The sequence below is a fragment of the Lampris incognitus genome, chromosome 2 (assembly GCF_029633865.1).
Source record: "Lampris incognitus isolate fLamInc1 chromosome 2, fLamInc1.hap2, whole genome shotgun sequence".
NCBI lineage: Eukaryota > Metazoa > Chordata > Actinopteri > Lampriformes > Lampridae > Lampris > Lampris incognitus.
The window spans coordinates 126,957,206-127,101,384 of NC_079212.1; the positions used below are offsets into that span (position 1 = coordinate 126,957,206).

The 144,179-nt window shown below is 44.3% G+C and overlaps 4 protein-coding genes, 1 long non-coding RNA gene and 1 pseudogene across 9 annotated transcripts; 4 read left to right on the top strand and 2 right to left on the bottom strand.

Moving 5' to 3' along the window:
* LOC130131945 (guanine nucleotide-binding protein-like 3-like protein) overlaps positions 1 to 5,039 on the top strand; it is a 32,157-nt pseudogene extending 27,118 nt beyond the window's left edge.
* Positions 5,040 to 11,916: 6,877 nt separating this feature from the next.
* Positions 11,917 to 14,695, bottom strand: LOC130106579 (uncharacterized). The gene is made up of 3 exons (XR_008809742.1): positions 14,640 to 14,695; positions 12,118 to 12,231; positions 11,917 to 11,967 (listed from the first exon to the last, which is right to left on the bottom strand). It is a non-coding gene; the product is annotated as an uncharacterized LOC130106579 (long non-coding RNA).
* A 36,012-nt stretch (positions 14,696 to 50,707) lies between these two features.
* On the top strand, positions 50,708 to 71,948 carry zmynd8 (zinc finger, MYND-type containing 8). The gene is made up of 20 exons (XM_056272812.1): positions 50,708 to 50,778; positions 55,680 to 55,744; positions 56,045 to 56,190; positions 59,736 to 59,957; positions 60,179 to 60,292; positions 61,043 to 61,135; positions 61,231 to 61,318; positions 61,413 to 61,468; positions 61,556 to 61,633; positions 61,737 to 61,852; positions 61,955 to 62,454; positions 62,604 to 62,747; positions 63,215 to 63,370; positions 63,608 to 64,141; positions 64,263 to 64,784; positions 65,030 to 65,226; positions 65,702 to 65,782; positions 65,889 to 65,967; positions 66,083 to 66,322; positions 70,564 to 71,948. The coding sequence occupies exons 1-20, from the start codon at positions 50,765 to 50,767 to the stop codon at positions 70,737 to 70,739; spliced, it is 3,621 nt and encodes a 1,206-aa protein (XP_056128787.1). The 5' UTR covers positions 50,708 to 50,764; the 3' UTR covers positions 70,740 to 71,948.
* A 10,523-nt stretch (positions 71,949 to 82,471) lies between these two features.
* Positions 82,472 to 102,816, top strand: dido1 (death inducer-obliterator 1). Of its 5 annotated transcripts, none has more exons than XM_056274210.1 (16): positions 82,472 to 82,551; positions 85,036 to 85,117; positions 85,904 to 86,984; positions 87,243 to 87,654; positions 87,851 to 88,240; positions 89,858 to 90,089; positions 92,929 to 93,481; positions 93,684 to 93,843; positions 94,076 to 94,192; positions 94,967 to 95,128; positions 95,457 to 95,619; positions 95,726 to 96,284; positions 96,412 to 96,559; positions 96,725 to 96,814; positions 96,941 to 97,136; positions 98,506 to 102,816. In XM_056274210.1, exons 3-16 carry the CDS (start codon positions 86,059 to 86,061, stop codon positions 102,003 to 102,005), a joined length of 7,608 nt encoding a protein of 2,535 aa, XP_056130185.1. In that variant the 5' UTR covers positions 82,472 to 82,551; positions 85,036 to 85,117; positions 85,904 to 86,058; the 3' UTR covers positions 102,006 to 102,816. The 5 variants fall into 5 exon arrangements, with proteins under 5 accessions (XP_056130185.1, XP_056130186.1, XP_056130182.1 ...); XM_056274211.1 differs by having other exon boundaries at positions 82,488 to 82,547; XM_056274207.1 differs by lacking the exons at positions 82,472 to 82,551; positions 85,036 to 85,117 and adding an exon at positions 85,461 to 85,581.
* A 23,927-nt stretch (positions 102,817 to 126,743) lies between these two features.
* LOC130107202 (opioid growth factor receptor-like) lies at positions 126,744 to 131,842 on the bottom strand. Its single transcript, XM_056273674.1, has 8 exons — positions 131,150 to 131,842; positions 129,892 to 129,954; positions 129,741 to 129,779; positions 129,552 to 129,615; positions 128,723 to 128,801; positions 128,518 to 128,584; positions 128,284 to 128,432; positions 126,744 to 128,149 (listed from the first exon to the last, which is right to left on the bottom strand). The coding sequence occupies exons 1-8, from the start codon at positions 131,621 to 131,623 to the stop codon at positions 127,780 to 127,782; spliced, it is 1,305 nt and encodes a 434-aa protein (XP_056129649.1). The 5' UTR covers positions 131,624 to 131,842; the 3' UTR covers positions 126,744 to 127,779.
* Positions 131,843 to 137,089: 5,247 nt separating this feature from the next.
* LOC130131956 (potassium channel subfamily K member 9-like) lies at positions 137,090 to 138,844 on the top strand. Its single transcript, XM_056301685.1, has 3 exons — positions 137,090 to 137,372; positions 137,850 to 138,130; positions 138,506 to 138,844. Exons 1-3 carry the CDS (start codon positions 137,090 to 137,092, stop codon positions 138,842 to 138,844), a joined length of 903 nt encoding a protein of 300 aa, XP_056157660.1.
* Positions 138,845 to 144,179: the final 5,335 nt, after the last annotated feature.

Here is a 144,179-nt window from a genome sequence, read left to right on the forward strand (position 1 = left end):
TCCCCCTCTAAGATGATTTTCTAACCTGTATATCACCCCTCTTTTCACAAAAAAATAAAAAATCCCCCACAGTACACAAGTCCATACGCCTCACAAATCCAGACGGATTGCAGGCTTGCTCACCCTGCCAGAGCGAGTAACATATGGTGTGGAAGTTGGCATTTCTGCTGCTCGGGACTCATCCGTGTTTCCACTCTCCCCTGGAGTGACATGGTCAGGATCCCTGCTGACAAAGGTGAGTGTTTTAGGTGTGGCCAACAGGTGGCGCCTGTTCCTTCTGTAATGTTCACCTTGAGCTGTCTCCACTATGTAGGATCTGGGAGTGGAGCTCTGACTGTGAACAACTGCTGGCATTGTCCATGTTTTCTGTCCATCAGGTTTGGTGAGTACTGCGTCACCCGAGTTCAGTGGGCGCAGTGTCCGCACGCCGTTCCTGCGGTTGTAGTAGAAAGCCTGCCTCGATTTGGCTGCGGCGTCAGCGGCTTTGATCAGTTCCTCTTTAGGCCAGGCCGGTTTCAGGTTATGCTGCAATGTGGGTAAGGTGGTTCTGAGTCTCCTACCCATGAGCAATTCCGCTGGACTGGCTCCAGTGGAAGAAGAGGGTGTAGCTCTGTATGTCAACAGGGCGAGGAGAGGGTCTTCCTGCCTTAATATGCTTTTGGCTATCTGAACAGCCCTCTCTGCCTGTCCATTACTCTGGGGGTAGTGTGGGCTTGAAGTCACATGGATGAAATCATAATCCTCACTGAACCCCCTCATCTCTTCTGAAACAAGCTGTGGCCCATTATCGCCAACTACAATTTCAGGGATACCAAAACGTGCAAATGTAGCCTTCAGCCTAGCTACAACCTGACTGCTAGTAGTTGTTGGTAGATTTAGGATCTCCAAAAACCTGGAATAATAGTCAGACACTATCAAGTAGTTTTGCTTTTTGTACTCACACAGGTCTATGCCAACTTTCTGCCATGGTCTGGATGGGAGCTCACTTGACATTAAAGGCTCTTTTCTCTGTGTGTTCTTGTGTTCTCTGCAGAATTGACATTGCTGTATCTTTGTTGTAATGTGCTCTGTCATTTTGGGCCACCACACTGACTGGCTAGCTCTCTCTCTGCACTTAACTATCCCCTGGTGCCCGTCGTGTATTCTCTCTAAGATCACCTCCCTCATCTCTGTGGGAATGACGATACGATTGCCTCTGATGACTAAACCATCTACCGCAGATAACTCCCCTCTCACCTGATAAAAGTCTCTGACTGTTTCTAGCACTTTATCGACATACTCAGGCCAGCCGTGTCTGATGAAGCCCAACACTGTCTGGAGCTGCAGATCCCCATCCGTGCTCTGTTTTATCTCCTGCATCCTTTGAGGTGTGGCAGGCACCTGGCACACGATGGCATCAATGTGCGCTGCAACATCATCATGAGAAGCACCATCTCCGTAGCGCTGCTCTGGGCCTCTGGAGAGTGCATCAGCCACAGCTAAAGTTTTGCCTGGTGCGTATTCAGCCACTGCATTGAAACGCATCAGCCTCATTAACAGTCTCTGGCACCTAATGGGCACATTATCCAAGTCTTTGCTGTTCATGAGAGGCACTAGTGGTTTATGATCGGTGACAAGTCTGAAATTGTCAAGCCCAAACAAGTACTTCTCGAACCTTTCACATGCCCAGACGCTGGCTAAGCACTCTTTCTCGATCTGTGCGTACCTTGTCTCTGCGTCACTCAGCCGTCGGGAGCAGTAGGCCACGGGCTTCCAGTGTTCCCCGTGCTGCTGGAGCAGAACGCCTCCCAGCCCGTAGCTGCTGGCATCTGCTGACACCACCGTAGCCTTAGTGACGTCATAAAAGGTGAGTACCGGGGCGGTGGCGAGTGCTGCTTTAAGGTCTTGGAATGCTGTGTTCTGTGCAGGTCCCCACAGCCACTCTGTCGTTGCTTTAAGCAGTCCATAAAGCGGCTGACCTACAGTGGACAGCTCTGGGACGTATTTTGCCAATAGTTCACCATCCCGAGGAACCTCTTGAGTTCCGTCACGTTCTGGGGCTGAGGAAAGTTCTCTATTCCGGCCACTTTGTCCGGGTCAGGTCTGATGCCTGCCTCGTTGATGATATGACCAAGGAAGCGGACTTGTTTCTGTTTGAACTTGCATTTCGCTTGGTTCAGTTTGAGACCTGCTGTTTCAATGACCCCCAGCGCCTCTGCTAGGCGCCGGTCATGGATTTCCTCAGTCTCTCCATGTATAAGGATGTCATCCATGTACACCTCTGTGCCCTCTAGCCCGGTCAGAGTTTCCGCCATCTTTCTCTGGAAAATCTCTGGAGCACTCGTTATACCAAATGGAAGGCGGCAGAAAGCATACCTCCCAAATGGGGTGATGAAAGTGGTGAGCCCCCTGCTGTCATCATGCAAGGGGATCTGGTAAAACCCACTTGCTGCATCCAACGTTGTGAAGAACTTTGACCCTGCGAGCCTTGGCATTATTTCCTCCATAGTGGGCAGCACGTATTTCTCACGTTTCACCGCTCGATTCAGCCTCCTGAGGTCAGCGCAGCAGCGAACCTCTTTCTTGTTCGGTTTCAGCACCGGCACCATAGCGGCGCACCATTCTGTGGGCTGAGTCACTTTTTCAATAATGCCCTCATTTTCCATGCGCTGCAGTTCTTTCTTAACCAGTGGTACAAGTGGCAGCGGTATCCGTCTGGCTGTATGCACCGCGTATGGCTGGGCACCCTCCACCAGAGCTATTTTCACTGGGTCTGTTTTCAGCAGTCCACTTGAACCGAAAACTCCACTGACCTCATTCATCCGCTTCACTAGACCCATCTCCACTGCCTCTGGACGACTCAGCAGACAGCTGCCTCTCCCCTTGATCACATACACTGGAAAGGAGTATTGTTTCTCCTTGTAGTTGGTTGTGGCTTGAAACTGTCCTATGCAGCTGATGTTTCCACCTGGGCTTATGAAGCATGTGTCAGGAGGTCCCAGTTTTATGTTTGGCTTCAGCTTTTTAAATGTCCCTTGGTTGATAATAGTAGCGTCAGCCCCCGTGTCAATTTTAAAGGTTATTGGTACATCACTTATTGTTAAACTAACAGTCCAATCTTCCTGACTGCTCTTTGCCAACTTCTCCCAGAAAGTACAGCTGTTTAACCTCTTCAGTGACTTCTCTCACCACTTTAGAGTGACATACACGCTCCCAATGTCCCTTTTTATGACACTTGTTGCACTTACTGTTCGTTGCAGGACACTTCCGCTCATCGGTGTGCTGCGTCTTGCCGCACCTCCCGCATTCATCTACTTTGTTGGTTGCAGGTCTGCTGCCACCATGACGCTGTCCGCCCTTTTTGTTTTGGCGTCCGTCCCGCCGTCGGACAACATTGACGTTAGCCAGCTGGGCCTCTGGTTGGTTAGCTTGGAGGCTGAGCTGCTTTGTTATTGCCTCCGCCTGGCGCACTTGTTCAATGACTTTCACCAGAGTAAGGTCCGCTGTGAGCTGGAACTGACGGGAGAGCACCTTATCTTTTATGCCCACTACCAGACGATCTCTGATATGTTCGTCCCTCTTGTCCCCAAACTCACAGTGTTCAGACAGCTCATACAATGTCCAGATGTACATCTCCGCTGTCTCTCCTGGCTGCTGGCTACGTTGATAGAAGCACGCCCTCTCATGTATGATGTTACGGCGGGGAATAAAGTAGTCGTCGAACTTTTTCAGTACGATATCATAGTCCACTTTATCACCCTCCGCCGCGAAGTCAAACGAGCTGAATATCTTTTCAGCCTCGCTGCCCATTGCATAAATCAGCGAACTCACTTGAATCTCCCCGTCGTCTTTATCCAGCTTTGTCGCGAGCCTGAAGCGCGAAAACCGTTGTTTCCACTCCGGCCATTCAACGGGGCAGTCAAACTTGAATTCACTCGGCGGATTAAACTTCGGCATGACCGCTCGTGTTCAGATACACAGACTATTCTGACACCATTTAATGTCCGTAGACGCCTTGTCTTACTGACATAAGAATAATTCAAGAACGTGCCGACTTCGTAGGTTCTTAACTGCGTAGCTTTTACTAGCGTTCATCGGACATACAACCTTCATAACATGCGCTTCTAACTTCCTGTATACGTCACAGGCACTGCACGTACACCCGTGAGTAGGTCAAGTTAAACACGTGACCTTTCATTCATTACATGTCTAACGTTGTACCAACACCGAGCTTCCGGACGCCGACTCCGGTAACTCTTCTTCTACGGTTGCAGAACATACATTCTGAACAGCATAACAAGATCGCCGCCTAGTGGACGCTTCAGTAATAACCCATCTCATTGCTCTGCAACAGGATTAACCAAGGTAAGTATGGTTATGTATTATTTAGTATCCTTTTTAGCCCTTAGCAGGTAAGTATTTATCATTAGGAAATAACCGTATAAATGCTAGGATACCACATCTCCCTCACCTTTAAGTCAACAACTTGTTACTTATAGAAAATGCCAAATACCATAACTCTTTAACTCACAATAACCACATTGCAATGTACAGTGCATCACATTATAATGCTCACATTACACATTATAATTGTTCATGACATGTCAAACGCATTTCACATGGGTAGGCAGGCGAGAAGAGCAAGTTTCACTAACGTTTGCCAACACATTTATATATATTAAAAAAAAAAGTTTACGCATTCGAATGGCAATTCTAGCATTCGGATAGCATTAATATTTTTAATATTTGAAATATATTCGAATATAGAAATTCGTTCCAACAGCCCTAGACCATGGCGACTCCGGCCACTCCCAAGGGTGTAATTGTGCGGTTGATGGTGCCTTTTGGTGTGTCTGACACTCCTCACAAGACTGCACTGCACTCTTCCTGGTCCATTCATGGCCACCATAGATAAGATCTAGCCAGGCCTTTCATTTTTGACATGCCAGTGTGGGTTTGGTGTAGTAACTTAAGCATTTTGTCTGCCTTTTGTAGGTATGACAACTCTGGCTCTCCAGAGCACACAACGATCCCTCATGCTCAGCTCCATTCTCCGCTGATGATAAAGCTTGAAGCAAGCGTCTGTCTTTGCAGGCCACCCTTTTAGGACGTAAGCATGGACTTGTGACAATATCACATTCTTAGCTCTCCAGCTTTTTATTTTGTTTGGGTCCACCAGTGTCTCATCTAGTAGATCCATCATCAAGACTTGTTCTGTTTTCTCCTCCTTCCTCAGTGTTTCAGACAGAGGTAGCCTGCTCAACACATCTATGTTGGCGTGGTGTTTTCCTGGTTTGTACACTATGTTGTACTCGTAGGTGCTCAGGTGCACAGCCCATCTCTGAACTCTCAGGAAATTGACAACAGCTACAAATACAGAGCTGATTTGCGCATTGAGGCAATACGTTCAGTTGAGGCTGCAGCTTTGAGTTCATTGCACGAATGCTGCAAAAAAAATCTTTTTGTTGCTTGGTCCTCCCAACAAACTCTTACAAGCAGAAAACACTGATTTTCTCTCTGGTCTTGGACTTATTCGAAGTGCGGCAGAATGTGTGGTAAAACTTTGCTGTGAGTGAGTTCACCACCACTCTCGAACAGTGCCATGCGCGTGATGATGAAAGGCCACAAAAATGGAGAAGGATGCAGAACAAAAATCTACAGGGCATCGTGGTTGAGGCCGGAGTCGACAGAGAGAAATTGATGATTTAGAGGGTCAAGATAATTAACTGAGGTTGTTTTTCCGGCACTGTTGATACTGTAATCAAAGAAATAGACAGAATAGACAGAAGGTTCAGTGCGAGGAACGGTGAACTGATCAAAGCTATATCAGCACTTCACCCATGTAGTGCAACATATCCTCATGAAACGGTTCGTGTGATATTGTACGAAAGGTTATTCACAATTTTTCGTGGCTAATCCTACGAGTGTCCCACGACACGAGCGATTCAGAGCGCCTGCGCAATCCTCTGCGGGGGGCAGGGGGGCGCCCCTGCAGTGCAGGTTAGGGTTAGGTTACATGATCGTGATCACAGCCTGGCCCACGTCTATGTAGGTTACATACAAATTTTAGTGCATTACTTTTCATACGTTTTACTATGACCAGGGAATGAGAACAGCCTGTGTATTGGACATTTTTGTGGATGCCATGCAGGTACAGCCAATCTTGGCTTTATCTGGAACTGATGCTCTAGAATCCGAGTTTGAGGTTGCTCACCAGTTTCTAAGAGGAAACATCAGCACTGATGATAACTGGACCATCTCCTGGATTCTCCACACCTACCACACTGCTTTGGAGGCAATGCTAAGTGTTGTTATGGCATTCAAACATGCACCCACTTTTGGCACATCAACCGCCATGTGTGGAAACTCGTTCACAGAGTTGAAAAACGTCTTTACAGACAAAAGGCTAACCATGTTGTGTGAACATAAGGTACACTTGTCTTTGAAACTGACTTGACAGCAAGATTTCACAATGAGTGGAAAGATGATGTCATGCAGAGATTCAACTCACAGCGGAATCGCCACTTTCAACTCTACTAATCGGTGAGTTCAATATTATATTCTATTTAGCAAAATTATTGTGGAAGGTACCTGCTGTTGACAGGCGGATTGGTGCAGCATCAGCAGTAATGCGGACATTGTACCGGACTGTTGTGGCGAAGGAGCTGAGCTGGGAGGAAAAGCTCTCAATTTACCAGTCAATCTTCGTTCCAGTCCTCACCTATTGTCATGAACTTTGGGTAGTGACCGAAAGGGTGAAATCGCGGATACAAGTGGCTGAAATGAGTTTCCTCCATAGGGTGTCTGGTCTCAGCCTTAGGGTGAGGAGCTCGGACATCCGGAGGGAGCTTGGAGTAGAGCCGCTGCTCCTTTGCATCGAAAGGAGCCAGTTGAGATGGTTCGGGCATCTGATTAGGATGCCTCCTGGGTGCCTTCCTTTGGAGGTTTAACGGGCACAGCCAACAGGGAGGAGACCCCGGGGTAGACCCACAATGCGCTGGAGGGATTACATGTCCAGTCTGGCCTGTGAACACCTTGGGATCCCCCAGGAGCTGGAGGACGTTGCTGGGGAGAGGGACATCTGGAGTGCCCTACTTAGCTTGCTGCCACCGTGACCCGACCCCAGAAAAGCGGCTGAATATGAGATAAGATGAGATGAGGTACCTGCTGTGCCATTTAAAGTTGTGTGGCTGGCTGCCACGCCACCCTGTTTGTGAGTGAGTTAAGCGAGAATGCGCGTGAGCGATATTACTGCCACTCGCCATAGTGGATATGGACTGATGGCTATAGGGCCTACCTTTTCTGTATGGGAAGTGGTTGTACTAAGATGCATAGGCTTAGAACGAGTTGCTATGTTTTGTGCCAATTAGACTGCAAGCCTTTATTTGTCTGTAATATACACTCACCGGCCACTTTATTAGGCACACCTGTCCAATTGCTCGTTAACGCAAATTTCTAATCAGCCAATCACATGGCAGCAACTCAATGCATTTAGGCATGTAGACATCGTCAAGACGATCTGCTGCAGTTCAAACCGAGCATCAGAATGGGGGGGAAAGGTGATTTAAGTGACTTTGAACGTGGCATGGTTGTTGGTGCCAGACGGGCTGCTCTGAGTATTTCAGAAACTGCTGATCTACTGGGATTTTCACGCACAACCATCTCTAGGGTTTACAGAGAATGGTCCGAAAAAGAGAAAATATCCAGTGAGCGGCAGTTCTGTGGGCAAAAATGCCTTGTTGATGCCAGAGGTCAGAGGAGAATGGCCAGACTGGTTCGAGCTGATAGAAAGGCAACAGTAACTCAAATAACCACTCATTACAACCGAGGTATGCAGAAGAGCATCTCTGAACGCACAACACGTCGAACCTTGAGGCAGATGGGCTACAGCAGCAGAAGACCACACCAGGTGCCACTCCTGTCAGCTAAGAACAGGAAACTGAGGCTACAATTTGCACAGGCTCACCAAAATTGGACAATAGAAGATTGGAAAAACGTTGCCTGGTCTGATGAGTCTTGATTTCTGCTGCGACATTCGGATGGTAGGGTCAGAATTTGGCGTCAACAACATGAAAGCATGGATCCATCCTGCCTTGTATCAACGGTTCAGGCTGGTGGTGGTGGTGTAATGGTGTGGGGGATATTTTCTTGGCACACTTTGGGCCCCTTAGTACCAATTGAGCATCGTGTCAACGCCACAGCCTACCTGAGTATTGTTGCTGACCATGTCCATCCCTTTATGACCAGTGTTCCCATCTTCTGATGGCTACTTCCAGCAGGATAACGCGCCATGTCATAAAGCTCGAATCATCTCAGACTGGTTTCTTGAACATGACAATGAGTTCACTGTACTCAAATGGCCTCCACAGTCACCAGATCTCAATCCAATAGAGCACCTTTGGTATGTGTTGGACCGGGAGATTCGCATCATGGATGTGAAACCGACAAATCTGCCCCAACTGCGTGATGCTATCATGTCAATATGGACCAAACTCTCTGAGGAATGTTTCCAGTACCTTGTTGAATCTATGCCACGAAGGATTAAGGCAGTTCTGAAGGCAAAAGGGGGTCCAAACTCGTACTAGCAAGGTGTACCTAATAAAGTGGCCAGTGAGTGTGTGTATATATATATATATATATATATATATATATATACACACATATATTTGGCGCTATGACTGGTAAAGGGACTATGACTGTGATGGTGTTGGCACTATGGAGGTGGTTTCAAACTCTTCTACCATGGTGCGAATGGGAGGAGAAATGGGGTAGGGGTAATCCTGAAGGAAGAGTATGTCAAGAGTGTGTTGGAGGTGAAGAGAGTGTCAGATAGAGTGATGAGTATGAAGCTGGAAATCGAAGGTGTATTGCTGAATGTTATCAACGCATATGCCCCGCAAGTTGGGTGTGTGATGGAAGAGAAAGAAGAATTCTGGACATGTTGGTGAAGGGAACAGAGGTGATGAGGAGGTGATGGGTAGGTATGGTGTCAAGGAGAGAAATGTGGAAGGACAGATGGTGGTGGATTTTGTGAAAATGATGGAAATGGCTGTGGTGAATACATATTTCAAGAAGAGGGAGGAACACAGGGTGACGTACAAGAGTGGGGGAAAGTGCATACAGGTGGACTGTATCTTATGTAGAAGGTGCAATCTGAAAGGGATTGGAGACTGCAAGGTGGTGACAGGGGAGAATGTAGCTAGGCAGCATCGGATGGTGGTCTGTAGGATGACTTTGGAGACCAAGAAGAGGAAGCGAGTGAAGGCAGAGCCGAAGATCAAATGGTGGAAGTTAAAGAAGGAAGACTGTTGTGTGGAGTTCAGGCAGGAGTTAAGACAGGCACTGGGTCGTAGCAAAGAGTTGCCGGATGACTGAGCAACCACTGCAGAAATAGTGAGGGAGACAGCTAGGAAGGTACGTGGTGTGTTATCAGGACAGAGGAAGGAAGACAAGGAGACTTGGTGATGGAATGAGGAAATACAGCAAATTATACAGAGGAAGAGGTTGGCAAAGAAGAAGTGGGATAGTCAGAGAGATGAAGAAAGTAGACAGGAGTACAAAGAGACACAGCGTAAAGCGAAGAGAGAGGTGGCAAAGGCAAAGGACAAGGCGTATGGTGAGTTGTATGACAGGTTAGAAACTAAGGAAGGAGAAAAGCACTTGTACCAATTGGCTAGACAGAGGGACCGAGCTGCAAAGGATGTGCAACAAGTTAGGGTGATCAAGGATAGAGATGGAAATGTGCTGACAAGCGAGGAGAGTGTGTTGAGAAGGTGGAAGGATTACTTTGAGGGGCTGATGAATGAGGAAAATGAGAGAGAGAGAAGGTTGGATGATGTAGGGATACTGAATCAGGAAGTGCAGTGGATTAGCAAGGAGGAAGTGAGGGCAGCTATGAAGAGGATGAAGAGTGGAAAGGCAGTTGGGGCTGATGACATACCTGTGGAGGCATGGAGATGTTCAGGAGAGATGGCAGTGAGTTTTTTAACTAGATTGTTTAACACAATCCTGGAAAGTGAGAGGATGCCTGAGGGGTGGAGAAGAAGCATACTGGTACCAATTTTCAAGAACAAGGGTGAGGTACAGAACTGTAGCAACTACGGAGGTATACAGCTGATCAGCCACATCATGAAGATATGGGAAAGAGTAATAGAAGCTAGGTTAAGAGGAGAGGTGACAATTAGCGAGCAGCAGTATGGTTTCATGCCACAAAAGAGCACCACAAATGCGATGTTTGCTTTGAGAATGTTGATGGACAAGTATAGAGAAGGCCAGAAGGAGTTACATTGTGTCTTTGTAGATTTAGAGAAAGCATACGACAGGGTCCCGAGAGAGGAGGTGTGGTATTATATGAGGAAGTTGGGAGTTGCAGATAAGTATGTAGGAGTGGTGCAGGATATGTCCGAGGGAAGTGTGACAATGGTGAGGTGTGCGATTGGAATGACAGATGGGTTCAAGGTGGAGGTGGGATTACACCAAGGATCGGATCTGAGCCATTTCTTGTTTGCAATGGTGATGGACAGGTTGACGGACAAGATCAGACAGGAGTCTACATGGACGATGATGTTCGCGGATGACATTGTGATCTGTAGCGAGAGTAGGGTGCAGGTTGAGGAGAGCCTGGAGAGGTGGAGGTATGCACTGAAGAGAAGAGGAATGAAAGTCAGTAGGAGCAAGACGGAATACCTATGTATGAATGAGAGGGAGGACAGTGGAATGGTGAGTATGCAAGGAGTGGAGGTGATGAAGGCATATGACTTTAAATACTTGGGGTCAACTGTCCAAAGTAATGGGGAGTGCAGGAGAGAGGTGAAGAAGAGTGCAGGCAGGGTGGAGTGGGTGGAGAAGAGTGTCAGGAGTGATTTGCGACAGAAGGGTACCAGCAAGAGTTAAAGGGAAGGTTTACAAGATGGTTGTGAGACCAGCTATGTTATGTGGTTTGGAGACAGTGGCACTGACGGAAAGACAGGAGGCGGAGCTGGAAGTGGCAGAGTTGAAGGTGCTAAGATTTTCACTGGGAGTGACGAAGAAGGACAGGATTAGGAATGATTATATTAGAGGGACCGCTCAAGTTGGATGGTTTGGAGACAAAGCAAGAGAGGCAAGATTGAGATGGCTTGGACATGTGTGGAGGAGAGATGCTGGGTATTTTGGGAAAAGGATGCTGAATATGGAGCTGCCAGAAAAGAGGAAGGCCAAAGAGGAGGTTTATGGATGTGGTGAGGGAAGACATGAAGGTGGCTGGTGTGACAGAGGAAGATACAGAAGACAGGAAGAAATGGAAACGAATGATCCGCTGTGGCGACCCCTAACGGGAGCAGCTGAAAATAGTGGTAGTAGTAGTAAAATAAAAATTTATATATACTTCATGCTACTATAATTTCGGTCATTCTTCTCAGCCTGGCGTAGTCTGCGGCTAGCATATGCTAGGACACGTCTGGTGTCACCTTGCTGCTGACACAATACAGCGCCTAATCCATGCTGACTAGCATCTGTCTCAACTACAAATGGTTGTGTGAAATCGGCAAAACCCAAAATGGGAGCAGAGGTAAGTTTTTCCTTTAACTGCTCAAAGGAAGAGTCACACTCTGGTGTCCACATATTACAAAACTGGTGACCTACTTTCCCTGTTTTTTTCACACCTGAACATTTGTTGACTAGGTCATGCAGTGGCCCGGCAATCTGTGAGAAGCCTCGAATGAATCTCCTGTAGTAACTACAGAAACCCAAGAACGACTGCAGCTCTTTGGCAGTGGTTGGGACCTTCCAGTTCTTAACAGCAGAGACCTTGGAGGGGTCAGTTCCTATACCTTCTGCTGACACCTGATGACCCAAAAACTTTACTGACTGTTGTAGAAAAGCACACTTCTGCAACTTCACCTTAAGGCCCGTCTCTGCCAGTCTCTTAAACACAGTCTCAAGTCTCTCCAAATGCTGCTCAAATGTCTCTGAAAAAACCAAGATGTCATATAGGTAGACCAGGAGTATCTGAAAAATGAGATCATTCATAGTAACTTGCATAAGTCTCTGAAATGTAGCTGGACCGTTACAAACACCAAAAGGCATTCTCACGTACTCATACAGACCAAACGGTGTAGTAAATGCAGTCTTAGTCCGATCTCTCTCATGCATAGCTACCTGGTGGTATCCGCTCGCCAGGTCGAAAAGAACTTTGCCCCTCTCAGCGCATCAAAACTCTCATCAATTCTCGGGAGCGGGAATGCATCACGTCTTGTCTTTGAGTTGAGTTTCCTGTAATCGATACATAGCCTCAGACTACCATCTGCCTTTCTCACTAGTACTATGGGCGAAGCATAAGCACTAGAGCTTTCTTGAATGACCCCTTTTTTAAGCAACTTGCCAATATGTTCCCTGACTTCACTGTACTGTGTGGGTGGGATTCGTCTGTATGGCTGTGTTACAGGTATGTCATCTGTCATATGGATCTCATGTTGTACTTTGTCAGTGTGGCCTAGATCTTCATCTTCTGTTGCAAACACAAAAGAGTACTTCTCCAGTAACAAAGTCAGCTGTGCTTGCTGTTCTGGGCTACCACAAAAATTGAGCTTGCCGAGAATTTCCTGCACATCTGTCGGTGTTTCGGGGTGTTCACTGATACTCACTTGTTCAGTGTCTGCTGAGATTCTCTGGAACTGTACCTCACAAAGCTCATCACTTTTCACACAGTCTACCTGAGTCAAAACCCCTAGCCTAGTCCGTGGCCCTAGCCAGATATCTTCATCAGACATGTTCATGACTCGGACTGGAAAAATGTGATTTCCCGATGAAACCAAAGTAGGCACAACAACCAAACGGGGACACCCACAGACTCCAGCAACAAAAAAGAACCATCCTCACTCACGGTCCTGAGTCCCCTAGCCATAACTGTAGCAGCAGATGAAGCAGGTATATGGACTACATCCTTACCAGCTACCCTAGCGAAAGAGAGTCTGTCTGTTGCATGTACTGCATGAAGATGATTAAAAGCCTCTCTCCAGTTTGAGTCAAACCTCTCCTGCAGTGTGGTGTCAAACTCAGTGTGTACTAGCTCTCTGCATTTTTTGACAATGTTCCTCCCTATTAGACCTGGAACAGAGGAAGAGTGTTCAGAATCTTTAACTATCAGAAAACCTCGCTCTGGGATAGTCAGACCCATGGCTTCTACATCAAGCTCCACATAGCCCATATAGGGTATGTCTAATCCATTAGCTGCAGTGATCTTTAACCACTCAAATGCCGGGTGAATGTCTTCGCCTTTCACTGACAGGTGTTCCCTGAAAAAACTCTCAGAAATTGTACTGACCTGGCTACCAGTGTCAAGTAAGCAGGACACTGTAACACCTCGTAGTTTCACCTCAACAGTTTTACATTCTCCGACTGCACGCTCTAAGATCCTGCTTCTGTCTGGAGTCTCTTTTGGTGAGCCAGCTTCCTCCCCTCGAGTTGTGTGGCTCATGACAACTGAGGGTGCGAGTTTTCCTGCACTACATAAGAACTAGGTGTTGCGTCCCCTTGACCCCCTCTAGCCTGTGAGCATTTTCTTGCAATGTGACCTATGCCTCTACACTTGAAACAGATAGGCTGACCATCTGGTGTGAACTTTGGCTGGGGTCTAGGTCGTGGCTTGGGCTCTAGGAATGTCTGTTGAGTGCTGCGCTTACTCAGTTCACCTACAGCAAAGGCTAGATCAGCGAGTGTTTTGCCTAACTCTGCTAGCTGTTTTTCTTGATGGGCTACTGCTCTCCGAACATCATTTAATGCAATACCTTGGTCATTGTTTGTTTTAAAAATAGAGCACTGGGTTTCCGGAACCTCTGATGTAACTTGGTTGCTCTTTATGACCCTGGGACGATGAGACCTGCTCTCCTCCATCTCCCACAGGAGGGCCTCGTTCCTCACATCTAGAAGACTGCTCTCTGGTTTGTCCCTAACCATTTTCCTGAGTTCACGCCTGAGTGCTGCTTCTCTTAAACCCTCAATAAACCGGTCTCTGAGCACAGTTTTCTCATTAGGTATTACATCTGTGGACTGTTTCACTACAGAGCTCAAAATCTGGGATAGTGCATGGGAGTAGTCACGGAGGTCTTCTCCATCAGTTTGGTTACGGTTGTAAAAGGTCTGCAAAAGCTGTGTGGAACTGCGCTTTTCCCCAAATGCATTGCTCAGGTAGGAGTATAAATCACTGGGCCCCACTGACTGACCCCTCATGCATAGTCGCACCTCTTCCAATGCAGGGCCACGCAATGGAGATAGTATATAGTCACATTGTTCTTCTGTTGTTTGCTCTCTGTATCTTAAAACCCTTTCAACCTCTTCAATAAACTCTTCGACAGATCTCCTGTCTGTACCACACTCCCCACTAAATGCTTGGATCTGACGTTCTCTTGGAACGTAGATGTATGAACGTGTGGGTGCACTGTTATCACTTGCTCTCTGAGCCCTTGCTTCACCATTTAACCTGGTGAGCTCATCTCGCAGTCTGGCGAGCCCTTGCATGGTGGTCTGCATTTCTTTTTTAGCACCTTCACCTATACCCATTATGCCACCTGAGGTGTGGCCATTATCATTACGTGAACTCCCTTCATCACCAGAATCACTAGACATAATGATATATTAATCTTTACTCAGTCCAGTATAAATGAGGATATTTAGTTCAAAACCTGGTTCAAGGATACTACAAGGACAGTCTTTAACTTGGAGCCTTGCTGGATCTTGGTCTTTGTAGCTGAAGTTAGCGCTGGAGTCCTCTGCGCTGGTACGGCTGAGTCGTGTGAAACAGGAAGCACCAGAACCTCGTAGAGCCCCTCACGTCGTCTCTCGCTGGTCACCACCTCCACAGCAGGATGACTTCAGACTCAACACCAACGGACGTCACCAGCAATCTTCACCACTGCCGTATTTTTTTTTAAGTAAAAATAAGCCACTCTGTTGCCAATTTAAAAAAAAATGTTTTAGCTACACCCCACTCCTGGTACCAAAATTATGTAGCCCGTGGAATTAGATACCACACAGGACAGAATTACTTCCGGGGTTCTTGTAGCTTTAATTTTATTGTTTGAACCTTCGAATGCAGATCGTTTTACTGAGTGCATACATTCCTGTGTCTTTCGAGCAAACAGCTCATAAATGTTCACAGATGTGGCAAGTTTAACAGAAAAGATTTTAAAAAGGGAAATAATAAATACAAAATACGGTGCAAAATACGGCAGTGGACTATGTACGTTAAACAGGGTTTAACAAAGACATGTGGAACTTCCTGAAGATCGCGCAACTTCTCACTCTGTCAGTTACCTTTAAACAGAATTAAAATGCATATAAAACCTTTACATCCCAAATACAATGGCATGGTGTGGCTTTATTCACGCCAACATTACCTTGTCATGCCTGCAATGGCGAACAGCGGTCGACGGCTCGCGCCCAAAATCACCGAACATCAACTCCAGTAGCGTCTAAATCAAACCATCTTGTCAAATTACCGACATACAATATTGTTTGGAATAATGTTACAGGTATATTTCACAAGATATTTACCCTTACTTACTACGGAGTCAGAGCCTCGTCACACCGCAATCTTCAGGCGCTCCACACAAGAAAAAAAAGAAAGAATACCCAAGATGCACTTGGATAACTTGCACGGAGTTACAATAAAAGTCCGCCACTGCCACTTACTGGTCAAAACATGCAATGACAACCAAAACTATAAAAATACACTCACAATCTGCCTCACAATTTAAATACATCAAATGACATTTTACATGGCTTGACAGTGTAACAATTACATATATTAACAGTTAAACTATACTAAATTTAAGTGGAAAATCTTTTAACATATTTAACAGATTTACCACCCGGCTACATATATATATATATATATATTTTGTATGATCATTGATGAATAGGTTCGTTAGCCATTGGCTAATGGGTCGGACCCTTTAGTGGACTTGTTAATGTTGTCGCCCGCGGTATGGAATACACGAGTTCGCACCCTGGCTGTGACGGTCCGGCCGGGGACACCCTTCCCGAAAGAAGGGACCAATGTAGTCGTAATATATCTTGTTAGAGTGCCTTTGCCAGTGGTCAGATTGGTAATTTTCCATGTTAATATATCCCCCCCCCCCCCCATTATTCACTATGCCCCTGTAACAATTTTGCGCTGGATCCGGGGCTGGGTGGAACGCGTTGGCCGAAATGTCGTCTGGACCTAAAACACGAACAAGTATCAATGTTTGTGTATTTTGTGGAGAAACGTTCGACATGTGTCGACTACTTGTGAAACAATCTGGTCGTAGATGTTGTCTCTCAACTCCAACCTCACATCTCAAATTGCTAATCCACTGTAAACAATGACGGGCGCACGGAAAATGAAGTCTTTATAGGAAACGGAAGCAAGCGAGCAGTCAGCAGCTACACTGGAAGCCTGGAAATATTGGCTGTTGTCCTTAGAACTAAATCATTGTCAGAAGATTTAGCCTCTGGGTTGCGAGATTGTTGGTGCTCGGATTTAAGAGATAAACCACCCCTTTTGTTCCACCTATCGGAAGAAGGGAAAATATGGCGGCACTGCCTGCGTATCTCCTCTTCTCCGGTGCTCGGACTTAGGCGAAAAAACAGCTAAGTTGAGTTAGCACCCAATTGCGGCGTAAAACAGGTTTTCAAAGGTTTTGAATCACCGCAACCACGAGAGGTCCATCATCATACGGTCATAACCGCACAAAAATGATTAGGCTGACAGGCCCGGCAGTATGCGAGATTAGCAGCGGACAGACACGTAAACAGAGTAAGTCTGTCTACATTCAAGTAAGCTAGCTAAGACGTCCACCCAAAATTTACTTGCCAGTGTGGAAGGTATGGAAGTAGATCTCGCTAAACAAAAGAGAAGAATTAGTCAAATTCACTCATGCCTGTAAAGCCATAACGGGAGGGAAATGTGATCCACCCCAAATAAAAGCCAAGACGCCAAAAAATTGAGGAATGCTCCGTCAACTGCCGTACCAACCCTGATTGAAGTGCAAAATAACATACAGATCCTTTCTGGGGAAATCAACGAAAGAGTAGATCAACTCGAAGGGATGATCAAGAAGAATTCCAATGAAATTGAGAATGTGAGTGAGACTCAACGCGATTCACAGAGATGTATTGGAATTAAGGAAGGAAAGCGATGCGCTGAAAATAGAAAATGTTGAGTTAAAGACAAAGATGGCAGGACTGGAATCAAGAGTTAATGAACAAGGGCAATACAGCCGAAGATGGTGTCTATGCCTGTATGGTGTCGCTGAAAATCCCGTTGAAAATATAAAAACCAGAGTCGGAGAAATCTGTTGTGCAGTGATTCCGGAGGCGGGGAAGAATGAGGTGGCAGCAGCGGTTGACATAGCACACCGTCTTGGTCGACTTAAAACCGGGGAAGAAAAACGTGAGACCACGCCCGATCATCATGATAGTTGTGTCGAGAGCAGCGAGGGATTTTACATGGAAGCATGCCAAGCAAAGCGTGTTTCTGAAAAGTCGTGGATACAGCCTCAAGGAGGATCTCACCCCAGTGACAACGCAGCAAGGAATCGTCTGTGGCCAGCGGTGGAGAAGGCAAGAAAGGAGGGCAATACTGCCTACTTTGGTGGAGCAGTGGAGTAAGTTTCACTTGAACATTGGGGGGGGACACATTTAGCGGGGGGTCGGGGGTCCTCCCCCTGGAAATTTTGAGCATCACACATTTAATTTCCTGCATTCTGGTGAATTTTTATGCACCAATTTGCTCTTTTTCTACATCAATTTATTGTGGAAATGTCTTATTTATAAAAGAAAAACAACTTTCAGATAGGCTAGCCTATTGGATATCTTCTGTTACTTTCCTCTTGCTCATGTTGACTCTGTGAATGAAAGTAGTAGATGCATTGGAACTAATACAATACCCTTGGCACAAATTGGTTTGTAGATGTACCTATTATGTTATCGCATGTGCCCGAAATTATCAGTTCAAGTTCATTGAAGCTAACATAAACGTCTAGGGGCTACTGTTAGCAAGCGTTAGCTAGCTAGCTAGTTCGTGAGGGGGTCTGAACTGATAACCCCAAACACAAGTTATAAACTAGATAAGGCTATAATTCATCCGGAAATACGTAAGAAAATCTAACTCAGAAACCCCAAAGGTAAGAAAGGGTGGTGTACTGGGCTAGATAAGTAAGCTGGCTAGCTACGTTACTTACACGATCATTCATGCTCCGGTCTCCTGGTTGTCAGGAGCAACTGCAAGACAGCAACGAGGTCGGCAATCCCAGTGGCAAGGTTAAAATGGTATGGTCCAAGCATAGGGGTGTATGAAATCGTTGGAAAACAAGTATGAATGTCACGTATCGGGAAGGAACCCAAAAGCAGACGGGACAACCAGGTAAGGGAAGAATCCAGTCTTTATTGAAGTGACCGATGTCGGGGGTAGAGCAGGAGGTGGCTCTGTGGCAGGTAGGCAGGCAGGCAGACGTCCATGAATGGCGATGTTCCAGCGAAGACTGGTCCATAGTGGAGGCCAGTGTTGTAGTCCAGTCACTAAACCTCGAGTCTGAGTCGAGTCTCGAGTCCCCAGTGTTCGAGTCCAAGTCCGAGTGCGAGTCACCAAAGAAAAGTCGAGTCGAGTCCGAGTCGAGTCCCCATTACCTGAGTCCGAGTCGAGTCCCTATTACCCTAGTCCGAGTTCGAGTCATCAAGGTTGAGTCTGAGTCGAGTTCCAAGATGGCTCCAGTGATCCACTCGGGCACAGTCAAAGATCTGACATACAAATAAAAAAGGTCTACATTAAACAAAAATGACACAGCTGTCACCATTTCAAAGGGAGTTTATTTACTTTGTGACACGATAGCCAAACAAATGCACACCCACACACTCGCACACATGCACGCGCAAGCATGCGCGCACACACACATTTTTAGAACAGTCTGAATTTCTTTGACATTCTTAACATTGGATGTGCTTCAAAACACATTGATAGCTTTGAATAGCATGATATTAGCAAATGGTGGAAACAGTATACAGAAGTAAGTTCCACAGCATACAATACATTCATAAAAACTAGTCAAAAGACATTGTCTCTCAGGAATAGTTAGGAACAAAGGGCTGGTGGCACTAGTTTTAAGCATACACGTTGCATTTCAAAAACACAAGATCTGACAGCATGGAACTACTCAACCTTGCACGGTGAGGCCTCATCAAAATGCCTCCATGACTAAATACCCTTTCAATGGGCGCACTGGAGGCAGGGATAGAGAATACCTGTGTGGCAATCTGATAGAGGGTAGGGAATTTGGATTTTTTTTGCTGCCAAAACCTGAGGCACGGGACTGAGTCAGAGTCCTGCTCAGTGATCAAGTTGAGGTATGCAGTCAACTGAGCCTGGCCAGACGGCTTCTTCTCGGTGGAGGAGGGAGTCCTCCTATAGTGGGAGAACATTCTCAACAGCTTCTCAGGAGGAGACTCTGAAAGTTCACCTTCCCCTGGTCCTGTTGCTTCCGCTGCATCTGCTGTTGATACCGCTTGCTTGTCACCCTCTGCCTTTATATACTCTGAAATGAGAGGGGGGCATGGGGGACTCATTACAAATATGTTATTGACTAGGCCTACATGACAAATGACATGTCTATGTGCTTTATTGTAACACCTTCAATGATATAAACATCACAACAATCAAATAGTTAATCACTTAACTAACATTAATCAAAACATTTCTCACCTTTGATCTCAGTCTTCAGCACATCTTTGATGTCACTGTCCAGCTGCACATCATGTTCTAGCCACTGGAAGCCAAATGCTGGGTCCAACACAGATGCTATGAAGTAGGCATTGGTGAAAGGAAATTTGGTGGGGCCTCTTCCTTCAGCTGGCTCACATCCTGGTATCTTGACTGCACTGAAAACCTCTGCAAACCTTGTTTTCAAGGAGCTCTCCAGAGCTCTCCCCAGAGGCCCACAGTATCTGGCTTGTCCTCTTATTTCCTGCAGGTGACAGCGCAGAGTGAGGACACAGGGCACAATCACACTGACGGTGACAGTAGTCTCACCCTGAGTTAGGTTGGTTGCCTCTAAGAACGGATCAAGAACTTCGATCAGTTCTTTAAGCTGAGCATACTCTCGCGGGGATAAGATAAGGCTTTTGTGCCCCTCTGATTCCAACACACTGGACAGCTTTTGCATGTCTAAATGCACATAAGCCTTCACCTGCTTCAGAGTGGAATTCCATCGTGTGGCATTCGCTGTTGGAATTGTTGCATCACCAAAACACGCTTCAAAGCAGTCTTTAAACGAGGTGCCACTGTGGAGGAGGTTGGCTGCACGGGATAGCTTTGCTAGGGTGCTTGACAGCCCACTGGTGTCTTTCAGACCATCTTTTATGACCAACTGCAGTGAATGTGTGAAGCATGATAGTCTCTGCATCTTACAGTTCTCAGCCAACGTGTCATTGACTGTCTGTTGATCTTCTGGCATCAGGTCTTGCCATATTTCATCATCCTCCTCAAATGTGCTGGGATCATGAGCTTCAGCATCACAAGGATCCTCTAGGGGAAAGCTGGCCTGGAAAGCTTTTCTCATGTTGGATGCATTGTCAGTTATGACAAAGTTGATCTTGTCCTTAATCAGGTATTCTTCAGCACAGCATTCAAACATCATTGCAATCTTCTCTCCTGAGTGTTTCCCATGCACTCTTTTGCAGGAAAGAAGATATGACTGAAGGCTGAGTTCCTGTTTTTTTTATCCATTGCCACTGTGTGTGCTGTCACTCCAAGGAATGACTGCATCTTTCGATCACTCCAAATGTCTGTGGTAACAGCAACACTCGATGCTTCTGCCAGCTGGCTCTTTATCTGTTCTTTCTTGACTTCCACCATTCCTGGAATGGTCACAGAGGAAATTGTGGATCTTGCTATGGGCCGGTACTGAGGGTCCAGGACATGCAGGAAGTGCTTGAAGTCCTCGTTGTCAACGATGGAGAGTGGCAAGCAGCACTTAATGATTAGATCTTTTACAAGGACATCACTTATAGCCTTCTGACATGGATGTTTGAGGTCGTACATCCTTTGCTGTCCATCATTTAAAAATGATGTGATAGTCTTCTGACCTGGAGCAGCTGGCATCACATCTGAAGCAGTGGAGGCACGGTATTCTTGGAACCTAGGGGAAGATAGGATACACACTTTAGCTTGCTGATGCCAAACTGTTTCAAGTAATCTTTCTCACAGCAAAAAATGTGTAACGTTATAGCTATAAAATATGCAATAACAATACAAATGTTACACATTATACACATAGTTGTTTGAACCATAACCAGTTAAGTTACATATTTAGTTATCTATATAACTAACATTACCATATTAGTAGATTAACTAATGTAAGCTAGCTGGATAAATGAAAAGTATGAGAAAAGATACATAATTTATGAGACTAACAGGACAGGGATTAATTAGCAAAACCCAGTCATTTAATTATTGATTTAAGTATGTTACATGCTACCTAGCTGAGCTTTAACTCTCTATCCTCCGTGAGTCTGTATGTTTATTCTGTATGGGTCAGGGAGGGTGTCATTTTGTTAGAAGACAGAGCCAGTTCATAGTACTGTTCAAAAGCTACGTCGCGCATGTCTATTTTTAGAATTTGACACACCCAATGCATATATGCAAAGAAAAATATCCCCATATTTACAGTAGCCTATGCGGTGTCACGAATCACGATACGGTTCGGTAGTTTTCGGTACATCGGGGGGGAAATGCCACATCCGTCAAATCTTGTACCGTCTCCAGCTCTCAAGAAAACCAGTGGCGGCATCCACATTAGCTTTCTTCAATTAGTCCATTTAGCGAGTAATAGCCTACAATTATTTTTATTTGCATTGTAAAGTTGTGCACATTTTATCAACATTATTTGTGGATGCATATAGGCTAGACTTCTTCCTTCTCCGCACTTGGAGAATATTCATGGCGGAGACCTGCCATGTGCGGATTTGTTATTGCTAGTTAAGATTAATGCTAACACGGTAGTTCAGAGTGGTGTGTTTTTTCCGTTAAGTGTATGCTACTTGGTAATAAGCTAAATGATAAATAAGAAAAATCAGTTTTAATCTCCCTATAACACGAAGACGCTGCGTGTTACTTACCAACTCATCATTAGTGAGATGGATGGCACGCTCGTACCGAAAGCGAACCGTACTGTGACTTTTCTGTGCAATGCTGCATTAGCATTCTAACAGTAACGTTACTTAACTTACCTATACAATTTCACTTGGTTCTAGTGATATGATGTACCCGCCACACGACCTGACCCAACATCTTGGACCAGTGGTTGAGTTACTTCAGAGGCTATTGTTACCGTAGCTAGATAGCTAGCTAGCTAACGTTAACTGATCACCAACCATATCATCAACTGACAGCATATCACTTACTTTTCTGGGTGCATCCTTGACAGATGTCTGTTGAAGTTTGAGGTTGTCCCGGTCTTCTCCTCAATAGTTCGTTTACATATCGAACATCTAGCAGTGATCTTGCTGGAATTTGTTGTAAAATCTGTGTAAGCAAAGAGCACAATTCGGGGCGTCTCTTTAGGCATCTTCGCGCTACTGAACATGACGGTATGCACGCCACGTGAATCCGCATGTAGGTGGAACACACGTGCCTGCCCTTACACGAAATTGAATAATGTTACAGTATTAATATAGCTATCAATATATTTTAATAGGGCCTATTATTTAAAAAAAATCTAACAAAAACAGTCTTTATCAATTAAAAAGTCAGAGTCCGGGTCTCCAACTTCCGAGTCCGAATGCAGTAAATTCGCGAGTCCGAGTCCAAGTCCGAGTCATCAGTGCTCAAGTCCAAGTCGAGTCACGAGTCATGAAAATCAGGACTCGAGTCGGACTCGAGTCCGAGTCCTGGACTCGAGTACTACAACACTGGTGGAGGCCTTTTAAGGGTGAGGGCGATTGCCGGGGTGAAGGGGGGGGGTCAGCAGGTGTCAGCTGGTGTAGCAGGTGTCAGCTGGCGTAGCAGGTGTCAGCTGGTGTAGCAAGTGTCAAGGGCGATCGCTTTGATGTCAAGGGCGAGAGGCTGTGACAATGAATGACATTTTAAGTAGTTCGACTGTCTGTTGTTATTTTACCTTTTTGGCATGGGAGTTAACATTATCATTTTTGATATCTTTTTTTGGGGGGGGGGGAATTCACCTCTTCTAAATATTGAGGGGGACATGTCCCCCCTGACCCCCCCATAAGTTACGCCTGTAAGTCAAAGCGTTTATTGATGTGCATCCTGATGGAAAGTAAAGCTAAATGCAAACTATGATGACCTCAATATTGTTGACCCTGAAGTTGATAAATGTGATGGTGGAGAAACGTCACTAAGGTTTGACTGCGAAGTTTAGATTGTTTATCGCCATTCAAAAACTGTTGAAACCTCAAAACTTACAGCTGTGAATATAATTTTGCATTTTTTGTGCAATTTATTTATTTTAATTCTACACGTTCAATATGGGAGAATCCTATAGGAAAAGGTTAAGTTCAGTCTATACAAGTCATTTCCTCCCTCTTCTTTGTTTTAATGTCTCTGTTTTTTTTCTTCTATAAATGTAAGGGGTATACGAAACCTACATAAGAGAAAGTCTCTTTTTTATATTGCAAAGATAAAGGTGCTGATTTTAATTTTCTTCGGGAAACTCATGCATGTTCAACAGATGAATCGTTTTGGAAAAAAATCAGTGGGGTAGTGAGATGTGGGTTTTCCATTGGCAGTATTAATTCAGCAGGGGTCGCCATTTTACAGGATAAATTTAGAGGTCAGATATTTCAGTGAAAAGGACATGTCTGGGAGATTGATTATATATTTTAGTTGTTGATATAAATCACAGCCAGATTTTTTTTATTAATATTTATGCCATCAACAATAAGTTTAGTAATTTAGCATTGTTTCAAGATATTGAGTCAAAAGTCTGTCATCTATTCGATTTACCCCTTGGCCAAAGTAATATGGGGAGGTGATTTTAAGAGTGGGCGGCATGGTGGCGCAGTGGTTAGTGCGGTTGTCTCAAGGCAAGAAGGTCCTGGGTTCGAGCCCTGGGGTAGTCCAACCTTGGGGGTCGTCCCGGGTCGTCCTGTGTGGAGTTTGCATGTTCTCCCCGTATCTGCGTGGGTTTCCTCCGGGGGCTCCGGTTTCCGCCCACAGTCCAAAGACATGTAAGTCAGGTGAATCGGCCGTACTAAATTGTCCCTAGGTGTGTGTGTGTGTGTGTGTGTGTGTGTGTGTGTGTGTGTGTGTGTGTGTGTGTGTCGGCCCTGTGTGATAGTCTGGCGGCCTGTCCAGGGTGTCTCCCCGCCTGCTGCCCAATGACTGCTGGGATAGGCTCCAGCATCCCTGAGAGCAGGATAAGCGGTTCAAAAAATGGATGGATGGATTTTAAGAGTGTTTTCAATGAAAATATAGATCGTTGGCCTCACTGACTGCGAACGCAAACATAAATGTTTAAGAATGGAGCTCATAGATATTTGGCGAAAGAAAATATGTACACATGATGTAATAAGAATTTCTCCTTACAATCACCTATTGATTTCTGGCTCATTTCCAAAGTCCTTGTTAATATGGTTGTAGATGTTTTGATAGAACCGGCTATTTTAACAGATCATAAAGGGATCCTCATTAAACTTGGTCTAAAGAATACTTATACACAGAAATATGGTACAGGCTATTGGAAACTTAACAACTCTACTGAAAAATGAAGACTTTAAATTGGAAATTAACGATATTATTGATAAGTATTGGAATCAAGTCTGTGCTATAAGTACTTATGGATATTTTTGGGAATTAATGAAATATGAAATTTGAAAGAATACTATTAAGAAAGGCAAATTATTAGCAAAATTAAAGAAATAAAGAAATTAAAATCAAAGAAATTTTAGAAATGCAAATGAAAAATTGTGGCAATTTAACTAGCCAAGAGGTACTGAATATGAATTTGCTACAAAACCAGTCAGACAATTTTTTTTCCTAAATTTATTTCTGATTTTTCCCTTTTTCCCAAATCCAGTGGCCAATCGATACCTATTTTAGTTCAAACACCCACCCTCGTACTGCATGCATTCGCCAACTGCATCTCTCCGGCCGGCAGTCTCGAAGAGCTTCGCCACTTTCGTGACAAGGCGAATCCAGGCCGAATCACTGCTTTTTTCGATACACACAGAGACGCATTCATGTGACGAACACAAGCCGACTCCGCCCCCCTCCCGAAGACAGCATTGCCAATTATTGCTGCTTCGTCGAGTCCGGCCATAGTCGGATCTGACGAGACCGGGGCACGAACCCCGGTCCCCAGTGGGCAACTGCATCGACGCAAAGCCGATGCTTAGACTGCTACACCACTGTGGACCCGTTAGACAATATTTACAAGGAGAAAACTTAGGGGTACCTTCATTAGATCAAGATGTAAATTGCTTGAACAAGGTGAAAAAGAGAAATGCTGAATTTGCAGCAATAAGTAAGTTGATGGTTAATGGCACAATAACTAGTGATCCTAAAGTAACTTCTCAACATGTAGTAGCTCAATTTTATCAAAATTTTTATTCTTAAGCCCTTGCACCTCCTCATATTGAGTTCTTCTCAGACAATATTTCAATAGAGACAAATAAAATAAATGATGACTTTAGAGATTTTTGTGAAAAAGAGATATCGTTATCTGAAATTGTTGAGTGTATTAAATGCCTTAAAGATAACAAAACCCCAGGTAGTGATGGTCTGACAGGGGAATTTTATAAAACCTTCACCTCAACACTTGCACCTTTCTTACCAGCCATGTTTAGAGAATCTATTCAAAAGGGTGAGCTTACTAGTACGTTAAAGCAAGGGGTCATTACATTAATTCCCAAGACAAACAAAGATAGACTACACATTGAAAATTGGAGACCTATTAGTCTACTTAACCATGATGGTAGATTATTTGCTTTAGTTTTTGGTAAGAGACTAAAACAAGGATTAAATCAGATAATAGATGAAGAGCAATCTGGTTTTATGCAAAATAGACATGTAGCCCGTGGAATTAGATACCACACAGGACACAATTACTTCCGGGGTTCTTGTAGCTTTAATTTTATTGTTTGAACCTTCGAATGCAGATCGTTTTACTGAGTGCATACATTCCTGTGTCTTTCGAGCAAACAGCTCATAAATGTTCACAGATGTGGCAAGTTTAACAGAAAAGATTTTAAAAAGGGAAATAATAAATACAAAATACGGTGCAAAATACGGCAGTGGACTATGTACGTTAAACAGGGTTTAACAAAGACATGTGGAACTTCCTGAAGATCGCGCAACTTCTCACTCTGTCAGTTACCTTTAAACAGAATTAAAATGCATATAAAACCTTTACATCCCAAATACAATGGCATGGTGTGGCTTTATTCACGCCAACATTACCTTGTCATGCCTGCAATGGCGAACAGCGGTCGACGGCTCGCGCCCAAAATCACCGAACATCAACTCCAGTAGCGTCTAAATCAAACCATCTTGTCAAATTACCGACATACAATATTGTTTGGAATAATGTTACAGGTATATTTCACAAGATATTTACCCTTACTTACTACGGAGTCAGAGCCTCGTCACACCGCAATCTTCAGGCGCTCCACACAAGAAAAAAAGAAAGAATAACCAAGATGCACTTGGATAACTTGCACGGAGTTACAATAAAAGTCCGCCACTGCCACTTACTGGTCAAAACATGCAATGACAACCAAAACTATAAAAATACACTCACAATCTGCCTCACAATTTAAATACATCAAATGACATTTTACATGGCTTGACAGTGTAACAATTACATATATTAACAGTTAAACTATACTAAATTTAAGTGGAAAATCTTTTAACATATTTAACAGATTTACCACCCGGCTACATACTCCCCTGCAAATATAGTCAACGTCCTCGGTGACTACGAAACATGAACTGACTCAAATACTCCCTGCAAGGCCTTTTCAAAGAGAGCAGCACCCAGGCTTGTCAAAACCTTAGAGACCATGTCTGTGCTGACTGAGACTGCATTACAGGCTGACTTTGGCAGATGAAATGGGTTTGAATGAGATCCAGCCATTTCCCGCTTGCTTTTCCTAATGGCAGGTTTAGGTGCATAGGTTCTACGTCCTGCTCCACCAGCATCATCTGTTAGTGCGGGCCTGTCCCTGTTTTCAATAATGGGCAAGTCACTGTCGCTAACGTCTGGATGCACATCATTAACACATTCTGTTTCTGTGCCACAATTTCTCATATCTGAATAACCTTCCTCAGGTCCTTCACCGTCACTCTCATCTGTGGGTGCTGTCACAGGTAAACTAACACTTTCTGCTGCAAGAGGCAGGTTAGGTACTTGCACAAGCCGGCGAGGGATGACTTCCTCAACAATAACAAAATCAGCCTCAGGTGACTCAGGCTCATCCTCAGCTACAGGCTGTGTAGTGGTCTGTAACCTAGTTCTAGTTCTTGGTTTGGGAACTGGTTTCGCACAAGGTCGCAACTCTGACCTATGAACTCTTTTAATGGGACCTCCCTCAAAAGGTTCAACAGTGTGTGTGGTACCCTGGATGTCAACTACCTTGTAGACTGTTGAGGTCCATGTGTCCTGAATCTTATGTCTACCTGGGGGTCTGTGACGTAGGAAAACCAACTGACCAATGTCCACAGGAGGACAATACACCTTCTCATTTTGCAGTGAGATCCTCTCAGCTGCCTTCTGCTCTGAGTGCTCTCTGGCTCTCTCATGTGCCTGTCGGAGTCTCTCCTGATGAACAGACAACCAATCCTGTTTCCTGTCTGACACACACTCACGCCCTAATAAAGCATCTACTGGGAGATGTGGCTGTACCCCGAAAAGCAAATAATAAGGCGAGTACCCTGTGGTGGAATGAGGAGTGACATTATAGGCATATACTACTTCAGACAGATGCTCTGGCCAACGCTTTTTTTTCTCTGGTGGGAGTGTCCTTAACAAGTCATGGAGTGTGCGATTGTATCTTTCACACTGACCGTTTCCCTGTGGCCTGTAGGGAGTTGTCCGTGTCTTTTTAACCCCATAGAGTTTGCACAGCTCTGCTATAATTTCACTCTCGAAATTTCGACCTTGGTCTGAGTGCAGTCTCTCTGGGACCCCATATTTCATGAACCACTCCCTGAGCAAAACTTTAGCTGTAGTGTCAGCCTTCTGGTCTTTGGTAGCATACGCTTGTGTGAACTTTGTAAACACATCGGTCACAACAAGGACATTTTCACGGCCATCTGAAGCTGCCTCCAACACTGTAAAATCAACAGCCACCACTTCTAGAGGTCGGGAGGCCAGGAATGCCTGAACTGGAGCATGGATTTTTGGCTGAGGCATCTTGGTCAAAATGCACCGCTCGCAGTTTTTAACCCAGCTTTCCACATCCTCGCATAGCCCTACCCAAAAACACCTCCCTCTTAGCAAGTTTACAGTGCGCTCTATGCCCTGATGTCCCATGTTGTTATGTACATTTTCTAGAACTTGGTCCCTCAAACAACTAGGCACGAGTAACTGCCACACTTCTCCATGACGTGGGTCTGTGATAACCCTGTACAACAACCCTTCTCGTTGTTGTATGCATCTCCATTGTTTCAACAATCTTTTCACTTGACTAGACAGGGCTGCTCGCTCTCTGGGACATGGCCTCCTCCCCCGATCCCAAAATGCCCTAAACTCTTTTAGGGTGGGGTCACCGGCCTGAAAACCTACCAGCTCCTCTCTGGTATAACCTGGCAGTGTGGGGGTGTTGCCCTGTTTAGTACCTGTCTCACCAGACCTCGACTCCCCAGCACGGATCTGTCTCACTTTGTAACACTCCAGACCTCTAGAGACAAGACCAGGATCCAGAACTGTTCCTCGCTCAATCAGGTTACACACAGTGATACAGTCGTCAAAATCCGAGTCAGGGTCTGTTTCAGGCTCCCCTGCAAACTCCTGCCTAGAGAGAGCATCTGCGGCGGCATTACTGCAACCAGGACGGTACTTAACCTCGAAATCAAAAACAGACAGTTGCGCTACCCACCTCTGCTCTATAGCACCTAACTTGGCTGTCTTGAGGTGGCAGAGGGGATTATCAGTCAGGACAACAAACTTTGAACCAAGCAAGTAACCCCTGAATTTTTCAGCAACTGCCCATTTTAAGGCAAGCAACTCCAACTTCATGCTACTATAATTTCGGTCATTCTTCTCAGCCTGGCGTAGTCTGCGGCTAGCATATGCTAGGACACGTCTGGTGTCACCTTGCTGCTGACACAATACAGCGCCTAATCCATGCTGACTAGCATCTGTCTTAACTACAAATGGTTGTGTGAAATCGGCAAAACCCAAAATGGGAGCAGAGGTAAGTTTTTCCTTTAACTGCTCAAAGGAAGAGTCACACTCTGGTGTCCACATATTACAAAACTGGTGACCTACTTTCCCTGTTTTTTTCACACCTGAACATTTGTTGACTAGGTCATGCAGTGGCCCGGCAATCTGTGAGAAGCCTCGAATGAATCTCCTGTAGTAACTACAGAAACCCAAGAACGACTGCAGCTCTTTGGCAGTGGTTGGGACCTTCCAGTTCTTAACAGCAGAGACCTTGGAGGGGTCAGTTCCTATACCTTCTGCTGACACCTGATGACCCAAAAACTTTACTGACTGTTGTAGAAAAGCACACTTCTGCAACTTCACCTTAAGGCCCGTCTCTGCCAGTCTCTTAAACACAGTCTCAAGTCTCTCCAAATGCTGCTCAAATGTCTCTGAAAAAACCAAGATGTCATCTAGGTAGACCAGGAGTATCTGAAAAATGAGATCATTCATAGTAACTTGCATAAGTCTCTGAAATGTAGCTGGACCGTTACAAACACCAAAAGGCATTCTCACGTACTCATACAGACCAAACGGTGTAGTAAATGCAGTCTTAGTCCGATCTCTCTCATGCATAGCTACCTGGTGGTATCCGCTCGCCAGATCTATGGTCGAAAAGAACTTTGCCCCTCTCAGCGCATCAAAACTCTCATCAATTCTCGGGAGCGGGAATGCATCACGTCTTGTCTTTGAGTTGAGTTTCCTGTAATCGACACATAGCCTCAGACTACCATCTGCCTTTCTCACTAGTACTATGGGCGAAGCATAAGCACTAGAGCTTTCTTGAATGACCCCTTTTTTAAGCAGCTTGCCAATATGTTCCCTGACTTCACTGTACTGTGTGGGTGGGATTCGTCTGTATGGCTGTGTTACAGGTATGTCATCTGCCAGATGGATCTCATGTTGTACTTTGTCAGTGTGGCCTAGATCTTCATCTTCTGTTGCAAACACAAAAGAGTACTTCTCCAGTAACAAAGTCAGCTGTGCTTGCTGTTCTGGGCTGCCACAAAAATTGAGCTTGCCGAGAATTTCCTGCACATCTGTCAGTGTTTCGGGGTGTTCACTGATACTCACTTGTTCAGTGTCTGCTGAGATTCTCTGGATGTAACTTGGTTGCTCTTTATGACCCTGGGACGATGAGACCTGCTGTCCTCCATCTCCCACAGGAGGGCCTCGTTCCTCACATCTAGAAGACTGCTCTCTGGTTTGTCCCTAACCATTTTCCTGAGTTCACGCCTGAGTGCTGCTTCTCTTAAACCCTCAATAAACCGGTCTCTGAGCACAGTTTTCTCATTAGGTATTACATCTGTGGACTGTTTCACTACAGAGCTCAAAATCTGGGATAGTGCATGGGAGTAGTCACGGAGGTCTTCTCCATCAGTTTGGTTACGGTTGTAAAAGGTCTGCAAAAGCTGTGTGGAACTGCGCTTTTCCCCAAATGCATTGCTCAGGTAAGAGTATAAATCACTGGGCCCCACTGACTGACCCCTCATGCATAGTCGCACCTCTTCCAATGCAGGGCCACGCAATAGAGATAGTATATAGTCACATTGTTCTTCTGTTGTTTGCTCTCTGTATCTTAAAACCCTTTCAACCTCTTCAATAAACTCTTCGACAGATCTCCTGTCTGTACCACACTCCCCACTAAATGCTTGGATCTGGCGTTCTCTTGGAACGTAGATGTATGAACGTGTGGGTGCACTGTTATCACTTGCTCTCTGAGCCCTTGCTTCACCATTTAACCTGGTGAGCTCATCTCGCAGTCTGGCAAGCTCTTGCATGGTGGTCTGCATTTCTTTTGTAGCACCTTCACCTATACCCATTATGCCACCTGAGGTGTGGCCATTATCATTACGTGAACTCCCTTCATCACCAGAATCACTAGACATAATGATATATTAATCTTTACTCAGTCCAGTATAAATGAGGATATTTAGTTCAAAACCTGGTTCAAGGATACTACAAGGACAGTCTTTAACTTGGAGCCTTGCTGGATCTTGGTCTTTGTAGCTGAAGTTAGCGCTGGAGTCCTCTACGCTGGTACGGCTGAGTCGTGTGAAACAGGAAGCACCAGAACCTCTTAGATGCCCTCACGTCGTCTCTCGCTGGTCACCACCTCCACAGCAGGATGGCTTCAGACTCAACACCAACGGACGTCACCAGCAATCTTCACCACTGCCGTATTTTTTTTAAAGTAAAAATAAGCCACTCTGTTGCCAATTTAAAAAAAATGTTTTAGCTACACCCCACTCCTGGTACCAAAATTATGTAGCCCGTGGAATTAGATACCACACAGGACACAATTACTTCCGGGGTTCTTGTAGCTTTAATTTTATTGTTTGAACCTTCGAATGCAGATCGTTTTACTGAGTGCATACATTCCTGTGTCTTTCGAGCAAACAGCTCATAAATGTTCACAGATGTGGCAAGTTTAACAGAAAAGATTTTAAAAAGGGAAATAATAAATACAAAATACGGTGCAAAATACGGCAGTGGACTATGTACGTTAAACAGGGTTTAACAAAGACATGTGGAACTTCCTGAAGATCGCGCAACTTCTCACTCTGTCAGTTACCTTTAAACAGAATTAAAATGCATATAAAACCTTTACATCCCAAATACAATGGCATGGTGTGGCTTTATTCACGCCAACATTACCTTGTCATGCCTGCAATGGCGAACAGCGGTCGACGGCTCGCGCCCAAAATCACCGAACATCAACTCCAGTAGCGTCTAAATCAAACCATCTTGTCAAATTACCGACATACAATATTGTTTGGAATAATGTTACAGGTATATTTCACAAGATATTTACCCTTACTTACTACGGAGTCAGAGCCTCGTCACACCGCAATCTTCAGGCGCTCCACACAAGAAAAAAAAGAAAGAATACCCAAGATGCACTTGGATAACTTGCACGGAGTTACAATAAAAGTCCGCCACTGCCACTTACTGGTCAAAACATGCAATGACAACCAAAACTATAAAAATACACTCACAATCTGCCTCACAATTTAAATACATCAAATGACATTTTACATGGCTTGACAGTGTAACAATTACATATATTAACAGTTAAACTATACTAAATTTAAGTGGAAAATCTTTTAACATATTTAACAGATTTACCACCCGGCTACAGACATATTAGTAATAATATGTTTGATACTGGATATGATAGATTATAATAATCTAATACCGCATGAAAGTTTTTTTTTTGTTTATTGACTTCTACAAGGTTTTTGATACAGTTGAACTGAGTTTATCTTTAAAGCCACTCCCTTTTTTGGTTTTGGAAAATATTTTCAAAATGTAATTCAGATACTATATAATGGCTGTTCCAGCTCTGTGAAGTTAATGTGTAGTACGTCAGAAAGATTTAACATTCATCATGGTGTTAGACAAGGCTGTCCAGTATCTCCATTTTTATTTTTGTTAGTCACCCAAACAATGGCTACGCATATAAAAAAAAATCACCCTTCCTAGGAATAAATGCAGTGGGGAAGAATTTCAATCTTTGTCGACTATCAGATGATACCGCGGCTTTTCTGAAAGTCAGGTTTCAAAAGATGTGGCTTGTGTAAATGAGTTTGCTAATGTCTCAGGTTTAAATATGAACTTGGATAAATCTGTCTTATTCCCAATTAAACCTTGTGTTCTGTCAGATTGTTATGGGATCCCAATTAAAGAAAAGGTGACTTACTTAGGTATTGTTATTTGTAAGAATTTGGAAAAATGATCTAAATTAAATTTTGATCGTATCATTGAAAAAACAAAATTGAAATTGAATTCATGGAAATTGAATTTGCTCCATTGCTCTCCATGAACCTACATAGAATAGACATACAGTTAAAACAAAGAAAACAAGGTAAACATAAATAAAAATTTAACTACTATGTACAGATATATATATGTATATTATAGAAAAACATGACATGAAAAAAACATGAAAAAATGATTAACAGGAAGACAATAGTGCAATGATGCAGAGTGCAAAGATGCTGGGATAAATATGTTAAATATTTACTTTATATACATGAGGTAGGTGGACATGACAGAGTATATATGTATACATCCATCCATCCATTCTCCAAACCGCTTATCCTGCTCTCAGGGTCGCGGGGATGCTGGAGCCTTTCCCAGCAGTCATTGGGATTGGGTGGCAGATGGAGAGACACCCCGGACAGGCCGCAAGACCATCACACAGCCCCCCCACACACACACACACACATTCACACCTAGGTACAATTTAGTATGGCTGATTCACCTGACCTGCATGTATACAATATACGGCATGCTTAGATTTATTTTTGACCATGATGATATGTTAAAACTGTGTTTAAACAACAGGATATATAATTTAGTATTTGTGGGTATAATGGACATTCAGTGTTCCAGGTATATTGCATGGGGATAGTTCCTGACACTGTATTACTATTTTAAGTGTTCATCAGAGTGATGGCTGGTGGAAAGAAACTGTTCTTGTGTTTAGTTGTTTTGGCATACAATGCTCTGTAGCACCTACAAGAGGGGGGGAGTTGGAACATTTTGTGGCCAGGGTGTGATGGATATGCAGTGATATTGACTGTCCTGAATGGAGAGCAGGTTGGCACAAATGATTTTCTCTGCAGTCCTGACTGTCTTTTGTAGTCTATTCCTGTCCTGTTTGGTGGCTGAGCCAAACCAGACAGTGATGGATGTGCAGAGAACAGACTGGGTTACTGTAGAGCAGAACTGAATCAGTAGCTCCTGAGGCAGGTTGAACTTCCTGAACTGACAGAGAATGAACATCCTCTGCTGGGCCTTTTTGATGATTGTGTCCATGTTGGATGCCCACCTTAGGTCCTGGGAGTTTGTGGAGCCCAGAAACCTGAAGGTTTCCACAGCAGACACAGTGCTGTTGAGTATGGTGGGGTGGGGGGGGGCAGTGTTGGGGGACTCCTCCTGAAGTCCACTGTCATCTCCACAGTTTTGAGTGTGTTCAGTTCTAGGTTATGACTGCACCAGAGGGCCAGCTGTTTAACCTCCCGTCTGTATGCCAACTTGTCACCATCCCAGATGAGGCCAATGATCATTGTGTCATCTGCAAACTTCAGGAGTTTAACAGATGGGTCTCCTGAGATGCAGTCATTTGTGTAGAGGGAGAAGAGCAGAGGGGAGAGATCACATCCCTGGGGGGTGCCAGTGTTGATTGTCCAGGTGCTGGATGTGATTTTCACCAGCATCACCTGTCTGTCAGGAAGTTTTTGATCCACTGACAGGTGGGGGCTGGTACAGTGAACTGGGTGAGTTTGGAATGGAGGATGTCTGAAGTCCACAAAGAGGACCTTTGCATATGTCCCTCAGGAGTCGAGGTGTTGCAAGATGTAGTGCAGTCCCATGTTGACTGGATCATCCACTGACCTGTTTGCCTGTTAGGCAAACTGCAGGGAGTCCAGTAGGGGCCTGTGATGTCCTTCATGTGGGCCAACACCAGTCTCTCAAAGGATTTCATGACCACAGATGTCAGGGCGATGGGCTTGTAGTAATTTAATCCTGAGATACAGGGTTTCTTGGGAACTGAGATGATAGTTGAGCTCCCCCCCCCTTTTTTTCTCCTCAATTGTATCCGGCCAATTGCCCCACTCTTCCGAGCCATCCCGGTTGCTGCTGCACCCCCTCTGCCATTCCGGGGAGAGCTGCAAACTACCACATGTCTCCTCTGACACATGTGGAGTCACCAGCCACTTCTCTTCACCTGACAGTGAGGAGTTTCGCCAGGGGGATGTAGCGTGTGGGAGGATCACGCTATCCCCCCCGAACAGGTGCCCGAACCAACCAGAGGAGGCGTTAGTGCAGCTACCAGGACACATACCCACATCTGGCTTCCCACCCGCAGACACGGCCTATTGTGTCTGTAGGGACGCCCGACCACGCCGGAGACCAAAAGCCTACCAACACAGGGATTCGAACCGGCAATCCCCTTGTTGGTAGGCAGATAGTGGAGCTCTTGAAGCAGGAGGGGACTTCACACAGCTCCAGTGATCTGCTGAAGAGCAGTGTGAAAATAGGAAGCAACTGGTCAGCACAGACTTCTAGGCAGCAGGGGGACATGCCATCTGGGCCTGGTGCCTTCCTGACTTTCTGTCTCTGGGAGAGCTAACACACAGCCTCTTCACAGATCGTGAGTGCAGGTGGGGGGTCAGTGGGGAGGGGTGAGGGACTGGCAGGGGGTGCAGTTGGTTGTGTGATGTGGCCAGAGAGGGTGAGGGGTGTGAGAATGGGCTTATCAAACCTGTGGTAAAACACATTCAGGTCATCTGCCAGTTGATGGTTCTCTGCAGTGTGGGGGATGGTCTCCTGTAATTGGTAATGTACTGCAGGCCTCTCCATACAGACGCAGGATTGTTAGCTGAAAATCTGTTTTTCAGCTTTTCAGTGTAGCCCTTTTTGGCTACTCTGATCTCCTTTATCGGTGTGTTTCTTGCTTGATTGTACAGGATCCTATCTCCACTCCTGTAGGCCTTCTCCTTGGCCTGACGAAGCTGCTTGAGTTTTGTTGTGAACCAGGGCTTATTATTATTAAAGGTATGAAAAGTTTTAGTGGGCACACGTGTCCTCACAAAAGCCTCAAAAATACTCCAGTCAGTGCAGTCAAGACAGGCCTGAAGCTCCAGTTTTGACTCGTTGGTCCATCTCCTCACAGTTTTAACCACAGGCTTTGCAGATTTTAGCTTCTGCCTGTAGGTTGGGAGAAGATGAACCAGACGATGATCAGGGAGTTCCAAGGCTGTACGGGAGACAGGGCGATAGGCGTCCTCTAATATTGTGTAGCAATGATCCAATGTGTTTTTGTCCCTGTAGAACATTTGACGTGCTGTCTGTATTTTGGCAGTTCATGGCTGAGGTTTGCTCTGTTAAAAGCCCCAAGGATGAGAAGGGAGTGTGCTCCATGTTTATTATCTGATTAGCCAGGTGTTGTAACGCCTCACTAACACAGGCCGGGGATGGAATATAGACACAAGCCAGAATAAATGATGAAAACTCCTACGGTGAATAAAATGGTCTCTAAGTGAGGGCTCCATGATTTCTTCAACACTGTGACATCTGTACACCAACCTTTGTTTATAAAGCAGCAGATTCAGCCTCTCCGTTTTTCCCTGTTAGCTCCGTTTTCCGGTCCGCTCAGAAGAGTTGGAAGTGCAGCAGATGGAGTGAGCTGTCCGGAATATGCTCACCAAGCCAGGTTTCAGTGAGGCACAGGGCGGCAGATCTGAAAAAGTCAATGTTTGTTCTGTTGAGGAGCAGCAGTTCATACATCTTTTTGGCAAGAGCGCTTGACATTCGCCAGGTGGATTGACGGGAGCGCAGTTCAAAATCCCCACTGTCACAGTTTAATGAGCACTCCGGCTCCGGCTCCCTTCCCCCATCGTTGGCTCCGGCAAAGCCCATACAGAGATGCTGCTCTTCCAACTAAAAGCTCAGTAAAACTTTCCAGTTCAATGAAAAATGGTAAAAAAAAAGTTTGACCAGTGGATAGTCTGAGGTTCAAACGTTCTTCCCTGCTGAATGTGATCAGAGAGTGAGAGCTGGAAACTAAACAAATGAACAAAAACAGAAAAAGTACTAGAGAGCACAGAACCAAAGCTGCCATCTTACTATCAGTCAGTGAATGTGAAGATGGATAGAGTTGAGAGACTACTGTCCCCAGTGTTGATGATCATGATCTTACGCCCAAATGAGCAACACAAGTGCGTAAAGACACTCAAGGATGGTGAGTGTCGATGTCTAAACTGCATTTGAATGAATGGTCAGCTCTGATAAGATTCAGCATGACTTTTTTTTGTAAACATCTGAAACGATGCCCCCATGCGCAAATAGTAGCAGCAGTAAAGGGATATTAAAACAGACCAGAAGAAGTGAAACGTAAAGAAAAAGGTCTATCTGTAGGGATCATTTCTGTAATGTTGACAGACACTTATAATAACAATCTGAGCCTGTCAGTGGCAAAAACAAGTACTATTAGTGGACGTACTTTGACGGGCACACTTGCCCCAATGGATTACATTGTAGCCGTTTTGCAGCTGCTGGCTGAAGCCTTCTCATGCAATATCGAACCAATTCCAATTTTTTTTCCCTATTAGCCATTTAGACACCAAATGATGGGAAAATAGGGCCCAGGTTTAAAAATACCAGAATTACCCTTTAACATTACCGTAGCCAGACCTTAATTTGAATATAGGCTGTCTTGGCTCTTCAGTTTTATAGTGGAATATTATTTGAAGATGTTGCCATGCATCTTTCTGTCATGTCAGATGATCATTCTTTTTACCCTGTCTTTCTGCCCAGATTCTACCTTTATTAAACCCAGCCACTGGCAGAAACAAACTTGATGTCATCAACACTATAGTGAATCAGCACAGCTATTGATTGCCTGGCTGGAAAGAAAGGAGGGGTAGAGGGTTGAGGGAGAGGCTTGGAGGTGTGAGGGAAGGGAACATGAATGCAAGCAAAAATGTGTTTCTTTTTGTTTTTAGTTTCAGAAAAAAGTCTTGACTAAATTGGTGGATATGCACATGGAGGTCAGAAGGCTGGGAAGAAGCGAGCCCCCCCCCCCTTTTACCTGCCCATATCGGGCATCTGGAGAAAATGAAAGAGTTGGAGAGAAGAGCAACACCTCAAGGACAATCAAATCTTTGAATCCCTGGTATGAATTGCAAGACACACACTGGAAGTGATGTAATTGTATGCGCTTTCATTTATTAATATTATTCTGGGGTATATTTTTCCCCCCATTATGTAAGCCGCTTATCCTAATTGGGGTCGCGGGATGCTGTAGCCTATCCCAGCAGTCATTGGGCGACAGGCAGGAAGACACCCTGGACAGGCCGCCAGCCCATCACAGGGCGGACACATATTCACACCTTGCGACAATTTAGTATGGCCGATTCACCTGACCGACATGTCATATTCACTACCTCAACATTTTCTGAATTATACAGTACATTTTCTAAACGAAAGGTCAATGGTAGCAAAAATCTCACTGTAGAAGGGAAAAGTTTGTTCAGTTGATAAAAATTTTATTTGATGAAAGTTTATTAAGTTTGCTTGTTTGTTGAATCAGAATTCAACAAGAAAGAAAGAAAGAAATGGAAACAGATGATCCGCTGTGACGACCCCTAATGGGAGCAGCTGAAAGTAGTAGTAGTTTGTTGAATGAGAATATTGGAATCGGCAGGTCAAGCAGAAAACTATATGATGCAGTATGATAATCAGCTTTGGCCACTTGATATTATGACATTATAATGGAGTGATAGAATCTGAGCAGCATGGACATCACTTTCATTCAAATCCACGGTATTCGTATTACTAAGTACATGTTTGGGGGGGAGCTTTATTCAAGCATCGTAAAGGTATATTTAACTTTAGTAGAACTTGTCAAAAATCAGCAGTCTAACCTCTATCTAAAGACATCTACAAGGAAGCTAGTATTTGCTAAAATTCAAGTTATAGTACCCATAGCCATTACATTGGGGCTGTGTCTGATGGACCATTTTGTTTTGTAGTGGCAGAGCTATGCAGGTTCTCTCGATTCATGACTGCTATTTTGTCACCTGAATCCACCCTCTATTGCAATCTTACTCCTTCCTAACATACAGTGATACGAGTGAACAGAGACCATCTTCACACTATCTTGAAATCACATGTATGCTGCTGTATACCCCACCAGTCGCCATGGGTCTGTGCAGTATTGGCACTTGATATTTGACAGGAGGAATAATAATAAGTATAAGGAACTTCAAACCTGGATGTTTTCACATACAAATACGTGAATATGCATACTGCGATGTAACCAGGGAGGTGGAGGGCATACAGGGGTAGAAAGTAACCAAGTACTTTTGCAGGAGGACTTCACAATTTTAACGCATTTGTACTTGGGTATTTCCAGTTCAGGGGACTTAGTATTTTTTCTCCCCTACATTTCAAACCATATATCCTAGTTTATAATTTACTGAAAACCTCATGAAAGATGAAAAAATATTCTCTTGTCATTTCAAACAATGTGTCATTTTTAATAGATCAGAAGACATGCATTTGCAATTGTAAATAAGGCTACTAAAAAGTCTTGGCAAACCTGTATGTCTCGGGCAAGTGCATCTGAGGGGAGTAGGTATCAATTTTTTATTTACAATTTTAAAGAAGTAGTCCAGCACACTGCCTTCACTAGAATCTGTATTACTGAATACAATGTTTTGGTCAGGGCAGCACGGTGGCGTTCCAGCATCCCCGCAACATTGAGAGCAGGATAAGCAGCTTGGATAATGGATGGATGGATGGATGGATGATTTGGTCATTCAACCATGGAACTATAGCCTACCTGATGAAGGTTTTATGACTAAGACATGGTATTCCATAAAGCTGGTAGTAAGTGAAGATAGGGTGGAACTCTGGCCTTATTTGCAATTAAGGAAGTAAAGTTGGTTTAATGGAGTACAACAGGGACTTCTGAAATGAATCCAAGAAAGATGTCAATAAAACTCATTTTGAACCCCATGTAGCTGTCCTTTGGACATCTGTAATTGACATCGAAAAGATGTCTGAAGGTGTCCGGGTAGCGGTCTATTCCGTTGTTTACCAACACGGGGATTGCCGGTTCGAATCCCTGTGTTACCTCCGGCTTGGTTGGGCGTCCCAACAGACACAATCGGCTCTGTGCGTAACTGTAGTCCGCTGACTTCCGGTTTCTACTGCAGCGGTCATACCAGTTTCCTGTTTGTTGGCGTGTGCTATTGACAATGGCATATTTTTTGCGATGCCTGCAAGATTTACCATGGATAAATGTCAACAACATGTACAGAATTGTCAACAAACTTTCACCTGCATCTACCAGCAAACAGGTGAAAAGTTTCAAGTTGTACGTATCAAGTTATGTCCACAATTATGAGGATGAGGATACTCATCCTCATAATTATCAAAGTTACATCATAAATATCATAAATATCAAGTTACGTTTACAATTACGAGGATGAGTATACTCATCCTCATAATTGTGGATGTAACTTGATATGTACAACTTGAAACTTTTCACCTGTTTGCTGGTAGGTGCAGGTGAAAATTTGCAGACAATTCTGTGCATGTTGTTGACATTTATCTATGGTAAATCTTGGCAGGCATCGCAAAAAATATGCCATTGTCAATAGCACACGACACGCCAACAAACAGGAAACTGGTATGACCGCTGCAGTAGAAACCAGAAGTCAGTGGACTACAGTTATGCACGGAGTCGATTGACCGTGTCTGCGAGTGGGAAGCTGGATGTGGGTATGTGCCCTGGTCACTGCACTAGCGCCTCCTCTGGTTGGTCGGGGTGCCTGTTTGGGGAGGAGGGGAAACTGGGGGGAATAGTGTGTTCCTCCCACGTGCTACGTCCCCCTGGTGAAACTCCGCAGTTTCAGGTGAAAAGAAGCGGCTGGCGACTCCTCATGTATCGGAGGAGGCATGTGGTAGTCTGTAGCTGTCCCCGGATCGGCAGAGGGGGTGGAGCAGCGACAGGGATGGCTTGGAAGTGGAGTAATTGGCCACAATTGGGGGGGAGAAAAAAATGTTGGGGCATCTGGGAAGACTGAATTGAGCCTGTGTGTTACGTCGGCAATCAGTTGTGCAGCGGCAGATGCATTAGCTTGCAGATGAATGTACATATCATGAAGAACAGCTGTTGAAATTCATGAGGCAAGTAGTAAGGGCGGAGAGAGACTGACAACAGTTCAATGTCAGGAGTACATATCTTCTCCTGAACCACAACAGTGTTACAGTACCTCTGGTTGACGAAAAAAAACACACTCCCCCTCCTCGACTCTTCCCAGTAATCTCCAGTGACCGGTCCAGCCGAAGTGGGCTACCAAACCCACTTATCGTCAGGTCCTCGTTCCAGTCCATTTTGCTGAGCCATGTTTCAGTAAAGGCAAGAAGGCAGGTTTCTTTTATTTCACGTCTGTATTTGGCCCACGCTTCCAGCTCCTCTACCTCACACCTGATAGACTGCACATTGGATAGCAGCACTGTTGGCAGTGGAGGAAGCCCGCGGCGATCACCGAGACTGAGAACTTTCAGTTTCCGCGCGTACCCCCCCCCCCCCATTTTATTTTTCCCAGTTTATTTTTCTTGGGAACCCACAGTGAACAAAATATTTCTCCCAAAGAACTTTGGCAACAGTGAGGGCTTTCTGGTCTTTAGTCGTGTATGCCTGGGCATAGGGTGAAATGGTCTGTGATGACCAATACGTTACTTACTCCCTTTCTGTCTGGCTCAATTGAAAAAAAATCAATACACACTAAATCCAACGGCTTCGCACTACTCAAGTGTTTCATCTAGGCAGCTCGAGTGGGCAATGTTTTACGAGCAATACATCGGGCAGACATCTTACAATACCAGAAAAATCTGTCTTTAACTAAATCTTGTCAATTCCGAGATGTCCATAATCATCATACAAAGACTTCATAACAATCTTGCAGTACTGTTCTGGCAACAGAAGTTGTTTTAGCACTGAAGAATCAGACCACTATGGGACACGATACAGTATCCCCTTTTCTATTTTCAAATGTTCCCATTCCCGCAACAGTAAGGACACATCTGGAATTTCATTTGCTCTAGCTGTATTCATGTCGTTTTGCTCTAGAGCCCTTAACACAGGCCTAATGACGGGGTCTTGCTGTTGGGTCTGATGAATCTCCGTCAAGCTGAGCTGAGGCAAACTTCTCACATCCAAGGCCATTAGATGGCAGTAGGCCTTTGGCACAGAAGTAACTGGTGCACAGAGTGAATCAACAGCATCTAGGATGGAGGTTCCTCGTGTTTTTTTTTTTTGTGTCGTACAATGACTGACACAGAGCTTCAACAGCATCTTCTGGGACCTCTCCCCAGTGTCCCTCTTGGGAGAGGACCCAAGTGCAGATAGCGGAGACAAACTGTCTCACTATCCACAGATATGTCTGACCAGGGGCAGTGTGGCACAGGTAGAGGGCGCAGGAGATCCGTACAGGGACGCTTGGAGGACTTGTTTCTGGAACAGGTGGGACAGGCAGCCACATACTCCTCAATCTCTTTTCTCATGGCCGACCACCAGAAGCGTTGACAGATGATGAAGAGGGTGCATTTAACTCCAAGATGACAGGAGAGGAGAGAGGTATGGGCCAAGTGAATGACCTGCGAATGGAGCACAGAAGGCACAAACCCCCCCCCCCTCAGCACAGTGCAGTCTTTTAAGGCATCTTTAACCCTGTTTTCTATCTCCCATCTGACTGCTCTTAAGAAACAGGTAGCAGGAAGGATGGGAGAATTGGCCTCGGGTTCAGACTCAGGGGAAAATAGTCTGGAAAGACCATCTGGCTTAACATTTTTAGACCCAGAGCGATATGACGGGGAGAAATTAAACCTATTAAAGAATAGAGCCCACCTAGCGTGTGGGTGTTGAGTCTCTTGGCAGATTTCAGGTCCTCGAGGTTCTTGTGATCAGTCCAGACAAGAAACGATTGCTCCGCCCCCTCTAGCCAGTGTCTCCACTCTTCCAAAGCCATCTTGATGGCTAGTAGCTCCCTGTCTCCCACACCATAATTTCTTTTTCCTGGGGAAAGTTTTTTAGACAGAAAGGCACAAGGGTGTAGTCTTTTATCTTTAACAGACCTCTGAGAGAGGATAGCTCTGACTCCCAGATCTGAGGCGTCAACTTCCACCACGAACTGGAGACCCGGGTCAGGAAAGGAGGGAACAGGGGTGGTGCTGAACGCCATCTTAAGTCTTTGAAAGGCGGTCTCAGCCTGTGGATTCCAGGAAAACTGAAACTTGGCAGACGTTAGGGCATGCAGTGAAGCAGCAATAGTACTGAACTTTCTGATGTCTTTCCTGTAGAAGTTAAAAAAAATAATCTCTGTACTTCCTTTCTTGATCCAGGAGTGGGCCACTCCTGAACTGCACGAACCTTCTCCAGGTCCATTTTCACCTCCCCCTCAGACACAATGAACCCCAAAAATTATACAGTGGAAACATGAAATTCACACTTAGCTTTAACGTAAAGCTGATTGCCCAGTAGGCGCTGGAGCACCTATCGCACATGTCTCTCATGGGTGACTTCATCAGGGGAGAAGATGAAGATATCGTCCAGATCACAAACACAAATAGTTTAACATGTCTCGAAGAACGTCATTAACAAGAGCCTGAAAAACAGCTGGAGCATTAGTCATATAAAAAGGCATTATAAGATACTCATAGTGACCACTAGGAGTGCTAAATTAAGTTTTCCATTCGCCCCCTCCCCCCATTCTAACCATAATCAGAATCAGAAACAATCTCAGTCATGTACTTTCATACACAAAAGAGACGATATTTCGTTTCATCCAGCCCACAGCAGTGCAACACAAAAGACAAAAAACACATATCCAAAAAGAAAACGACACCACCAAAAACATACGACAACGGAGAGAACAAAAAAAAAAAACAACACAAACACACACACACACACACACAAACAGTCAACAGCACAGTCCATTTAGTAAATTTGTGTAAACTACTAATAAGGCAAATTAGTACCTAGTTAACGGGTCTGATCCTTTAGCCGAGCGGTTAGTGATGTCGCCTTGTGGTGCAGTACACCTCGTATCGAATCCCGCACCGGGCAAGAAAATAGCCGGTTACATTGGTGGTAGCGGTGGGATCCGGAAGTGTGCAGATCCTCAGAAGTCTCTTCGGAGCGCGGGAAGAACAAGCGCGAGGGCGCGCTTCCGGGGAGGGTGACGACTGTAAACTACTAACAAGACACATTAGTCCCTAGCTAGCGGGTCTGACCCTTTAGCCGAGCGGTTAGTGATGTCGCCTTGTGGTGCAGTACACCCCGTATCGAATCCCGCACCGGGCAAGAAAATAACCGGTTACATTTGCAACACAGTCCCAAACTGTCACTGTCCTGAGAATGAGAATGAACGCCAGCCAGGATGACTGTCGGAACCGCCGGTCTGCATGGGCTAGCAGTTAGCCTAGCCTGCTCCAATTCCACGTCCAGTCAGACCGCCCTCGGTGTTTCCTCTTCGGGCACAGCTCCAGGCAGGGCCGTGGTCCCTCGGCTCACAGGACGCTGCAGACCAAGCTCTCCTAGCCGATCCAACGCCAGCTCTCCCAGCCATCAAACAAAATCGACGATCACAGACATAATTCTTCACACGATGACACAAGCTCAGACGCAGACGTAGACATGGGTAAAGACACTGCATAGTCGGAACTGGGGGAGGCCGCCGCAAACGGGAGTTCGCGCCGCCATTTTCCCCACACCGGAAGTTGTCAAGTGATAAACATTACGTAAGTCTAGTTTTGTAAATACTTTAGCTCCCTTAAGGAGCTCAAAACCAGAGGAAATCAGAGCGAGCGGGTACCTGCTCTTGATGGTGAAGTCGTTGGGACCCCGGGGGTAGTCAATGCAGAGTCGGAGGGTCTTGTCTTTCTTTCCCACGAAATAGAAACCAGCTCTTGCTAGCGAGGAGGAGCCCGGATAATCCCAGCGCCGAATCAATATACTTTCTCATGGCCTGTGTCTCGCTCTTTTTCTCTCTCCCAATTTCTCCCCTTTTTCTCCCCAATTATATCTGGCCAATTACCCCGCTCTTTTTGAGCCGTCCCGGTCGCTGCTCCACCTCCTCTCTGACGATCCGGGGTGCGCCCCGACCGACCAGAGGAGGCGCTATTGCAGCGACCAGGACAAATACCCACATCCGACTTCCCACTCGTAGACACGGCCAGTTGTATCTGTAGAGACGCCCGACCAAGCCGGAGGTAACACAGATTCTCTGGACCAGAGAGTACTGTCGCTCATGGGAGGGGCGGTGCCAGGCAAAAGATCTATGGCGCAGTCATAAGGTCGATGTGGAAATGCGAGGGTCTAAGGACAGGATGTTGTGTTGCTGTAAAGCCCACTAATTTGTGATGTTGGGCTATACAAATAATATTGATTTGACTACTCAAAAGCGTGTGGTATAATTTAAGGTAAATGAGGCCTGTAGACCACGAATTCCAAAAAGAAGACTGGGAATGAAGTTGTTTTAGAATATGTTACACAGCTTTTGTTGTTAATTCATGATTTATGTATGCCTCGCAAACGGTTAAAACAGACTTGGACGGGAACACAAGCAATGGAAACATGAAACTTGCCGTCGTACATTACCTTAATACTGATAAGTTCGAGGCTTCCACCTAGTGGTCTGCTGCCGTAATTGCTGTTTGACGAAGGGACGCCGCGTTTGAAAACGTGAAAGCGGAACTACTGCTGTGCATGTCGCTGCACTTTTTTTTTTAATTACGGATTTTTCTAGGTTTGTTAGTTAATGAAAGATATTCACGATTTGATATTTATAAAACTGCAGACCACTAATTACTACTATTTAGCCCCCATATTTTGCTGCTCACCTGCCCTAAGAAATGAGAGCCAGATTTGCTAGTTGAACCTCAGTTGAATCATATCGTATTACGATTACGACAATTACGCTTCTTTATATAATTATGATCAAGCTGTGTCGCGCCGACATACCACTTTGAATTCTCCGTCTACTCGTCAGCTTCTGTAGACACTTTCATTGCATGAATTGTGGTTGCTAGTGTTGAATGCAACCACGGGAGGTCGATATTGTTCTTATTTCTAGCAGTAAGAAAGCCCAGAGTCACCTAGTTGGTATACAGCTCATAACGATGAGCCCTGGGCCTGTCATTTGCCACTGCATGAATGAATCTGTGCTCCAAACGAAAATACATGATACGATTTAAACCGGAAGTGTCCGACCAGAAGTATTCGGTTATGAAATGGTAGGAAAAAATAAACTGACCACACTGGCAAGAGTTAGGCCCACACACTACAATGTGCCACCATGTCTTCATGTTTCTATCTAAACCAAGCTCATTGTTTTAGTCTGACAAGTACATACCATATTTTATTCAGTTTCATACAATATAAACGTGTTGTGTTGGTAATATTAACGCAACATGTTTAAAACACAATCTCAAAGTCCAAAAAAGTAAAACCTGTATTTGCTTTCTCAAGCTCTCTCCAGATACATGTTTTTTAAAGGAGTTGAAGTCTAGGGGGACAAATGACATATGATACTGTAATAAACCGGAAAAATAAAAGCTGGATAGTGTCTATCAAATGTCTAGCCAGAACACATTTTACTGACAAATAAAGTCCATAGTGCGTTTGAAAACAAAAAAAGAAAACGAGTCTACAAAGAGATTGCCTGAACCTTCAAATTCAATAGCTAATAGCCAGAATCAAAATCATGTTTATTGGCCATGTAAGCTTGCACATACATGGAATTTGACTCTGGTTTCGTGGCTCTCATGACAACACAACAATCTTCAGATATATTCACAAGAATTGACTATATACAGGCGAAATAAGAGGACATAAAGTGCAATGGTGCCAGAGATGGTGAAATAAATGTTAGCAGGTTACTTACATACATGCCTGAGTTAGATGGACATGACAGAGCGTACCAGTATACATACTATGTGCAGTACAGTATATACAAAATGGTTGGATTTATTTGACAGTGTTAAGCATTCATTTGAATGACAGCCTGCAGAAAGAAACTGTTTTTGTATCTGGTTGTTTTGGGGTAAAGTGCTCTGTAGCGCCTACCAGAGGGGAGAACTTGGAACAGGTTGTGACCAGGGTGTGATGGGTCTGCAATGATGTTGCCTGCCTGTTTCCTGACTCTGGAGGTGTATAAGTACTGAATGGAGGGCAGCTTGGCACCAATGATTTTCTCTGCAGACCTACGTATCTGTCCGTTGTCGTCTGTCCCTGTCCTGTTGGGGGCCGAACCAAATGTGCAAAGGACTCACTGGACCATTGCAGTGTAGAACTGAATTAACAGTTCCTGAGGCAGGTTGAATTTCTTGAGCTGGCAGAGAAGGTGCATCCTCTGCTGGGCCTTTTTGATGATTGTGTCTGTGTTGGATGCCCACCTTAGGTCCTGGGAGATTGTGGAACCTGAAAATCTGTAGGTTTTCTCCATAGACACCGTGCTGTTGAGTATGGTGAAGGGGGCAGTGTTGGGGGGCTGCTCCTGAAGTCCACTGTCATCTACACTGTTTTGTGCATGTTCAGCTCCAGGTTGTTATGGCTGCACCAAAGGGCCAGCTGATCAACCTCCCGTCTATATGCAGACTCGTCACCATTCTGGATAAGGCCAATGATGGTTGTGACATCTGCAATTTCAGGAGTTTAACAGACAGGTCACCTGAGGTGCAGTCATTTGTGTAGAGGAGAGAGTACACCTCCCTGGGGGAGCGCCAGTGCTGATTTTCTGGGTGCTGGATGTGATGTTCCCCAGCCTCATCAGCTGCCTGCTGTCTGCCAGGAAGTTTTTGATCCACTGGCAGATGGGGGCTGGTACAGTGAGCTAGGTGTTTGGAGTGGAGGATATCTGGGACGATGGAGTTAAATGCTGAGCTGAAGTCCACAAACAGGACCCTTGCGTATGTCCCTGGGGAGTCGAGGTGGTGGAAGATGTAGTGCAATCCCATGTTGACTGCATCATCCACTGACCAGGTTACTTACATACATGCCTGAGGTAGATATACATGACCGAGCGTAACACTATACGTACAATGTACAGTACAGTATATACAAAATGGTTGGATTTATTTGACAGTGTTAAGTGTTCATTTGAATGACAGCCTGCAGAAAGAAACTGTTTTTATGTATGGTACAGTGCTCTGTAGCGCCTACCAGAGGGGAGGAGTTGAAACAAGTTGTGGCCAGGGTGTGATGGGTCTGCAGTGATGTTGCCTGCCCGTTTCCTGACTCTGGAGATGTATGAGTCCTGAATGGGGGGCAGGTTGGCACCAGTAATTTTCTCTGCAGCCCTAACTGTCTGTTGTAGCCGGTCCCTGTCCTGTTTGGTGGCAGAACCCAAACCAGACAGTGATGGGTGTGCAGAGGACAGACTGGATTATTGCAGTGTAGAACTGAATCACCCGTTCCTGAGGCCAGGTTGAATTTCTTTTCTTTTTTTATAACCAAATTCTATTCATAAATCTGCACATATGATGATACAGATTCATATTTTTCTTTTTAAAAAAATCCCCCCCCCAATCCCCCCTCAGCCCCCAGCAAACTCTACCCTGCTCATATAAATGTACTGATCTGTGTATTGTCTCTGACATACTGCTGATTGCCACTTGTCTGTGAGTTTGTGTATGGTCTGGGTAGATTGTGAAATTGAATTGCCCTTCTGGGATGAATAAAGTCATCTGAATCTGAATCTGAATAAACAAGATAGTGATAAATAAAACAGCTAAATGACAATAATAGTAATTGAATAAATTAAATAAATACAGATAATAAAATAATTGTACAGCTAAAATAAAAAAAGAAAGGAATGGGCAACTGGTATTATACAAAATCATCATGTCAACCTAACCTTAAGCACTGTCTGCACCCTACAACAAGCATGGGCAACATGATCCAGGAAGGGCCGGCGCGGGTGCAGGCCCCCACCCCAACCAAGCAGCCACACACCGAACTCCAGCAGTCAACCAATAGTCTTTGCTAAGGACCTTGATTTTTAGAGTCAGGTGTGCAACCGCCCAGCCAGAACAAAGACCCCCACCCACACCGGCCCCCCAGACCACACCGCCTATCCCTGCCCCAAAAGGTCACAGTCCAAGATGTATGTACCTGTACACTGTTACATCTGCACACATATTTACCCACTCATACATACATTTAATGTACCTACGTACACACAACTAGTATATGCATATCCAATCTTACGTCCAACATTCTAGTCCAGTGTTTTTAAATAAGTGTTTTTAAATAAGTGGTTGATGGCTAATTTTATTGCAAACAAACATTTATAGTTTACCACTGACCAAATATGAAAAATTAAATCGAGGTATAGACAAGTTTACGCGGCACTTCCAGTCCATTTCCGCATTCGGGCCACCCTATGCTTTTCTTTTCCGGTGTAACGAGTAGCTACCTAGTTACCACAGTTCAGGGAAAGGGTTTTCTTTGGTTGGCTTTTTGGCAATGAAGTGATGGGAACAAACAAAGACGTTTTTCGGTGGTTTCTTCAAATTTAAAACCTTCAACTACATCCGAGATTCAAAATCTGCTGTTGGTTTTCTGTGGAAGGAAAACAATGGAATGCAGGGACCTTGCCATTTTGCGGCAGGTCGCTGGGCAACACACCCTCTATCCAACCACTCATTCAGGCGTTTCCGTGTATTAGTACAGCCACGCACCGCACAATGTGTCCTTGAACCATTTTTTGATTTTCTAATGTCCATTTTTAATGTTTAATGTTGTTGAAGATATCACAGATCTAGACTTGCATGTTTACATCCGGCTATGGATGTTTAGACCGGAAGAACAATGCACCCACCCCGGCGCCCTAGGTAAGGGTGGGAAAACTCGTCTATAATAGGTGGTAAAGTTAGCTTGTGAACAAATAGGTTTTTTTGTTAAAAAAGCCTCAAGCCAAAAAAATAAAAAAAATAAGAGATTTCCAGATAAATGACAATACCGGCATGTTCTAAATGTTGAACCAAAGCAATCTCTTGAAATTTGCTTTACTTTTTGTGAATACAACCCTTGGTGACAGAAACAGCTACACAAAACTGAACATGTGCAGTTTTCCTGTTTACACCTTTATCTTGGGCTATCTGGGACAATATCAGAACATCTCATCACAACAGTTAAAAGGATAAATAGCGAGCATTTCATGTTACAGGAGCATGTTCTCGCATCATTTTAGCACAGCTCTGCTCTTTAAGTATGCTAAAGGAAATCATCTAGCAGGCAGATCTCGTTTGGGTGTCTGCTTTCCCCTGGCATTTGTTGTATAACAAGTTGTCTAAGGTTGTATTGTATAACAGTGTTTTTTTTTCTTCCCTCAACCGAATGGTTTATTTTTGGGGTGGGATCGAGTGAGACAAAGGCCTCCCTGAGCTCACAGGCCTCAAGCCAGTCTCTTTGGCTACTCGCACATCTGATACCTTTTCTCCAATCATACAAACACTGTACATGGTGTGTGCAGTTTAGGACTCTGAGCGTGGTCTGCAGTGCACTTGGCAGCTAATAGGTGTGCAATGGCAGCTTTTTTATTGTGGCCTAGCTCCTCTCTGTCTGTATGCATAGCACTCCAGCCTGCCTGCGCTAAACAAAAGACAAGCAGCCAGGAAATGCACTGGCCAATCAGCAACTGCCTTACATCTTCCTCCCAAGCATGGCCACTCTCAGTGCGCCTTCTATCGGGGCAGTGAATCAGACAGCTTGGAGAGCCGTGGTAGTGCTCTGAGCAGTGTGAGGTTGACAGGGCTGTCCTCCATGTTTTAATAAGCATTGACATGTCACACTGAGTTTGTTAACCATGCATCCACAGAGGTAAGCCTGATTTTCATTCTTTCACATATACTATGTGGATAAGGCACCACCACTGTGTGTGAGCTGTGCCTGAGCATTACAGGTTTGTCTGACAAACAGGGTGGAGAGACAGACAGACAGACAGACAGACAGACAGAGAGAGAGAGAGAGAGAGAGAGAGAGAGAGAGAGAGAGAGAGAGAGAGAGAGAGAGAGAGAGAGAGAGAGAGAGAGAGAGAGAGATAGAGAGAGAGAGAGAGAGAGAGAGAGAGAGAGAGAGAGAGAGAGAGAGAAAGAAAGAGAAAGAGAGAGAGAGAATCTGTTTGTTACCCCACAGCACAGGAGTGGAGCCTGGAAGGACAGCAGAGCAGACAGCAGACTGAAACTGGTTGACTCTTTGGACAGCAGGTGGGGTGGGGGTAAGGGGTTAATGGTCATGGCTACTGAAAGAGGAATACTGTTTTCTTTTGTCAAGACGCAGGAAGGACTGAGCCATTGTGCAAAGCTCGGGTTTGGAGCTGGCTGCCACCGGCCTGTATGGCTAAAAATGGCAGGCTGAGTGAAGGGACAAGGCTGTCTTCAGCAGGACAAGATAGGGAGCCAGGACACTAAAGAGGGGAGGGGAAATTAACAGATGGTAAACTGGCAGCACAGCAAGAATAATTTAGGCCTCAGACAGTGAGTAGAGAAGAGGAGGTGGTATACAATTACTGTTGGTAATTGTATACCACCTTTGTTGAAGTAAGAGTGGGGAAAAGACTAATTGTCTCGTCTAAATGCTGGTCTGCACCACACCTATTGACCACTTCAGCCAACCTTTGCCCCTCTTACAATAAAACTATTTTGAAATATACTAAATCCTCTAAGCTCCTGACCAAAGGTTCCTCAACTAAAATCTCTGTAAGGACTGTGTATGCCATAGAAGCTAATCCATAACAGGGTTTGTTTAATTGATTGGGCCTAATGGTCTGACTTTCTTCTCAGTGTTGTTCTTTACTTCTGGGTGGCAGCCATTTTAGAGATCCCTCTCCATTTGACTCGATTCCCAGCTTCCTGGTGAACAGTACACAGGACAAAAGGAGGAAGGGCTGTTTTCTTTTTAAGGCACTGTGTAGGGAACTCTCACGTGAGACTGGAATACCTGTATGAAAGTGACGACATTTGAAAGCATGCTTTTTAAGACATGACAACTGTTGGTTTATTGGATGTGTCCGTTGACCCCTGGTCAAAGATTTTAAGTTCAGGTAAATGGTATAATACTTACTGGTTATTTCGTCAGTGTTTTGCCGTTTGTCAAGAATGTCATCTTATACGTTAATTTCCAAATTCAGCACTACAGGCTTCTATTCATTCATTGTCATTGGATAGTGGGTTGCTGCACATTTGACCAGGGGAAGGATGGCCCCAGTATAATGTCATGGAGTATTGCTCGACCAAGGTTCAGCAGCACTCTGCATAGATTGAAAGAGCCTGTCTTTTCACTCCCTGGGTTTTTGTGAATGGTGTTTAGTAATGCCTCTAATCCCATCATTCCACTCCAGTGTGAGGATTAATGTTGGTGCATTTGAATCTGCATCGCACCGACACAGCCTATTTGTGTGGTAATACGCGAAAATGCTTTTTATGGTTGGCGCTCATCCTTAAAATGTTTTCAACACCTCTTTTGTCCGACTGTCCCAGGTGACCCCAGTCCCCTACAAAAATTGTTCCTTTTTGATAAGCGTAGTTCATTGTTATCGTGTGTCTTCCGTCTGTTTGGCTTGAGTGTGTTCCAGGGTTTATGTTCATCATCTTGTTCACTATCCTATAAAAAAAGAGACAATGGCAAAGGGGTATTTGATTCTTTAACAAAAAGGACACTGATAGTTTTGCTATCAGTTCTGGCCAGTGTGTTTTATTTCTGCATACTATTGCTCCTACTCAAAAAAGACAAAAACCTACGGTGATGTTTATTTTTGCGAAGGTATTATAACAGTGGATGAAAGAGCACCGGTGAGAAAGAGGGATGGTCGGCGGTAGCTTGTGTTTAATATAAACCACAACTGTCCATTTTGACTGGGAGGCCGGTGACATTTTCCATCATGTCTTTGTGTTCCCCGTTAAGGCCCTGTGCTGTATTCCAGCATGCTTTTCCAGCGGTAAGCTTTATGCTCTCCCTACAGCAGTCGGCTGGAGCCGTGTGTATGTGTTATGTGTGCAGTGCGCAGCCGGGAGAGAGGGAGAGAGAGAGAGAGAGAGTATCTTCAAAATGGACGCCACATGCACGCACACACACACACACACACACACACACACACACACACACACACACACACACACACACACACACACACACACAAACGGTGGCTGAGAGCAGAAAGGGGGAGAGAATCTGATATGCACCCTATCAAGCCTGTGGAACTGCATCTTCCATGTTTTGATAAAAGGCATGCGGCCAGTGTGGTCTGTTTTACGAAAGTGAGGGACTTGGTTTTCAGTAGGTTTTTAGAAATAGTGAGGAGCAGTCCTCTCTGCATTGCAGCACTGTGGCTGAGGAGAGTGGGGAGAAGAAGAGAGCCTGTGTGGCACACTGAGCCCGGCACCCAATCACACACCTCCGTGTGGCGTGCAAACCAATCGGCAGCCCACAGCTGAGGTTAAAGATTGACAATCGCAGAGAAAGCAGCAGGGAGAGAAGGCCCTTCTGGGAAACCTGGACCCATCTTTTGCCTCAACCCCCAACGGCCGCAATAATTGAACAGGAGAGAGAGAAAAGAATAGGCTGAAGAATCTGTGTGTGTGAGCAAAGAACAAAAGGTATGCTGTTAATTTCCTACCTTGATGCCTTGATGTTTTGTCATTGGTGGGTGTGGAAAGGGATGTATCAAAATCCCAAAACAGGCTGTATTGTATGATCTGTGAGGTTTAATATGAATGGTGTTTGTTTGGGCAGCATTGATTTTCCTCTCTGTATCTGTCTCCCTGTTTCTTTTTTTGGCTCTTGTTCCTGTATTCCTGGCCTGGGCAAGAGAGGATGTTGCTGAGGTAGATTGGACTATTCAGACAGGTTAGATGATGACAAGAGTCAGATAAAGCCATGTCTCTTCACTTCTGTCTGTCTGTCTGCCTCTGCGGAGCTGCTGCTTTTCTCATGCCTGTCATTTTCTTTCCCTAGTGATGAAGGAAAGAAGGAGGAGGGGAAAGGAAGAAAGATTGAAATGGCAAAGCCAGCATGTTTGTATTGCATGACCTGCTATCTTTGTTTTTAATGTGTAACATCCTGACGCTTAGAAGGAGTGCAATGAAATGTAGCAAAACCGAAACCATCTAAACAGCGAGGCGGGTGCATCTGCCATGAAGTAAAAAAAGAAAATGGCTACAATAATAGGACAGACACTATGGTGCCTGGAAACCAAGACGGTTCACATGAAGCTGGAACTGGGTAAAACCTGATAGACGATTATCCCAGCCAGAGGTTGTTATTGTGGTGTTGACTTCAAGAAGACATTTCTAAACGGGACTGGCGTTAAGCTTGTGCAATGGAAAATGAGATGACATATTCTCTTTTTGCTGATTTCTAATCAATATGACTTTGAGTTGTTTGAAACTGAAGGGAAATCCTTTTAAATGAATTTGACTCATTGACAGTCAGACATTGAAAAAGGGTCCTTAATGATCAAATTGTTGAACTGATCTTTTCCTTATAGACTTGAGACCACTGCAGTACGTTGGATTGTTTTCTTTTGAGGCCTATTCCAGAATAAGGGAATTGCATCCCACGTTGAGCTGCTGTTGCCCTGATGTCAGCTTATTTATATCTCTTTACGGCATTTTCATGCTTTTTCACTCTGAAACCACCAAGTTTTTCGGGCTACATCTGGCAATATGGAGAGCGAAATAGTTCTAAACATACATCTAAGCACAAATGGCTAGTTTGCATTAATGATATGGCCAAACATTGGCATAAAACAGCCTTGCATTTTGTCTTATTGACAGTTTTTGATTCTCATTTGAAAAACCAGTCTGATGTATCTGTTGCTGATAAGGAGCCTGATAAAGCCATGTAGACAAATGCATAGTTTCACTTTCAGTTCACAACACCCCAGGCACACAAACCAGCTGACAACAGTTGTTAATTAAGAGTCTGGTTTGCGATGATCAGGCCAGTCCCCCTTTAAACCAAGCACTTGTGATTGGTGTTTTTGAGCTTGCCCCCCTCCTTCCCCCCGAAGCAGAGGGTGTCAAATTTCCTTAACTGTTTAAATTCAATCTGTTTATCAACTATTTAGTCATATGATTGGGCAAAATGATAAATCAAATCCCTACTGGCCTCGAGACAGCCTAGCCTGTAGTTACAGGTCCAACCTGTGATTTATTTGACAATATGAAATTGAGGCATATTTACATATGTAACTGAAGATTTTGCGTTATATATTGAAAATAAGCATTTTGTGTCTTTCTCAGTTGATCATAACTGAAAATATGGGCCTGTTATATTCTCATGTTTACAAACATTATCAATGTAAACAAACAGCATCAGGAAACATTAAAACCTCAGATTCACTTGTTGTTTGGCATGAGCCCTGGTATTAAGAGATCGGTCAATGAATTTGGGAGTGATAGCAGGTTCCAGTCCTGTGTTTTGTATTTTGGTAGTGGGATCACCCCTTTGTTTATATTTGAATTAAAAACTGCCCCTTCAAATAAATGACTAATGGCAAGGGTGCACTCTTTTTTTTACAAGCGATGTAAAGCATTTGCCTGTGGGAAATAGGGATGCGAAACCATAGAAAGTGTCTAGCGAACTGTTTTAAACTGTTGCTGTCAATGTTAGTGACAGAAACATCACTAAATCACTGCTAGATATACATGAGTACTCTTCAGCTGGCTGTACCGTCCTTCTGTTGAACAAAAATTGATGATACCTCTTGCTTCTCTGCTAAGTGTGGGTGAAGACACGGGGAAGACTGATGCAGTAGAGGGAATGGAGATCTCAACACGATCCAGAGGTAAGAAAATGGTTATATTTGGCCTTGTTATTGCCATTTGAGGTGCTGGTTCATGGCTATTTTTACAAGTCTGATTGTAGCTTTATTAGTGTGATGCAAAAGAAACAATTTGAAGGATTAGCCTTCATTATTTTACTTATTCTTTTTTTTAAGACGCCATGGCTGTCTTTACAGTTAGCGGTTGTAGCTTGCTGTAGTGCAGTAAACTATGTTCCACAGCCAATTTTAAATCATCTTTTAGGTGACCACAATATGCCCCCCTGGGTTTGTATGACGTTTGACCTCTGTCTGCAATTTCAGACCCGGGGTCGGCAGAGCGTATGGCCCAGAAACGTAAGATGCCAAGCCCCTCTCACTCATCTAATAGTCACTCGTCTGCTGAAACCTCCCCCAGCCCTATGAAAAAGAAGAAGAAACCAGGCACAGTTAGTAGTAACAAAGACCAGGTACAGCCTTTATCCTTAACGCTTCTCTTCGTATTGAGGGGGTGGGTGGGTTTAAAAAAAATTCAAACGGACTTAAAGCTGGGATAGGAAGTTGTTTTTTTTTAATGGTGTCATTGGGCAAAAATTCCATAATAACCTTTCAGCATATTGTTATTCATGTTTTTTTTTGGGGGGGGGTTGGCCAGTGTGAAAGGGGTATATGCCGTCTAGTCATCTCTATACTGGGTCAGTATTATCCCTGACATACCTGCACTCTCACATGGTAAGAACGGAGTATAATACTAGTTGATGGTAAAAGGATCTCTAAAAATATTTAAGCTGGATCAGAGGATGACATAAAAAAAACAAGCTTACAGGAAATTCTTGCAACTTTGTTATCAAATAAAAAATAGATAAGAGGTATAGCAATTAACTTATTAAAAACATAAACCTACTGTATTTCGTTACTGGTTCAATACTTCCTCTTTGCTCGAAATACGCGCTTTGAGCGGCTGTTGCAGGTAGAAAAGTGCTATATAAAAATGCAACTTGATTGATTGATGTGGTCTGAGAGAAAACTAGACTTCTGCACCTCTTCTTGGCTCTGTATTCAGGCTTTAAATAGCGATCCCTTGGGCGGAATATATTAGCCAATCACGGATCAGTTCAGAGAGAGGGCGTTCCTATTGGCTGTTCTACAAACGCAAATGCGCGATCAATTCGCTAACACAGAAGAGAGATCGTAGGATCTCTATGCCCAGCCCCGCCAGTCGCTTGGTGTTGTAACGCTAACTCCTAAAATCAGCAAGACCAACTCGAAATGGCTGCTTCACATGAACAATATTAGTGTAAGAGATTCGCTGGACAAAAAAAAAAAGAATTCTGGTTTAAGTTTATATGGATAGATTATCAACTACGATACAAGTTTCACAAGTGTCGCTTTGATATTTCCTGGTTGTACTTGCCTGATATCAGACAGAATTGTAAACTCGTCACACTCGATTTCCATCTTCAGTCTTGACATTGCCTCCCTCCATTATAACCGATTTCTGTGGCGGAGGGGGATTCGATTTTCTCCAACCAATCAACTAGAGACCAACGTCCCATTCCATTATCCAGACCGCTTACCCTGCTCTCATGGCCACGGGGATGCTGGAGCCCATCCCAGCAGTCATTGGGCGGCAGGCGGGGAGACACCCTGGACAGGCCGCCAATCCATCACAGGGCAGAGACCAATGTAACCTACAAAAAGACTCACTCCCTTTGGTCGAGCGGTTAGCGAGGTCGCCTCGTGGTGCAGTACAACCCCGCAGCGGGCGAGCTCGGTTGCATTATGGGCATCGGTGGGAAAGCCTGCAGATCCTCACAAGTCTCCCCGGAGCGCGGGAATAACGAAGCACGCGCGCTTCCGGGAGAGGGTGACTACTGTAACCTAGAAAAAGACTCACTGGCCGTAACGTACACGACTAAGTTGACACGTTAGCCCTGGGCCAACGGGTCTGTCCCTTTAGTCCACTGATTAACGTTGTCGCCCACGGTGCAGGAGATACGTGTTCGCGTCCGGGCTGTGGCGGTTCCCGTGGCTGCCTCCTGAATTCGCTGCAATATCTTCTCTTGATGTCGGTTTTTTGCTTTTGGCTCAAGCGAATCAAAATAGTTCTTTAGACATGCCGTTGTAGTCCTAAATGAATTTTGAATCCCAAATAGCAAGCAAAGAACAAAACTTTTAGTAAGTCAGAGCCAGCAGGGTACTTGTCAAGTTTAAAAAAAACCCAACTCTTCCCTAGATAACAAATGGCAGCAGACAATAATTTTACGAAGTAAGAATGAACTTTTCTTAACTTGTGAACGTACTTTCGAGCAAAAACAAGCGGCGAGAAGACTCGTTGCATAGAATAGACTGTTGCTACACGTATCCACAGCTAGGTTGTGATCCAACATGGCGGCAACGACAAAGTCATGTGACCTATGTGCCTAATGAATCGAGAAGACGCGCATCTACAACAGTTTGACGACGGCGTTAGTCCCGCCAGTGGCGCTGATTGGCTAATTGTTACCCCCGCCCCGCCCCCCCCGTCCCCGTCCCCGTGGGGCTCATTGGATAATCAACTGAGAAACTGCTGTTTTGTGTCATGATGCCACAGCACACGAATCTAATTTCAAATTTCCGGAATCCTAACAATGTAGTTCTTAGTGATTAAAACATTGAATTTTAATGGACCAACGTTTAGTTGTTAGACATTTTTGCGTAGACCCCCCCCCCGTGGTTTATTGTAGACCGTTATTCACACAGTTAAATGTCAGCATCAAGGGCCACAAATTTAAGTTCAGAAACAAATGCTGTTTCTTTAGCTTTCCTTTTTTGTTTGTGTAATGAAATGTCGTTAATTACAGCCCAACTGATAAAAGTAAAAATAGTAATCATGCTGAACAGTGTAAAAGGCAGTATTACTGTTGTTTCTATTAATGTCGCGCTATCTCGACATCATAGTAACTGAGGGCCAGCCCTCAATGATTTTTCGAGTTCAAATAAAGGCGATATAATGATGATAATGATAACAATAATGGTAATAACAATAATATTCTTTAAAGGTCTTCAGAATAAAAATAAGGCCGTAATGTAAATGACAATATGAATAACGCAGTGTTGAGAACTGATGCGAGAAGTAGTTCAGTCAGAGTTGATGATGTTAGATTTTATTTCCTTAATATTTGATATTCATATCCAAAATGGTAGTTTGCTTTAACAGTAGACATATGATGTAAAAATGTATCTTACTTCGATGCTCTGTCTTTGTTTTTTCAACCTACATCTCTGCATTATAACTACAAATAAAGATATTATGCAAAGAGCTGTCTGCAAAAGCAATATTCTGCAGAATACAAAGATTTTTACTGTTGCCAAGCACAGGCAGCCATACCCAAAGTTGGAAAATCACAACAAACCCCCCCCCCCAAAAAAAACCAAAAAAACCTGTGTATCTGTGCAGCAATGATTTAAATGAAGTGCTTTGCAGTCAAAAACAATAGCATTTTTACTTTAGGTTCAACTGAAATTTCTTGTTCTTGAAAATTTCCTTGGCTTCTGTCTAAAGTGACTGAGAAGTGAGCCATAGGAACATCTGTTTCCTGTGACTTGCACTGACAATTTTGCTTTATTTGAATTAATGAGTTGAATTAATTTTGAGGCAAAAAAATTGCCATTCACTTCAAATACTGGGTTAAGCCAGGATTCCCCCAAGGATTGCCCCTTCTGCTGATTAAAAGTATGACAAAAACACTGGAGGTTAGGCTAAATTAAACAATCCACACAGAGGTTATCAAGATAAAAATCAGTACGTAACTTTTTTGTTCCTTGGAGCACGTAGCTGTCTGTGTGTGTGTGTGTGTGTGTGTGTGTGTGTGTGTGTGTGTGTGTGTGTGTGTGTGTGTGTGTGTGTGTGTTTCTTTGTCGATTTTAGCACGCATGTCTTGTGTTCACTCTGTTTCTTGCCTGCACTGCGCCCATAATCTCTAAACTGATTTTGACCCTCCCCAACTTTGTGTTTCTTTTGCCTGCATTCCAGTCAGAACTAAGACATGGTCCATTTTACTATGTGAAGCAGCCAGCACTCGCCACAGACCCTGTTGATGTTGTACCGCAAGATGGCAGGAATGACTTCTACTGCTGGCTGTGCCACCGCGAGGGCCAGGTGCTCTGCTGTGAGCTCTGCCCAAGGGTGTACCACGCCAAGTGCCTCAAACTGCCAGCTGAGCCCGAGGGCGACTGGTTCTGTCCAGAGTGTGAGGTATTCGCCCAGGAATGGGTGTATGGGCAATGGAAACTATACATTTAAAGCCTATAGTCTCAACCCATTGCAATACCTTTTTGGATTCTGAATGTCTGGGGCTGAGGAGATAGTGACAAATTATTTGGGCATGCACACAGCATAATAATAATATGGGGTTGTGCACAGATTGTTATAAAAAAGGTTGCATCAAAGTTTATGGCGCTTTTTCTCTCTTTCAGAAAATAACAGTTGCTGAGTGTATAGAGACTCAGAGCAAAGCCATGATGATGCTTACTATAGACCAGCTGTCTTATCTGCTGAAGTTTGCCCTTCAGAAGATGAAACAACCAGGAGTGAGTACTCGCACCCCTCACGAATAGGGTGTAATACTACCAAACCGATATATCAGGATTATGGAGTCAGTCTTGAGGCGCGCTACTCTATTTGCACTCTCATTTACATCGATGCGTTTTGTAACAAGAGCATGTATTTTGTTGGCTGGGCTTTGTGATTCTAGTGCTTCTGCAACAATGTGGAATAGTTGTGCACATGTTTTCCAGTCATGCTTTCTATAGTCCAATGAGGAATACTGTCAGTGATTCGGTATTTGAAATACAGACCACAGACTTGAACTATTCACTTCTCTCCATATCTTCTCAGCATGATGGAATCTTGATTTGCATGCATAAGTGATCTGGAATAACACCACTAGCATTAAAAACATTTCATTGTAAATGACCCATTATGGCCACAGTCCAAGAAACCAAAACTGCTAGTTGGTGTTGAAGATATAGCTACCCCTCTCATTCTCTTTCAGGACTATCCCCGCTCGTCATCTCATTCCCCCCATGCACCTTCCACGCAGAGAAAGACTTTTAATTGGGTAATCAATTTCACCTCCAACAAGACCCCATCACCATTTCCTCCTCTGTTTGTTTCTTTCCTTTTGTTTGAAGTGGCTTTCAGAGTTTGTTGGTAGCAAAACAGGGGTAGCATGTTTGTTTGCAGTGCTGTTGGATGTTATCCAGTGAGTAGTATCTGGAGTGGAAGAAAGTCAATTTGTTTGTCATCTGGGTCTCTTTTCTGTCTACTTTCTTGTACAGACCGAACCCTTCCAGAAACCTGTATCCCTGGAACAGCATCCAGATTATGCTGAGTATATTTTTCACCCTATGGATCTTTGCACACTAGAGAAGGTAAAATACAAGCTGTCACTTTTTTTTCAAGGAGTTAAAAGTGCAAATATGGTCCAAACTCTGTTTGGAAATGACATTTTCATTTCGTGTTGCAGAATATAAAAAAGAAAATGTATGGCTGCACTGAGGCCTTCTTGGCAGATGCAAAATGGATTTTACACAACTGTATAATATACAATGGAGGTATATTTTATAATTTAGATCTTCGATTTGAAATAATTCTGATCTGTTGGTTAATTGCTTATCAGGATTGTTTGATACAATCTCCTTGTTCTAGGCAATCACAAGCTCACAGCTACAGCTAAAGTAATAGTGAAAATCTGTGAACATGAGGTGAGTATGTTTTCTGTTGATCAGCGGAAATTCTTCAGTCAAGAGCAACATCTCAATTCCCTGTGCTCATTTGTTATTCTCTTGCAGATGAATGAGATTGAAGTATGTCCCGAATGCTATTTGTCGGCATGTCAAAAGCGAGACAATTGGTTCTGTGAGCCTTGTGTACGTTTACATTTTCTGTGGATCATTCTATCAGATTTATTTACTTGTTTATACATTCTCCAGCAAATTACAAAAATTTAGTCGAAGTGTTCTGTATCTGCAGAGTAACCCCCATCCTCTTGTCTGGGCCAAACTGAAAGGCTTTCCGTTTTGGCCTGCTAAAGCTCTCCGGGACAAAGATGGACAAGTGGATGCTCGTTTCTTTGGACAGCATGATAGGTATTAATAAAAATATGGAACTTAAGATCCTTGCACTTGGAGAAACATGTCTTGCTTTGCAGTTATACATGCGGTATTAATATTCAAATCTTTATCATACAGAGCATGGGTCCCTTTAAACAATTGCTACCTAATGTCCAAAGAGATTCCTTTCTCTGTGAAGAAGACCAAGAGCATCTTCAACAGTGCCATGCAGGAGATGGAGGTCTATGTGGAGAACATGAAGAAGAAGTTTGGCGTGTTTAACTATGCCCCCTTCAGGACACCCTACACCCCCGACAACCAGTTCCAGATGTTAATGGACCCGTCCAACCCCTCATCAACTTCTGTAAAACCTGAGAAACAGGAAAAGATCAAGCTGAGCTTTGATATGACGGCATCGCCAAAGATACCTCTGGCCAGGGGCACGGTGTCTGGGCCTGGTGTGGTAGGGGGCACAGCAGGCCGGCGGATCTCCCTCAGTGACATGCCTCGCTCCCCCATGAGCACCAATTCCTCTGCTCATACAGGTTCAGATGGAGAACAGGAGACGGCAGATAAATCCCAGACAAGAGCCCCAAACAGCCAATTAAGTACAGGGGAGGAGTCCATGGATTGTACGGGTATGCATAGTGATGCACTAAATTGTAACGACATTTAACAGCAATATCTTCTTTTTTCCATGACATGTTTGTTGGGACAAGACAACATATAGGGGATATTCTGCCTCACCTTTTATTGATGTCATTTAACAGTGAGTCTCTTTGTATAGCATCACCTGCCTACACCCGACCTGGACCGGGAGGCAGCTCCTTAGACAGCCCCAAACCTTTCCATTCTCAAACTCCTGGCCTCTCTTCCATCCCTAAACAGGAGAAGACACCACCCACAGGAAGCATTCTTAACCTCAACCTAGGTGAATCCTTTATGATGACTATATTTTGTTTTGGATCAGTTTTGGAACATCTGTGGAAATTGATATTTTTTTCAATATAACTGTATGGTTTGGAAATCCTGGAAAGAACTGCAGAAATAAACTAACCAGGATTTTTAACACAGCCAGTAAGGTCATAAGTAAGCAGCAGCGCCAGGTAAGTGTCCTGTATGATGTAGCTGTAGGAAGGTCAATGACCTCTACCATGACCATCCCACTGGTTGATTTTTTTTTTAAGTGCAATGTAAGCAAAAGATTGATTACACTTGGGGACAAACAATCAACAGAACAAATTGGTGCCTTTAACTGTGTAATTGGTAATTGTTTTTATATAATTGCGTGTGAGAGAGGCTAAATGAAATTTTCGATTTGCTTTGATTCTATTGTTTGATAGAAATATGATCCAGCTTTTCTCATGTTAATGTTGTATAAAACTGTGTCCTTGCCAGATCGAAGTAAGGCAGAGATGGACCTGAAGGAGCTTAGTGAGACTGTTCAACAAAAGCAAGGGGCCACACCAATCCTCACCTCACCCAAGAGGCAGATCAGAAGCCGTTTCCAGCTTAATTTAGACAAAACTATTGAGAGTTGCAAGGCACAGCTAGGTGAGTGCTGCTTATGTAGAAAAATAGAGTTTTCTAAGGCATTTTTGTTTACTTCACAGTTGTTAATGTCTATGATGGGATGATACAGTTAATACACTTGATGATGAATTAATGCTGTGAAGTATTTTCAAGTGAACAATTTTAGTTCAGTCAATATTTTGCATGGTTGCTGAATGCTCTAACCTATTGGGTGGAGGCTGGATATTCACTAACTTTTTTCTCCTTTTCTTTGCACAGGTATAGATGAGATTTCTGAAGATGTGTATAAAGGTGTGGAGCACAGTGATTCAGAAGACTCTGAAAAGTCAGACTCCAGTGACAGTGAGTATGCCAGCGATGATGACCAGAAGCCAAAGGGGAGTCAGGACACAACACCAGATGACAAAGGCCAGAGGGAGCCTTCCAAAACTGAACACAAAGACCAACCTTCTTCTGGCCATGATAAAGAGGCCAAACCTGACAGTCCCATGGAATCAAAACCTGCTGCGGCTGATGCAGGTGCAACAGCATCAGAGGCCCCGCCTGAATTGACACCGAGCACAGATTCACATAAAGAGAACCCAGAAAAGACCAATGCAGCTCTGCCATCACCTGCCCCAAGAGAGAAGCCTCAGGTAAAAGAGGAAGCCAGACAACCTGCGCCGGTGGAGGACTCTGATTCGGAGAGAGAGTTGGTTATTGACCTTGGAGAGGAACAAGGAGGCAGGGAGAGGAAGAGGAGCAGAAGAGACAATTCCAGTGTAAAGGAGCCTCCTGCTAATAAGACAGATGGTGAGAGATCTGTTCTGATCTGCTTAATGAATACCACTAAAATAATTTTACAATACAATGTTGAGCTCCATTTTGTAGTGCATGTACAGTTAGGATGATGCATGTGTTTCTCTCAATGTAGGTAAAAGTCCCACCCCATCTGTTTCCCTATCTCAAAACAACACAGCGCCTCCCTCAACCGCCAGCGTCTCATCCCAGTCCCCCGTGGCCATTCCTGTAACTATGGTCTCGTTCACTGCTGCCTCCCCTGCAGGCATAAGCCCTGCCACATTGTCCAGTGCCACCCCTGCATCAACCTCAGCTTCCTCCTCCACCTCCACCTCCACAACACCAGCTTTAAAGAAACAACGCCCTCTGCTGCCAAGAGAGACTGTGCCCGTGGTTCAGAGAGCCGTGGTGTGGAACCCCACGGCCAAGTTTCAGACCTCCTCTCAGAAGTGGCACATGCAAAAGGTGCAGCGGCAACAACAGAACCAGCAATCTGTGGCAACCACACAACTGCAGGCCCCAGCTGCAGGCAAAGGCCAAGCGCAAACGCTCAGCCAGACACAGGCTACTGGAACCATCTCAACACCAGTATCCTCATCGCTGGCTCAGCAACCCTCACAAAGCACACGCTATCAGACCAGACAGGCTGTCAAAGGTTGATGAAATAGTTTACTCAACAAGTGTGACAATTTCTATGTACAGCTGTGCTAGAAAGCACAGGCCCAGTAAAGTATGTGATATACCATATATGGTTTCCTGATGCATGTGTATGCAGGCCAGATAAGCAGTTGGAGAGAGATGTCAGTTTGTATTCCATTTCAACTTGTGTGCGAACTATAATTTGACCCTACATTTTGTACACATTGGCAATGCTGATAATTAGTTTTCTTTTTATTCTAGCCGTTCAACAAAAAGACACTCCACTCAGCATGTCCACATCAGCCATTACCTTGGTAACCAGTAGTCCAGCTTCTGTGGCAGTGATGTCAGCATCAAGTTTAAGCACAGCTTCTTCCTCCTCCCCAGTGGCAGGAGACTTGCAAATCCCCACTGGCTCTGCAGACGTGGCTGCAGATATTGCTAAATACACTAATAAGGTTAGCATCCAAAAATTGATAGTGACAGTAAAGATTTTTAGAAAAGTGATGACTCTTCCAGATGTTTATTGTTCATATGTTGTTCCTCATTTTGAAGCTATAGTTTCAGCTCATTATTATGTGGCCAATCAACCCAGCTGCATCTAAAGGTTTTGGTGGATTTGTCTGACACAAAATACATTTTAAAAGTGCTGCATTGTGGCAAAGTAACACAGTCATTTGTGGTATTAAAAAAAAAAGAAAGTCTCAACCCCCTCAAAGGAGCCTCTTGATTCATGACATGTTTGATATATTCGTGCCTGAAATCTTACAAAACGCTTTTTAATGAAAGTTCCATGTGAGTGAAAGGAGACTTGCTGATTGCATGTGTGTGTGTGTGGGGGGGGTACTCGTTTTACTCCATTTTAACTTATGTAGAAAATTTGAAAATTAAAAAAAAAAAGAGTTTTGGTCGAAATAATTTTTCTTCTTACAGATAATGGATGCAATCAAAGGAACGATGACTGAAATCTATAATGACCTTTCCAAAAGTACTTCGGGGAATACAATAGCAGAGGTGAGTTGTTGTTGTTTTTTTTTTTTTACCAGTCCTCAGAGACTGGAAAAAAAACATGGATCATGGAAGTGCTGAGGCAAAATACATTTGTGTTGTCTCCCCTTAGATAAGACGACTGAGAATTGAAATAGAAAAATTACAGTGGTTGCATCAACAGGAGTTGTCAGAGATGAAGCACAATCTTGGTGAGAACTTTTGCCATGAATTGGCAAAAAAAAATCCTGCGTGTGGAGGATTTTTGCAACGCAATTTGAATTCTAGCAGTATGTGTTTGTTTACATCTGTGCACTTAACATGTAGAGTTGACGATGGCGGAGATGAGGCAGAGTCTTGAGCAGGAGAGAGAGCGTTTGGTGGCTGAAGTGAAGAAGCAGATGGAGCTGGAGAAGCAGCAGGCAGTAGATGAGACAAAGAAGAAGCAGTGGTGTGCCAACTGTAGAAAAGAGGCCATCTTCTATTGCTGTTGGAACACCAGCTACTGTGACTATCCCTGCCAGCAAGCCCACTGGCCGGAACACATGAAGTCCTGCACCCAGTCAGGTAACGGTACACGCCAGCATGTGCTTGCGATCAAAACCATTCACGCATGCATTTTTATGAACGCAAGCAAGTTTATTAGGACTAAATCAAATCAAGTGGTGCATTCCTGACACCGTGATAAACCATGATATGATGATGCTTATTAAACGGCCACTGTTACACTAAATTAGCCAAAGGACAGATTTCCATCAGAAGACCTTAAGCGATGTCATCAACTCAGTAACACGTACAGACTTTTGACAAAGTAAGTCGATCTAATACTCAAGGGAGGTTTTAATAAACATGACATGTTTGAAAGAAAGGTGAATCAGTTCATCTGGACACAGCATTTATTGAGAGAGAAACGTTTCATCACTCATCTAAGTGGCCTCTTCAGTCTCAACTGATTGCAGGTATCCCCACCCTTATAAACAATACAGTGGCATAACGACTAAAAAAAAAACCCAGATCTCTTTCATAAGCAAATTGCCATGAGCATTAATTAGAATTTCAATGACAATGTGTAGTATTCACAGAGGATTTGGGAATGGTTGCAATTACAGCATTGTAAGATGGTGACATATGTACTCTTAAGCCCCCCTCAGTTCAGGGATGGTCGTTCCCTCTTCACATAGATGGCCTCTTTGACTCCCCGTTCAAACCAGCATTCCTCCCTATCAAGGATGTGCACATCCTCATCTTTGAAAGAGTGGCCACTGGCCTGTAGATGGATGTAGACTGTGGAGTCCTGGCCTGATGCATTCGCTCTTCTGTGTTGTGCCATCCTCTTGGCCAGCGTCTTTTGGTTTGCCCGATGTACAAGTCACGGCAATCCACGGCACTTAACAGTGTACACTATATCGCTCTGTTTGTGCCAGGGAACCTGATCCTTGGGGTGGACCAATTTCTGGTGCAGTGTGTTTTGGGGTTTGAAAAGCAATGGGGTTTGTGTCGCGAGCTTACAATGCTGTGATTGTAACAATTCCCCAATCCTTTGTGAATAGCATGCATTGCCATTGAAACTCTCGTTAATGCTCACAGCAATTTGCATACGAAACCAATCGTTTTCGGTCATTCAGCCACTGTATTCTTTATAAGGGTAGAGATACTTGCAGTCAGTTGAGACTGAAGGGGTCACTTAGATCAGCGATGAAACGTTTCTCTCTCAATAAACATTGTGTCCAGATGAACAGATTCAACTTTCTTTGATTTTCTTACCTGGATAACTGAGCATGCATAAAGACATGATGTGTTTCACCTTCTCTGTTTTGATCAGATCTGATTGGGGTATGGTTGCAATCACAGCATTGTAAGATGGCAACAGACGTAGTCTTAGCCCCCCTTGGTTCAGGGATGGACGTTTCCCTCTTCAGGTACATCTGTCGTCCTCTTACAATGCTGTGATTGCAACTATTCCCAAATACTGTCTTTATGCATGCTCGATAATCCAAGAAAGAAAACCAAAGAAAGTTGAATCAGTTCATCTGGACACAACGTTTATTGAGAGAGAAACATTTCATTGCTCATCTAAGTGACCTCTTCAGTCTCAACTGACTGCAGGTATCCCCACCCTTATAAACAATGAAGTTGCATAATGACTGAAAACAATGATCAGTTTCATATGCAAATATGGGCATGACCAATAACTAGAGTTTCAATGGCCATGTGTACTATTCACAGAGGATTTGGTAATGTCTTTATGCATGCTCAATAATCCTAAGAAAATCAAAGAAAGTTGAATCAGTTCATCTGGAAACAACGTATCTTGAGAGAGAGAGTCCCACTGGCAACCCCTCCCCAAAAAAAAAACAACCCTGCTAACGTCTGCCCTTTTTACATTGACCAAAGGCAGACATTAGTGGGTTTTTTGGCCAGTGGGAAAGGTGACCTCTTCAGTCTAAACTCACTGCAGGTATCCCCACCCTTATAAACAGCGTCATTAAGATAAGATAAGATAAGATACTTTATTGTCATTGTGTGCACACAGCGGAATTTTGTTTGGTGACTCTCAGACCAGCAACACCAGACAAGGATAATGATTAAAAACAAGATCAAAACAAGGACAAACAACATTTAGTATAACAAGTGAGGTAGTAAAAATTAGTGAGGTATCAAAAATTATAATGAGACAATAATTATTATGGATTCCATAATAATTATTATGGGTCTCACTGCTTTTCTTGGCACTCTGCCTCTGATTGGCCAGTACTCATTGCCTTCGTTGGTTGCGTTGGTTAAGGTTAGGGTTAGGGCAGGGTTAGGGTTAAGGTTAGTTAATCAGAGGCAGTGTAGGGGCGGGTCTTGCTAGAATCCTAGCGCACAATACAGTTGCATAGCGACTGAAACCCAACAACCAGTTTCTTAAACAAATACGGGTGTGATGCGTTCGGGTTGGTGTGGCGGTCTATTCCGTTGCCTACCAACACGGGGATCGCCGGTTTGAATCCCCGTGTTACCTCTGGCTTGGTCGGGTGTCCCTACAGACACAATTGGCTGTGTCTGCGGGTGGGAAGCCGGATGTGGGTATGTGTCCTGGTCACTGTAATAGCGCCTCCTCTGGTCGGTCGGGGTGCCTGTTCGGGGGGAAGCGGGGAATAGCATGATCCTCCCACACACTATGTCCCCCTGGCGAAACTCCTCACAGTCGGGTGAAAAGAAGCGGCTGGCGACTCCACATGTATTGGTGGAGGCATGTGGTAGTCTGCCAAGGGTGGAGCAGAAATCAGGATGGGAATGTTTGCAATGACAGCATTGTAAGATCCCCCAAACTGTTTGTTGGTTTCGGTCGTGATGCAACTGCATTGTATGTAAGGGTGGGGTCGTCCTCTGTGTGGAGTTTGCATGTTCTCCCCGTGTCTGCATGGGTTTCCTCCGGGGGCTCCGGTTTCCTCCCACAGTCCAAAGACATGCAAGTCAGGTGAATTGGCCGTACTAAATTGTCCCTAGGTATGAGTGTGTGTTTGTGTGTGTGTCGGCCAAGTGATGGCCTGGTGGCCTGTCCAGGATGTCTCCCCGCCTGCCGCTCAATGACTGCTGGGATAGGCTCCCGCATCGCCGCAACCCTGAGAGCAGGATAAGCGGTTCAGATAATGGCTGGATGGATGGGATAACTGCAGTCAGTTTAGACTGAAGAGGTAAGAGGTCACTTAGATAAGTGATAAAACATTTCTCTCTCAATAAACGTTGTATCCAGACGAACTGATTCAACTTTCTTTGAGGATTTGGGAATGTTTGCAATCACAGCATTGTAAGATGGCGACAGATGTGCTCTTAGCGCCCCCCTCCCCCCCAGTAAAGAGATGGTCATTCCTTCTTCACATATGCCCCTTTTCCACTACAAGTACCGGCTCACCTCGACTCGCAGAGTGCCATTTTCCATTACCATAATAGTACTCCCTCAGCTTAGCTGGTCTGCATTGATTTTGGTACCCACTCTAGTTTTTTTGGAACCTCGTCAAAGGTGGTTCCAGAAAAGTGGTAACAGCTACCAAAATGCTAGTACTTTCAGTAATGAAAAACGAAAAAGTCGAGTCGAGTTGAGTCAGTACCATGTAGTGGAAAAGGGGCAATAGATGACCTCTTTAATCCCCGTTCAAACCAGCTTTCCTCCCTTTCAAGGATGTGCACATCCTCATCCTTGCTAGAGTGGCCACTGGCCTGTAGATGGGTGTAGACTGCAGAGTCCTGGCCCTTCGCATTCGCTCTTCTGTGTTGTCCCATTCTCCTGGCCAGCGTCTGTTTGGTTTTCACAGTGTACAAGTCAAGGCAATCCTCCTGGCACTTAACAGCATATACTATATTGCTCTGTTTGTGCCAGGGGACACGAGCCTTGGGTGGACCAATTTCTGGCGCAGCGTGATTTGGGGTTTGAGAGTCTCAACTTTTCTGACACTTCTGCCACATACGGAATTACCACTGGTTTACGCTTAGGCAGCTGCTGTCCTTCCCTCTTGCACTCTAGCTTTGACAAACGCCCACATTCCCCAGTCTTCTGTGAATCGTACACTTGGCCATTGTAACTCTAGTTAATGCTCACGGCAATTTGCATATGAAACCGACCGTTGTTTTCGGTTGTTATGCCACTGTGTTGTTTATAAGGGTGGGGATACCTGCAGTCAGTCGAGACTGAAGAGGTCACTTGAGTGATGTAACGGTTCTCTCTTAATAAACATTGTGTCCAGATGAACTGATTCAACTTTCTCTGATGTTCTTACCTGGATTATTGATCATGCATAAAGACACCTTCTCTGTTCATTTCCTAGCAACAGCCCCGCAACAAGAACCTGAGATGGAGTCCACAACAGACCTTCCAAACAAAGGTTTAGGACAGTCTAGCGGCATCCCAGTCCCTCTAAGAGACAATACAGTCTCTGTAACATCAGACAAAGACTGTGACATGGAGAAGAGCACTGACAGTGTTGCCGTCAGTTTGTCATAATCCATCTTGCCATTCTTGGGAGAATTTGAGTTCTGAGTTGGGTTTTTTTGTTTTTTTTTTCCTGTGCAAGGACATGTCTAACTTTTCAAACTGTTGCTTTTTTCATCTCTTGGGTCCACACACTAATCACAGAGCACTGCTGATTTCCCCAGTATGAAATCACAGTGCAAAGGGACACAATTAGATGCTCAAAGATTTCCTAAATGTATCCCTGTTATTGGACCACCAGGCTTTTAGATTAGAGGACTGTTGAAAGAAATTGTTTTTGTACTGTATGTTAATTTATTAAAGATACCATCATGTTGCCTGCTATGTAGTGCAGAAAAAACTACATTAAGTGGTTTCGCATCGGCTGATTCTATTTGATAGTTTAACTGTTCAGTGAAAAGCAGAAGAGGTTTTGAGAAAATATGAAATTTCGTTAAAATTATTTTTTATCTTTTTAATATCCTTTTTTCATTATAAGGTAGCCATTTTCCAGTTGTTGTACATTCAAAACTGTCCTCAACAATTTATCCAATTCTGCACGTCTTACTGCTAAATAAATCACAGATTGTATTGTGAATTACACTTAGGCCTATTTATCGCAAAAGGACAGGGAAATCTGAAATGGAGTTGAAGAGCATTAAGTAGGCCCATAATGCCCATGAGAATAACTTTACACTTCTGTTGTATCGTTCACATGGGCAGATTATTTTTCAGTTATTGCTGCTGCAAGTTGCTGAAAACTTCTTATTCCTACGTTTCGTATGACACTGAAAATAGCCTAAAAATTTGTTTTATATTTGTTTCTTTGGGAATTCATCTCATTTGTTGCTATAAAACTCGTTTGTCCGCTGGACACCCTCACTGCTGTTTACATGATATATCTACAGCATTGTAAAACTGTGACAGATACTCCTAGCCTGTAATTGCCCCCCCTCCCTTTCAGGGATGGTCGTTCCCTCTTCACATACGGGAGGATTACAAGCTAGCAGTATCTGTCGCCATTTTGCAATGATGTGATTGCAACTATCCCCCACTCCTCTGTGAATTGTACACATGGCCAGTGTAACTCTTGTTAATGGTCACGGTAATTTGCATATGAAACCGATCGTTGATTTCGGTCGTTATGCTTATTGTCTATAAGGGTGGGGATACCTGCAGTCAGTTGAGACTGAAGAGGTCACTTAGATGAGTGATGAAGCGTTTCTCTTAATAAACGTTGTGTCCACATGAACTGATGCAACTTTCTGTGATTTCCTTACCCGGATTATTGAGCATGCATAAAGACATTGTATCTGGATGAAATGTGGATTTGTCGTGACACACAATTTTGTCTAATTCATAATCTACCTCTGCACATGGCCCCTCCTTCACCCAACAGTGACATAGTTTCCACCGGCACCCTGCTGGCCAACAGTGCCGGTGGCGGTCGTTGGTAACCCGGGCCGACCCGGTATGGAAACCTGATTTCTTATCCGCATATTTGATTTGGCAAAGATTTTACGCCGGATGCCCTTCCTGACGCAACCCTCCCAATTTATTCAGGCTTGGGACCAGCACTAAGAATGTACTGGCTTGTGCATTCTCAGTGGCTGGGTTTTTGTCTACTACTCCTTTCGGTTGCTCCCGTTAGGGGTCACCACAGCGGATCATCCGTCTCCATTACTTCCTGTCCTCTGCATCTTCCTCTGTCACACCAGCCACCTGCCTATACTCTCGCTCCACATCCATAAACCTCCGCTTTGGCCTTCCTCTTTTCCTCTTCCTTGGCAGCTCCATATTCAGCATCCTTTTCCCGATATACCCAGCGTCTCTCTGTAATGTTTACAGATAGGTACAACATTACAGTGATTAATATTTACGACAGTGACGTATTGCCGTCATGTGCAGTCATAAATTACGCGAGGCAGAACCCGCGAAATCGGTTAGTCAGACAGTAGTTCACAGTACGGCTGTATACATTGAACCTGAGCTTCTCCAGTAAAGTTCCGCGTTTGTTTAATATGTTGTCTGCCTATTTGTATTACACACTAGAACATCACATTGGCGACGAGGACAAAAGGACGACAAAAGGACGACGAATGACACACTCTGCACGCAAGTAAAGAAAGAGAGGAAAACTAAATCGAACAAAAACAGCGTGCTAAGCTAACCAACGGACGACCACGAATGGCTAGCAAAGACCAAATTCAAAATGTCACTCGCAAACACAGTCACTTTGCCAGCTTTCGACACAGAAACGGATCCAAGCTCAGTAGGACCACGCTGGACCAAATGGGTGCAAAGGTTCGAAAATTATACTACTGCCATGAACATTACAGGCGATGCAAGGCAAAAAGCATTGCTGCTACACTTAGCAGGAGAGCACATGCATGACATTTATGCCACGCTAGCAGCAGAGGCAGACACGTTTGCTGAGGGAAAGCGGAAACTAAGAAAGTACTTCGCGCCTAAAAAGTATGTGCAATACCAAGTGTACATGTTTAGAAAGGAAGGGCAGCAGCCAGGTGAAACTTTAGACACATACTGTACAAACCTATGTATGCTAGCTAAGAATTGTGAGTTTAACGAGGTCGACAAGGAGATTAAAGCGCAACTGATTTAAAGCTGCTATTCAACGAGGCTACGCAGATGAGCCCTCAGGGAGCCTGATAGCAGCCTGGATGAACTCCTAGAGCACGGGAGATCGCTGGAATTGACCAAACAGCAAGCGGGAGGCATGGAACAGTGTGTAGCTGCGGCAGTGCATCAGAAGGGGCGACAGCTAGAGCCAAGCCCAACAACCAGTGCCGGAATTGTGGTGGAAAATACCCTCGCGATGGAGAATGCCCAGCAAAAAGGAAAGACTGTAAAGCATGCGGCAAGCTGAATCACTTCGCGAAGCAGTGCAGGTCAAAGCAAAAATAACCTGGAAAAGACTTTGGAATGAAACCCAGAGAGAGTAAGCAATTCAAAACGCCCAAGAAAGTGTACAACATTAACAGCACAACAACACATAGTGTTAACACACAAGATTCATCTAGCAGTGACGAGGCATAAGTGTTTGCAGCCAGTGGCAGCGACAATGCTATGCAGCCACAGACATAGATTAGACTGAATGATGTTAGGATTTCAGCACTGATAGACTCAGGGGCTGCAGTGAACATTATTAGTGAAAAGGTGCTCAGTACACCACGCCCACAACTCACCCCAGCTTACATCAGGATATTCCCTTACGGCTGCACTAAACCACCGCCCATAGCCGGTGCATTCACATGCAACACAGAAGCAGGAGGTAAAAAGAATAAAGCCGAATTCTATGTGATGACTGGTGACAGCTGCTCTCTGCTAGGCTACAAAACAGCTGAGGAGCTAGGCCTCGTCAAAATCATGAACCGTGTGACCTCCCCAAGCAGCTGAACAGTAGCAGATGAATTGGTAGACAGCTACCCAGAGCTGTTTCAAGGCATTGGCAAGTTAAAAGACTTTAAGCTGCACATCAACACCGACATTCAGCCGACCTGTCAGCCACACAGGTGAGTGCTGTTTCACATCTGACAGAAAGTCGAAGAGGAATTGAAAAAGCTAGAAGATGATGACATCATTGAAACAGTCACAGGCCCTACGTCATGGGTCTCACCCATCGTCACACCACCCAAGCCAAAAGATCCAGACAAGGTGAGAGTATGTGTTGACATGAGACAAGCCAACACCTCCGTCTAACGCGAACATCACATCACCCCCACCATGTACGACATGATCCACGAGCTGAACGGAGCGACAGTCTTCTCCAAGCTTGACCTGATAGCTGGATACCATCAGCTTGAACTCCACCTGGACAGCAGGTACATCATGACCTTTTGGATATCTTCAGCAGCGGAGGTGTTTCAGAATGCAATCTGCCAGACACTACAAGGGATCAAAGGGGTGAAGAACCTGAGTGATGACATCATCGTCTATGGGAAAACGCAGACTGACCATGATGACAGCTTCAAAGTGGTGTTCCAGAGACAAAGAGAGAGGGCTCATGCTCTACAGGAAAAAGTGTGAATTTAACAAGTCCAAGTTCAAGTTTTTTGGGTTCGTCCTCTCAGCCGGTGGAATCTCAGCTGACCACAAAAAGGTCACCGCCATTCAGCAAGCCAGCGACCCACGAGGCCCGACTGAAGTCAGGAGCCTACTAGGTATGGCCAACTATTGCTCACACTTTATCAAAGACTTTGCTTCAATTTCAGCACCACTACGCAAGCTGACCAGAAAAGAAACACACTGGCACTGGGGCCCAGAGCAAGACAAAGCACTACAGACCATCAAAGAAAGCCTGACCAGCAACACTTTAATGTCATATTTTGACCCTAGCAAAGACACAGAACTTGTCATGGATACCAGCCCTGTCGGCCTGGGCGCCATTCTCTACCAAAAGGAAGAAGGGGAGAGACGCACCATAGCCTACGCCAGCCATGCCCTCAGTGATGTGGAAAGATGCTACTTGCAAACAGAGAGAGAAGCACTTGCCATTGTTTGGAGTTGTGAACACTTCCACCTGTACCTGTATGACAACCCTTTCACCCTTGTTACAGACCACAAGGTACTCGAGGTGATCTGGAACAACCCCCGATCGAGATCACTCACCAGGATGGAAAGATGGGGACTGAGACTACAGCCCTACAACTTCAGGGTAGAATAAAGAAAAGGACTGGAGAACCCTGTGGACGACATATCCCATCACCCTGTTCCAGTGCAGACAAGTGGAAACACAAGAGCAGAGAAGGTGGTGGAGGAGTATGTGAACTTCATGGCACAACACGCCACACCCAAAGCAATGACTCTCATAGAGATAAAAGACGAAACACTTACAGACCCAGTCCTGCAGAAGGTCAGTACCCACATCAGAGACAATACATGGTACAAAGTTGCAAGTGACACACAGCACGCTGAAACACTCAAGAAGTACAAACAAATCAGTAGTGAGCTCACTGTGTCACACACTGATGACATCATCCTGCGAGGCACAAAGATTGTCATCCCTGCATCTCTTCAACACAGGGTGCTACAGCTAGCCCATGAAGGACACCGGGGCATTGTAAAGACGAAGACACTCTTCAGATCAAAGTTACGGTTTCCTAACATTGACCTGAAAGCAGAACTCACTGTTAAGAACTGTCTAGCATGCCAGGCCAATACCTCCATAGCACAGTCGGAACCTTTGAAGATGTCCAAACTACCAGTAGCTCCCTGGCATGATGTCAGTGCAGGTTTCTATGGCCCACTCCCTACTGGAGAATACCTGTTGGCTATCATACACTACCGTTCAAAAGTTTGGGATCACCCAAACAATTTCGTGTTTTCCATGAAAAGTCACACTTATTCACCACCATATGTTGTGAAATGAATAGAAAATAGAGTCAAGACATTGACAAGGTTAGAAATAATGATTTGTATTTGAAATAAGATTTTTTTTACATCAAACTTTGCTTTCGTCAAAGAATCCTCCATTTGCAGCAATTACAGCATTGCAGACCTTTGGCATTCTAGCTGTTAATTTGTTGAGGTAATCTGGAGAAATTGCACCCCACGCTTCCAGAAGCAGCTCCCACAAGTTGGATTGGTTGGATGGGCACTTCTTTGAGCAGATTGAGTTTCTGGAGCATCACATTTGTGGGGTCAATTAAACGCTCAAAATGGCCAGAAAAAGAGAACTTTCATCTGAAACTCGACAGTCTATTCTTGTTCTTAGAAATGAAGGCTATTCCATGCGAGAAATTGCTAAGAAATTGAAGATTTCCTACACCGGTGTGTACTACTCCCTTCAGAGGACAGCACAAACAGGCTCTAACAGGTACTATTTAATGAAGATGCCAGTTGGGGACCTGTGAGGCGTCTGTTTCTCAAACTAGAGACTCTAATGTACTTATCTTCTTGCTCAGTTGTGCAACGCGGCCTCCCACTTCTTTTTCTACTCTGGTTAGAGCCTGTTTGTGCTGTCCTCTGAAGGGAGTAGTACACACCGGTGTAGGAAATCTTCAATTTCTTAGCAATTTCTCGCATGGAATAGCCTTCATTTCTAAGAACAAGAATAGACTGTCGAGTTTCAGATGAAAGTTCTCTTTTTCTGGCCATTTTGAGCGTTTAATTGACCCCACAAATGTGATGCTCCAGAAACTCAATCTGCTCAAAGAAGTGCCCATCCAACCAATCCAACTTGTGGGAGCTGCTTCTGGAAGCGTGGGGTGCAATTTCTCCAGATTACCTCAACAAATTAACAGCTAGAATGCCAAGGGTCTGCAATGCTGTAATTGCTGCAAATGGAGGATTCTTTGACGAAAGCAAAGTTTGATGTAAAAAAAATCTTATTTCAAATACAAATCATTATTTCTAACCTTGTCAATGTCTTGACTCTATTTTCTATTCATTTCACAACATATGGTGGTGAATAAGTGTGACTTTTCATGGAAAACACAAAATTGTTTGGGTGATCCCAAACTTTTGAACGGTAGTGTAGACGAATACACACGCTACCCAGTAGTTGAACTTGTGAGATCCACTTCAGCCAACACAGCAATCCCAGCCATAGATAAAGTGTTCTCCATGTTTGAAATTACGAGAAACCTAAAAACAGACAGTGGCCCTCCTTTCAATAGTGAACAGTTCTCCAAGTTTGCTGGCCATCTAGGTTTCCACCACCAGAAAACACCCCTCTGGCCTCAAGGAAATGCAATAGCAGAATGCTTCATGCGCACGCTTGGAAAAGCAATCCATGTGGCAGAAACTCAGAGCATCCCATGGAAACAGAGACTCAACACGTTTCTCCGTGAGTACCGCTCCACACCTCACAGCACCACTGAAGCGTCACCTGCAGAACTGATGTTCCAACGCAAAATCCACACCAAGATCCCGATGACCACCACAACCACTGAAAGTGACATTGACCACAAAATCAGAGAACAAGACAAGACTCAAGATGAAGTCTGACTCAGATGCACACTGTCATGCCAAGTCAAGTGCACTCACCCCTGGTGATACTGTGCTTCACCAACAACCCAAGCACAACAAGCTCATCCCTCCATACAACAGTGAGCCTTACACAGTGTCAAAAGGTCAAAGGCTTGATGGTCACAGCAACCAAAGATCGACATTCCATAACCAGAAACTTCTTTCTTTAAAAAGATCAATGCTGAGATACAGGACACTCAAACAGATCCTGACAAGGATGATACTGACACTTACTGTTGTAATCGAGGTATCTTTTCAGAAGCAATCGCCAGCGCCCGTCATACCTCAGTGATTATGTTTAAGATGGTTACCTGTAGGCCATCAATGAGGCCAAATAAATGAGTTTATTTGAACTTGAACTAAGACAATGTAGCATTTGAATTTTAAATTGTATGTTGAGTTGTTATTGAGAATTAATATTGCTATTGCAGATAGTAAGTGAATCAGTTATGTCTAAAGAACTTATAACCTGTTTGTGAAGACAATGGTGTTAATCATTAAAAAGGGGGGGGGTGATGTAATGTTTATGGACAGGTGCAACATTACAGTGATTAATATTTATGACAGTGACGTATTGCCATCATGTGCAGTCATACATTACGTGAGGCAGAACCCGCGAAATCAGTTAGTCAGGCAGTAGTACACAGTACAGCTGTATGCATTGAACCTGAGCTTCTCCAGTAAAGTCCTGCGTTTGTTTAATAAGTTGTCTGCCTATTTGTATTACACATGAGAACACGCTCTCCTCCACACATGTCCAAGCCATCTCAATCTCGCCTCGCTTTGTCTCCAAACCGTCCAACCTGAGCTGTCCCTCTAATATACTCATTCCTAATCCTGTCCTTCTTCGTCACTTCCAGTGAAAATCTTAGCATCTTCAACTCTACCACCCCCAGCTCCGCCTCCTGTCTTTTCGTCAGTGCCACTGTCTCCAAACCATACAACATAGCTGATCTCGCAGCCATCTTGTAAACCTTTACCTTAACTCTTGCTGATACCCTTCCGTCACAAATCACTCCTGACACTCTCCACCCACTCCACCCTGCCTGCACTCTCTTCTTCGCCTCACTTCTGCTCTTCCCGTTACTTTGGACAGTTGACCCCCAAGTATTTAAACTCATATGCCTTCGTCACCTCTACTCCTTGGATCCTCACCATTCTACTGACCCTGTCATTCACGCATATGTATTCCGTCTTGTTCCTCGGCTGGAGCAAGATGGAATCTCTTAAAGTTCCTCACCAAAGGAAGTCTGGAATATTTGAGGGAGTATTATTTGAAAACTAGGCTGGTTTTAGTTTGACATTATACTTTACCTGGTATTTGACATATGTTATTACATATCGTAATATCAATGTCGGGTGAAACTCCATATCGCCCAGCATAGCCACCAGTAGAAAGCGTTTGTGTAATCCACAGTCTCACCTGCAGTGTCCAATTTGTATAAGGACGAAGTGGAAAAGAGGGCTCTGGTGTCTTATCCAGTGACACCACCTAGCCATCGGTTCAGATTTATGTACGACACCTGGGTTAAAATTAATCTCAGGATGTACCACATTTCACCGTCCACATTAACTCTGTCCAACCACATCAAGTTCACCAGGGAGAATGTGAAAAGTTACAGGTGAGCCTTGACTCTCGTCATCCACTGGAGCACAAACTACGAGTCATCAGGACGCTGTACCGAGCTGACAACGTCCCCACTGAGACAGCGGCTGGGGAGGGGGACAAGTCCCACATTAAACAGGCCTTGGTTAAATGTGGTTATCCTTGCTGGGCGTTTGTCAGAGCTAGGAAGACGCCCAAACAGTGCACCAGCCAATCGAAGAGAGCAGAAGGAAAACAGCTGCCCAGTTGTGATTCCGTATGTGGTGGGAGTATCGGAACAGCTGAGACGCGTATTTTCCAAACACCGCGTCTCGGTTGCTTTCAAACCCCAAAACACACTTGGCCAGAAATTGCTCAACCCCAAGGATCGAGCCCCCGGCACAAACAGAGCAATATAGTGGACGCTGTTGAGTGCCAGGAGGATTCAATTGAATTTATTGCCATTAAAAACTTTGTCCAGGCACATGTTAAAAATGAAATAAGGGCTGCGGCTTCGCCAAACAGTGGAAGACTGACGTAGACAAACACAGCAAACACAGTATAAGATATACACAGATGAAGACCGAAACCTAAAAATGAGTAAAAAAAAGAAAGAAAAAGCGCATGTACAAAAATATTGTAACGTGCATGGATAAGTAGACACGTTGGTCCTTGACTAAACCCTTTAGTCGAGCGGTCAGCGATGTCTCCCGCGGCGCGGGCGATACGGGTTCGCGTCCCGGCTGCGGCAGTTTCTGTGGTTGCCCCCCGAATTCGCTACACTGGCGTCAGGAGTGGGATGGTGAAGACCGTAAGGACATCGGAAGCGCGTGCGCCCAGAGGCGTGAGGGAGCTGATTCCCGAAGGAGGGGGGTGGCCTCTGGGCGCATACGCTTCCGATGGCCTTACGGTCTCCCCATCCCACCTCTGACACCAATGTAGCGAATTACGGAGGCAACCACAGGAACTGCCGCAGCCGGGACGCGAACCCGTATCGCCCGCACCGCGGGAGACATCGCTAACCGCTCGACTAAAGGGCCAGACCCGTCAGCCAGTGGGTCTACTTATCCATGCACTTTATCCCCCTCCTTCGGGATTCAGCATATCAACTCCCTCACGCCTAAGGGCGCACGCGCTTCCGATGACCTCACGGTCTCACCATCCCACTTCTAACACCAATGTAGCGAATTCGGGGGGCAGTCCGGGAACCGCCGCAGCCGGGACGCGAACCTGTGTCTCCCACTCCGCAAGTGACAACGTTAACCAGTCGACTAAAAGGTCCGACCCGTCAGCCAGCGGCCAACGTGTCTAGTTATCCATGCACGTTACAATATTTAAAAATATCCACAGATATTCAGTGGGTAGCCAGGTTCAGGTGGACAACAGCTTGGGGAAAGAAACGTTTTGAGCCTGGTAGTGCGGGCTCTGAGGCTCCTGTAGCGCCTCCCAGAGCGCAGGGGGGGGGGAGAACGGTCCACGGTTGGGGTGGGTGGGATCTCTGCTGATGGGATTGCCGTGACTTGTACATTGGGGAAACTAAACAGACGCTGGCCAACACATTATCTCCACAGGAGAGCAAACACGTGAGGTCAGGACTCCGCAGTCTACACCCATCTACAGGCCAGTGGCCACTCTTTCAAGGATGAGGATGTGCACACATCCCTGATAAGGAGGAACGCTGGTTTGAACGGGGAGTCGAAGAGGCCATCTATGTGAAGAGGGAACGACAGTCCGTGAACCGGGGGGTGGGTGGGTGGGGGCTAAGAGTACATCTGTTGCCATCTTACAGCGCTTGTGTTTGCAAACATTCCCAAATCCTCTGTGAATAGTACACATGGCCATTGAAAGTGTAGTTAATTCTCGCCCATATTTGCATATGAAACTGGTCGTTTGTTTCGGTCATTATGCAACTGTATTGTTTATAAAAGTGGGGATACCTGCAGTCAGTTTAGACTGAAGAGGTCACTTAGATGAGTGATGAAGCTTATCTGTCAATAATAATAATAATAACAATAATAACAATAATACATTGTATTTTTGGGTGCCTTTCAGGGCACTCAAGGACACCTTACAGAACACAATTAAAACAAGCAGCACTGTATCAGACAGCATAAAATCAAAACAAAGCAGGGTAAACAATAAAAAGTTAATACAACAAATAAGTATAAATCAACATCCGCACAGAACTGAATGACGCGTTGATCAGACTGAATATGCCAGTTTGAAAAGGTAGGTTTTGAGATGGGATTTGAAGGTTGGAAGAGACTCAATGTTGCGAATGTCTTGTGGGAGAGAGTTCCATAGGCGGGGGGCAGAATGACTGAAGGCTCTAGACCCCATGGTAGTCAAGCGGGCCAACGTTGTAATGAGTTGGAGAGCAAAAGAGGATCTGAAAGTGCGGGAGGGCTTGTGGATATGAAGGAGTTCGGAAAGATATGAAGGAGCGAGGTTATTAGGGGTCTTAAAGGTGAGAAGCAGGATTTTGAAGTCAATACGGTATATAACAGGGAGACAATGGAGTTGCTGAAGAACAGGAGAGTAAACGTATAATATATAAACGTACTGAATTGCCCTTCTGGGATAAATAAAGTTGTCGGAATCTGAACCTAATAAACGTATCCAGGTGAACTGATTCAACCTTTGATTTTCTTACCTGGATTATTCTGGGTTCGAGACCCGTGGTAATCCAATTTTTGGGGGGGGGGTCGTCCCAGGTCCTCCTCTGTGTGGAGTTTGCATGTTCTCCCCGTGTTTGCGTGGGTTTCCCCCGGGTGCTCCGGTTTCCTCCTACAGTCTAAAGACATGTAGGTCAGGTGAATGGTGAATCGGTCATACTAAATTGCCCCTAGGTATGAATGTGTGTGTGTGTGTGTGTGTGTGTGTGTGTGTGTGTGTGTGTGTGTGTGTGTGTGTGTGTGTGTGTGTGTGTGTGTGTGTGTTGGCCCCCTTGTGATGGCCTGGCGGTCTGTGCAGGGTGTCTCCCTGCCTGCCGCCCAATGACTGCTGGGATAGGCTCCAGCATCCCCGCGACCCTGAGAGCAGGAAAAACGGTTCGGATAATGGATGGACGGATTATTAAACGTGCTTAAACTATATGTAAGCTGCACTTCCACGCCAGACCGGAGTCAGTGCTGTGGGCCTATAGAGGCCAGCCAGTCAACAATCAGCCATCTGCCGCAGTCAGCAGGCGCCATCAGAGTGGGAATAGAAAATGGAGGGTTGACCGAGAAAATTACGAGGACATATGTCATCGGTAGTTCTAGCCTGTAGGTGGGTGAAACACAATTGACTAATTAAACAGTCTTTGGTTGACGTTAAGTAGGATTGAATTATTTTTTTTGCATCGCCTTATTCGTAGAGAAATTAGATGCAGTTGTCGAGGTGTCCGCGATGCGGCTAACATGAACTAGCTTCGAGCTAGCTTAACCTTGTTTACAGCGGCGTGACGTTGCTGGACATCCATCTATAATATTAGAGCTTGGCACATCATATTGATGTGTCAGGGCTACCATTACCATTCAGGTGTCGATGGTGTGTTGTGCAGTCAAGTCGCCTCTCTACCGTTTGTTTGCCCAACCATTTTTACTTTAAAATTGTATTCCGTTCGTCTTAGTAGCCAGGGTGCAATAGGATGGCCCATGGCTTTGCCAGACTCGCACGTTTCGCAGCCGTAAGTACTTCATTGTTGGACTGAAACTGATACATGTGAAATGCCTACAAACGTTGAAAGGCGTATTTGACGCCACTGGTACACAAAATGTCTGCTCTTGGTTGAAAGACCCCCCCCCCCCCCACCGAAAGCGATTTATTCGATGATGTGTGTTTAGTAGTTGTCTAGTCAGAGGAAACAGTGTTGCGCGGCGTCCGCTTCGCGGCCATTATTTGCCACATTGGTATACGGGAGCTCACATTACCATAGTCGTTGCTCATCTTTAAAATGAATGTCTTAACTATTCGTACGACATACTAATCTCAACCCAATTTCAAGTAGCAGCATTTATTGAGATCCAGTTATTGTGATTTCGGTTAACTTTTCACAGTTGTATTTTGGAAGTTGACCATGCACAGTGGAGCCGCCTTGAAGCACTCTCGAACGATTCAACGACTCTGCAACTACTGTTATTGTGTGCTGTAACGGTCTCTCGATTTCGTGAATTTAAGCAACCGCTTCATTTGGATATTAAAAGTGCCACTACTACGCTTACACCGCACAACTATCCTACTTGGATTCCTCGTTAGAAAATCATTCCAAGTGTCTCCATTATTTAGCTTCTTGCAACGGGCCCCTCCCGCAATGCACTAGCATTAGATACCCTCTTCATTCACGTGGCATGGTGTCGTGACGGCTGCACGCCTTCGGAGAAGAGGTCTCAAAAACTGTCGTTTTCATGCAGTCCGTCGCTTTCTCCGTTTCGATGGGTTCGTACGTGTCTTTGATGCTGCAGTTTGTGAGATGCATGCACACGCTCAGTGAAACGTCGTGTGAATGGGTTGATTGTGTTGCTACGTGCAAAAACGAAGCTTTAACATGGCTCAAGCAGCCAAATCGCAGCCTTGCATTTTGCTACAGCTAGGACCGGGCCAGGCTTAGAATTGACGGATTGGCAATACGTTGCCGATTTCCTCATCTAGTACCTTTCGTACGCGCAAAAAGGTAAAACATTGACTGCTTCTTTATAGTGTTTGGATTTAGCCGTTTAGCAAACAGCCGATGGTTTTGAATACGCGGTGGTGCAGCTTCTCTTGTAACCGATATAGAATGAAGTCTGGTCAAATAACCAAATGCATTTTTTCCATTAAAAATACAATTAATTGTGTACCAGTTATATTACTTAAGTGATATAGGAATATGGGTCGTGTCAGACCTCATAAAGGCACCTTTTGCGCCTTAAACGATAAACGCATTGAATTGACGTAAATTCTCTAAAAATACCGTATTCGTAGTGGTTTTTAAGGGAAGAAACGACATATTGGCGACTGTTGTTTCGGTCGTTATGCTGCCCCTGCAAGAGAGCTTTACTTGACCACAACTCCAGCTTGTCTTTTTTTTTTTTAATAGTACCTGTAGGTTATATGCACTAATGTCGGCAATGCCTGGGCAGGACAACAGTATCCCCTTCTGTTATTGGCGTAACATTTACACCAGATGAATACAGCTTGATAGGGCACATTAATGTTGCGTTGACCCAATACGACGAGTGTATTTGGAATATAAGATTTCAGAGTTTATACGATTTGAAAGCTACGTGACAAGTGACGCGTTCGAAAACACAAATGTTGCCCTGTAGTCTTGGGAAATAGCTGTTGGTTCAATTGATGTCAAGGACTCTGGAAAATGTGTAAAAAAAAAAAGAAGTATTTTACACAACGCAAGCGTACGAACAACAATACTGTCGCCTATTCAAAGTTATCACTTTACCACATCACATATGTTATAGTTTCAGGGAATGTAATAGTTTAGTGATTCAAGTTTGATTTTATTAGAACTGCAAACTTAAGTATACGTGTTTTTTTCCCCTCCATGTCAAGGTTTCAGTCAATCTTAGCAAGGTTTCAGTCAATCAAAACATTTTTCATTTATATAGTAGAGAAGTCTGAATGTGGTTTATACATATATCAGAGGAATTTGGAAAAAGTTTTAATTAATATTTTAATAGAAACTTCGTTCTGTAAATTGTGTCCAGACTACAATAAGAAATTTCTTTATGCTGGCTTCATGCTTTTGCTCTAACCTTTCTTATTTTTATTTTGCAGATCCAGTAAGGGTGTGCAATGACTGATGATTGATAAGTTGAAGCCCTTATTTCATGTGAAGAAGTACTCATTCACCCGACAGGTATGAACACAGGGAAATTTGAAATGAAAGGATATCCAACATTCACAACCAGCAGCTATTCATTTAGCTAAATTTTCAATTGCAACATAGCACTTTTGAGATGCAGTTTAAGTATCAAGGCTTTTAAATACATTTTTAGCCTTAATGTTTCATTTATTTTGCCTCCCACCCACTGTCTCATTGTCTAAGGTGACTACTTTAGGAGCAAGAAATTGGAAGATGTGCTGGAATGCTGTTTAAGCACTGCTTCATCTTTATGATAAGACTTGGCAACTTCAGTATTTTAATATATAAACTGAAAAGAGTGACTTATAGCTGGTTTTTGTGCTCTTCTCTTAACTATAGACTTTCAGTTTGAAAGTAGTGCTTGACTCCATCATCTATGGAGGAGAGTGTGAGCCCTGAGCTCTCTCTAGCTCCTGAGCCAGAGCAGAGCCAGGACCCTATGGATAGCTGCTCTCAAGGTACCTTGGATGAGCTTCTTTTCCCTTGTCAGTGAAGGGCTGGGGGGTTGTAGTGATACTGGGGCACAACTGTACTGTTGCCACTGTTAGGTCCTATACATTTCAATCATTGATTTGGATCAAGGGTGAGGTCTGGTAAAGTGGGTAGTCACAATCCAAGTCAAACCATTTGTTGCCTCCCGTTTGACACATTGGGTATGGATGCATGATGGTTAGCAGTCAGTAGTTTAGAATGAGTGATCAGAGCTCTGTCACCAATCGCACTATGCACAATAGCATGCCGAAATTAGCTACCTGTAACCTTTTGTAATTCTGTCAACAGTTGCATCAGAAGAGAATAAAGAGAAGACAGAAATTCCAGAGCAAGGCGAGAATGCTGCTGAGGTGAAGCAAAGGGAACCTGAAAAATCTTCCAAGGCCACAAGTAACATAAGGAAAACCTGGGGTTTCCGTCGGACCACCATTGCTAAGAGAGAGATGCCAGGGGAAGCAGTAAGTGAGTGCCCTGAAAACCCCTGCCCTGTGCGCCGTAGTGGCAGGCAGCCAAAACGTACTGACAAACTGGAGGAGTTCCTCTCCACTACCAAAAGGGGGGCAAGAAGGAGTGCCCCTCCCTGCCTGGAGAGCAACGATCCCCCTTCTCAAACCCCAACCGATGCAGAGACTGCCTCAGAGGCCAGCTTTGATGGTAACGCAGACACAAAGACCATTGATGACAAGGCTGAATCCCCAGAGAGGAGGACAAGGAGCAGTGCGAGGAAGCAGGTTGTGGTGAAAGCTCGGGGCGGCAGACAGATTCGAGGAGGAGGCGGGGGGACTGTCAAAGATGACGGAAGCTCTGAGAATGAAGAGGTTGGCATTGGAGAGGCTGCAAAGAAGTCTAATTCACAAGACAAAGAAGAAAAGAAACAAGATGAAAAGGTAGAGGCCAGTCCCAAAGAGTTAGTTAGCCAAGACGTTTCAAATTCTCAGCCAGAGCAGGACTCTGATATGATGGAGGTACTGGAGGAGAAAACAGAGCAAGAAGATGAAAACAATGAAGGGGAAGTGAATCAAGAGCTGGAAGAAGATGAGGAGGAGAATGACGACAAGCCGCTAGCAACTCTTTCAAAGCGCACACCAGTACGAACTTATACTAATAAAAAAAAGGCTGCTACTAAGACCACTGCCACTGGCAGTAAAACTCAAACTCCTGTTATTAAAGGCTGCAGTCCTGTCAAAAGGGAAACCAAGCCTAAAGCACTACAGCCTGCTCCAAAGACCCGTAAGTCACAGACAGATGAGGAGAATGAAGACGAGGATGACTCTCTGACATCCACATCCTCATCATCCAGTGATTCAGAAAATGGAGGTTATGACCCCAATGCGCTGTATTGCATCTGTCGCCAGAAACACAACAAGAGGTAAGTTATCTTTGTTTCTCACCTTAACATTCTGATCCAAACTAACCTCTATTACAAAGTATAGATGATTGGCCAGTCCAGCCTGCTAGCGTGTTTGTTCAAGTGAACCTTGTTAAATTGCACAGAACAACTGCCACTGTGTAATTTTTACTTTTCCCCATGTAATTTTGAATCCATGAAGGCAATGGTCACAGGCAAGCTTTTGGTTCTCCCTGACATCTTTGGTAAGGTATAACAAGTGCGCTACACTCTGTACAGGTTTATGATCTGCTGTGACCGCTGTGAGGAGTGGTTCCATGGTGACTGTGTAGGCATCACAGAGGCCCGCGGGCGCTTGATGGAAAGAAATGGAGAGGACTACATCTGCCCCAACTGCACTGCCAAGAAAAATCAGGTTGTCAAGCCTGCCACAGCTTTCTTTGCTGCAGGCAACGAGACTGGTAAGCCCAAAGCTGATGGTGCTCAACCTGTTCCTGCCACTGATTCTCCTCCTGTCCAGGGAGCTGAGGTCAAAAAAGCAGACCCTACCCTCTGTCAGTTTGTGGCAGTCACCCAGCCCTCTGCCTCCATTGGCAATGATGAGAAGGGAGGAGATGACCCAGGCATCAAAGGGAGGATAGAGAAAGCCACCAATCCAACTGGGAAGAAGAAGATAAAGATCTTCCAGCCGGTACGTCCTAGTGATCAACCACAAGTAGAGAAATTTAACCCACCCAGTAGTTTTAATGTGGCATTCAGTTGAATGCCACATTAAAATGGCATACACAAGTATGAACTGCAGTTCATACTTGTGTATTTAGATATTTAAGGAACATTTTTGACTTACACATTGTTATGTTTACCTTACTTGTGCACTGACTTACTAGCAGGCAGTACAGCAGATGGCTGAACAGAAAGTGGGATTGAAGTCTCTAGCATCGGTGGATAAGAGGACAGCACTGAAAGCGGATTCGGTACCAAACACAGAGCTGAAAGTAGCATCAAATGTGGAGTTGAAGACAGTGGAGGAGCAGAAGCAAGTTCCAAAAGTGGAGGGGAAAGTTGTGCAGGAGGTGGAAGAACTTTCCCTTCCCAAATGTATCGGGCCTGGTTGTGAGAAAAATGCCCAGCCAGACTCTGTCTACTGTGGCAACGACTGCATCCTGAAGCACGCTGCCGCAGCCATGAAATCAATCACTGACGTCAAAGACCCCAAGCAGAAGGACAAAGAGAGGGCCAAATCCCAGAAGAAACCTGGCACCAAGTCTACACCCAAGGTAATGCAGGGCAGTTTTTACTCATTGCCTTTAACCTGTAGTAATCATAAAATGTCATGTCCCTTGCATCATAAGGAATGTTGCACATTATTGTAAACTTGGGAAGGATTCTGAAGCTTTAAAGAAAAGCTACTACAGACTTGTGTGTGCATAAAAAAAACCTGTCTGATATAAATGTTTGAACCGTAATCTGGTTTCTTTACCTTGCTGGGAAATAATTTTTTTTCTAAATGTTTGAGATTTGTTCTTTGACTGCTGCATTTTTCATTATGCAGCAATCCCATGAGAACGCTCTGGTCTGGTATCTGGAAGACCTGTTTCTGCCCAATTCTACAGGATGACCTTAATTGAAACTTAATTCAAATAGACGTTTTCTAGGTAGTGCAGTAGTTTGTATTTTGTCATCGTTTTGTGTGTAAGTAAATATGCACGCAGTTTAAAACACCACGTTATAAATTGGATGTAACCCTTTTATAAGGAGTGCATTACAACTACAATTTTGCAACATACCTTCCATCAGTTGATGGCTGACATGATATTAAAAGTGCTATCAGTTAAATTTGGACTTTATCATAGTGAAAAATAATCATGTGTCATCAGGGAGTTGGAAAAAGTTGTGTATCTACACCAATTGTAAAATGATAGCTGTGCCAGTTGCAGAGATTTCTGGTTTTCAGAACCTGCACTGTGGTCTGGAATCTTTATTTTGGTAAACAAACCACCAGAGGGCTCCCCACCCTTTAGGAATCCAATGTTCTACCACACAACTACAGGTTCTTAACACATTCATCTTGCTGCTTATTTCACTTTTCCAGTATGGTGAAGTCAGCTTTGCAACACAACCCTACAGAATCCAAAAGGCCTTGTCATCTGCCGAAAACATATGATACATGCTGCACCAAAAGTAGAATAAATATGGTTTGTGCTTTTGATACGGGCCAAAACTTGGTGACTATAAAGGTATATAAAAGCTGATGCCATGCTGCTGTACGTATTGTTTGTACAGTGTTTTTAGCATAATCAGCCATTAAAATGTGTGCGGTGTTAAACAACATAATTACCATTTACCTTGACATTTATGTGGGATTGCTGTGTTAGGTGGCTTGTGAAATTGTAAGGCGTCATTAGCATCACTTACGTCACTTGCTGGCCACTGTTAATAAAGGAATGGATGCTGATGTGATTCCTACTGGTTGCAAATGGTCACTGATGGTGGTAACTTGAGGCAAAAAAAATACCGACTATACCTTTAATTCAAATATTACTTAGGGGATTGCTTTTGTAAATTTAGTAATTTTATATCAACATTCAAGTTTTTAAAAGTTGGCCCCATATAACATTCAGTGATGTCATTCATGCCATAAGCAATTCAAACTGTCATAAAATGGCTGAGAGACTTAACTTGGTGGGAGAGTAAAGTATAGATTTCTATGTAATGTACAGAATTGGTCAAATGTAGCAAGGGGGCATCAGTCATTCATCAAAACCTGTGGGTGTCAGGAAGGCAGCAATGGTTTTATGGTCAAAGAAAAATGGCTGCTTAAGAGCTGCAGGCCCTCCTGTATGCTGCCATTGAACTGACGCTGCATATGTATGTGTTTGTGTGCATTCATCCAGAGGAGTACTGCAATTGGGAAGATGACGAATAAGAAGTCTACGGAGGACGAGGAGTTGGACAGTGAGGAAGATCACGATCCTGAGCCAGATTATGACAATGACGAAGATGACGAGCATGCCGAGGAACACCCACCACCACCTGCTGCTGCATCATGGTCCTGCGACCATAATTACAATGCCGTAACGCCAGAAAAGACTACACCCATATCACCATCAGTGTTAAACAAAAAGTGTATGTATCTCTTTGAAGGTCTTGATAAATCACTCCTAACCATTACCTATCTCTTCACCTTAGGGGGTTGTGAAGCAAGCATGGTAAATTTATTGTCTGTATTGGGCTGTTGTTGTGAGACCACATAGTATTTTTCTATTATGAATATGGTTCTTGTCATGTGGCTCTTGGGAGGAGCAAAAATGTTGTAAAAGATGAACCCATCCTGACATCAGATTTTAATGATTTACAAAATGTTGTGCTTTTGATCATGTAAGAGTCAATTTATACTCAGTGAAATTACATGCACAGTGGTGAAAAGGGTAAGTATTGGCTCCAGCTCTGGGTAAGTATATGGAAATCGGGAACGGATTTGTTTAAATGGTTGAGATTTAAATGTAGGCCCTCAGGTGAAGACTGTGGGAATCGACACATGGCACTGATAGACATGACAGCTGCCTTTGCAAGTTAGTCACTGGCTTTATTATCATCACCCACCATTAAATGTGTAGATATAGTGAATTTAAGGATGCCCCAGTGCGTGAGTACGCAGGTTAGATTGTGTTTTATCTGCCAGTGCAAGTCTCTTCACATCCTGATGGCTTCAGATGTGCTTTCGTTCTCTAAAAAGGTCCTGTCCTCCTCTCCAGCAGGTAGGTCTCAGTGACTTTTCTTTCTCCTCCCTCCTGGTTTTACAGGACCTTTATAAAGCTGCCGCAGCTCACATTGTGCTAATGGCACAAGGCATAAGCTGCTCAGCACAACCCTGTGTTTTAACCCTTATTTTTGTGGGTAACACGCTTTTTTCCTATATATATTGAATGTGATGCATCCCAACACATGAAAATTTGGTATTAAAATAAAAGGTGATATGACAGATTTTTGGATGCCTCGACTGATTATGTGAGCAGAGTCTGCTTACTGTAGGATACCCCGACCAATTCAGATCAGACAAGCATGTGCCACTGATCCACACACACACGCACACGCACACACCAAGAAACTGGGATACCCAGAAGATGGCGAACCGTCCGAACGCAAAAGAAATTCTCTGCCACTGACCAGACCACCTGGAGACACTGCAGAGAAGTTTGGAAAGACTGCAGCAGAAGATGGAACTTGAAGATGAAGGACAAAGCAGAAATTTAGAAGAGACCTCCCAAGCTCAAAGTTGTCTAACGCACATTTTAAATTTAAGCATTGCTTGATATATGCTGAGGAGAATTAATGTTTCCATGAAATTGGGAATTTTTCAGCGCCTCTTTTTCAGTCCCTTTTCCTCACTTGTGTATAAGGGTTTGCTGATCTTTTATAATCATTGCTCAACACTGCTCTGTGTGGAAGCACATAAGGTGCATTCTGTCAATTCATGACATGTCCACAAGACACTGTCGGCAGTTGGTGAATGAATACATAGTTCATTGATTTTCTCTTCCACATGTCTGTGTCACACAAACCCACACAGAGGCTGCATTTTTTAAATGATGTAACCATCTTTGCAATGACAAGATAATGCATGTTTGCTGGTTTGGGTGCTTATTACAGTGTTGGGTTGCTCCAACAGATTTTCATTTTTTTACCCCCCCCCAGTTTAGAGATGGGATTTTTCTGCTATTGACAAGCTTTTATTCAAGAGAGGCTTTGATGTTTCAATAAATGCTCATAAATTGATTCATAATTATAAGCATTGACCTCTAGATTATAAGTTGACAAACATTGACACAGCCTGGTCGGAGAATAATGGTAGTATTTGAAATCTGTACATTTACCTTAATGGTTAAGTTCTTGTGTAATTACCTTCAGTATGCATAATGACTGCTGAAAAATGCATCTTGTGTCTCCTTGTAGGTTAGAGTTTGTGCTTTTGTAGTTGGACTTGTTCTTAAGTTTTGACTAGGAAAACAATTTGACCATGGGTGATTTGTAAGAAATGTTAATCTTAAGGTCAACATAGGTTTTGTAATTAGTCGTGGTAAGTTAATTTATCAATAAGTAAAAGAAAAGCAAGTTTTTGCCTGTGCAATTGTGCATGTCATCAGCCTGGATTGGCGTTGAGTGTCAAGGCCCTCAACAGGTTTTTAGACAGGTTCTGTAAACTTCAAGCACTAAGGCACCTTAGAATACATTGGTTGTTATTACTGGTCAAGTGAGCTCAGGTGATCTGGTGTGTTGACCAAGGATGGAAATGATTGTGGGTTGTACAGCAATGGAGCCCTGTAGTATTTAGAGTGTGGTTAGGGTTCACATGAGAAACTTGTCACAGCTCCTTTCTCCCTGCTGTACAGACCTATGTGTGATGGTGTCATGTGAGAAATGCTTTATACCTCCATTTGGACACTGCAAAGATGATTGCCGCTATTTGAACTGATGGTGGAAAATATGAAGAGCTTGTCAACGACAGCTTTACAAAAGGCGCAATGTATCTACCATCCACTTCCACAAATAAAGGGACTATGCACCTGCCCAGTTGTCAACCTTTTTTTTTCTCTCTTTTTTTTTTTTTAATGTTAGATTCACTCAGATGGAGTGCGAGTGCACGCTTACTTTTCTGGGTGCTGATGAAGTTATTGATTCTTTGATATTTTGAAGTCTGCCTCAATTATTGTAACCTACTGTTTTGTTTCCATCCATTTATTTTACAGGCAATTCTCATAAATCCAAACATAAGTGCCCCTCATGAAGGAATTAACAGTGAATATTCTTTCCATTCATTGCATTTTGCCCCTGAATTGTATGTTCATAGCACAGTGCCATGTTGTTATTCCTATGCTATTGTACTATTTTTTTTCTGACGTCCTGGTGAATTGTAAATGATTGTGTGAAGTTTATATTTTAAATTTCTACTGTCTATGGTTTTCAGTGCCTCCCAAAGAGGAGAAGCAGAGTGAGAAGGAGCCTAAGGATAAGGATCAAGTCCCTATTGAGAAGTCCTCACCCAATTCTAAAAAGCCAGGCAAAGGAATGAAGAAGCTGCCAAGTACCAAAGGATTGCATGTTAGCCCAAAGGGCAAGAAGTCTTCTCAAGCCACCGTTTCAAAGTCATCCAAGAAACCAGCACTGCCTCCCAGTAAAATGCCACCCAAGTCCAGTAAACCAGGTCCCTCACCTAACTCCATCCCATCTCCCTTCCCAGCTGGTCCTGTCCACATCACAGGAGCACTGAGGGTGACCAAATCCAATTTCACTATTCCTAAGAAGCAGCCCCAGCAAAAGGACACTCAATCCAACAATCAGTCCTCCTCATCCTTCAGAATCCCATCTTCTCCAGTTTCCTCATCCCCCTCCAACCAGTCGTCCTCCTCTAGACCTCCCCAACCAGCAGCTTCTGCTCCCCCCATGTCTCCTACGCTTCCACCTAACAACCAGATGAGACAGAACATCCGTCGCTCGCTCACTGACATCCTCTACAAGAGGTGAGTCTCCCGCACAGACCACACTTAGAATTATGAGCTTGGAATTGCTGTCTCAAATGCCCATATGTAAATTCTTAGATCCTCCCACCACTTTGAGACTCTGCCCCTGCTTTTTTAATTTTTTTTAATGGAAATACTTTTGAGTAAGAAGTTCTGTTTTTTTTTTTGTTTTTTTTTCCTCCCCCCTCTCTTTGACCGACAGGGTGAGTGACAGTGACGATCTAAACATGACTGAGAGTGAGGTGGGAAGGCTGGCAGTTGCCATTGAGAAGGAGATGTTCAACCTGTGCCTTAACACTGACAGCAAGTACAAGAACAAGTACAGGTCCCTCATGTTCAACCTGAAAGATCCTAAAAACAAAGTGAGTCACTGTAAAGGTGATAATTTTGCTTGATGTGTTTTTGCAATAACTTGAAGCAAAGTTACAAAACCGTGGCAAAGTTGGTGTGGGTTTTTTTTTTTTTTTTTTTTTTTTTTTTTAGCAGTATAAGCCTTTTTTATGGTTAGCTTTGTTTAGATGAGTATTGCTTTTGGAAAACCATACTTTATGTTACTCTATGACATCTTGTAACTTAGTGGTATGTCGGTGTCAGGGCTTGTTTTACAGGGTAGTTGGGGCTGAGATTAGTCCTTTCAGACTGGTGAGACTAAGTGCTGAAGAGTTACTCTCCAAAGAGATGTCGGAGTGGAGGAAACCTGACCCCTCTGAGGTAAATGTTCCTCCTCCTCAAATTAATGATCTTATGAATGTTTTAATGATATTGTGTATGTATGTAATGCTAAATGAAGTTTTGAATAGGTAGCAAAGTGATCAAGAAGTTTGTGTGAAAGCTTTGTTTTAAATGTGAAACGTGAGCACAGGATGTAAAAAGCGTAATACACAACAAACCAATATACAAAAAAAAGATAAAACATGTGAAACACATTAAAGGTGTTATTTGAGATTTAGAACTTTAATATAGCAGCAAACAACTATTTGCTATGTAAAGTGATAGTAATGGCATGCTGAGCAGAGAATGAAGTCACATTACCTCTGTGTGTGTTGTAATCGGTGTCTCTGGTCTTTGTTTTGGAAGCCGGTCCGGCCGCGCATGCATGTTGGCGGCATATGAGGTAGCTAGCGTTAGGGTAGCTAGCAAGCTAATAATTATGTAACATGGATTTAGGTCACACAACAGATCAAAGAAATAGCTCCTTACCAAGCTGAATACGTTGTTAATGTTAATAAAATAACTACTGTAAAAATCAATATTCCAGCCAACAAAATAATAGCCAAGAACGGAAGGGAGGGGGGAGATTTTTTTGTTTTATTTTGGTCTGAGATGCTGGTGCTGTATATCATATAAAGCACCTTTAAGTCATATTTCATGAAGAGTGTAAAATAAAAAATGGGACCAAAGAGTTGTCTATTAAATTAGGTTAAAGTAACTGATCCCTAAGATGAATTTGGTTGCAACAGCTTTTACACTTGTTTTCACCATTAGGGCCAGACTTCGAGTGCCAGAGCCCATCCTGGGCAGTCTAAGTCAGGCCACAGACGTGAGTCTGGCCCCCAGAACATGGATGTGGAGGAAGCTCCACCAACATCTGATGCAGACGTATGTATCTCTGCCCCCTCTCCATCTGCTCGCATGGGTTCTACTGCAGTAAGTGGTGGCACACTCTTCTTTCCTTGGCAATCATATTTCCTTTTCACATTTGCATGAGTTTCTTGGTGCTCAACATTTAAAATCACTGCAAATCACTGAAAACTGCAGACTATTATTTTTGCTTATTTTTCCAAATTATTTCTCTTTTCTGAATCTTACAACTATCTTCAAAATAAAACAATACTACCCCCTCTTATCTACCCTGAAAATATACCACTATTGATTTCAATATCTCTGGCGTTTTAAACTTGATGTATTTAATTGACTGTCTATTTTAAGTTTCCTAATGAATCAGTTGGGGTTCATGAACCTCTTTTATCCACAGGACCAAGATGAGTCTATTTCCACTTCTTCAGTCTCAGCACAAGGCTCGGTTGTAGAAGGGCACAGTAGCGGCAACATGCCAGACATTTTCAGCACCATGCTCAAAGACACTACTGCAGAACACAGAACTCACCTCTTTGACCTCAACTGCAAAATCTGTACAGGTAAATATAAGGCTGTTAAGTGTGAGGGCCATGTGATGTATAACCAAATGATTTGTTATTCCAACAATAACTTCCAAAATGTCCCGTTTATAACCTCTCCCTCCAGGTCAGAAGTCAGAAGATGATCCAGCAGCCAAGAAAGCCAAGCTGATCAAGAAGCCAGAGACTAAGTCTACTAGACACGAGCATTCCTCCAGGCCTGTGTCAGGAGATATCCCACCTGCCCACCAGCCACAGGTTCAATCAGCTTACCAGCACCAACCGTCCCAGGTCTATCAGCATACAGACCCCCATATCTACCAACACCAGATCCCTTCAGCCTACCAGTCCAGCATAGAGACTCCTGTCCCAGAACCACAGCCCCAAACTCAGCTCTACCAAGAGGACCATAGCAGTTTGGCACCCCCACCCCAGATCCCTGTATCTGTCACCATGCCCACTGTCTCCTCTGTCAGCATTACCCGCAGAGATCCACGTATGGCCAGGCATGGCTCTGGTGTGACCGTCACCCACACTGTCCCAGAAACACCCACTGTGATGCCAATCTCTGCAGAGTCAACCTTAGCTTCAGTTGCTGGTTCAGTGGAGGTTGGACCCAAGGGGCCACTACCAATGCCACCAGCCCCTCCACCTTCAATGACTGTGTCCAAATCAGCAAAAACTAGGTGCCTCATATTTTTCAAATGTCATTAATTTGAATTCTGATATACTTTGTTTTGTAGGTCTAATGAGTGTTAAATTTTGGAATGCTTAGATGATATGCTAAAAACTGAAATAATTATGTTTTTACAGTATATCAGAACCTCCCCCTGAGGGAGAGACAGCCATCTTCCTCCATGGTCAGGAAAAGATTTGGAAAGGAATTATTAACATGCAGTCCGTAGCCAAGTTTGTCACTAAGGCTTACCTGGTTTCAGGATCCTTTGAACATCTAAAGGAGGTTGGTAATTTTGGTTAAAAAACAAACAAACAAACAAACAAACAAACAAACTAGTATTTGTTTCATATTTGTTTATAGGGGTAAACCTAAATAACTTATTGGGATGTGTAATGCTTATAGTATGGGCTATAGCTTAACCAAGGCATTGTTGTTGACCCTGGACAGGATTTGCCAGACACCATCCATGTAGGAGGACGAATATCTCCAAACACAGTGTGGGATTATGTTGGAAAGCTGAAGACCTCATTGTCTAAGGTTTGTTTGACAAAGTTTAGTTTGAAAGGATTTTAAAGTGCTTCAATATCTTTGACATTTTTAAAAACCCGAGGATCAGCCCTTTTCTTTATGTCCTTCCCACTTGCTCTCTGCCTGTGTCCACAGGAGCTGTGTCTGATTCGTTTCCACCCGGCCACAGAGGAAGAGGAGGTGGCATATGTCTCTCTCTTCTCTTACTTCAGCAGTAGGAAGCGCTTTGGAGTAGTGGCTAACAACAACCGCCGCATCAAAGACCTCTATCTCATCCCGCTGAGTGCCAAGGACCCATTGCCCTCCAAACTCTTACCCTTTGATGGGCCAGGTAAGCATTTACCAGGTTGTACAAATATGCATCTGGCTTTTAAACACCTCTCCTAGCTGTCTGGTTGTAGAAACCTTTGTTTCCCTGTAAAGAATAACTGTCATTCATCTCTGTCCATTTGGTGAGTATGTCTAGGGTTGTCTTGTCTTTTGACTGCGGCTGAAATGGGAGCTTGTTTGATTCATGGTTTGTCCTGCGGGGGGTGCTCACATGCTCCTCCTGGTGTTAATTCTGCAATGGAATGCCCTTATGTTTAAACGACACCTTTGTATCTGCTGTGTATCTTACTTTGTATTGCATATTTTTACTGTTTCTAATAAAGGAAATTGTGCATCGCAGGTTGGTGCCATTTTAGAGTTCAGTCTCAGCCTGTTATTTCTTAAGGCTTGATTCTTAATCAAATGCAAATGCTTGTATGAATTAATTGCTGGAGGCAAAACTGCCAGCCACTTTATATGTTCATGCTTTTTTGTTTGGTACCTTTCAACTACCAGAAACAAAACTGAATTATCTGACTAAAGAATCAGCAGCTGATATAAATATACTTCAGTCATTTTACACCACATTTCATGCTAAATACCAGGGCAGCTATGGTAAGTTTCCAGAGGAGTTCATCTTCAGGAGTCTCAACAACGATGGATCCACTCTTGTATGTCCCGGTCAAGATAATGTATTTTGGATACTGAATATAATTTAATTAAGAGTGGCTTGAAACCAAATTATGATTAACAGGAATGTACGCAAATTAATAAGAGCAGTTTTATTGAGATTGAAGTGCATGCGGTTGTGAGCAGTCCTATGTAGTCACAATAAAACAGTTCAGAAAACACTGATACTTAGATTCACAATGAAAGTGCAAGACTGGTTTATTTTAGATGGTTATCATGGTTGTGACATTCTTTTGAAATTGTGGCTTCATGAATCAGACAAGTGATAGACATTTACAGAAGGATTTTATGAATTATGTCTACCACTAGATCTGTTTGACAAACGTTTATGGAGGCCTGGTGTAAATCTTGTTCAGTATCTTGTATCACCTTTTATTTTGAAAATTGTTCTACTTTGTATGAACACACTGAAAGAATGCATTACTTCAACAGACAAAGAAAAGTTCTACATGTTTTGCAGCAAGCATAAACCATTTTATTTGTATCATTTATGGTATAGAAAAACATTTTGATAGTGTGGAAAACTGCAATGTGTTGGTGGTTGAAAGTATTTGTTAGGGAAATTTTAAAAGTGCTCATTTCACCCTGGGATTGTTGAAAAGAATCTTGAAATCATAATTGAAATGTATGTTTTCACAAAGCCCTCTGCCCAACATTCAGTGTTTTTATTTTTGTTTTCTTCCTTCCTGCCTGTCTTATAGGACTTGAACCTGCACGTCCCAACCTTCTCTTAGGGCTGCTTATCTGCCAGAAGGACAGAAAAAGGGCTGGTGCTCCATTGGAAGGTGAGGAGAAAAGGCTCAAGAGCCAAGCCAAAGACACAGATGACACCAGCCTTCCAAAGCCATCAGCCCCTGTTAAAGCAGAGAAAGGTGTTCGACAAAGCCAGGAAATCCCCTTCAGTACAACCCCTCCAGGGTCACCCCCGCCCATCAGCTCCTCAGAGATCCCAAGCAGCAGTGTGACTGCTTCCTCTGTCCTCTCCTTCTTGTCTTCTGTCAAAGCACCCCCCGTGTCCGTCCCCACAGGTAAAGACTCCCCATCTGTTGTTCCTTCAGCAGCCACTGCCTCTCCTCTTCAGACCATCCTCAACACTCTTTTTAGGAAGAAAAAGAATGACTCTGAGGCTTCCAACTCTCCCTCTGATCAGACTGGTGAAGCCTCAATCCCACCAGCTACAATCCTGGATCCCATTGTCCAGCAGTATGGACAGATTTCTGAAGAGAAAGCAGAAGATGAGGATGAGGATGATCGACCATATGACCCAGAGGAAGAGTATGACCCCAACAGGGGCTACAATGTACCAAAAAAACCCGTTGATGTAGTCAAAGATCCTGAGGTCTCCAAGCAGGTGGAAGGGAAAGTCGGTGAGGTGGATGACGTAGCGTATGACCCAGAAGATGACTCCATTTTTGAGGAGGTCAAACCTGTACCCCCAGGTCAAGCCAAGAGTGTATCTGAATGTATGACTATTCTACAAACAGAACAGAGAGGACATGAACGGGAGGAAACCGTTCACCTGCAAATTTCATCCACAGAGACAGCCACCCCACTTTCCCTCACAGACACACTATTAACACAACCTTCCAAGTCCCTTCTGGCCAACAGTCAGCTACTGCAACTTGGTAAAAAGGTTGAAGAGCTGGTCAAATCTTCATCAGTTGCGCCTCTGATCAACCAGAGAAGAGATCCCCGGCAGAGCAGGGACCCCCATCAGGCTGCAGCAAGCAGGAAACAGACCAGTGGGTCTGAGGAGAACCTGGAGACTCCTGCTCCATTAGCAGAGACCAGTCCTCCTTTAGAGCTTGAGGTTCAAGAACCAGAGTTGCCCAAAGTTGATGAAGTCGAGAACACAGAATCCTCACAACTTGAGACACCACTGTCTCAAGAAGAAGAGAAAAGTGAGATGCTTCCTTTCATGGATTCAGACGAGGCAGAGGTGTCAATTCCCCTATTAGGGGAGCAGATGGAACCTGATATGGAGGTCAACTATGTGAAGGAGCCATATGTGAAACCCGACGAAGCTGAACCAGCTAGGGCCAAAACTGAGATGGACAAGTACAGTATTTGGCCGAATGCCGCCACCATTTTAAAAGCTGGTGAGGACTCTAAGTATGACCAGAGCAGTCAAGATTCAACCTCTGACTATTTTAACCAGAGCAGTCAAGATTCACCCACTGACTACTTTAACAACTCTGCAGAGACTGCCACTGAAACATCCACAATCCCAGTGCTTACACAGAGCACAACAATGGGTGACACTCATTCTCCCCACATGTCACATAGGTCGACATCAGGCTTCCAAAATGATTTTAGACCTCAAGCTGACATTCTACCACACTCCAGCTTTCCCCCACCTCAGATAGCACCTCCTCCAATGCATATACAACCTCCAATGAATAGGCCACCACCTATGCCTATGCCTCCACCCTTGCAAGGTCTCCCTCCGATGTCAGGCCCCCCACCTATGCAGGGACCCCCTCCAGCAGTGCAGGTTCCCCATACTATACATGGCCCTCTCCCCATCCAAGCCGACAACAACCAGCAGTATGGCCCACCTCCAAGTACTTACCCCCCCTATCACAACCAGTGGGGAGGCTCCCAGCAGCAGCCACCTCCTGGACCTCCTCCCCAGAATATGATGCCACCCAGAGGACCACCTCCACCTTTCCCACCAGTGGGGCAGCGTGGTCCCCTTCCTCAAATGTTTGATCCTTCCATGCCCCCTCAACACATTGGCCAGCAAGCCTCCCTTCCAGGCCTCCCTCCACCTCCTACCTTTGATGGACAGACCAACTTATCTCAGCAAAGATTTACTGCCCCCCCACCACCATTCAATTTCCCTGGATCCAGAGTTCCTCCTCCACCATTCACAGGGCCACCCCCTGGTCATTTCGATAACAGGCTTCCTCCTCCGTCCCATTTTCCTGGTCCCAGGGGTCCCCCACCAGCTCAGTACGGTGACCATGGGTCCCAGCCCCCAAGAGTAGATCCACCTCGAAGCTCTGAAAATCCTAACTCTTTCACACAGGGCATTGACCAACATCAGGGTCATAATCCTCCCCATATGTATAAAGACAACCAAGTGCTCCCACCAGGCCCTAGTTACAGAGGACCTTTAGCAAACCAGTATGAGGAAAGAAGAGGCCTACCCTCCAGTGGTGAGATGGGTGGACATCACTTCCATCCACCCAACCAGTATGGGGGCTCCAGAGCTCACTCTCCTCCCCCGCATCGGGGGTCTTTTGATGACCATAGAGGTCCTCTGCCACAAGAAAATAGGGTGCCTCCATCACAGCGTTTTGAAGGGGCAGATCGTTACCGGCTGGACAGGCGCTCAGATGAGATCAGACCCGTTCGTCACAGTGGCCCGTTGCTGCCAACCCCTCCAGAGGGGCCTGTACCTCCACCAAATCGAATGGGAGGCCACAGTCCAGAGTTACACAGGGATGATCACTGGCGTCGCCACTCTCCAGATGTAAGAAGGAGCAGCTCAACCCGGGAGGACTCAGAGCCCCGTGGTGGAGACCGGCTCAGTCGCTTTGATGGAGGCCACCGAGAACCTCCCACAGGCCCCCCACACCTCCCAGAGGAGAGACAGAGGGAAGCGTCTGAAGATCGACGAAGAGACAGGGAGCGAGAGGGTCCTCATTCGGGCAGGCCCACATGGGATAGGGGCCAGAGCAAGCACTGGAGCCGAGAGCGAGAGTGGGACAGAGGCAGAGAAAGGGAGCGGGACAGCGAGCGCAGCAGAGAGAGAGACCGCAGTAGAGGCCGAGACGGAGAGAGACACAGGGAAGCAGAGGGAGATAGACACAGGGATCCGGACACAGACAAGAGGAGGGACAAGGAGAGGGACCGGGACAGAGAAAGGGAGCGAGGAAGGGACAGAGATCCAGACAGGAGAGAGCATGATCGCGATAGAACGAGGAACCGTGACCGTGACAGGGAACGGGAGCGAGACAGGGAACGAGACAGGAGACGCGACAGGTCCCGGAGCAGAGACCGAGACCGTGGGAAAGACCGGACAAGGGACAGAGAACGGGAGAGGGACAGAGGCCGAGACAAAGACAAAGACCGAGATCGTCGGGAAAGGAGTAGAAGTAGAGATAAAAGAGAGGAGAAGAAAGAGAGTAAACACGATGTCTCTAAAGAGAATGAAAAAGCTGCTGAGACGGAGAATGATAAAAATGTGTCCTAGTCTCATTCATAGGCAGCGTGTCACTGTTATGAAAGACTTCTGATCCTTGAACAGTCTGATTCATCAATCTAAATGTTAGATGGACTGTATTTCAAGAACTCTACACATGGTGTGTTCTTCTACAACACAAAATGTCTGACAATATTTGTATTCACTTTGGCATTTGAAAATCTATATCATTTTAAAACATTCTAAGAAATGGAAGGCTGTTTCATTTGTTTGTGAACAAGGTGTTCAGTAACATGCTCCGGTATTCAGTTTTTTTTAAGAGAACCATATTCAAAGTAACTGATCTACACTCACCATCTGTGTTATGTAAATATGAATATATTTGTGTATATACTGATGTTTTTAATCATACTTTTCTAAGTAGAGAAAATATAAGCCATATATCCGAGATGGATAATGTCAAAGTTTAAGGAAACACTGCTTAGATCTGCGACCCTTGCGCAGTACAACTGTATTCAGCAGCTTCACGCTGGAAGTCCCAAACTACAGTACAGTTCATTGACGGTTATGATTTGAACGTCTCAAGCTTGTTGAAACTAGAACAATTAAACCTTTTTGACAACATCTTTGTCATGTACTTTTGTTGTCAATATCATAATATACGTAAATGCAGAGGTGGAAAGAGTACCCTACAGCCATACATGAGTGAAAATAAAGTCTCGGGAAAATCACTTTGATAAAAACTTTGGTGTCTCTGCCTTAGCTCTCTCTTTGCTTAAGCCCTATTTATCTGGAATAACACATTGTGTCTGCTATAATAATATCGGATCGATCAAAGAGGGTTGAATCAGTTCATCTGGATACAACGTTTATTGACATACATTTCATCACTCGTTTAAGTGACCTCTTCAGTCTGAACTGACTGCAGGTATCCCCACCCTTATAAACAATACAGTTGCATAACGACCGAATCCAACGACCAGTTTTATATGCAAATTTGGGCGTGACCATTAACTATGGTCGTTTCCTCTGTGAAGAGGAAACGACCATCCCTGAACACCGGGGGGGGGGGGGGCTAAGAGTACATTTGTCCCCATCTTATAACGCTGTGATTGCAAACATTCCCAAATCCTATGTGAATAGTACACATGGCCATTGAAACTCTGGTTAATGGTCACGCCCATATTTGCATATGAAACTGGTCGTTGGTTTCGGTCGTTATGAAACTATTGTTTATAAGGGGTGGGGATACATGCAGTCGGTTTAGACTGAAGAGGTCAGTTAGATGAGTGATGAAACGTATCTGTCAATAAACGTATCCAGATGAACTAATTCAACCTTCTTTGATTTTCTCGTCTGGCTTATTGAGCATGCATAAAGACAATATCACATCGAAATTCTCTGACGGAAAATATAGCATACCTCAGGGCTTGGTTCTTGGTTTTCTTCCTCTACTTTTCTCGATATTTCACCTCTTGGCCAAATTATATGCAATCATGGAATAAAGTTCAATTTCTATGCTGATGATACTCCGCTGTGTGCCTAATTGAAATACATGTGCTTTAACTTATGGGTTAAATATTTTTTTGAGTGTGCTAGTGCTAAAAGTCTTCAGATGGCTCAAAGTGCTGCAGCTAGAACCCTAACTACAACTAGAAAATTTGACCATATTACATCAGTTCTTGCCTCCCTTCATTAGCTTCCTATCCTTGTTAGATCAGAATACAAGATGCTTCTGCTGACTTATAAAATCCTAAATGGGCTTGCCTATCATGCCTGTCTGATCTCCTTAAACTGTACCTTCCATCTCGAGCTCTTCACTCAAAATACAGGGCTCCTGTGTGTACCCAAAGTTAAAAAGAAGTCAGTTGGTGGCAGGGCCTTTTCCTATTGGGCTCCGTTCTTGTGGAATAACCTGCCTGCTGCCATCAGACAATCAAAGTCTGTTGAGTCCTTTAAATCCAAACTTAAATCTCATCTTTTTGCCTTAACCTACAATTAGTTGCCTTTAAATTGAGTACTTCACTACCTGAACTCCATGGTGGATCAGTTTCTGTCTCAATTAATTTACTGAGAGACACCATCGATTTCACACGGATGCACACACACGCACACATGCACGCATGCAGACATGGGACGCACACACACACATACATTGTAGTGAGTATTAGATATTTTAAAGAGATTTGTATAAATTTAAACAAAGTACAGATGCTTGAAATAAATGTGCAAAGTAGGCTTTTTTTTTACTTCATTACTTCACACCGCTGATCAAAATTGGCTGAACAGATATTTTCAGACTCAGAATCAAGTTTATTGGCGATGTAGGTTATTACACACATGGAATTTAATTCTGGTTTCATAGCACTGACAGTGTACTTAACATAGAATAAAAATACAACAACACAGCACTCTTGAGATATATACACAAGGATTGACTACATACAGGCGAAATAAGAGGCAATAAAGTGCAATGGTGCAGAGAATTTATCAGAGATGCTGAAATAAATGTTAGCAGGTTACTTACATACATGCCTGAGGGAGATGGACATGACAGAGTGTAGTAGTATATGTACACTGTACAGTACAGTATATACAAAATGGTTGGATTTATATGACAGTGTTAAGCTTTCATTTGAATGACAGTCTGCGGAAAGAAACTGTTTTTATATCTGGTCGTTTTGATGTACAGTGCTCTGTAGCGCCTACCAGAGGGGAGGAGTTGGAACAGGTTGTGACCAGGGTGTGATGGGTCTGCAGTGAGGTTGCCTGCCCATTTCCTGACTCTACAGATGTATAAGTCCTGAATGGAGGGCAACTTGGCACCAGTCATTTTCTCTGCAGACTTAACTGTCCATTGTAGTCTGTCCCTGTCTTATTTGGTGGCCAATCCAAACCAGACAGTGATGGATGTGCAGAGGACAGACTGGCTTATTGCAGTGTAGAACTGAGTCAGCAGTCCCTAAGGCAGGCTGAACTTTTTGAGCTGGCAGAGAAGGTGCATCCTCTGCTGGGCCTTTTTGATGATTGTGTATATGTTGGATGCCCACCTCAGGTCCTGGGAGATTGTTGAACTCAGAAATCTGTAGGTTTTCACCGCAGACACCGTGCTGTTGTGTATGGTGAAGGGGGGCAGTGTTGGGGGTCTCATCCTGAAGTCCACTGTCATCTACACTGTTTTGAGCGTATTCAGCTCCAGGTTGTTATGGCTGCACCAGAGGGCCAGCTGTTCAACCTCCCGTCTATATGCAGACTCGTCACCATCCTCGATAAGGCCAATGATGGTTGTGTCGTTCACAAACTTCAGGAGTTTAACAGACGAGTCTCCTGAGATGCAATCATTTGTGTAGAGGGAGAAAAGTAGCAGTGTGAGCACACATCCCTGGGGAGCACCAGTGCTGATTGTCTGGGTGCTGGATGTGATTTTCCCCTGCCTCACCTGCTGCTTCCTGTTTGTCAGGAAGTTTTTAATCCACTGGCACAGTGGCGCCGGCAGCCATAATCCTGTACGCACTGTGCATACAGGGATCTGTATGCACCGTGCACTATTAGCCAGTGACGTTAACACCAATCATTGGCCTTCAAATGTATTTGCGTCAAAAAAAAAGAAGAAGAACAAAATCATTATAAAAAAAATGTACACATGGTACGTACAGGATTACGGGTGCTGGCGCCACTGCACTGGCAAATGGGGGCTGGTACAGTGAGCTGGGTGAGTTTGGAGTGGAGGATATCTGGGATGATGGTGTTGAACGCTGAGCTGAAGTCCACAAACTGGACCCTTGCGTGTGTGCCTGGGGAGTCGAGGTGTTGGAAGATGTAGTGCAATCCCATGTTGACGGCATCCTCCACTGACCTGTTTGCTTGGTAGGAAAACTACAGGGGGTTGAGAAAGGGGGCCTGTGATTTCCTTCAGGTGGGCCAACACCAGTCTCTCGGAAGGATTTCATCACCACAGACATTAGGGCAATGGGCCTGTAGTCATTTAACCCTGTGATACAGGGTTTCTTGGGAACCGAGATGATAGTGGAGCTCTTGAAGCAGGACGGGACTTCAAGTAGCTCCAGTGATCTGCTGAAGTTCAGTGTGAAAATGGGGGCCAGCTGGTCAGCACAGACTTTAAGACAGGAGGGTGACATGCCATCCGTGCCTGGTGCCTTCCTGATCTTCTGTCTCTGGAAGAGCTGGTGCATGTCCTCAACACAAATCCTGAGTGCGGGTGGTGGTGGTGGGGGGGCGGTGGGGAGGGGCTAGGGGCTGGCAAGGGGGTGCAGTTGGTTGTGTGTTGTGTCCGGAGAAGGTGAGGATGTGAAAGTTTACTTTTCAAACCTGTAGTAAAACCCATTTTAGTCGACAGCTAGTTGATGGTTCCCTGCAGTGTGGAGGGATGGTCTCCTGTAGTTGGTAATTCTTTCAAACCACTCCAGACTAATGCTGGGTCACTGGCAGAAAACCTGTTTATCAGCTTTTTAGAGTAGCATCTTTTTGCCAGTCTGATCTCATTTGTGAGTGTATTTCTGGCTTGGTTGTACAAGATCCCATCTCCACTCCTGTTTGGCCTGACAATGCTGTCTGAGTTTTGCTGTGAAGCGGGGCTTATCGTTGTTGTCCTCACAAAAGCTGATGTAAGGTGTTACACAGTGTCTGTAAGTTTGTCCAGGTCTGTAGATGCAGCCTCAAAAACACTACAGGCAATGCAGTCGAGGCAGGCCTGGCGCTCCAGCTTTGACTCATTGGTCCATTTCCTCACAGTTTTAACTACAGGCTTTGCAGATTTTAATTTCTGCTTGTAGTTTGGGATGAGATGAATCAGACAGTGATCAGAGAGTTCCAGCACTGCACGGGGGACAGAGCGATAGGCGTCCTCTAATATTGTGTAACAATGATGCAGAGGGGTTTTGTCCCTGGTGGGACATTTAATATGCTGTCTATGTTTTGGCAGTTCGTGGGCTGGTGGTTTTTTGTTCCTACCAGGATATTCTGATGCACCCCCCCCCCCCACGCTTAGGTAAAGCAAATGTCATGTTGTAAATGGTTCTTATTAGCCTGAAAAATACTAAAACAGCATCATACAGAAGCCAAACCTGCTGCTCTGATGTGCCACAAATAAACACATAAACAAACAAATAAATAAATACATAGAGATTCAAATTAATTTCATACCAAAGGGAGGAGGTGTCTTTAACTGCAGGATACATGCAATGACGCCAGGTGGGTTTTATTAAAACCCATTAAAAATAAATAAATAAATAAAACAAAACACACAAAAAAACCCAACAACAACAACAACCTTTAGTTCTTGCTACCCGAGCAGGAAGAGGGGGCGGACCTACTTGGTTGTTGGCTGGCATGATGTAAGGAGTGCAGCGTGTTAATAAAGATCCAGTTATTGAACCCAAGCCCGTGTTGTCATTCAAGATAAAGTACGACCACAACGTGGTGTCAGAAAATGGAGCTGGCAAAGAAAGCGTAGCTCAAAACAGCAGCCGACTTCGCGGATAAATAAGAAGGAGCGTTTTGAATTCCAAAGACAGACTGAAAGAACCCCCCCCCCCAAAAAACAAAACAAAACGGGGAGTCATGCACCTGCTAGCAGAACACGTCCGGCGTGAACAGTGAAGGTGACGTAAAAGCCGAGGTTAACGTTAGCGACAACGTTGTGGACGATCAGCAAATAAATCAAGACAAAATCCTGTACACATTCCCATCATGGATGAGCTCAGTCCTCCCGACACCTATGCAGTCCGGAGGTAATCTCGCTGGTAACTGGAAACATTTCAAGCAGAGATTAATATGGCTGCAGGTGCTGCAGGAGGAGGAGATGAGAAGCTGAAAGTATCCTTTTTTCTACATGTGATAGGAGAAGGCGCATTGGACATTTACAATAGCTTTCGAATTGACAGTGCTAAGGAGTACTTTGTGCCCAGCAAGAATATCACTTAAGAGAGATACAAGTTCTTCTCTGTCTGTCTTAATACATTAAATTAGACCGATAGACATAGCGAATTAAATTATACTCATGACACAGACGTATTCAACTCTGTTCGCTTTATCAGAAGAACTCCCGGCATACAATGCGCCTTCTCATGACGTCCTCACTTCGGGTACTGACAGGTGTCAAACAACTAACCAATACATGACATCCCCCTTTTCCTTGGAAACAAACTTAGAATTTACAAAACAGGTGTCAACACTGGCATTATAAAAAAAAAGTTCCTACTCACAGACATCTTACAAGCCTGTGTCTTTCCAACCAAGTAGTGCTTAAACATGTTTTAACATCAACTATTTATTGTCTACCCATCAACATCACCCATACAGTCTATGCACATATTAAGTTGTGACGTATCAGACACTCTATCGGGTGGTCTTTTAACCCTTTGAGGTCTGGTTGTCTTGGTCGTGTCTGGCGTGTTAGTGTCAGTGGGTACTGTCTGTGTCACCGTGGCGTAGAACATTGTATTTGTTCCAATACATTTGACATGTAACAGCCACCGTACTAAGGTAACCGCCTACTACTGCTACAGGAAGTACGTCACCAGTCGATTTGCCGGTTACGTACAAAGAGTTCTGTCGTTCCAATCAATAAACGTGTTAAACGTTCTCCAGTGTCTGACCGCTCGTCATTCTACAAGTGATACGTGTATCAAAGTCCACTGTACTGTCCTCTCTTCCTTTTGTCTCCTCCTGCTCACAGAGTGACTCTGTTGGTTCATTGGTTCGGTGTCTTTTAACAAATGTAGTGTTTCTAGAGTAGCGTGCTCCCGGTGGAGATTCTACAACTACTCGATTCCCTGTCTTATTTATCTATTTGTGGTGTGTCGCATTGAAAGGGGTAGTGAACTTGTCCACTTTTTCCTGACGCACTAGAACTGTATCGCCTATGTCCACTTCTGAATACTGTGCTGTCCGCCGTTCATCTGCGCACAGTTTGGACTTGCCCTTCTGTTCCGCGTCCCGGTCACGCACTTACATGTCTGCGTGTGACTCCGTGATCTCTGGCAGCTTTCCTCTCATTTTGTGTTTAAAGAGCAACTCGGCTGGGCTCTTCCCTGTTGTGGCGTGGTCAATGCTCCTGTACACGGTCACATACGTTCTAAGCTCAGTCAGAAGGACTCGATTAGAAGGAAACGTGAGCTTAGAACGTAAATCTGAATAACTGACTTGAACTGGGGGCTGTTGTCACTTTTACAGGAGATAGGTAGACTATTGCAGCTAAAGTTAGACTATAAGCTATCAATAACCTTCTCTGTTGTCGTGGAAGTCATGATGTCATACTCATGGTGGCGAATGTAGTAATCAACTACCACAAAAATTTAGTGATTGGATGGCAGGGGCCCAAGTAAGTCTATGGCCAAGTCCTGCCAAGGGCCGTCTGGTAATGGTGTCGGTTGTAATGGTTTAGGTCTGGCCACTATCTGACAGCTGTGGCAACTTTTACAATATGTTTCAGCTGCCCTATCCATGCTTGGCCACCACACCTTGGTCCTGAGACGTTGCTTAGTCCCAACGATCCCCAGATGTCCCTCATGTGCTAACGCCAGGGCTCTTGCATGCAAAGTTGTCGGTAGCACAATATGTGTTCCACGAAGAACTAGGTACCCCACTACGCACAGCTCATTCACAATTGCTGCATAGGTTTTACAGTTTCCAAACTGTCCAGTTGTGATGCCTTCCGTACTTCAATTAGTTCTGGATTGGTTGGAGGCCTCGTCCACCTCTCTAGGGGTGGCGCTTATGGCTACAAATCTCATGTAATCATCCGAGCCATGGGCGTGTCTCTCTTGCTTTGCTGTCTGCTTTGCTGTCTCTCCCAGCAGTCGTGATAATGGGTCGGAAATGTTTTGTTTGCCCGGGATGTGTGCCATGTTAAAATTGTGTAGCCTAAGTACCCACCTCTCTATGCAGGCACAGGGTTTGGATTGGGGCCCGTATATTATTTCTAATGGCTTATGGTCAGTTACCAAATCAAACCTTCGACCATACACATAGGGATGTAGTCTCTTGCAACCCCATACAAGGGCCTCTTTCTCTGTCTGAGAGTATTTCCTCATTAAACTACGACTCACATAGCATATTGGCACTTCCTGTCCCTGTTGTTTCTTAACCAGTATTGCACCAAAACCTAACGGACTGGCGTCCACTATGACTTTGGTTGGTAAGTTCTTGTCAAAATATGCTAAGGTGCCAGCTCTAGCCAGCTCCTCCTTAATCGCATTGAATGACCTTCTCTGTTACAATCCAAATACGAATAGTGTGCCGTTTCTTGTTAAGCGACGCAGTGGCTCTAATAATGTTGCAAATTGTGGGATGAATCTGCTATTATACCCCACAAGTCCTAAGAAACTCCTCACCTCTGCGGCATTCTCTGGTTCTCGAGCATCTACCACCGCTTGCACCCTCTCTGCCGTTGGTCCGATGCCCTTTTTAGACAACAAAATTCCCATGAACATTAACCTGTCCATGTTGAATTGACACTTTTCTGGGTTCAGCATCAGTCCCCTTTCCATCAGTCTGGTCATGACAGCGTGCATGTTTCCCGGTCGGCTGCGTGCACAATGATGTCATCTAAGATGTTTTCAACACCTTCAATTCCAGCCAAGACATTAGTTATTACGTGTTGGTACTGTTTGCTAGCTGAAGATACCCCAAATATTAGTTTTTTGTATCTGTACACACCGTTATGCACTGCAAACGTGGTGATTTCTCTTGACTCAGGGGTCAGTTCAAGCTGGTGATAGCCCCATTTCAGGTCTAGCTTACTAAACACTTGTCGAGCTATTCATCCCTTGAAGTATCTCGTCCACAGTGGGGATTGGATATTGCTTTCTCACTATGGCCTGGTTTGCACATCTCATGTCTAGACATAACCTTACGTCATGGTCTGATTTGATACAATAACCACAGGGTTTACCCATGAGGTGGGGCCAGCTACCGGTTCAATAATGTCCATGTCCAATAATTGTTTTATTTTGGCCTCTACCGCTCCCCTTAGGTTGAATGGTATATGCCTCAGCAGCTGGGCAACAGGTTTTTCCTTTGGGTCTGTGTACAGGTTTATCTATTTTGTGTTCAGCTGTCCTACTCCCTGGAATAGCTTTGGATACTGCTGTTCGAGAGACTGTCTTATGTCTGCCACAGCTGAGACATCTGTGCCAATATTTAAAACTCCCAAGTTTCATGGCTGTCTCCATTGTAGTGGCTGCCCATTGCACTTGATCACAATGAACTCTGTCTGCTCAGTTTTGCTACCTGTTGTAATCTTACCTGTAAAGGCACCTTTAACTGACAGAGGTTGGCTAGACACATAAGAAAATAGCTTTCTCGCTGTGTTAGGGATATATGAATGATACTTAATGCATTCTAACTTTAACCATTCCCATATGTTTTCATCAGTAACATTACTGGTTGCACCAGAGTCAATCAGCATTTCAAATTTACCCCCCCTCCCCACAAAAGGTAAGTCTCCCAGTCATGTCATTCCCATTAATCACAAATGCAAAGTCATTTTTTCCCTCTACATTGTTCATACTGTGTTTCTTTATAGGCCTACCCTTTATGCGGCACACTTCTGAGAAATGATCCTTCCCACCGCACTTATGACACATTTGTCCCCGCGCTGGGCATTTCAGATCCTTGCCCACGTCTGTGTGTCCACATCTGTAACATTTCCTTTCGTTGCTATCTCCATTTCCCTTTGGTTTCCTTGCCGCGCTTTTCACCCATTTCCCTCCATTTTGTGCAATGCAACGAACAGTCTCTCTGTCTTCGCCTTCTCCGTGCATGACACGGCTACATCTGCTCCTCAACATTTTCACACCATGTAACGTGCGGGTGAGCGTTAAGGTCTAGCCCTTCTTCTAGCCGTTTCCTCCGCACATAGTATATAGATGTACAGCTACACAGGATAGCGTCCCTTATCTAATTATCAGAACCCCCCCCCAACCCACAGTCTCTGGCTGCCTGCCGCAAACGAGTGGAAAATTGTGAACAGTCTCACCTGGCTTTTGGTGACAGCTTGTGAAACACCTGTCTGGCGTATGCTGCATTGATTTGCGGTACGAAGTAGAGATTTAAAGCGCGAAATGCCTCCGCATAGTCCGCTGGTAGACCTGTGTTCGGTAAAGTCAAGAATATATCTTGTACATCTGGTCCGGCTAAGTGTAACAGTAGAGCTTTTCTCAGCTGTCTCGTAGCATCTGTAGAGTCGTCCTCAATAATGAGTCCCTTGCCACTGACATATAGCTCGAAAGACATTAGCCACCTCGTCCATCTTGGACCCAACGTGGCTGGTTCGGCAAAGCAAGCAAAATTCTGAATGCCGGTTTTCTCCATCTAAACTTGAATATCTATCTAACTTAAATGAGCACGGTCATTGTGTCTGTCTGTCTTAATACATTCAATTAGACCAATAGACATAGTGAATGAAATCATACTCATGACACAGACATATTCAACTCTTTGCTCTCTTTATCAGAGGAACTCCCAGCATACAAAGCGTCTTCTCATGATGTCCTCACTACAGGTACTGACAGGTGTCAAACGACTAATCACTACATGACAAGCATGAGTTTTGATCAGTACTGGTTAGTCCAATCCATGCGCTGAATGTTCTTTGGGAGTGTGGGCATGGGATAGTGGGAGTAGCTGGAGGGTTGCTGGCATGGTCTTTCCTGGCCTGCCTGCAGCTCTCAGCTGCAGCAATCCTGGCGGCCTTACATATTTGCACCATTTCGGACAGCTGCACGCCACTCTTCTCTGTTCAGAGCTTTCTGTTCCCATGTGTCGTAATTGATGGTGAGGGCCTTTAATGAAACCTTCAAGGTGTCTTTTTTTCCCCACCACCATGGGAGTGCTTGCCTTGCTTGAGTTCGCCATATAACAGTTTCTTTGGGAGCTGGTGGTCTGGCATGCGAACTACGTGGCCTGCCCAACGAAGCTGTGATTGCATGAGGATGGTGTGTATACTCGGCAGTCTTGAGCGAGTGAGGACCTCTGTGTCAGGGATCTTGTCATCCCACTTTATGCCAAGAAGTTTTCTGAGGCATATGCTGTGAAAGTGGTTAAGTGTTTTTGCATGACATTGTAAACTGTCCATGTTTCGCAGCCGTAAAGCAGTATGGTGAGAACTATGGCCCGATACACTTTAATTTTTGTTTCCTGGGTGATGCCTCTCCTGTTGCACACATTCTTGTGGAGTCTGCTAAAAGTAGTACTTGCTTTAGCAAGTCGTGCGCTCACCTCTTCATCAATAGTGACATATCAGGAGAGAGAACTACCCAGGTAAGTGACTTTGTCAGCTGCATTTAATTTATGCCCATTGATGGTGACGTTGGGTATATTGCATGGCTTGCCTGGTGTAGTACTTCAGTCTTTTTTATGTTGATGGTGAGGCCAAAGTTGTTGCAAGCCTCTGAGAACTTATTGACACTATGCTGCATGTTGATTTCAGATGTAGCGTTGAGGGCACAGTCATCGGCAAACAGAAGGTCGTTGATGGTTGCCGTTTTAACTAAGGTTTTTGCTTTAAGCCGCTGAAGGTTGAAGAGAGAGCCATCAAAACGGTAATTGACAACAATGCCAGCATCCTCTTCTCTGAAGGCATCTGACAGCATGGCTGAGAATATAAGGCTGACAGGGTTGGGGCAAGGACACAGCCTTGCTTTACTCCGTTAGAGACAGAGAACGGCTCAGATGCAACTCCGTTGTCTTGGACTCTGGCTAGCATGCCATCGTGTAGCTGTCGTACGATGTTGATGAACTTTTCTGGACGTCCAAGTTTCTCCAAAGGCTGTCTTTTCAGACAGTATCAAAGGCCTTGGTCAGACAGACAAAAGTGGAGTACAGGTCAACATTTTTCCCTGTCAAGAAGAGTGCAAATGTTCCGTGTGGCAATTTTCAAAGGTGATGTTTTCGTCTTTTTGCTGTTGTTTTGACTGCAAAAATAGGGCACCCTCTGACCACAGTTTGCCGGATGGGGTGACGTGGAGCAGGCAACTTTTAGGTCACCTTTTCTAGACCCTTTCTCATGCCAGGGAGGTGAGCAGTACGGTCCTAAAGAGTGCTGCTCAGTCGCTCAGAGGGCTGCCGGACTCCACCTCTGCTCCTTTCAGTGAAGAATGACCATATGGTCTGAGCTGCCTGTGTGCAGGTTTGTGGCTATGACTGCCAGTGCCCACACCTGTTGTTTCGTCATGCCCCTATCGCCACAGGACTTTGAGAATAAAAATGGGGTGATGGATGGATGACTGATGACTTGTGCGATGATTTTGTTTAAAGTGAGGAAGCGTTGCACATCATCAACCTCACTCTCTTGTCCGAGACCACCTACTACCAGTGGCAAGACTAAGCGAGACGACTGACAATGGAGACAAATGCAGATTTTTCCTCAGAGTTTCTTCCCGAAGCCTTTCCCATAGACCAGTATACCCGCAAGGCAGCGGAGGTTTGAAAATAAGTTTTTCTTCTCTTAGATGAATTGCCTGACAAGGCTAATGAGCTTCATCTACCCGGGTTTGAAATCAGAGTTATCCTTCTCCTAGATTGGCTGCCAACTAAGGCTAACAAGTCCAATCAACCCACCCGGTTAGAACCCAGTCGCCCCCGCAGCAGACTTTGTGAAAACAGGAGGTACCATGAGAAGGTGCTGCTGTGGACACAGTTGCTTAGGAGCGGCCCTATGCTAGCATATTTAACAGGAAACCATATGCAAGGTCCTACTTGGCAAGCTAAGTGATGGACCTGCAGTGATCATTACACCAGGAAGCAAGAGGCCACCGCGCCGCTTCACATTCCTTTTGGCAAGTAGGACATCTGGCCCAATACTCACCACCTCCTTCCCTGAACTGCAGACACTGAGAAAGACATATGAATTTGGAACTTTGAGAGTCTCATTAGTCAAAGACAGGATTGTATGTGGAATTTGAAGGCTTTTGAAGTAGAGACTGACTACAAGCCCTTAGTATCAATAATGTCCAAGCCCCTCAATGACTGTCCAATGAGAAGTCAGCGTCTGTTAATCAGACTGCAGAAATATGATGTGAAAATTATTTACATACCAGGAAAACTCATGTTCACTGCTGATACTCTCTCACACACAGTCAACAAGAAGGAAAGTCCAGACGAACAGAAACGTGCAGAGATAAAAGCATATGTTGACATGATTGTCACATCGCTTCCAGTGTCTGCTGAGCGAACAAAGCAGATCAGAAAAGCAACTGAGCTAGATGAGATGACGAAAGAGCTCAAAAAGACCATACTGACAGGGTGGCCTACACAAAAGTGTGACTGCCCAACACAGATTCAAGACTTCTGGGCATGCAGAGCAGAGTTCTCAGTTTTTAATGACATTGTTTCCAAGGGAAGCAAGTTTGTCATCCCAGCATCTGTGCGCAAGGAAATGCTGCAGAAGGTGCATGAGGGACATTTGGGAGAGGAAAACGCAGAGCATGTGAGGTAATGTACTGGCCAAGGCTTAACCAAGACATTAGCCAGACTACAGCATCCTGTGAAATATGCCTCACCTACAGGTCCAAGCAGCAAGCAGAGCTGCTCATGCCTTACCCTGTACCTGATCACCCATACCAGAAAGTTGGAGTTGATTTATTTGACCGTAATGGTAAGAGCAACATTGTACTCACAGATTACTTCTCCAACTACCCGGAAGTTGCAGCATTGCAGTTGACATCCAGCAAAACAGTTATAGCCTACCTGAAAACAGTCTTTGCAAGACGTGGAGTTCTCTGTGAGGTGTTTTCGGATAATGGGCCACAGTTTTCAAGCAGTGAGTTCTTCTTTTGCAGAGGACTGGGGTTTTCACCATACCGCCTCAATTCCGAATTACCCAAGGTCCAATGGGCTCACAGAGAGTTCAGTCAAAACTGTCAATGAAGAAAGCTCAAGATGGACAGGAGGATTTCCAGAGGAGTCTGATGATTTACAGGAGTGCTCCACTGGAAAATGGGTTGTCCCCGGCCCAAATGCTGATGGGGCGGCGCATATGTACTAACCTTCCAATCAATGAGAACCTGTTGGCACCTGGAGGAGCACACAGAATCAAGGCAAGGAAATGGGTATGAAAACAGAAACACAAAAAGCAACATGTCATAAGGCAAAACACTTACCAAGCCTCAGGCCAGGTGATAAAGTTCGTATCCTGGATCATACAAGAGGCACATGGTCACAAGGAGGATGTGTGCAAGAAGAAGTTGCCCCACGCTCATACAGGATCCAAACAGATCATGGTGCAGTTCTGAGACAAAACTGCATGGATCTGAGACCACAAGTGACAGTCCCGGAGACAGACTGTCAATAACAAAACACTACAGAACTGTCAGATGCTCCCAGCAGTGAGCAGGTTGGTTCTCCAGACTGCAGGGACTCTGTTGTGCCACAAGTGGTCAGAGCACCCTCAGAGGCCTATTGTAGACCCTAAAAGAGCTGTTGAACCTCCTGTGAGGCATACTGAACGATACTGAAAAGCATATGGACTGTGCACAATGCTTAAAAACATAAGGACTGTGGACAATAAGAAAAAATAGGGAACTGTGCTGAATAAAGTTGGTTGTGACTGAAAAAAAGGAAACATGTTAAGTAACGGTGATGCATTATGTTTATTTGAATGCATACATATTACTACTATTTTCGGCTGCTCCCGTTAGGGGTCGCCACAGCGGATCATCCCTTTCCATTTCTTCCTGTCTTCTGCGTCTTCCTCTGTCACACCAGCCACCTGCATGTCTTCCCTTACCACATCCATAAACCTCCTCTTTGGCCTTCCTCTTCTCCTCTTCCCTGGCAGCTCCATATTCAGCATCCTTCTCCCAATATACTCAGCATCTCTCCTCCACACATGTCCAAGCCATCTCAATCTTGCCTCTCTTGCTTTGTCTCCAAACTGTCCAACCTGAGCGGTCCCTCTAATATAATCGTTCCTAATCCTGTCCTTCTTCGTTACTCCCAGTGAAAATCTTAGCATCTTCAACTCTGCCACCTCCAGCTCCGCCTCCTGTCTTTTCGTCAGTGCCACTGTCTCCAAGCAATATAACATAGCTCGTCTCACAACCATCTTGTAAACTTTCCCTTTAACTCTTGCTGGTACCCATCTGTCGCAAATCACTCCTGACACACTTCTCCACCCACTCCAACCTGCCTGCACTCTCTTTTTCACCTCTCTACTGCACTCCCCGTTACTTTGGAGAGTTGACCCCAAGTATTTAAACTCAAATGCCTTTGTCACCTCCACTCCTTGCATCCTGACCATTCCACTGTCCTCTCTCTCATTCACGCATAGGTATTCTGTCTTGCTCCTACTGACTTTCATTCCTCTTCTCTCCAGTGCATACCTCCACCTCTCCAGGCTCTCCTCAACCTGCACCCTACTCTCACTACAGATCACAATGTCATCCGCGAACATCATCGTCCATGGAGACTCCTGCCTGATCTTGTCCGTCAACCTGTCCATCACCATTGCAAACAAGAAAGGGCTCAGAGCCGATCCTTGATGTAATCCCACCTCCACCTTGAACCCATCTGTCATTCCAACCGCACACCTCACCACTGTCACACTGCCCTCATACGTATCCTGCACCACTCCTACATACTTCTCTGCAACTCCTGACTTCCTCATACAATACCACACCTCCTCTCTTGGCACTCTGTCATAAGCTTTCTCTAAATCTACAAAGACACAATGCAACTCTTTCTGGCCTTCTCTATACTTCTCAATCAACATTCTCAAAGCAAACATCGCATCTGTGGTGCTCTTTCGTGGCATGAAACCATATTGCTGCTCGCTGATCATCACCTCTCCTCTTAACCTAGCTTCTATTACTCTTTCCCAAATCTTCATGCTGTGGCTGATCAACTTTATACCTCTGTAGTTGTTACAGTTCTGCACATCGCCCTTGTTCTTGAAAATTGGTACCGGTATGCTTCTTCTCCACTCCTCAGGCATCCTCTCACTTTCCAGGATTGTGTTAAACAATCTAGTTAAAAACTCCACTGCCATCTCTCCTAAACATCTCCATGCCTCCACAGGTATGTCATCAGGACCAACTGCCTTTCCACTCTTCATCCTCTTCATAGCTGCCCTCACTTCCTCCTTGCTAATCCGCTGAACTTCCTGATTCACTATCCCTACATCATCCAACCTTCTCTCTCTCTCATTTTCTTCATTCATCAGCCCCTCAAAGTATTCCTTCCACCTTCTTAGCACACTCTCCTCGCTTGTCAGCACATTTCCATCTCTATCCTTGATTGCCCTAACTTGCTGCACATCCTTTGCAGCTTGGTCCCTCTGTCTAGCCAATCAGTACAAGTCCTTTTCTCCTTCCTTAGTGTCTAATCTGTCATACAACTCACCAACGCCTTTTCATTTGCCTTTGCCACCTCTCTCTTTGCTTTACGCTGCATCTCCTTGTACTCCTGTCTACTTTCTTTATCTCTCTTACTATCCCACTTCTTCTTTGCCAACCTTTTCCTCTGTATAATTTGCTGTACTTCCTCATTCCACCACCAAGTCTCCTTGTCTTCCTTCCTCTGTCCTGATGACACACCAAGTACCTTTCTAGCTGTCTCCCTCACTATTTCTGCAGTGGTTGTCCAGCCATCTGGCAACTCTTCACTACCACCCAGTGCCTGTCTTAACTCCTGCCTGAACTCCACACAACAGTCTTCCTTCTTCAACTTCCACCATTTGATCTTTGGCTGTGTCTTCACTCGCTTCCTCTTCTTGGTCTCCAAAGTCATCCTACAGACCACCATCCGATGCTGCCTAGCTACGTTCTCCCCTGTCACCACCTTGCAGTCTCCAATCCCTTTTAGATGGCGCCTTCTACATAAGATATAGTCCACCTGTGTGCACTTTCTTCCACTCTTGTATGTCACCCTGTGTTCCTCCCTCTTCTTGAAATATGTATTCACCGCAGCCATTTCCATCCTTTTCGCAAAATCCACCACCATCTGTCCTTCCACATTTCTCTTCTTGACTCCATACCTTCCCATGTTTGAATGCATACATATGATTTATTTAAATGACAAAAAAAGAGGTCAGAAGTGAATGTTTTGTTATAACTGACTACAAGAAAAGACAAGGTAATTTTTCTATTAAAAGAAGGAAAGGTGTGTTGTTATCATAGCACATGATATTGGTTCTTTTTTAGTTGTTGCTACCCGAGCAGGAAGAAGGGGCGGATCTACTTGATTGTTGGCTGGTATGGTGTAAGTAAGGAGTGCAGCATGTTAATAAAGATCCAGTTATTGAACCCAAGCCCGTTTTATCATTTGGATAAAGTACAAACAGAACACTGCCCTGTCAGAATTAAAGAATAAGTTCGGAGTCCAGCCCATACCCAATTAAATTTCATTTACTATGAAAGGGATGGTATGAATATTCAAGAACAGGACAATGTAAGTAGTACATAGCCTAATTTCTCTTGTCAGGCTTTGCTGACTTCTGTATTCTTTGGTCAACTGATCTCAGTTCTTTGACAGTAGACAGGGGCAAAAACAATCTTTAAACTCTTTTTTAAATGAATGCAGGAATTGCTGCCTGTTTCTGGAGAACGATGAAAGAACCATTTCTGTGCACAATGGTCTCCAACCAGTCACTACACTGGCTGATTTCTCCAGTGAATAATAAACCTTATCGAGAAAAGCAGGGGCCTGAGCAGTCAAATGAAAATGAATTTGTCATAACTTCAAATGCACAGAGAGAGAGAGAGAGAGAGAGAGAGAGAGAGAGAGAGAGAGAGAGAGAGAGAGAGAGAGAGAGAGAGAGAGAGAGAGAGAGAGAGAGAGAGCGTGCGCACGCTGTGAACTGAGGACAGGACAAACAAGTTTTGCAGGCATTGCCTGTGGGAGCGTTATGAGACTAGAGTGGCTTGAAGAGAATCAGTGGTAGAGGTGAATGTTGTGTTCTTATGGACAAAGTACCCGGAGATGACTTTATTTAAAGGAGCTTTTATTCATATCTCTCGGCTGTACATGTCCACCTGACTGTCAAGGCATTGGAGAGCACAGTTCTGGGTTTTGGCGCTTTTGCACCTAATATTTATATCCTTTCTGGGCGGGGTTACATCCGGTCAACAACATGTAAACAATAAGTAGTTCCGTATCCACAGCGAATGATAGAACATTTATCAATACACCACATTCCTCCCCAGAAACTTTAAACCTCTCATATTTTCATCTGAACACCAACAAAAAAAAAAAACCCGTTTTCCACCCACAGCAGTGACATTCTTTTTCCTATTACAGTCAACACTCAATGAACAGTTGTTTACAATCAATGTTTCTCCTAAGCAGATTATAAAGCTAACCTATCAGGTGCTCGTCTGTTTCGCTGTGGTCTGGTGCGTGGTGCTTCCGTAGCGGCAGGTGCTTCATCTCTTTCCAGTTCACCACTGGGTACCACCTCTGTTTCTGGAGCCCTTACAAACACATGTTCTGCAATGTCAAATTCTGGGTCTCCTGTGTTGTCTGTGGTCTTATCTGTGATCAACTGGTCAATGTGTTTCTTGAGGGTTTGCCCCTCTACCTTGACTAAGTAAGTCACTGGCCCTAGCACTCGCTCTATCACCCCTGGTTTCCATTTCTTCCCATCCCCTCCCCAAAAATCCCTAACCTTCACCTTCTGATTGGGCTGGAGGTTTCTAGGACTGCCTGTAACCTTTGTGTGTTTCTCTTGCATCTGTGCTGAGAATTGTGGCTTTATCAGCGACAACCTGGGTCGAACCTGTCTTTTCAGAAAGAGTTCAGCTGGGGTTTTCCCTGTGGTTGTTGATGGAGTGTTCCTATAACTAAACAAAAAACTATCAATGCACTGTTGCACTGGATATCCATATTCCTTCTGCTTCTCTAAAGACTCTTTAAAAGTCTGGACCAACCTTTCTGCCTGTCCATTGGAAGCTGGATTGTAAGGAGCGGACTTGATGTGTTTGACACCATTTTGTTCTAAGGTTTCAAACTCCCTTGACACTAGCTGTGGGCCATTATCTGAAACGACCACTTGGGGGAGCCCCCACGCTGCAAAGAGGCCCCTCATTGCATCTACTAGGGCTGTAGCTGTAGTCCTGGTCATAAGCTTGACCTCTGGCCAGCGCGAGTATGCATCACTGACCAAAAGAAACTGCTGTTTCCCTTTTTCTGCAAAATCGATGTGGATTCGTTCCCATGGCTGGTCTGGCCATTTCCATGGGTGTACGGGCGCTTTGGTGGGCAGGTGTCTGTTTGCTTGGCATAAAATACAATTGTTTACCATATTTTCTATTTCCTGATCTAAGCGTGGCCACCAAAAATGGCTTCTGGCTACTGCTTTTGTCTTCATAATGCCCAAATGCTCTGCATGCAACGCTTTCAAGAGTGTAGGTCTCAGTGTCATGGGTATGATTACCCGTAAACCCCATAACACAGTCGGCTTCCACTGTGAGCTCGTCACGTCTGTTCCAGTATGGCTTTAATTCTTCATCTGCTACATGTTTAGGTCATCCTGTCTGTATAAAATGCCTAACTTTTGTGAGCACCTTGTCTTTATCTGTTTGGCTGAGACTGGCATTGCTTCTAACCAAGACACTCTGTACTCTGGGTTACTCGCTGGTGCTTCTCCCTGTACTGGGAGCCTGGACAGACCATCTGCATTTGCATGCTGTAAGGAGGGTTTGTAGACTATGTCATACTGATAGGCAGAGAGGAGTAATGCCCATCTCTGCAGGCGGGCAGCGGCTAACGCTGGCACCCCTGTTGTTGGCCCTAAAATCTTCACTAAAGGCTTATGATCCGTCACTAATATGAATTTCTTTCCATATAAGTAGTCCCTAAATTTTTGTATCCCAAAAATGATGCCTAGTGCTTCTTTCTCAATTTGAGCGTAGTTGATCTCAGTCTTGCTAAGTGTACGTGAGGCATATGCGATTGGACGTTCACTACCATCTGCCATTCTATGTGCTATCACTGCTCCTAACCCATAGGCACTTGCATCACATGCTAGTAATAGTGGTAGCTGGGGGTCAAAGTGAGTCAGCACTGTGTCTGATGTTAACTGGCTCTTGGCCTTCTCAAAGGCTTCCTGGCACTTAGTAGACCATACCCATGGCTTGTCTTTCTGTAACAACTCAGTCATAGGCTTTATGATAGTGGATAAGTTGTCCTTGACTTCCCATAATATGTCAGTAGGGCTAAGAATGCTCTCAGTTCTGTGACATTCTTTGGGGTGGGAGCATTTGCTATGGCTGTTACCTTCTCTTCTGTGGGGTGTAACCCTTCCTTGTCTACTTTGTGCCCTAAATATGTAACACTTGGCTGGCAGAAGGCACACTTGTCTTTGTTCACCCTTACACCTCTGTCTTGTAACCACTCCAGCACTCGTTCTACATTTTCCCAGTGTTCTGCTTTCGCTGTCCCTGTGATGAGTATATCATCTAAATAGCACACCAACCTTGGCAGCCCCTGTAATACCTGATCCATGATGTGTTGGAATATTGCTGGGGAGCTTGCTACTCCATATGGCAACCTGTTTAGACGATACAGCCCCTTAGGCATGTTTATAGTTAGGTACTGCTTGGATTTATCATCCAGCTCTACTTGCTGATATGCTTGTGTGAGGTCTAACTTGGTGAAATACCTGCCACCTGCTAGTTTAGCAAACAGGTCTTGTGTCTTTGGCAGAGGATATTTGTCTACCTCTAGCCATGGGTTTATTGTCACTTTATAATCCCCACATATTCTGACTTCTCCATTTGTTTTGGGGATACATACTATGGGAGTAGCCCATTCACTATATTCTACCGGGGTCCATACTCCTTTTTCTTGCAGTCTGTCTAGCTGCTGTTCTGCTGCTGTAGTCAGTGCATAAGGCACTGATCTTGCTTTGCAAAACTTGGGCGTGGCGTCGCTAACCACCTGTAACCTTGCTTTTACTCCTGAAATGACCCCCCTGTCTCTCTCAAACACCTGGAAGTATTTCTGATACATCTCAGTCAGTGGATCTACTACCACCGGTACATGGTTCACTCTAGACCAGTCTAAGTTTAAGAACTGGATCCAGTTTCTACCCATCAGTGTTGGCCCATGTCCCTTACACACTAACAAAAATAGATAGCTGTTCTGTTTGCTCCCCACACTGTACTTTCACTTGGAATTTACCCAACAATGGAATCGGCTCTGAAGAATAAGTTTTTAAACTTACATCACATGGCATTAGTTGACACTTGCTAAACCTCTGTCTGTACAGTTTCTCATTTATGATACTCATGGCTGCGCCTGTATCTACCTCCATTTTGATCTTTACACCATTACATCTCACCATGACCATAAATGGTCTGACATATTCATTATCATTTTTAGGCCTACCGGTAACGGAAAACAACCCCAAGTCTTTTTCAGTCCCTGTTACCTCGATGATGGTCAGCTTGTGGGTTTTGTTGGAGGCCCTGTAGTCCTCATAATCAGTCTCTTCCTCCGATGCACTTTGCTGCTCGTGGGGAGACTCCTCCCTGGTGATGTAGCGAGTCTGCGTCTCTGCAGGAGTGGCCCTCCTGCTCGTCCTAGGTCCCCGTCCGGAGCTGCCGCCGGTTGGCCGTCTCCGACTCCGATGATGCAGTGGACCTGCACGCCCTATCCAGATGGCCCTTCCGGTTGCAGGCTCTGCAATGGAACTCTTTGTACCTGCATGTCGCTGCTTGATGTCCCTCTCCGAGGCACCGGTAGCACGCCGTGTCCCTGGCGCCCTTTTTCATGTCGTGTGCCGCGTTTCCGCGCGCACTGGCGCTCCCTTTGTAGCTGCTGGCTCTCACAATGTCTGTTCTCAGCGGAGCTTGCTGGCTCTAAGACTCGGGGATGTGCACTCAAAATTGTTCACCGTGTCCATCACTTTAGTCCAGTTTAGCTCTTGTCCATAAGCAGCACTCAACAGCTTAGTTCTCAGCTCTTTACTACTGATACCATATACTAACTGATCTCTCAGTTGTTCTTCTAGCGTCGTGCCAAATGCGCAAGAGGCTGCTAACCCTTTTAGCGCGGCAACATACTCGGCTAGAGACTCACCACTTTGTTGCTTGCGTGCACGGAAGCTATAACGTTCGCTCAGGACATTCTTCTTTGGCATATAAAAGTCCCTCAATGCTTTAAAAATATCAGCTAATGGCGTTTCCGATGGCTTCTTTGGCGCTACCAAGTCAGTCAGTAAAGTGAAAATCTTTGCACCCACCACGGATAGGAACACAGCCCGTTGCTTCCCCTCCTCAATCCCGTTGGCTTCGATAAACTGTGCAAAACGATCCTCGTACGTGCTGAAGCTTTCGTTAGCCTCGTTGAAGCACAAACCCGACTCACTGCTAAACACAGCCATTTCGTGACTGACGTTGCTAGTTGCTCCGGTTAGCTCTCTTCTCTCACACCTTTTTCTCCGTCTCAGAAGGAAAAGTTTTCGTGGAAAAACGAATCCCCCTCGTCGCCAGTGTTGTGTTCTTATGGACAAAGTACCCGGAGATGACTTTATGTACAGGAGCTTTTATTCATATCTCTCGGCTGTACATGTCCACCTGACTGTCAAGGCATTGGAGAGCGCAGTTCTGGGTTTTGGCGCTTTTGCACCTAATATTTATATCCTTTCTGGGCGGTGTTACATCCGGCCAACAACATGTAAACAATAAGTAGTTCCGTACCCACAGTGAATGATAGAACATTTATCAATACACCACAGTGAACATTTGAATAAAGGACTACAGAGAGCTGAGTGCAGTATGTGGGATGCTATACCTTTTAGCAAACAGGGCAGGAGCAATTCAATATCCTCCCATACTAGTTCCTCAGTTTGTATTCAAACTATCCAAATCCATGGTGGCATGGTGGCCCAGTGGTTAGCACTGTTGCCTCACAGCAAGAAGGTCCTGGGTTCAAACCCCAGGCCATCCCAGGTCCTTTCTGTGTGGAGTTTGCATGTTCTCCCTGTGTGCGTGGGTTTCCTCCAAGTGCTCTGGTTTCCTCCCACCATCAAAAAGACATGCATGGTTAATACTCCTGTCTGTGCCCCTGACCAAGGCAATGGAAAGAAGAACCAGGCGCTGCAGCTGCCCACTGCTCCTATGTAATAGGATGGGTTAAAAGCAGAGAACAAATTCATTGTAAGAATACAATGTCAAATAAAGTGGCTTTATTTTTTTCTTTCTTCAGTTACAAGAACAGAATCTCACCAAAAACCAAAAAAAACCCCAAGCAAATAAATAAAAATAAAATCCCCTTTGCCGGTTACAACAACTCAATATCTGTGCAGCTACCTTAAATGTTCCCTGATTCCTCGACAGAGGATAGTGAAGTGGCAGACAGGAAACAAGGGGAGAGAGAGAGAGAGAGATGGGTACGACATACAACAAAGGTTCACTGACTGGAATCGAACCAGGGACGTTGCAGTTTTGTGGCATGCACCGTAACCATTCGGCGAACCAGGGCACCACACAGACCCCTTTTTATCTCGTTACTGTCATATCAAAGATCACGAGCGCTGAGTATATGGTATATGGTATGTTAAAAAATGTGCAGTGTGCCCGCGTGTAATTATGGACATGCGTACTAATCCATACAGAAGAGTTCGCTAGCTGCTCAAGTGTAGGCTAAAGACTTCACATGGTGAAAATTCTGCAGAGTGCTCCTATGATGTAAGGAGAACTTATTTATAATTTTTTTGACTAATAATCAACCTCCAAACTTGTTTTTTGTGCTTATAAGGCCTATGTGCAGACATGAATAATGTCAGTGTGCGGGTGTACTGTCACCCATTATGTTTTCATCTGTTATGGTGCTCTTGACACCACATTTTGTTAAGTAGTCTGGTCTATGTTTTCCTAGTAATCATTTAATTTAGGCATCAACTGTGCAGTGTGTTTCTCTGTTGCTGGTCATTGTAAAGCTGTGTGCTTTCACTTCTTTCTGTTGACATTACTTTATGTCTGATTGTGATGGGCAGGCCGGGGCCCTCTTTGGCCATCTTGCATTGGCGCCTGGCGCTGATTCATTATGCCTGTGTATCTGTGCAATGCAGTTCATCAGATCCCATACCCTAGCGCTTCAGATAATAGCTATAATACTCCAGAGCTTAAAATAATACATCCCGAGGTTTAATATCTGACCATAAACATAAACGTATACCTTATGCAAAAACTACCCATGTTTATAATTTGATTAAATACTTAACATTGGACCTTAATGTGCAGAACTTTTTTTTTCTCCTCCCAAATCACACATTGGGAAAGTTGAGTTGGGCTCAGAATGTATAAACGAATCTCAAATAAATAAATAAATAAATAAAAACAGGTACAACTGTTTACCTTTTCAATCAGTTTTCAAAACATTCTGTCAATTTAAGATATAACAAAAAAGTGAAGCACTTCTGCAATACCTCACGTATCCACATTTCACAAAACAAATATTGATTTATGGACAATCAGGTGAATGGTTTTTTTTAAAGCACACACTGAGGCACAATTAGTCAAGACCCTTGTGTAAAACGTCAAATCAGAATTGTTTGAAACAGACAAAACAATTTAAGAATTAAAACTACAGATTACAAGAAATGAGAAGTAACAATCTTGATCGACTGTGACAATCATTAAAATGACTTAAATATTTACAGGAGGCTTTAATTAGTGGTGTGGGGCATAGATGTCAATCTTGCGCCATTGCTCTATGTAGATTATGGACCCATTGTGGTAGCTGGAGGACTCTCATAATACACGTGTCTTTATGCTTGCTCAATAATCCAGGTAAGAAAATCACAATTGAATCAGCTCATCTGGACACAACGTTTATTAAGTGATTGGGGGGGGGGGGTTACAAGTGAATGTCTTTGATTTATAAGCTCCTTATTAGCACATAATAGATTATCACTGTTCTTCTCTCTGCTGATCTGACCTGCACCGAAATCACGGCATGGTGGCCCAGTGGTCACAGCAAGAAGATCCTGGGTTCAAACCCTGGGGTTGTCCAACCTTGGGGGTAATCCCAGGTCCTCCTCTGTGTGGAGTTTGCATGTTCTCCCCGTGTCTGCGGTGGGTTTTGTCCGGGTGCACCAGTTTCCTCCCACGATCAAAAAGACATACATGTTAGGGTTAATACCTCTGTGCCTCTGACCAAGGCAGTGGGAAAAGCACTGGAGTTGGTTCCCATGTGCTGCACGGCAGCTGCCCACTGCTCCTAGCTACACAGCTAGGATGGGTTAAATGTAGAGCGTAATTTCCCCACAGGGATTAATAAAGTATCTCAAAAGAAAAAAAAAATCTCTTTAGTTAGTGGATTCTAAAATTGGATTATTCTGGCTGTGGCAAATTTCCATAGGCTCCCAAAGACTATTAGGTATTTTCGCTGGTCACTTGTGTACTCACCCCCCCCCCCAAAAAAAACAACAACAAAAAAAACAGATATTGGACAGTTTCTAAAATAAAATTTGTATATTTACTTGCTTCATCTCAAGCCTGCTGGTTTGTCTTTGTACCCGGCGGTCCTCGGTGGGAGATAATTTTTTTCTATATTTCTCAATCACATTGACTCTTCTGTCTATACTATCCTCTCTCAATAAGGAATTATTTGGTTCGTAAAATGTTTTCTGAATCAAAACCTCAATAGTATTGATGAAATGACACCATGAATGCTGATGCAACTAAATGTCTCTGACTTTCAAGGTTCAATTGTATAGCCCAATATCACAAATTTGCCTCAGTGGGCTTAACAGCAACACAAGGTTGTGCTCTTGTGTGTGCAGCCAGTCAGCTGAAGTGGCTTTTTCACTGTGCAGATAGCAAATACAGTTTGTTTTAGCCCTCTCTCTGTTTTCTCATCACACATAGTCAGTGTTGGAAGAGTAACCATCTTCACAGTAATCTTGGACCGTCGCCTGCAGTGGTTGGGTGGGATACGGAATCCCTGCCTTCGTTGTCCATGTCAATTGGATCTTCTTTGGGCACCACACAAATTCTTCTTTCGGCTCATAGTTCAGAAAGGCATACTTGAGAAGTTTCCTACGTTCTGTCCGGTCAAGGACAGCAAACAGGAAGTAGTTGAGCACGCTCTCCTTGACATCTGGAAGGTTTCCATGCTCAAGAGTCTCCTCCAGGAAGAATTGGACCAAGGGAGCTTGGTAATGACTGAACCCCAAAGTCCCCAGGCACTTCAGAATACGGGTGATGCGCAGGTTGTTGTGGGTGTTACTGTCATGGACACACACACACACACACACACACGGTTACATTAAAATAGTAAATTTATGAACTCACAGAGATTTGTGACTCTCAATGTACCAAGACTACACACAGATTCATTCAAACAGGGAGAGATAGCTAACCTATTCAAGTTGCCAAATCTTTCTTCCCAGTTTGATGCTCTTTGGACCTCGCCAGTTCCCTCATTGGACAGCTCAATACCGTAGAAGTCCAGCATGAGCTTGTAGGACTTCAGCAAATTTTCCTTTGCGATGTCATGTTCAAGGAATGCCTAAAGCATGGGTAGAAGATTATTAAGAAGGTTATACAGGAAATAGTCATCAAATGATATCTGTCAGTGGCTGTTGCCATGTCACCTTAATTTCTCTTTTTGTCAGTTCCCTGGCTTCCTTGTTTACTCCTGGCTCTTGAAGTGGAAACAACCTTTGGGAAATAAATGACAAATCTTATACTTGAAATGCACCCTATTTCTTGATTTCCTCTTCATTATCGGTACAGTCCTTCAACAGTGTCAGCTTAGGTACCCTCAATATCCATGCAGTCATCAATCAAATAATTTACCATTGAATGAAAGTATGAACCCGCTCCAGTTTGTTGTACTTCCCATACCATTCACTGTGGAACTCGTCAATGAAGACTCCTGATTCAAAATAAAAGCACAGTGTTAGGCACAAGAAGTAAATTTTCATGAAAACGTAGTGCCATCTTTGCGGCTGGGGATCAGCTATAATATTATACCGAATCCTTTTCATTCATACATGTTTGCACTGGCTGGCAGAGGAAAATCCATGTCTATAACCAAGGGTAGCCTGTGCCCATCCAACCTGCTAACAGACTTCAAACTAGGCTGTGAGCATAATGAGGTGGGAAGATCGATTTCTGCTGCTCTCAATGATGCAGATGTAAAATATCAGGCCAAAGAGATTGTAAAAGGATAATTACTGCCTAAACTGAGCATTGCTTCTATGAGCTGAGACCCAAACTTACTATAAAGATGAGATAATAATAAATTAACCTTATATAGCACTTTTCTAATACTCAAAGTCGCTTTACCATAAACGGGGGGGGGGGGGCAAGACGACAGATAAACATAACACAGACGTACAGGGGTGGATGGGAAGGGGGGGCTACGAGAGGGAGAAGCGGCAGCCACACACGACGCCAGCAGTACTCTCCAACTTGGACAGATACCAAAGGGGAAGAAAAACAAAGATAAGTGGGCAAAGGTCACTATGCTGCACTACTCTCCAAGTCAAAGGGCCAATAGCTAAAAAAAAAGAAAAGAAATGAATTTCCTCCACCAGTCACCTGCAATCAGTAATTTCATAGCTGAGGTGAAGAGGCAAGTTTGAATGACTTTTAGTGTTCACAGGAATAACATTTATCGTACCATCAGGAGCTGAAGGTGTTTTCCCCAAGTAGAAGTTCAAATTAGCCATGTCATCCCCCTCCACCTGTGCAATAGGAGATAGAAAATTAATAATTATTACACAACCAAAATTCAACATTACCTACGTAACTCAACGTATAATGCAACCAACACGTTAAAATCACATGTCAAGTTAGTCAAGTAGCTTACCCTTACTTTCTGGTTCCAGTGTTGGCGGGCTGGCTTGTGCTGTGGGGACAGTACAGGCATTTGCAGTTTGAGGACAAAATAATATGCACATAGAAAAGGTTTGGACACTGGCTGATGTGTGTCTGTGTGTGCATGGAGATCATGAACCTACCGTGTAATCATGTCGGTAGTTTTGCATGTCTCTTGCGGCATGTTTGAATATCCAAAACGTTCGCTGAAAAACAATATGTGAAAGAACAGGGAAGACACATTATCCTGAGGTATCCAAAGGAATTGAATCAAGTGCAACTGGACTTGGTTATATATATATATATGTATATATATATATATAAAACCAAGTCCATATATAACTATGACCTGGATGAATGAGAACACTCACAGACATTGTCCTAAGGTGTTATGTGACGGTGACCTTGAATAACCTTTGTATTAAAGATGCTGGATATATTGAAATCTCTGGACAGACTTGTGCTTTGGAAAGAACAATAAAGTGACTACTGGAATCAACTGCAGCTCATGAAACTGAATGCAGCTGAAACCAATGAAGCTCAGAGTATTCAAACTATATCCTAACCATAGGTTTGACTGTGGAGCTGTAGTTAGCCTACTAAAAGGCCTGGAAAGCCGGCCTCTGACCTACTATGGCTACAAATAAACTATACTTGGTAGCATGCTAAAAACTTGTCATTTAGTGGAAGAATCGCCAAATAATAGATATTTCAGCCTTAAAAAGCATCACAAGGTAGTGACTATGAGCTTATTTTGTTCCTAAGATAATTGCCGCATGGTTTCACTGAATCCAATTTGAGTGAACCTTTGGACCTTTTTTTTCTTTTTTTAAAAATGTATTTCTGATTTTTCCCTTTTTCTCCCAATTTAGTGGCCAATCGCTCCCTATTTTAATTCAAACACCCACCCTCGTACTGCATGCGTTCGCCAACTGCACCTCTCCGGCCGGCAGTCTCGGAGGAGACGCCTCGCCACTTCCGTTACAAGGCGAGTCCAGACCGAACCACTGCTTTTCCCGACACACCCAGAGACGCATCCATGTGACGAACACAAGCCGACTCCGCCCCCCTCCCGAGGACAGCGCTGCCAATTATTGCCGCTTCATCGAGTCCGACCATAGTCGGATCTGACGAGACCGGGGACCTTTTGTTTTGTTGGGGGGGCAAACGATGCCTCCAACCCCCGGCCACAGCCATGCCTTTGTATTAAGACGTAGGATATATTAAAATCCTAAAATAGACCCGCGCTTGGCAAAACACAACAAAGTGACTTTTGGAATAAAGTGCAGCTCGTGCTGCGGTAACATAATATCATCACCCGGTACTACGGGCCCCGTTTGTTGTACACGTGGGTGTACACGCAACAGACTTAGACTTGCAGGTATGTCCCAGTTCACTCACATGCTCGGACTCCCGGCGATCGGTCCTGTGGGACACGGCGGTGGGCGACGACGTCTCCCAGGTGGAGTCGTACTCGCAGGAGAAGTCGTCGTCCTCACTCGCCGCACATTCGCTGCCGTCAGATTCCTCACTGTCCTCTTCCTCGGTCCTCGGCCTTTTCTGCGATTCGGCGATGTCTACGCTGCAGTCGGCGGCTCTCTTGCCGTTCTTTGGGCCCTCGGAAACCGAATCAGAGTCAGACTTCTCGGTGACCACCTCTGACAGGACTTCCTCGGGGTCGCCGTCGCTCGGCCGAGCCTCGTCGTGGACTCCGGGGGGTTTCCGCGTCTTGTACCACAACCACAACGTGCCCACAATACCGACGGCTACGGCTGTCAAGCACCGGCGAGGGCGCAGGTTGAAGGCGCTGAGGTAATTCCAAAATGTCAAACGCCCCAAACTGGGCAAACGGACGTTATAACGTAGGATCGACATTGCTTCCAAAGGGGCGATTCGCAATCTGGCAGCGCGCCGAGGTCGGTGGTGAAAAAGGGAAGAAACAGAGAGACGGCGGTGCTGATGTTCTGTTTCACTTTCGTTTTTTAAGAACTAAACTCGCTGTTCTCACAGGAAGACGACTCCCTAAATCAAGGAGGAACCTTTCCAGTGTACGCTGCTGAAAGGGCCTGGTGGACTTCCTAGTAATACTGAGGGTGTCATGTAGCGCTCTCCGCGAGACAACTTAGTCGAATTGAGGTGAAACTGCCAATTAACGGGGCTTTCATTAAACCCCGTCGTATTTTCAAATAACTGCTTTGTTTTCACTGAAACGCACACACCTGAATTCATTGCCATTCCTAACTGAACAAACACGCACACACACACACACACACACACCTGAATTCATTGCCATTCCTAACTGAACAAACACACACACACACACACACACACACACACACACACACACACACACACACACACACACACACACCTGAATTCATTGCCATTCCTAACTAAACACACACACACACACACACACACACACACACACACACACCTGAATTCAATGCCATTCTTAATAAGTACACGCACGCGCGCGCACGCAACTGAATTCAACGCCATTCCTAAGCAAAACACATATGATGCTCACAGACTGTTAGGAATCCAGGAATTTATGGAAGGATGGCCCCTTGAGATGTAGCGTCTCATTTTCAAGGAGGTCCTTCGGACAAATACAAAGTTATAAAACACCAGGGATGGGTAGAGTACTGACAATCTGTACTCAAGTAAAAGTATAATTACTCCCATAAAATGACTTGAGTAAAAGTGAAAATTACCATTTGAGAAACCTACTCAAGTAAAAAAGTACCAGGTAAATGAAATTACTCAAAGTACAATTTACTTTTCATTTTAATATTTTTAGGGTATGCAGGCCAGTGCAAAATAAATGAAAAAACTGCAATTTTTGATAAAACTTTTTTTGAATGAAGTAGAACAGTTAGGCTAATCAAACAATTAAGGATAGCCTATACAACTGAGATATGAACAATCTCCACTCTCTATCTCGTCCTCTCTACCCTTCTCTTCCTCTCTACCCCTTGCTTCCTCATCTTCCCTTCTCTTTCTAAATTTCTCTGTCTTTCCCAGAGTGGACAACTTAAATGATCTTGCTCAAAAAAACAGAACTGACATCCCAATATCTTTGTCTTTTCGACTGGGTTTTCTCTGTGGCTCTTCCACTGTGAACAAAAGAAGTGAGGTAAAACAGCGGCAATATGAAGTTTCCATCTCTTTCGTCTATGCATGTTGCCAAAATGTGTTTGTTAAGGTAAAACAGTTCCCTGTAGGACTTCCCTTTTAAAATCAGATCACTAGGTGAACTATTTTATATTTGAACATACTTAACATATACATCCATAATCTAAATCACTTATCCTGCTCTCAGGGTCGCAGGGATGCTGGAGCCTATCCCAGCAGTCACTGGGCGGCAGGCAGGGGAGAAGCCCTGGACAGGCCTGCCAGGCCATCACAGGGCCTACAGTCCATCACAGGACCGTACTAATAGTGACAAAATGAAAATCCTGTCTCTCCCTTGTTTTGTAAGAAACATGCCCTAAATTGGGATAATATGTGCATAAAGCTCTGACACTAACATTGAGTTTATATCATTTCAACAAAAGGAAATTTGTGTTTTTAATGTAAAATGTACTCGGCAAAACAATGTCCCATAAATGCTGCAAAACACCCCCAAATCTTGCAAGGGCAAAACAGCCCCACGTGGAGCATCAAATCAGTTGGTGAACTTTTTGTTGAGCTTCAGCAGAAGCTGGTTTCAAAGTTTTGTCACCCAGTCTTGTTCTGCTTGTGAAGATGCGCCCAGCACAACTCCACAATCTCTCACAAGCTGCAGATCCAGACAGCGCCATGCTCGTCTTGATGGAGAGTTTCTAGACTGCAGGAGAGGAGTGCAGAAGATCCATTTTCTCTGAGGAGCATGCGAGGTAGCCATCCAGTTCATCTGAGTTTTTGGGCTTCATGGTCGAAAAGAAGTCTTCTTCAGAAGTTGAGCTGGTATCCACAGTAACTTCACATTCTACTACCTCAGTGAGACTTCTGATGCAGCCCAACCCTATAACACAGTCAAGAACATAGTTACTGCCGTGGCCACAAACTATTGGTAACAGGCCAAACCTGCTTTACTTTTTTTTTTAATATTCTGATCCAGAAGAGATTCTTTAAAGCCATTTTCTCATTTTGTAATTTTAGACACATGAAAAGTTAAAAAGCTCATAACTTGGTATCTGAGGAAGATTTTGCCATCATTCAAAACTATATGAATAGGGGAGTGTTCCTAGTTTTCATTTAAAAAAAGAAACAAAACTATGTTAAAATTTCACCATGTGAAGGGTTTTCCATGGTCACCACACATTTCAAAACATCTTATATTGATAATTTGATACACTGCAAGTAAACTCACCCAGCTTTATGATGTTTTCTTTGTGTGTCCGCTTGGTCCTGAACTTTTGCAGCAGGATGGATGCCAACAAATAGGAGGGAAGTCACAAATGTCACGTGGCCCACAAACTGACCGGAAGCAATACACAAATGTACAAAACCCATTTCACATATATATGAACAAATGGATCCACAAATGCGTAAATATCACTTTACATGTATTTGTTTTGGTTAAACTATTTACATTTGCTACCTGTAACATTTTTATGTGAAATTAAAATGTGTTTACAGAGTAAGTTATGTGTATATGCAAATCGCTCTGTATTTTTGTGGATATGATTTAACGCAACATAAATAGAAAAATACACGTTTGTGGATAGCAAAATATTTGTGCCTCATGGTACAGATTTATGGATTGTCCTCTGTGTGTTACAACTATTAAAGTCCAGTAAAAACTTCAGTATTTTCCTCCGCAGCAGCTACTGTACAACTTGACCCCAAAATTTTGTTTTAATCTGTCAGTTAATTGAATGGACTTGTTGTAGATTTTCTCTGGTACTATTAAAAATATGCCTTTTCACAAACTACAGTTATAGTGTCCTAGCCATTATTTATTTTTCTCTTTCTAACTTAAGCAAAGCATATATGACCATCATAACAACCATCTTTATCCTCACTGGCGTCAGTCAATCTTATCAGTATAAACCTTGTTTGCTATATCATACTATACAGCTCAGTTTCTGTGGAGATGGAACATGAGCAGATGACCACAGAGGCCTCAGTCAGTGGATAGCTGAGTCTTAATGTCTTCCTGTGAGAGATAGTGGCATATCAGAAATGGCAAAACCATCAGGTAGAGCAAGGGTATATGAGATCATCACATCAGATAATGAACCATTACAGCTCTGTCAACATCATTGTTAGAGGACAGTCGCCAGCCTGCAAGGGTTTTCTATGAAATAAATATCACCTGTGTTTCTCCAAGAAACTACCAAGTCCATAACTTGCAGAACTGATATAAAATCTTTATTGTCCTTGAGGAAAATTGTTGCCTCGACCTGTAAATTAGAACATACATTTATTTCCATACATGTTCACATGTATACATCCATCATCATCATCATCATCATCATCATCATCATCATCATCATCATCATCATCATCATCATCCAAACCGCTTATCCTGCTCTCAGGGTCGTGGGGTTGCTGGAGCCTATCCCAGCAGTCACTGGGCAGCAGGCAGGGAGACACCCTGGACAGGCCGCCAGTACATCACAGGTCCACAGGTATACATAGACATCCATATAGTCAAACACGGTACAAACATACTATGTAGGACATTCATATATCAATTATGTGAATTTCTTGTGCTTTTCATTGAGTATTTTTTTTATCAATCCAAAAGATTAGTACTAAACTATTCTTCAATTTAAGAAATGAAGTAAATGGTGTTGTCTTTAGGAATAAACTTTTGACAAGGCCAATGGACTTGCTCTTCCCACAGGAGGATTGCTCTTGAGTTATTGTTAGTGGGCTTGTAGAGGTAAAAAAAAAATCCTTAAATAGCCAAATGTCATAAATGGACAGGGGGAATGAATGTGTTTTTTTTTACATATCTCTTCTTATAGTGCAGAGGGTACGGCCGAGTACATGAATAATTTAAATGAAGTGTAGTATCCTTCTGAAATAGGTGTGAACTTACTTCTATTAACTGCAATGACTGCGTCAAGGACTCTCATAACTTGCATATTTGCTGATTACTTTTTTTTTTTTGGAAACCAGAAAGCATGATATTGGATGTTGCCAAAAACCTGATACTGAATAAGGCCCCTGGTTTGGGCATTGCTGGCCTTGATTATGTCACAACAAATCCATGTGCTGCAAGTCCAAGTTTACATAATTTTCCTATCTTAGTGCTCCTCGAAGGACATGCAGCACTTGTGTCCACCAATACAACACTCTCTATGCTACTGGACCAGTTCTAGGTTCAATTAGAGTGGGGATAGATAACAACATAAAATCAAACCAAAGACCAGATAAGACATTTTAGTCTTAGCCAATTGGGCTCATTTAAACACATAAAAAGGAACACACACGAACACGGTCACATAAAACCCATCCGTCTCTCTTCCCTTCAGTCAGTGTGCGGATGAAGGTTTGGTGGATTACTTAGTGACTGAGTGTGCTCCATAAAGGTCAACCCTGCCTCCAACCAACGCCTCATCACTCAGAGTAATACATCACCCAGGCTTGCTGTGAATAGTCTGCACATGAACGCTTCACAGGACAAAGTAATCAACAGAGTAGAGTACAGAGAGGCCAGCTGTTTCTATTGTGCTTCTCTGTCTGTCTGTCTGTCTGTCTGTCTGTCTGTCTGTCTGTCTGTCTGTCTGTCTGTCTGTCTGTCTGTCTGACACACACACACGCACACGCACACACGGGAATTTAAAGGAACTGAATCCAGCAGCAGCTTGTATCTTGAAGATGGCCTGACAGGACAAGATGTTTAGGTTTGGTTTCGGTTCATGACAAATGATCGCCATTGTTAGCAATGACGTGATGCTCGTTGATCCATTAAGCGCCGCGGATTGGTTAATGAAGCACGCTTCCGTCGAGTAGGCCTGACTAAACACAGTTCCTCCACACCTCCTGAAAGTTATACGATATGCGTCCTCCCGTATAAAAACGCACTTTGTGCACCTTGCCGTTGACGCCTACAGGCCGCTGACGTCATTACACGGGCGTGAAGCGGTTTTGTCTCCGTGTCGCGTGTGGGGAGGGCTACAGTTTCAACAGGTAGCCTCAGGTAATTCTGTAATTCTAGCAGGGCAGAAGACCTCTAGTGTCAATCACATCGGGTCGCTGAACAAATAAAGACAGCCCGAGGAGGTTTCATTTGTCCCCTTGACCCGACAGCCTACACGGCACCTGAGTCACCCCCCCCTCCTCTCCTCCTTCTCCTCTGCGCTCCGCTCCGCGCTCCGCTCCGGGTCGCTCGGAGTCAGGATGAAGACTCAGAACTGGAGGACCCTGTCCCTCATCCTCTCCACGGTCTCTTACCTGCTGGTGGGAGCCGCGGTCTTTGACGCACTCGAGACGGAAAGTGAGAGCTTACGGAGGACCAGTCTTGAGCAGAAGCTCAGCGATCTTAAAAGTAGACTCGGTTTCACCGACGAAGACTACGGCGAGATTGAGAGGGTGGTGGTTCAGTCGGAGCCACATCGCGCGGGGAGACAGTGGAAGTTCGCAGGATCTTTTTACTTTGCCATCACTGTAATCACAACAATTGGCAAGTATTTTCATACCAGGTTTTCCAATTATATCTAGGTAAGCGGCAATCCTGTCATATGCCGTGTGTGTGTGTGTGTGTGTGTGTGTGTGTGTGTGTGTGTGTGTGTGTGTGTGTGTGTGTGTGTGTGTGTGTGTGTGTGTGTGTGTGTGTGTGCTTGTACAGTAGTAATCTGACAAGAAGTTGGTAATTTTTCCTCAAAAAAGTGGACCTTTTAGCCCTGTATGATTATAAATACACACCATTCTTAACATTTTAGTGAAACTTGTAATTTAGTGGAAGAATTGCTAAATAATGGATATTTCAGCCTTACAAACAGTACTTGGTTTCATTTTGAGACCTTTTGTTTTTTGAGGGGGGACCCACCATCCCTTTGGCTGCATCCCTGATGTGTGTGTGTGTTCCATGTTTGACTGACTGTACAGCGTGCACAGTAGTTGTACATAATGTGACCTGCAGCCTGTTGTAACTTTGTAGGTTATGGCCATGCTGCTCCACGCACAGATGCTGGCAAAGTCTTCTGTATGTTTTATGCCGTCTTGGGCATTCCTCTGACACTCATCATGTTCCAGAGCCTGGGTGAGCGAATGAACACTCTTGTCCACTACCTCCTGCACAGGGCCAAGCAATGCATGGGCTTTAACAGTACTGGAGTGTCCATGTGGAACATGGTCTTGATGGGTCTCCTGTTGTGCATGAGCACTTTGTGTGTAGGCGCTGCAGCCTTTTCCCACTTTGAGGGTTGGACCTTCTTTCATTCCTACTACTATTGCTTCATCACACTCACCACCATTGGATTTGGGGACTTCGTTGCCCTGCAGAAGAAGGACGCTCTCCAGAGGCAAACACCCTATGTGGCTTTCAGCTTCATGTACATCCTCGTGGGGCTGACAGTCATCGGAGCTTTTCTCAACCTTGTGGTCCTGAGGTTCCTTACTGTCAGCTCAGCGGAGTCTGAGAGAAGGCCTGAATTGGGTGGCGAGGAGCAGGGAGTACAGCCTAAGATCTCAGACGGCGGAGACCAAGGGGAGAGGCTTGGCGGTGGGGAGGTGTTCGAGGCCAATGCAGAACCTGTCAATGTGGGCAGTACAGACGGTGAAGATGGACACAGCAGTCAGTGCAACCTGCCCCTGTCTCTGGAGGGGGGCACAAGCTGCACCAACCTCCTCCCCTCTCCAGAAAATGAGTGCAGGGCTACTCTGACTGGGACTAGAGAATGTGTTGAGCCCCCTGAGACAAACAAGCTCTGTGCTTTGCTTTCCTGCATGTGCTGTGGGCTGGACACTTACAGCAGCCCCTCTCTTACTCACTATGCACAATCAGGCTGCCACACAAACCCTATTTTTTACAATACAATATGCTATAAGGTAGACCAGACCTCCTCAAGCTCCTGGGCCCGATCAACCCAGAGCAGTAAGGCTGCTCTCTGTCTGGACAGGAACAATTCTCGTACACGGAGGAAGTCATTCTAACTCCGTGAAGTCTTGCATACAAGTCTAAGAGGCCTTCGTTCTGGTGTTGGACCTTCTGAATGCAGCACTTAAGACATACAGTTCTAATTTCTGCTTGGTGCAATGAACTACCCTGTGTTTTCCAGATTACTGCAAATAAGTGCATTATCCCTGAACTGCTTTTTTTTCTGAAAAATTTAGCATCTTATGCATTTGGTAACATATTTTTTTTACATTTTAGGTTTATTTTACAAAAAAAAAAACAAAAAAAACAAAACAAAAACAAAACAAAACAGTGTTAACAAATAAATTCAGTTATTTGAACACCACAAGCCATTGTTTTCTATAGTTTCTGACTCCACTGCATAGATATTTGCAAACTGACCCTTAGGACGTAGTAGCCAGGTAAGTTATGTTTGATTAAATATTTTACTTAGACATCCTGTCACAACATCGCTTGTGTCCCAAAGCTTTCTGCCGGTCACTAACCATTGGTGAGTATGTTCTCTGTTGCTCTGATTGTTTCCAACCTCCAGTGCTCAGTACAGAAGACAACCAGGCCTGGACACACACACAGTGCAGCAGACAAAGGGAAAGATTCAGATTCAGACAACTTTATCTATCCCAGAAGGGCAATTGAGTTCCACAATCTACCCAGACCATACACAAACTCACAGGCAAGTGGCAATCAGCAGTATGTCAGAGACAATAGACAGATCAGTACATGGGCAAGAGATGCACACTGTCTGCAAGATGCAAGACTGAAAAAGGTCTTCTACATAGCATTGTCTGCTCCAGATTGAATTTGCCATGCCCATAGTGTTAACGGTCAAATCTAAATGGGGTAAGTAAGTGTGGAATGTGACTGCTGACAGTATTTTGAAAAAGGTCCCCAGCCTCAGGTTCAAAAAAGGATTAGCCTCTCCCTAATCATGTTTAGACTAGTTTATAGCTCTTTTTGTTTGCCAATGAACAGCTATCTGTTGAACATTTCATTCAAAAGATAGCGAGATAGATGGATATATAGATATATAGATAGATAGATAGATAGATAGATAGATAGATAGATAGATAGATAGATAGATAGATAGATAGATAGATAGAAACTGTATTCATCCTGGAGGATATTCCAGAGCCATACTGGCAGTCAGACATTACTATGTACTATGTTATGTTTCTGATTGCTGCTCTGGAATGTGTGTGTGTGTGTGTGTGTGTGTGTGTGTGTGTGTGTGTGTGTGTGTGTGTGTGTGTGTGAGAACAGTCAGCACCAATAACACATATACCAATATAATGGATAAAAAAAATGCTCATCATATAGTTTATGTCTGCTCGGGTTATTATACTGTACGATGAGCATTTTTTTTATCCATTACATTGGTATATGTGTTAGTGGTGCTGACTGTTCTCTCTCACACACACACACACACACACACACACACACACACACACACACACACACACACACACACACACACACACACACACACATTCCAGAGCAGCAATCAGAGACATAACAGCAGACAAAATACAGTGAGAAAATGATAAGGGAGCATAAAAATACTTGATCCGGGGGGAGGGGTAAAACCTACATTATACTCATCTGACGGACTTTTCATATGTTGAAACAACAACTGAAACCAAAATAAAAAAGGCTTTTACCCTTCCTAAAGACTTGCATTAAAGAAATTGGGTCACAGGTTATTTTGGTTTAAGGTTTTACTGTCATGCGAAATGTTTGAGCGTCCCAGAAAAAAAAGACATAAAAGGAGGAACGTTTGAGTCACTCCTTGTCATCTCAAACATTGACACTTTTAAAATGCATTTCCGAACAAGCGGCTCTGCAGACTCCCTTTTAAAGAGTAACCTCTGGGAATGACAATGTGTAATTTTTTTCTCTTCTTCCCCCTTCTCACGTATGGGGGCAGCAGTGCTCCAGCTAAGTGAGACCTCTCTCTTGTGCTGAGGGAGCCATGTTGATGTTAATGAGTGCCTATGCTGATGTATGGCAATGCAACGTCCATTCCCTGAAATACTTTCATTATGAATTCTGCACCCCATACCTTGTATATGTGTGTGCGTGTGTTGATCTGAAGTCAGAAAGGCATCGAGCATGGGACAGCATGTACAGTACCATTTCACTTTTGCATGTTAAAAAGCCCAGTTGTGTGCCGTCATTGCTGAAATTAAAACATTACAGCGATGAGATTATTTCAATTGCACGAGCTAAACGAGCGTTCAACATTTTGTAAATTCTCACAACCTATTGCACGGAGAGTAGTTGTTGAGGGGGCTTGATAATTGGGCTCAAGTTTAAGGATGCATTTTCAGCTAGGCATATAGACACAGCTCTGAATGAATTAGCCCCCAGTAGTATTGATTGAACAGCGATTTAGGAAGAGATCTGGGAACCAACAGAATGGAGGGGGGGGGGGCGAAGTGATGAGCTTCATGTGTTTTGCATTACAAGAGTACGCTTTTGAGAGTGATGAAGGCAATTAACTCATTTGCATAATCACCCTATTAATGTTGCATGTTGTGTGGTTTGATGCCTCTAACACACTGCACTGCAACTTTTCACAGAATTTTTTTTTCTAAAAGCTGTCACTAGACCTCTGCCCTGCTATGCACCGAGGGCTTCGCTATTACACCAGCTTCCTAAAAGCCAAGGATCAGAGGCCCAAATAACCACAGGTCAGTCATCCTGACCTCCTTCCAAGACTTTTTAAAGACTTGTTCTGGCCTGCCTTAAAACCATCTTAGACCCCCCCCCCAACATACACACACTGTTACCCCTACAGTTTGTGTACAGAGCGAGCAGGTTTGTGGCAGCACATTCAACATGGGTCTGCTTTTCATTTTCTGGCATTTCGGCAGCCCTGGAGTGTACCGTTTGTGAACTTAGGCTCTGAATTTAACACCATCACTCCAATGCCCCTCAAGGAGCATCCCCCACCCCCAGCTGACTAGGCATAGCCCCATTTTTCAGTGGATCAGCGTCATCCTGGAAGTCAGAAACTATATGTGAGAGTGAATGTGAGGTCAGCTCGGTGGGGGAAAAAAAGCACGAGAGGTTGGCCATGACATGGTAACTGTCAACACAGGAAAGCCACAGGGCTGTGTGGTCTCTCTTTTCTGCTCTACTATCTTTACCCATGACTACTTACAAGGACTCCTCTGTAAAACCTCTCCAGCTTTCTGAAGAGACAGTGCTGATTTGAGTCCTACACGTTGGTGAGGAATCGGCATGCAGACAGGAGGTTGAACAACTAGTCTTGGGGCAGCCTCAACAAACTGATGTTTGGAGACTTCCAAAATGATTGTAGAAATCAGCAAAAACCCATCATCTCTACCCAAAAAAACATGCATCCTGCAACAAATTATGGACTCCATAAATGCGTGGTTTGATCTCGTCAGATCAACTTGTTGCAACTTCACCATCAGGACCTCTAAAACAGCAAGAGCATATAGAGAAGCTCATTGCCTTCCCTTCACACCCTTTCCGTCTAACAAATGCCTGTTCTCATCTTGTGGGAAGCAGTTCCTGAAAATGATTATAAACCAGAAAGCAAAAGCCAAGGCATAAGAAACTCAATAGTAGGATATGAGCTCAGTGATATGAGATGACTAGTGTATGTAAAATGACTAACTTTAGATCACTTGTAAATAAAGGCCTGTGTAGGATGACTTGGAGCTCTTTGGACATATCGTGCTTGTCTGGGAGTTTTTTTCCCACCATCCTTCAGCCTGTAGTATTTTCAAGCTTTTGTGGAGTCCCATGAGGGACATTGAAGAGGGATATTTTTCTTTTCAAGGAAAAGTAAAAGTTAGTCTTATCTAGGGTGTCATTACAAATATGTTTCTCTAGGTGGTGGTATTCATCTTCTTAAAATCTAAACGCTGTGTCCAGTCACTTACCAAGCACACGTAAATGCAAAAATAAATAAATAAATAAATAAATATATAGCCGCACCTATTTCATATTTAAGGCAGCACAATGTGCATCGTATAAATATGCAATCCAGCGAGAAGTTGTCTAAAGTGATCGTGAACCAGTTTTACATGTCTCTGACACAGGTGTGATAACTCATTTTGAGGTCCCATGTTTGTATGCTCAGCTAATTTCGCGAAGTGCAACCCTGCAACCTGCAAACACGCAATGCAAAGTTATGATACTCTTACAAGTCATCGTCAAAGTGATATGCATGTCTGTTTTCCTAAAGTAAAGATACTTCTGAAGGTTTGAGGGTGAAAATTTTTCATATTTCTCTGAATTGATGCAACACAGGCTGCCGGGGTTTTTGTCCAGTCCACATTGTTCACACATATTCTGCCGGCCAGCTGAAGCTGGTTTCAAGATATTTCACAGTGTGCACAACAAAACGAAAAGCTCATTCTGTTTGGCTTTGTATAGCTAAAAGATAGAGCGGAATGAAATGAGAACTAAAGGCTGGTGTGATATTTATTCAGATTGACAAAAGTGGTAGCAATTAGAATTCAGTTGAAGGGCTTTGCGAAAACAGCCATTAATAGAAGTTCATTGGTGAGGTAATTGCTCATTAGTTTTAATTTCCAGCCAATTTGCAGCTTGTGTCGAACAGCGTGAAGGGGCCGTTTTTTCTTGGCGGATGTCTCCTCCAATCAGACACAGTGATTTAAGTGCTGTGTGCTAACAAGATCGGCCTGACAAATTGTCAAGTTTCAATTAAGTCTTTATAGAGAGCTCGGATTTCACCCCGAATCAAGGTAGCAACAGTTGAATAAAGATAAACCTGTCAAATTTCTGCAAGCAGTTATGAGGGGGCCAAGTAGTCCATCAGGGCAGAGTCGCCATGGCAACTTGATCTGATCATGTTACAAGCATTTGGCTGTCAGCACTGATCACAAGTTTTATGTCAACTGAACAAAGACTGGGTGTAACTGAGATATGAGCTCACGTCCTGTTTGGGTTGTTTGCTGTTGATTTGACTGTAATGGATGAATGTCTTTGAAAACCAAAAATGCATCAGATAACTTTTTTGAGGGCTGCTCTGAATATCATATGTGCCAAGTTTGGTGAAGATTGGGCAAACTTTGTGGCCTTTGAACAATTTTTAAACATTTAAAATAAAATCCAATATGGTGGCCGCATCAATTAGGTTGACATGACAAGTTGCCATGTCTCGGCCTTGGGACTTCCCACTGTATCACCAGTGATGTGAATCAGTTATTTAAAGCGGTTGTAGACAACTTTTCAAACCCCCCCCCCCCCAGCGTTTCCAAGTGTCTTTATTGTTTGTGCCACTGCCCCAAAGAAAACCAGATTGCTTTCTGTTTATTAGTAACTTGGCTGCTGTCCAAAGCAAGAAACAACCAT

Excerpts from the sequence above, each read along its gene's own strand:
- dido1 (XM_056274207.1), top strand. The coding sequence starts at position 85,500 with ATGGAGGAGAGTGTGAGCCCTGAGCTCTCTCTAGCTCCTGAGCCAGAG. Across the intron at positions 93,482-93,683 it reads ACTGACATCCTCTACAAGAG|GGTGAGTGACAGTGACGATC; the intron begins GTGAGTCTCCCG and ends TTTGACCGACAG. Across the intron at positions 96,815-96,940 it reads TGAAGACCTCATTGTCTAAG|GAGCTGTGTCTGATTCGTTT; the intron begins GTTTGTTTGACA and ends CTGTGTCCACAG.
- LOC130107202 (XM_056273674.1), bottom strand. The coding sequence starts at position 131,623 with ATGTCGATCCTACGTTATAACGTCCGTTTGCCCAGTTTGGGGCGTTTG. Across the intron at positions 129,955-131,149 it reads ATCGCCGGGAGTCCGAGCAT|CGAACGTTTTGGATATTCAA; the intron begins GTGAGTGAACTG and ends ATTGTTTTTCAG. Across the intron at positions 128,433-128,517 it reads TGACAAAAAGAGAAATTAAG|GCATTCCTTGAACATGACAT; the intron begins GTGACATGGCAA and ends CCCATGCTTTAG.
- zmynd8 (XM_056272812.1), top strand. Across the intron at positions 61,634-61,736 it reads ATTGGTTCTGTGAGCCTTGT|AGTAACCCCCATCCTCTTGT; the intron begins GTACGTTTACAT and ends CTGTATCTGCAG. Across the intron at positions 65,227-65,701 it reads TTGCTAAATACACTAATAAG|ATAATGGATGCAATCAAAGG; the intron begins GTTAGCATCCAA and ends TTCTTCTTACAG.
- LOC130131956 (XM_056301685.1), top strand. The coding sequence starts at position 137,090 with ATGAAGACTCAGAACTGGAGGACCCTGTCCCTCATCCTCTCCACGGTC. Across the intron at positions 137,373-137,849 it reads CACTGTAATCACAACAATTG|GTTATGGCCATGCTGCTCCA; the intron begins GCAAGTATTTTC and ends GTAACTTTGTAG. Across the intron at positions 138,131-138,505 it reads AGGGTTGGACCTTCTTTCAT|TCTCTGGAGGGGGGCACAAG; the intron begins TCCTACTACTAT and ends AACCTGCCCCTG.